Source organism: Erithacus rubecula (assembly GCF_903797595.1).
Source record: "Erithacus rubecula genome assembly, chromosome: 11".
NCBI classification, from domain to species: Eukaryota; Metazoa; Chordata; class Aves; order Passeriformes; family Muscicapidae; genus Erithacus; species Erithacus rubecula.
In genome coordinates, this window is record NC_136663.1 from 19212227 (window position 1) to 19353228 (window position 141002).

Sequence of the window (141002 nt, forward strand, 5' to 3'; positions counted from 1 at the left end):
TCTTTGCTCCCAGCCTTTGCCCAGAACTCCACAAGTAAAACTAAAAACAGCTGAAAAAAATACAGGAAATAAGAACTGGGTAGATGATGAAGGAAGGCAGTAAAACCAATACAGAGATTCTGGGCCACTTCATCAAATAGCTGGAGTTCGCATAGGGGTATTGATTTCAGCAGAGCTGTGCCAGTGTACGCAAGTTAGGGCTTTGACCTAACTCACCGTAATAAAGATATCCAAACGCTGGAAAACTTCCAGGGAAAGTGTCTCCTTGGAACACATTGGTTATTGATGTGTATGCATATCGATACACACACATTAACACTGCCTGGGGCTGTCAAATCCCACACTTAAGGCAAGTTGCAGCTCAATTGCACCGTGCCAGGTGATTACCTGCACAACCTGCCTGAGCGAGGTGTTGTCCTTGGCAGGACCAAACGTTATTCCTGTTCTCTGGTGCGCAGGGAAACTCGATCTTTGCTCTTCCCGTCACTCGGAGCGTGACTGGGAGGTGGCCGGGGGGGTTGAGATGTGGGATTTCTGCGAAGCTGCTGGGGATCAGGTGTGAGGGGACAGCCAGGGTGGGAGCGTGGCCGCGGGGGGAATGTGCAGACTCAGTCCTTCCTTGGAAAAGCTGGGGCAGTGCTGCTGGCAGGAGGGGGCTCCTTTTGGGGTCCCTGGGCTGTAACACTGCCCACCTGCTGCTCAGCAGCGCTGGATCTCATTGCAGGGAGCAGTGCTGGGCAGGGCCTGCCTGTGGCTCACTGGGGGTTCCCGGTGCAGAAATGCTGGTTGTGTTGGTCCTGCCTGTAGTGCCTATGGGTGCCCTTCATCCGTGCCCCAACTGCCTCCTCAGGGCATCCCAGGAAGTGCTCTCCTGCACTTAGGACCTGGGAGCAACCTGCACGTTCCAGGACTGTCCTCTGAAGCCTGCTCAGGTTTGGCTGCCAAAAAACCAAAGTCAGGTCTAAGGCTCTAGGTTTCCCATGCTTCTGACAGGTCCTTGTGGGTGCTGAGCAGGATGCTTGGAAGCCACTCGAGTGGGAATGGCTTGCTTCCATACTCTGTTACACCTGTTTTGAACAGGCTTCTTGTGACTTTTTACACAAAGCCCCCTCACCTTGGAGCAAAGTGTCTGCTTAGTTCTAATTTCTTTCAATGGGACTTCAGCATGTGCTCAAGTACTTTGCTGATTTGGTACCCCAGTCATTAGCTTTACAGTTGATTACTCAAGTGGATTTTAGGTGAGGAAATGGGAATACTAACATCCAGTGGGAAGAGTTGAGCCAGCACTCAAGCTTAAATTGAAACCAGCCTCAAGGTGTTAGTGCAGGCCCATCAGCAGTGTTGGTTTATGTGTTGTTCTCATGTTTCCCTGCATCGCCCACGTGTCCTCTGGCCCAAGGGAGTACCTGGACAATGCCTGGTCCTGGCAGCATCCTCCTCCTGCTCAATTGAGCAGTTTAATGGTGTTTGGCAGCTCTAAAATCACAGTCTGAGTGGCTTCCCCCACACCAGAGAGAAGAACGCTGTGGAGTTGATTGCGTGCACTGGAGGAGCTGATTAACTTCTGGTGTCGTAGATCATCAGAAATGCAAACAACCTGCACTGTAAATATACATTTAGGGCAGATCAGCAGTGCGTGCATGCTCTCAGGCCCTCACCAATTACCCAAATTGGTACGTTCTGCTCATTGCACCAGCGGATTCGGGTCTAATGTATCATAGAAAAATCAGCGGCTCACAGCTAAGGTTGTCTGTTGTGCCATGCCTCTCAACTTCTGGTTATTTTTTTTTAGAAAAAAGGTAAATAGATTATTTGATATGTACATTTATAAAGTTTGTAAAATTGCAGGTAGAGGTAGGGTGGAATGTATCAGCCTCGAGGTAGTGGCATTATCCCCATTTCCAGTCTCTAGCATGTGTTATCCTGGCTCATTGGTGCTGAGGGGCAGCAAAAGATCTTTTTCTTTCTTTGATGGATGATTTGCAGCCAATTGTGGGGCTTGGATTCTGGCAAAACTACAACATTCAGTGCAAATGGGGGAAAAGTGTATTTTTCTACTAGGACCTCCAGTTCAGTCTGGCCTGCGTGCTGCAGCCTCTGGCCACCAGCCACATAACCTGGAGCAGCAAAACTGAAGCAAATCCTGTGTTTTATCCCTCTGAAGGGGCTTGGCCACACTCTGCAGGATATTTCCAAATTACTTTGAGACAAATGAAGAGAATGAGCTAAATGTAACACCGAATAACCTCAAAAGGGGTCAGTATTCTGCTTCAAACATACACACACAAACCTGCATGGTTGTACAGACCTTCAAAAAAACAAAATGCACATGAAAATCAGCTAATCTGAACGGAAGGCATGATTTTGTTGTTGCCAAAGAGGCTGAAAAGTGTTGCTTTGCTCAGGTTTATCTCTTCTTCCTCTCCCAGGTCTTGCTCTTGTTGTGTGCTGTCTCCACACCCCGCCGGGGGAGCATCACACCTGCAATCTGGAGATAACCTCTGTGCCTCCAGCTGTGTCTGCCCATCCAGCCCAAGGCATCCTCCTCCCTGTTTCTGGCTGTAGCATTCAGGCTCCCTGCTGTCTGTGCTGGCATGACCCGAGCACGCCTGGGGGCGTGGAGACTCCCACAGATTAAACAGCGTGTTTTGGGCCCGTGTTAAACACACTTCATTATATGTCTCCGTTTTCTGGGGATGTGCTTGTCTGATAGTCCAAGTTGTGCACCTCATCCCACAGAGCTCTGTTGTAACTCTGTGGGGTTTGTAAGGAGCTTGTGAGGCTGGGGAGGGCTTTGAGCCATTCTGACGTGGTGTTTGCTCCCCCTGGGAGGGCTCCCACCTCCACACTGGGTGCAGAGCCCTTCGCAGCACAGCAGCTCAGCTCTGTGGGCAGAGAGAGGTGAACAAAACACCCCAGAGCAAGGAGGTGGGAGATGAAAAGAAACTTGGATGAAAGAAATGGAAGGGCAGGGAAGGGAGTGGGGGGTAGCATGATGTCATGTGGATATGCTTGAAGCTCCTGGAGGGAAAGTGGGAGAGTGGAAGCTGCTGAAGGATATGCTGATGGATGGGGACAGTCAAAGTGCTGGTGGCAGTTCTGTGGCCTGGTCACAGCCACAGTGTAGAATAGTTTGGGTTGGGAGCATGTCATGATCCATCAACCAACCCAGTCAGAGACTCACAGGATGGTTTGGATGGGAAGGACCTTGAAAATCATCTCAGACCTCCTTGCCACGGGCAGGGACACCTTCCACTAGATCAGGTTGCTCCAAGCCCTGCCCAACCTGGCCTTGAACACTTCCAGGGATGGGGCAGCCACAGTCTCCCCTCCACCCGATTTTGAAGGATCTTCCACAGAAAGCCCAGGAGCTGTCACCTGGTGTCTGAGAGCTGTCACCTGGTAAGTAAGACCTGGAGGTGGGACAATAGGAAGCGGTGGTGCTCACTGCCTGTGGGTATTCTCCAGCAGGCCTCTCCAGCTGCAAAGGAGCCCTGACATGAAGAAATAAGTCTCAGCTGCCATGTGGCTGTGGGATAAGTAGGGGCCCAGGTGTGCTGAGTAGCTGAAGTGGTGCTTTTTGTTCTCTCTGGTGAAGTAGGGGCCTTTTGTTCCTTCCACCAGAGTAGTGGCTGGGGTTGGCCTTCTGCTCTACTGCTCTGAGCCTGAGTGATGTGGATGAGATGTCAGCGAACTCTTGATATGTCACAGCCTGTCCTTGATGGGAGATGTTCTCTGCCAGGTATCCTCCATTTGTCCTCTTTGACCACCACAATTCCAAACTCATTACCTGCCCTCTGCTTCCATCCATTTTGGGAGTGATCTTGTATTGGTGCACAATGGACCCATCCACTTGTCTGTGCTTGAGCTGTGAGCCTGGAGCTCTGAGAACACACCTAGAAATGTAATCTAAAAATATTGAGATTAATGATCCTCAACAAAAGTCAGACTTCTGCTTTCCTAGACATTAGGATGGAAACAGTAATGGGCACTCTTTTCCAGTGGGCAGGAATGTTTGTTTCTAGCTAACCAAGAGTGAGCTGTAACCCAGCCAGGAGACATCTTGCCACAGCTTCATTTGTGGGGAAAATCTACCTTTTGGTCAATATTTAGCTTCTGGTGCAGAGCAGGGCAGTGGTTCTGAGGGATGCTGACCCATGATATCCTGGCAATGCTCAAGGAAGCATGTCCCTGGAAGGAGGTGTCTATCTTGTCCTGACAGACCTGCTGCTTTTCCCTGCCTTGCTGGGAAAAGTAGGAGGATTTCTCCTGCTTTCCTATTTTGGTTTTTACCATTTTGGACCAGGTGAAGGTCCAAATAAGGATTCCTTTTCCTGCTCTGCACAAGGGGTTCTGGATATCCTTCCTTCCATACCTCCAGTTCGCTTGCCTAAGTTCTTGTTGGTGTCTCACATTGTCTAGAAGTCTCTTGTTATTTACCAGGAGCATGGAGATTTATGCAGGACAATGTCAGGTTCTGTGTAATAAATTTACCAAGAGGTTTTTTTTTTACATTACCAGCAACTTGTAACCTCTGTAAAATCAGTAATGATTTAGCTGTAAAGGGTTTGCTGTAGCGTCCTTCAGACATGAAATGAGCAAATGACATTGGAGGCTGGCAAAGTGAAATGGGGATTCATTCCTTTTCCCAGAATGGGGCTCACTCGTGGACAAATTGGCACGAGACCTGAAGATATTAAATAGGCAAAGCAGGCTTTGGGAATTAATCATTTCCTATTAATGAGGAAGGTTCTGCACTCCTGCATGCCTGTAGGGAAGGAGAGCAGTGCAGGGTGGATGTGTGCCAGCCCCTGCAAATGTTTGGGGTCACCTATGATGTGTAGAGAGCATCTTGTGTCCAGGCCACTGGCTCTTTCCCCAAGTTCCCGTGTTTTCCAGCGGCAGCTGCCAGTGCAGAGCCCCAGTGCTGCTGGCTGCTGACCTCCAGAGGTTGGTGGGGGAAAACCTCGGCCACCTGCATGGCCTGAGGGGACTCGGGGTGCTGGTCCCCAGCCCAGGCAGCAGACAAAGGGGGTGTCTGGCCCCAGCCCTGGTTGATGTGGGGAGAGGAGATGGCTGGTGTGGGTGAAGCCCTGAGCTGTTCATCCTCGGTCCATGCCCTGGAGCATGTGCAGGGATGTGCAGCCTGGAAAGGGGGCTGGGATGAACAGTGGCACACACGGGAGAAATGCCTGCAGAGAGGCAGCATATGTGTTCAGGCTTCATTAGGACAATTTCCTCTGTAATTGAAGAGCTGCCTTGCTGCTGTATTGCCCATTCCTGGTGAGGACTGTCACTGTCCCCAGCTGGCTGCAGCCACCCCAAGTGCAAAGCTGGCAGAGAGCTGGAGAGTACAGGATGCTGCCCCGGTGGGGATTGTCCTTATGCTCACAATGAAACAATCACAAATGATGGTCTTACACAAACTGTGATAACACATGACAGTTAATTTTCAGAATTACCTCTGAATAAGTTTCAAGTTTTGCTTGATCTCTTTTAGTTTCCCTTTTCTTTTTTAAATACAAATCTAAATTTTCCTATTGGTTTTCTGCAGCCTGGTATTTCTAAATGGAAATAATTTGATGTCCTCATTGGCTTTTTAAAAATAGAAATCCAGGTAACAATTAAAAGCTTATTTTTTGCAGACCCTGATCAAAAGTCTTTGCAGGTTTTGATCAAAAATGTCTGATTTTGGTGAAAAAAACCAAAAAAAAGCTGCTGCTGTGTTTCTTCTTCCCCCACCTGTATCAACCCCTCTGTTCTCCTGCTTCCACTTAGACAAAAAGGAATAACATTTCCACAGGCTCAGTCAGCATCAAAGAGCCACTTATTTAAAGGGAGGAAGAATATTGTGATGTTTCACTGCCTGTTTTGGATTCTGTGAAGGAATTTCATCCCCTCCCAGTTGCCACGTCTCTGGCATCCCTCCCAGATCAGAACTCTCTAGAGGATGGAGGCAGAATTATCTCTGAGCCTTGCAGCTGCCAGATGTTAACCGATGAAACAGCAGCCTTGCTGCTTCCCTCTTCACTGTGGGTAAACCTCTGCCTGCCCTGTTTGAAATGCAAAACTCCCTCAAATCCCCTCTCGAAGGGTTCTTGATGTCTCCTGCCAATCAAGCCTGGTGAGGACTCCCTTTATCCCTCTTCCAGCAGCCTGCTTTAAGGATTGTACTTGTGTATGGTTCTGTAGAGCGCCAGGATATCCTGAGCTCTGGTGTGGAGGGCTGGGAGATGAGTCTGGGACACTTAACCCATCCCTGGAAGTTATCTGTCCTCCTTCCTGTCAGAAAACACAGTTTTCCTCCCCTCCCTGGATGAAGATTCATGGAACAGAGCTAGGGATGTGCAGGTCACTGGCAGGCTTATCACAGAATCCTTGAGGCTGGAAAACACCTCCAAGATTATTGAGTCCAAGCTGTGATGGATCCCAGAGCTCTGAGTGCCATGTCCAGAAGTTCCTCGGACATCTGCAGGGATGGGGACTCCACCACCTCACTGCACAGCCCTATGCAATGCCTGACCTCCCTTACACTGAGGAAATTCCTCCTGATTCCAGTCTGAGTCTTCCCTAGGCAGCTTGAGGCCATTTCCTCTTGTCCTGTGCCATGTTCCCTAGGAGCACAGCCTGGCTCCACCCTGCTGAGTTGTAGAGAGTGAGAAGGTCCCCCCTGAACCTCCTTTTCTCCAGGCTGAGCCTCCCCAGCTCCCTCAGCTGCTGCTCATATGACTGTGAGGCCCTGCCTGAGCAGGAGGATGTGCATGACGGGAGCCAGGACAGGGCATCTCGTGCTCTTGGCAGCTGATCCCTTGAGAGTGGCAGTGGGAAGGGCTGCCTGGATACTGCCAACTGCCCTGTGGTACCTGTGATCCCTGTTCAGAGGAGCCCAGGGGCTCTGCTGGGGCACTTCAAATGTGTCCCTGGGCTATCAAAGCAGTGGCTTGGTAAAGACATGGTAGGGAGGCAGGTTTCTCTTGCATGCAGTGAAATGTTCAGGCAGAACTCACTGTGAGAGGTTTGGTGTGTGCAGGGAGGCCAGGGGGTGCAGCAGGTCCTTCTGGCCTTCACCTCCTGTGTCTGTGAGACTGATGATCAACACAGCAGGGGGGCTGCAATGCCGGCAGAGACATTCACTGGCCTGCATATGTGACTAGTGGGCTTTGGGCTGAGAATATTCCTGGTTTTGTCCCTTTTACCTGGGAAAAACTGCAGTTAGTGTCCTGGTGATCCCAGCAGTACCAGGCACTTGTGTGCTCTGTGCAAGGGTGCAGGATACATGTTCTTGCCCTTGAGTGCAATCATCCATGTAATTATCCTGTGAGCGATAGGATCGGGGGAAAAATCATATTATCCTTATGATAGTGTTCATGGGAACATTGATCAAGGTGACAATTGCAAATTCATCACAATAAGGCAGGAAAAAATGGCAAGTTTCCTGTGCATGAGGTGAGCACCTGATCCAAGCCAGCTTTTCTCACTCTGATGTGTGATTTCAGTAGGAAAATATCTGAACGAGCCTCTGAAGAAGAAGATATGGAGTGGGCTGAACCACTCTCCCTCCTCCCTTCTTCTTTAGATGGACTTGCACCTTAAAAACTTCCCATCCTTTGTGTGCTTCCAGACAAGGGAACACAGCTCAGACTGCAACAAACCAAACGCTGTGATAAAGTGAAACTCTTGTGGCAGGTTCCCCTCCCTGCTATTTTTTTTTTTTTAAAGCTTCCAAAGATAAATTGCATTTCGCTTCAAGATAATGAAATTTCCTTGGAGGAGCGACATATTTTTCTGTAGCTTTTGCATTTGGAACATGAGGAGAGTTTTTATTTTAAATCTCCATTGAAAGTGTTTGTCTGTCTATATTTTGCTTTCTTCCTTGTGAATGTTCTGACTTCACAGAGCTAGCAGGGACCCGGAGATGGAGTGTTTCTGTCACTTATTATAGCTTGCCTTGGCATAAAATTTAATCTTTGGATTTTTTTTCCCCTCATAAAGAAATGAAAGTTGAAGCCAGATTAGAAACAGATAAAAAGATGTCATCCATCCTCAGACAAAGGAGTTTTTGTTTTTCTCTTTTGCATTTGCCTTTGTTAATCCTCTGCCTTCAAGGGGAACAAAGAGATCCTTCCACCTGGAGATCCTAGGAAGAAAGGGAAAACGAGGAGAAAGTGGCATGGCTGATCTGTGCTTGTGCTGTCCCGTGGCTGGTGGGTCTGCTGGGACTTGCAGTGCCCTGAAAAACCCAGTTAAGAGGAAAAGCCAGGTAGCAGAAATTGCAGCATCTATGAACTAAAGTGAATTGTTTCACTCCTGAAGGAACTTGCTGATCTTTATCTGTGTTTGCTGTCCATTGCTAGAGGAGCAGGTGCCTTCCTTAGGTCCTTCCTCTGAGTGGAGGATGTGGTGTGTCCATCCTGTTACATGGTGCCTGGTATCACACCAGAGCTGCCTGAACACTGCTCCCACCAGTGATTAATATGTTCTCAGGCACCAAGAGGCTCCAGGCACTTGGCACTTGACTGTCTCCTATTTTGGAACTTAATAAACAGAATATTCCACCAGCAGAACCTGCAATTTATCTTTCTGTACTGAGCCAGGAGTTACTCCACGGCCCGGCTCAGGCTGCATCTCTTGCCCAGGGAATTAATAGACTCTTCCATACCCCAGCTCCCTCTGTTCTCACTCTGGTTGCCAAATTAACCTTCATCTCACCTACTTTTTCTTCACGTCTCGCTTCAATTTAGTCCTCAAATTGTTCACATGACAAAGGAGTTGTCCTTCCTACAGCTTCTTCTGTTCTGATAAGACACCTGAATTTTCTGTGAATGCCTGGAGAGACAATAACTTCTCTCCCTCCCTCTCTCCCTTCAGCTTCCTGATGGTATTTAAGCCCAGAAGTCTCCCTGAGGTTATTTCCCCTGGGAGAACAGTAAGCAGTTTGGGCTGCACTGTGCCAAGTGCTGAGTTGTGCCTTGAATACACTGAACATTTAATGCTGCTAATTAATGTTATTACATCATATTACATTTATTTGGACTCGCAGGAAGGGGAGTTCAACTGTGCAGGCAATGCTGCAGGGGCTGGATGCTGCTTGCCAGCATTGCCCTTGTTGCCTGTCTCACCTGGCTCTTGTTATGCTCTTGCACGACAGACCAGTCTGGAATGCAGGAATATTGAAGGGATCTGCCTCTCTTATCAGGGAGAGGATTTACCACTCCTCAGGCTTTGACTCTTGGGAGGATGCTGTAGGTGCAGGCTTTTCCTGTACAATTAATGCACAGGCAAGCTGCTGGGAGCAGCCTGTGCTGCCTTGGCAGGATTAGGGATGCAGGAGCAGTGCTCCTGCGCTGTGTGAAAAGCTTCCTGCCCTCCCTGCAGGCCTGGCCTCGGCTTGCAAAATAAACTGGGAGTGTCACAACTGCTTTAGCTCTGTGCTTGTCCTGGCTGGGGAGGCTCCTGTGTCCTCTGCCAGCTCTGCTGATCTGTGAGGCTGATGCAGGAGAGCTTTGTTTGACCTTTATCCTGATCTGAGCTGTTCCAACATTAGCAACGGGCTCACAGGATTCTCCTGCCACCAAGAGCATCATCCCAGTGAGCTCCCAGTCTGAGCTGCATGGTAGCTCTAGTACAGCCAGGTGCCTTGGTCACCCCCCCCACCCACTGTCAGAGATGTCAGACTCCCAGAGCGTGGGCTTTCTGCTTCCCAGGTTGAAGAATTTGGGATGACCCCTCCAGAGCCTTCCTTGTAGCATGGCTGCTGCCACCAGATGCACAAGGATGGCCTGGTGGGATCCATGCTTGTGTTTCAGCTGGTCCTGTCACAGCCAGCATGGTGGGGATGAACAGGGACTGGCACAGGCTGTGACCCCTCTGCTCTCAAAGCTGGTTACGAGAGTTTCTGAGAAGGAGATCTGTGCTGCACCATATGATGAGTCTTGATGCTTCCTTTCACTGGGATCCCAGATCTTCATCCTCCACAAAGGATTTGGCATCGCCTGAAGCAGCATCTGAGAACAAAGGCAAAGCTGTTAATTAAGACAGAGCTAATTCTGGCAGCCGGCTGCCGCCATCTCAACGCGCTGTGGGCTGTGAGCGCAGAGGGACGGGCCGTGCACCCCGGGCACAGCAGCACCCAAAGCCTTCCCTCTGGGGGCTGCTCAGGCTCTCAGCAGCTCTGTGCCCCACCTCCTTCCCACACAGGGGCCTGCTGGGCACAGCTGGAGGTGGCTGGTAGCCCAGAAGGTGGTTTTGCCCTCTATGGGGCGTGTGCCTCTCACATGTGGCTGGCTCAGAAGGAAAATAGAGCAAAAAGTGCCAAAAACCCCATCAAGCTTTAATGCCCTTGATGTGCCCTCTAAGGGGACACTGGTGGGCATTGTCTCTGGGGCAGATGGTGACAATCCCGTTGGGTGGGCAAGGAAGAGTGGCCCTATGACAGGATGCTGCCACCTTGCCACTTCCACTCCCAGATGGTACATGGCTTTTTTGGAGACGTGTCTTCCAGGAGAAGCAAAGCCTTGCTGTTGGGAGACTTGGAGCAGGGCTGACAGAACAGAAAACATTTTGAACAAACACAGCTGGCTTTCACCCAGCGCAGCCAACTCTTTGGCCAGCTGAAAAGAAATCAGAAGAATATTGATGTATTATTCTTTTTTTTTTTTACCCTACAGAAATTGTCAGGCTTTTTTTGGTCAAATGTTAGTTTCTGAATGCAAGGTTTTCAGCTGATAACTATTATTTGGGAGGAAACCCCCCCCCCCCCAAAATGAGGCACTTCTCTGGATAACTCACAGGCTCAGCTCTTCGCCTCTTCTATTCTCAAACGATTAACATTTTTTTGCTTTGCACATCATGAATATTCTATACTTGAGCTGTTACTGAGTTGTGCTAGATCAGATAAATAACATGGTGTTGCTTTTATGGCAGACTGGATAAAGATGCAAATAATACTGACATTTACTTCACAGTTTTCTTTCTGTGATCCTCTGAGTGAGTAAACTGGATTGCTGAGATATTCATGGGAAGGAAATGAAGAAGGGTTGTCAAGATGAAAGCAAATTTCCTTAAAACTTAGCCAGAAGGTTCTTGGCAATTTTTTCAGTTATTTGCTCAGCTGAATAGGAGCTGCTTGAAAATATATTTTGTATAACCGCAAAAGGAAAACTCTTGTTCCCGTGGCACCGCTGACGGTTTTTTTTTTTTTTTTAATTTTATTTTTTTGCATGCTGTTTCCCTGAAAAGCGGATGATTTTCCAGCGTTCGGTGTCTCTGCAGGGTTCCGGGTCCCACCGTGGCGGCAGGCGGGAAGGAGCCCTTGCTGCCGGCCTGCCCGCGCTGTTTTCCCTGACCCCGTGGCTGGGATGCGCGGATCCTGAGGAGGGCAGGGTCGGCTTTGCTGTCGGGTGGGAGCGGAGCAGCGCTGCAGGGATGCTGAGCCCTGCCAAGGCTGACCAGGGCGGTGCGCGGGGAGAGCGGGACCGTGGTTCTTTTGGGAGGCCGGGGGTGCAGCTCGCCGCTGGCTGCGTTTGTGGGTACCTGGCACGGCCCTGGGCTGGCAGTGACGGGGCTGCAGCTGAGGGGTGCTGAGCACCCCGCTGCCCCCGAGCCAGGCCGCTGGTCCCCTGCTCCCGGTGCCCGTGTGGCCGCGGCGCCCGGAGCGATGCCCAGCGAAGGGTGAGCGCGGTGGAAGGGAAGGCAGGAGGCTGAGGGCGCCCTGCGCTGTGTGCGACCCCTGCGGCCGCAGTGTCTGAGCTTGAGGGGAGCGGCTATGCTGGGGGCGGCTGGGCAGAGGGGTCTCTGTGGAGCTGACGGTTCGCTGCAGATTCCTTTCGGGGCTGAGAGAGCGGAGCGGGATTGCGGCGCTGCGGTCCCGCCGCCGGGTCCCCGCCGCTGTCGCGGCTCTGCGGGGCCGGTCCGCCCCGTCGCGGGTCCCGCGGAGGGGACACACGGCGTGAGGGCGCGTCCTCGCGCCGCCAGGGGTCGCCGTTCCCCTTCGCACGGGCGCGTGCGGCGGGAGGGGGCGTGGCCGAGGCGGGGCGCGGCGCGGGGATTGGCGGGGCGGCGGCGGGGCGTGGCCGGGCGGGCGCGGGGATTGGCGGGGCGGCGGCGGGGGCGGGGCCGGGCGGCGGCGGGGGCCGGCGGCGGCGTGGCCGCGCGCGCCACTCGCGGCGGCGATGTGACCCGGGCGGGCGGGCAGAGGCAGCGGCACTGCCACCGGCCCGTCCCGTCCGCGGCCCCGGCCCGCCCTGCCCCGGAGCCACCCGGCCCGCGGACGCACCCCCCATGCCCGCTCACGGCCGCCCGCCGGTAGCGGCTGACGCCTGCGGGGCCCGAGGAGGCGATGGCTGCGGATCTGGTGGTGCTGCTGTGCCTGGCCGCCGCCGCGGCCGCTGTGGAAGGTGAGAGGCGACCGGGACTACCGGCAGCGGGTGGGATGCTGAGCCGAGGGTCCCTGCGCCGCCCGCGGCGTCCACAGCTTGGGAGCAGGCGGGGAGCGACTCCTCCGCCGTAAGGCACGGGCACGGGGCTGCATCCCGGTCTCTCGTGCCAGCCCGGGTTACCCGGCCCGCGGGCGGTGCTGGCAGCCCGTGCCCTCGGGAGGGGGCCCGGGATGGAAGAGGGAACCCGCCCGCATCCGCGTGGGGCGAGCTCCGGCTTGGCTCCCCTCCCCTGCGCACCCTGCCCGGGGCCGCGGTGGGGTCACCTCCGAGGTTCCTTCTGCTCCGCGGGGCCGCGGTGGAGCCGTCTGCGGTGTCCGGTCTGGGTCCCCTCTGGTCCCGGGGCCGTGGTGGGGCCGCCTCCCGGGGCCGTGGCGGTGCGCGGAGCCGCCTCTGCCAGCCCTCCTCCCCCGAGCCCCGGCGGAGGGTGGGTGCGATGCGCCGGGAGCCGTGGGCAGGTGTCTCCGTTCCTGGGGAGGAACTGAGCCGGGGGACGCTTGGCCGGCCACGGAGCCGCGGAGCAGGTGCGTGCCCGTTCTCTCACCACGGTCCGTGCGGTGGGGCTGGGGTCTTTTCCCCATTTCCCGTTCGGTCGTAGGATTTGCTGGGCAGCAGGAAGGTGCCTGCAGCCGAGAGCCAGGCTCCGGGCGGTGGGCCTGGTGGGACAGCCAGCCCGCCCCAGCCTTGCTGCTGTGCCGCTGCTCCGTGCCCGGCATGGCTCGAAGTATTGCTTCGATTATTTTTTTATCTTTATTTTGTCACTGCCACCTTTCTTGCTGGTACAGCAGCAGCTGGTGGCAGGGGTTGCCCAGCGCTGGAGCGGTGGCTGCGGGCAGGGGACGTGGTGCAGCCCCTCGGTTGTGAGCAGCGAGAGGCGGGCGGCTGGAGAGGTGATGCTCAGGGGATCAAGGCGCTGCCGGCTGGTGTGGGGCTGGTGTGGGGCTGAGCCCTTCTCGGAGGGTTTTAATGTAGGTATGGTTGTGGTTGTCAGAGATGACAGGAGACTCCAGCTCAGCTCTGGGCAGCGAGGAGCTGGTTCAGGAGCTGGAATGCTCCCGTGGGCTTTGGTCACAGCTCCGTTCTGCACGGCTGCTGGATCGTGGCGGGCAGGCCCGCTGGATGCAGCATCCCCTTCCCGCTGGCTTTGGGCTGACACACGTGTTTGCTTTTCGTATTTCTCGGGCTGCCTCATGACACCGGTGTAGGAATAGCTGGAGGTGGGAGCGCTGGTGCCGTGCCGAAGCGTGATGCAACCAGCGCGCCTTTGCTCGGTGGCGGAGCCGCACGTGAAGAGGCGAGACCTGTTAGCAGCGCCCTGCTCGCCGGGTTTGCAGCGTCAGCGGCTTGAGGCACTGCTGGAATTGCGGCTGCACCGGAGATTTCGGCTCCCCCCGGTCTGCAGGCTCTCCTGGGTGCCACCCAGGGTGTTCCCCAGCTCTCCGGGAGCACTGGCAGACTCAGTGTCCCTGCCCAGGACCGAACCTGTTGAGGAGTGGTGATATTTCTACTCCGCTGTTGAAGTTGCTTTAATGATAAAGTAGTATCGTAGGAGAGATCTCAGATTTCAGGGAGAATTTTGGATGGGGAATTTCTGAGGTAGAGCAGTCGAATCTGATTTGGAGTTAAGACGAGAGTCTAGTGATCATGTAAAGAAAATGCCTTTTTGCGGGGTTTATTTAAATCTTGCTGAATCTCTTGATACAGAGGTTGAATTTGCTATATCGAAACATGGCTTTCTCTAATGGTTCTGGAGCATCTCGTAGGACCTGCCCTGCCCTGCCCTGGGGTCGGCTTTCCCCCGGAGCATCGGGAGGCTGGATTAGCCAGCAGCCTCTGACAGCACGGCAGAGCCACGGCTAGCGCCCTGCTCTGCCCTGGCTGCAGGGGCGCTGAGCCAGGGATGGCTCCCTGCATCCCGAATCAGCCAACGAGACAAAAAGTCTTTTTTCCGTGATGGCGGGGGAGGCGTCTGGGGGTCTGGACCTGGCTGGAGGGGGAGGAGGATGCAGCTGGGGTCAGGGCACGAGCTGCCTCCAAACCACCCTCGTTATTCTCCATAAAACCTTGCTAACTCACTGCCTGCGGCACGCGGACCTGGAAGTAATAGAGTCACTTACCTGACTTTTTAAATGGTTCCTTGGTTTTTTACTAAATCCTGTGGCTTAGCTGACCCTTTTCTGCTGGACATTTGGACGTCTGTAGTAATTTAAAATTATTTTTTGTGGCCTGTGAAGAGGAAGAAGGATGTGAGAAGATGACAGCACCAAATACTCTGTCTCTCCCACACCCTGCAATCACTCAGGAGCCGCTCGCATGCTCTCTCTCGTGTTAGCTGAACCAAATATAATCCATTTAGCATATAGAGAGGGTGGTAATGGACTGACGTTACATGTTTTAACTCGGGTTGGAGCTCTTGGTTGGTCGGATGGGGCTGATGACCATTTCAGTGCAGCTCCTCCACGTACTCTCTTTCACCTGCCTGGCCTGCTTGCTTCTCCAGCATCTCCCTGCCTTTCACCTGCTCTTTTGAAATCCAGGTTTTTTCTCTCTCTGCTTGCAACATCACGAGCAGCAGAGCACAGGAGGGAGGTGGAAAGCCCTGCTTGGAGCTGGTGAATCCGGCGTAGTTTTATTCCCCTGCTTATCCAGCGGCTTCAGAGCTGAGAGCTCCGTGCGTGCTGCCTGCCCCGGTCCTGCTCTCCTCCCTCTTGGCTCGGGATGCACACACACATCTGTTGCAGGCATCCTTTGGGCTTCCTGCGCTTCCTCCAGGCACCAGAGCACTGCCTGTGCTGTGCTTCAGCCTCCCTTCTCTGCTCCAGCACCCCTGGGCTCCCAGCTGCTCCACCCTGAGCTCAGCCCTTCTCCAGGAGAAGCTGGGAATAAATCTTCAGGAGGGAATTTGCAGATGGTAACTTCATGGGAATTTGCAAGTGGTACTATTCAGCTGTCCGTTTACTCTTGCTTTATTTGCTCAAATTCACTGAGGGAAAAAAGAAAGCCCTAAGGGGAAAACCCTTATTCTTGGCATGAGCCAGTGAGCCCAGATCTTGTCAGCCTGAAGGGAAAGTGGAAAGTGTTTTGTCAAGTCACGGCAAAGGGACCTGACACTGCAGGTGCTTATGTTGATTTTATTTTATTTTATTTTATTTTATTTTATTTTATTTTATTTTATTTTATTTTATTTTATTTTATTTTATTTTATTTTATTTTATTTTATTTTATTTTATTTTATTTACTAATTCTTGGTATCTCTGCTCACGGAGAAGGTGGAGACTGTTTTCCTGTTCTTTTGGGTATTGGAGTGCTGCATGTTCTCCCTTGTGTTAAGTGGCTGTGACTGCTGTGACATGAGCTGTCAGAGGGTTTGCAAGGTGTCTTCTCACCCATCCTGGGTGCAGCTCCTGACACAACAAAACAGAATAAACCACTTTCATTTGCCTTATAAATCAGAAGAAAATATGGATTTTTGATGATGAAGGAGGTCAAATATGTTTGTCTGGATGTGGATCCAGGCTGTGGTGCTGAATAATAGATGTTTCTAGCAGAGGTGGGTTCTGTAAGCTAAAGAAATGCTCTGATTTGATGAGAAGGGGGAAATGGTACCTTGGACAATGTATAACTTGATGCTGGTCAGGTTGACAAAGTCTCAGAGACCCCAGCCCTGGTGCAGCAGGAGTGCTGTGGGATGGGGCTGATGGAGGGGATGCTCAGAGCAAGGCTGAGGCTCTTGTGGTGTGTGTGCACTGTGCTGGCTGAGTCCAGCCAGCTCCTGGGGGCTTTTTTACCTCTGCCAGCTGTACCCTGAGTACCCTGAGCTCAGTACGTGTGGAAAAGGCTTCCTGCAGGAGCCCCAAAACTGTGTGATGCTGCCCAGAGGGCACCGTGGTGCTTTGTTCCCTCTAAACAGGCAGCATTGGTGTGAGGAGTCATTTAACAGCACAGCAAGGCTGGGTAAATACTTGGGGTTGAGGGAGGAAATGCTTTCCCCAAATATTCGTGAAGGATTTGAAAGTGCATTTCAATTTGACCTTGTTCTGCTGCAAACAGAGCTCTCAAGGGTTGCACGCATCAATACTTAGGCAAGGCAAATGTTAAGGTTGGATGTTGGCTGGGTGGCAATCTGGGAAGGATCTCCTCAACTGGAATAGTAGAAGGCTGGAGTGAGTGTCATTTACAGAGGTGCCATGCTGGTGTAGGAGCAGAAGGGTGTGGAGAAGGATGGAATGATGGCAGAGTGGTGTCAGGAGAGAGCTGGGACCTTGGGTGGCCCCTGGACCCTGAGCTGGTTATTGCATTGTCCAGCTTTTAGGGGTAAACCCACAGTCATTCCGAAAATGAGCAGCTTGAGAGGCTGCCTGGGAGTGTGCAGGGAAGGGAATGGGCACAGGGCAGATGCAGACAGAAGGCAGAGGCAACACAGCCCTTTCCTTAGGGATAATGGGAACAAACTCTTGCCCAAATCAGCTCCATGGCTTTCCAGATAAGTGGCAAGCATGGATGGACTCCCTGTAAATGTTGCTCACAGCCACAGCTGAGTTTTTGGAGCTCTTTTATTTTGATCACCATCCATTTTCCCACCAAGTCACACCATGAGAAATAGTGAGAAAAAAAGAACACGTGTTTTATAGGCACGAAAGGATCTGTGCTGTATTTATTTATTTCTCACAACTTTTGAATTATTAAAGTGCGTTCAGGGGAGATTAACTTTCCCTGCTCAATATTTATTATTGTTTCATTTCCCTGAAAGTTGGAGCTACAAGAACTTTGATGAATGGGCTGGGAGGTTCTGTAGTTTCTCTATGGCTAATCTAAATACGTCTGTATCCTTTGCTGAAAAGCTAATTTGTAATTTCCTATGGTAATGCTGCTTAGTGAATTATAATGATACACCAGGGCCTGCTTTTCGTCCCGGCCCTCTGTCAGGGGAATAATGCTACCACTGGAAAATGGTGTGAAACCTGGAAACTGGCCATTAGTCCCCTAAATTTTTGGTCTAATAACAGGAATCCAGAAAGCCTGTGCACCATCTGGTCTGTTTTCTCAGGTGGGGGCTGGAGAGTGTCCGTCTGCCCCCAGGTTGGCTCCAGCCCTGTGCTGATGCCACGACCTGTGGGTTTGCATCAGCAACCAGAGCTGGCTGGTGCATGCAATCCCTGCTTCTGGAAACCTCTCCCACCACCCCAATTATAACCAAGTGTTATCAGTCTTTTGAATAATTGAAGAGGCTTTCTGTTGAATATTTAATTACAATAATATTTGGTTAGCAGGGGTTGTTGGGCTCAGTTTGTGCAATTGAGAATTGCTGCAAGAAAGGCTGTTAAAAGAAAATGTTGTTGTCTATGATCATTGATTTATCTTTTTTTTTTTCTTTTTAAGCTAATCAGTTACTTAGTTGAAATTGGTTAATTAGCTCAGCTCCATTAAGATTCTTTGGCATTTAAACTTGATGTTTCTAAATAATTATAGTTTTGCCTGCTAAGCCCACAACCCAGGGTGACCTAATTACTATTAAAGCAAGACGTGCTTTGGTCTGGCTGTAATAAGTTCCTGCTGGGAGCCCCGTGGTGAAAAATCACAGAGGCAGCAGTTCAAAGGGGAAGGGGCTTGTGCTGAGCCCTGGACAAGGGAGATGAGTGTCCTTCAGCCTCACTTCTTCCAACTTAAACCAGGGATGCTCTTGGTTTGGGAGGAGGGGAATCCCAGAACATCCCGTGGTTGGCATCTCCATAGGTTGCAATTATGTCACAATGGATGGTCATGGCAAGCAGTCGTTTGGAGGATGTGAGAGTTAAAACTGGTTTTAGTTAATTGATGAGTGTTAGTTTGTTTTTTTTTCTCTTCTCAGTCAGTCCTCTTAATAAGCAGGATTAGTCCTTTCAAGGTCTTTCTGGTTGGGGGAAGGAAAAAAAAATATGGTATTAAGTTAATCTTGGTGGTTTTTAGCAATATTAAGGTTATTTAGGTTATTACTAAGACCTAGTGGAAGTTGTCCCTCCCCATGGCAAGGCGTTAGAACAGGATGATCTTTAAGGTCTCTCCCAACCCAAACCATTCTGGGACTCTAGGATTTTATTTATTTATTTAAAATTTGGAAGTACCCAGACCAAGTAATTAGGCATTAGTAAAGCCTCAGCTATTTGCTCATTAGTTAGTGAAGGAAATGTTTATTATCTGGGGAGGCATCCAGTCAGGGTTGCTGGTGGTTGGAGCTGATGAAGCTTTAATTTGTTGTGCAATGAGTAAAAGTGGAGGGTGGGAATAGGTAAGAGGCTGTGGAAATCCTCACTCCCAGGCTGTTTCCTGCCATCCTCGATGGGGGTTTCATCATGACTTCAAAGGGTAGTTTTATGATGCTCTCCCTCAAAAGTCCTTCTCTCATATCCAGTGCACTGGTACCCGATGTGTCATATCCCAACAGCAACTGGGAGCCAAGCTTTGGATTATTCAAACCCAACCAGCATTTTCCTTGGATTGCTCCGGGCACAGCTGGGTTTTGGTGTCTTTGCATGACTATATATAATTTTTGTGAGAGAATGGGCAGCTTAGCCCACTGTCTACGGCTCTATTGTCTCCCAGGAAGCCTCTGAAGTCCTGCAAAACCCAAGACCTGTTGCATGTCCACTTCTTTCCCTCCCTTCTCTATTTTCTTCCTATTTGCAGGGTGGAACAGGGGGACACCTTTATTTGTGTGTTGTGGGCAGGGCAGGTCACCTTCAGCTCAGGGGGGGGACTGCTTCTGCTTGAGCCCAGAAGCTGGTCAGGCAGGGCTGCTTTGAGCAGCAGGGTGATGTTCCTGTGCTCTCTGTCTGCTGGGGGTGACCTGGGGCAGGTGACACCCAAACACAGCTGGGTGTGATGGAGCTGGGGCTACCCCGAGCTGGTGTTGGTCACTCATCTCCTGGTGCTAAAACTCACACCATGGGTGGAGGCAGGGAGCAGGGAATGGCAGTGTTTGAAGTTTTATGGAGGTTTTTCATTTCTTTTTCAGCAATCAAAGGCCAGGGACGGGCTTTTGATTACTGGAGGCCTCTGCTTGCTTCAGCCACTTCCGTAGCTGCAGGGTTGGAGCTGGCTCATTATCATCCTCACCAGGGCCCTGTTGATATGGGGATAATTGCATTTTGCTCAAAAGACATTAAATCACCACAGAACAGGCAGAGGGGTGTGAATTACATCTTTCCCGGGAAAACTGGGAACTCAGCAGAAGAGTTAAAAGGGAAACACTGGCGTCAGAGGGCAGGAGGAGAATGGGGCTAGCTGTGGGGAGCTGCTCTGGGCTCACAGGGCATTCCCTGCCCTCTGAGCAGGGGGAGCTGAGAGAGGCACAGCCTGATGTACTGGAGCCAGTCTTGGGCTGTCACCAAAAATCTGTAGCTTCTTATTTCCAAGTGCCCAAGGAGCAGGATGGACATGTAGGGAGAGAGCAGGAGTGGGATGCTCTTGGAGTGCTCTGTTTGTGCTGGCTTTGCTTTTCATTTGAAACAAATGTGTTAGGAAGTAACAGAATTGTCACAATTGTACTGTCAGAAGTGCTTCTTGTAATGGTTTTGACTGGTCCAGGACCTTTCTGTCCCATGATGTACCCGGAGAGCTGGAGAGGCTGCTCCATAGGTGTGTTTGCCCTCACCATGTGGCCACTCCATCCCTGCTCTTCTACTGTGGTTATTGTTAAAGCAGCTTTTATTTAGTCCTGGAAATTATGGGCATGACCTGGCTGCAAGTGGCCCTGGAGCACAGAGCTCTTCCTCAGCCTGTGGAGTTTGGCTGAAGCTCTCCAGAAGCTCCACACAAGTGGGTGAATCTCCTGGAGATCTGTGGCCCTTGCTCCTTGAGCTGAAATTGTGGGTGGGGGTCTAAGACGTTTGACCTCTCACCAGAGGCACTGTGAAGCCACACACAATGATGCTATTGTGAACAGAGATGGACTGCAAAGTGGTAATTTCTGGTTTAATGAAATAAAGGAGGATCAGTTCTGTACGGTGTTTCCCGGGGAGGGATGTGTGGCTCCTTGAGCCATGTGCATTGTGCCAGGTAACCTCCCTCTTGCTCAGTCAAGTGGAGAAAAGCAGCAGCTGTGCAGGAATTAAAGGCATCAGTGCCTTTTTCTTTGGACCCAGCTCAGGTCGAGCCCTCCTGAGCTCTGTCCGTGGGCTGGCAGTGCCCCCTTGACCCCTGGATGCTGCAGCCAAGGTGGCAGAGGAGAGGGGGTGGCTGCTGGGAGCTGTCAGGGCACCAGCTGCTTGTGTTCAGTCTCCTTCTAAAACTCAGCTTTATTCTCATGCCGTGGGTGGGTTATCACCCCACTGGTGGCACTGCTGGGTGCTGTGGCAGGGAGGCTGCTCAGAGCCTGGCTCCAGAGCCTGCTCAAAGCATGAGAAGCTGCTCCTTAGCTTCAGTGGGCTGTGGCTGAGGCAGGAGAAAAGGGGCTGCTTTGAGAAGCACGCTGCTTCCAGCCCCCTCCAGCTCTGCCTTGTGTTCAGCGCTGGGCTGTGCTTCCCAGTGCTGATCAGGGATGAGGAGATCCCTGTGTTTGCATAGTCAGGTCCTTAACTTGTGGGAAGAGGGTCTGGCTGCCTCCCTCCAATGGGAACCACTCAGCAGCATCCCCAAAAATGGTGTAGTTGTCTCCTACCAGTGGGATGCACTCACATCATCCCCAAGAGAATCTTTTGTTAATCAATCCCTCCAGCTCCCTGGTGAGAGGGTTTGGGGAGTGATGGGTGGGTGCCCACCTTACCCTGTGCCCCAATAACTCCTGTGTTTTCCCACTCTGGACCCTTCCTGGCTGGCCTGTGTGGTCACTCCCATCTCCTGAGTCACCAGCCCAGCAGATTTTTGGAGGTGGTTTGCAGCAAGGCACGTTTTTATTTTGTTCTTTAAAGCTTTGCGGCGTTCAGGGGAAACTGGGATGTCTTTGAACCATTTAAAGTATTCCTAATAGGTTACCTTGAAAGCTTTCTGCAGTCTTGAATGAATCAAAGTGCAAATGTTTATAATGCAACACCCACACAGGCTGGGAGAGGAATTTTATTAAGGCAGGAGAGTCAGAAAACAATAATAATAAAACATGTTTTATGAAGTTGGTGAGAAACTTATAAACTAGGTGGAGTTTTACAGCAGATGAATTTGATACAAGTTGTAAATTTGAATTCCCAGGCTGGTCCTCAGGTCCTGCTCTTTATTACCTGAAATAACATTCTCCACTTTTAATAGCTGGCTGCGGCAGAGCGAGGGTGGTTTTATCTTCCTAAATGATCCACCGTGCGTGTCTTATAATCAAACTTGTGCCCATCCTCAGGGTTCCAGCCCTTTCCTTGAGCAGCATAGCGGCTGTTGTCAATTAGCAGATTGCTGCTCTTTGCTTTGCTGTCACAGGGGGGTCTTTGGGAATCCTTCAGTACATCCCATGTCTGGATTACTAACATTTTTATCCAGCAGAAACCATTTTATTTTCTGATAAGAGAATATAATGAGATAGGAGAATGTTTTGCTAATACATCGGTAAAAGGGGACTGCAAGATTTTTTGATAAATCCGTGTTTTGCAGTATCAACCTGCTGTGTTTCCCTGTTTCTGGCACTGCTGGGAGGGATGGGGGCATTTGCCAGAGCATTGTTGTGAGGGGACTGATGGTCTTTTGAGGTGTTTGGTGTCTGTTCCAATTTTTCTTTCTCAGGTTGCCTTGATAACCCCCATTTTCCCAAGAAAATTTCATTGTGGTGCGATCCAAGGACTGGCAAGGTGTCAGAGCATGAGGTGGCTCTGTCCACGTTCCAGGGGTGGCATGTGTTGCCTTCCTGACTCCCCTTGGTTCCTTCAACCCCTCTGTGCCACTTGGCTGTCAGCAGCTGTACCTGAGGAAAGGGTATAAAAATGGTTTCTCAGTCCACTGTCCTGTCTGTTCACACATCAGCAGATTATTCCTCTTGAAAAATAAGTGATTACTTAAGTAAAGCGTTTGAGCTAATGGCTGGATTATTCCCTTTAAAATGGGAAAGTAATTAGGGATGTTTTTTAAATAGGCTTCCCACCCTTGGATCTGCTGGGATTAGCCTATGTGGGTGTGTAAATATTTAGTTTCCAAGGACTGTTTTTTTTTTCCTTTTTCTTCCCCCCCTCCCCTTCCTCATAAGTAACAGCGGCGATGAGCGGCAGAAATGAGGCGGCAGCTGTTCTTGGACGCTTTCCCCCGTATCCAAAATATAATTGGAATTAAAGATGACCCTCAAAGGAAAACGAAATGGAGGTTCTGCTGGTCAGGAAACCTCTGTGTGTTTGTGTGTGTGGAATTGAGGGGAAGTCATTGGGTGTTTGGGGTGATGGAGAACAAGTCCAACCCCCAGTAAGAGCTGTGGTTGAGCATGGTGGGCTTGGTTGGATCTTCTGCCCATGGCTGCCTGCTAGCTGGAGGGAATTTTTGAACTTGTTTCCCTGTGAGGAGGTCTCTCTTTAACATCCAAACAATTTAGACTTTGTGCACCAAGGCACTTTGATGTTTGGTTTCAAAACTGCATCTTGTTTTGAAAGTTGTTGCAGTGCTTGCAATGTGTTGGTGAAGCTGGGAAGGCGAGTGGAAAGAAGCTGAAAGCAGAAGCAAAATATGCAATTAGATGCAAAAGTGGTTTGAAGTGAGTGATGTGATGGGGTTGCAGATTAAAGGAATGGTTGGAACCAGTCATTCACACAGCTCTATTCAATCCCTGGATTCTCCTGCAGCTGAGGAGCATCTTGCCAAGCCAGAGGAGGCCAGACCTTGCGTTCCCCCCATCCATCCAATGGATAAATCCCAAGCCCTAGGAGCCACCAGAAGAAAACCTGGCTCAGAAGAAGGCCTGCACAGCCCCAAGGCTGGAGCTGTCATTGATCTGCCACGTGGCTTTGGTCCCGTCCTGCTGCTGAGAGGTTCTTAGGAGGTACTTCTGGGCCATCGGTGCTTCAAATCTTCATGCACCCATCATTTTTCTTTCTGGCAGGGATTATTTATTGCAAGCATTAACCTGGAGCTGCTTTCAGGTGCCTCAGTCATTTTTTAAAGGCTGCATTTGTGCTGTTCAGCTGTTTTTGGCAATTTGGGACTTTTTGTTTGCTTGCCTGCCTGCTGGAAGGCCTTCAGAGGTTGTTTAGGAGGCGAGGGGAGCCTGTAGATCCAGATTTTTTTTTTTTTTTTTGTTATTATTATTATTATATATTATTATAATTAAAACATATTTTTAGCAGCTGAAATTCAAACCCGTCTGGGTATTTATACAGCAAGATGTTTTGGATGAGGAATAGGCCAAGAGAGTCACGTGGTTGGGGCCAATGTGAAACAAAAGAATCCATTTATTATCCAGGCAGGAAATTTGTTCCTCGGGATGTTGTAGCTGCAGACATAATGATTTCATTTCCTCTGGTTCACCCAGATTAATGGCTTGTGCTCTTTTGTTTGTGTCCCTGTGTTATTCCTGCAGCCTGGCTTCCCCTCCCGCTCCGTGCCGGCGTGTGCGAACATGTGTGCGAGTGCCCTGGGCCAGGAGGGGCACGGGGCTCTCCAGGCTCCTGCAGGATGCTGGGATGGTGGGCTGGGATGCTGGGAGAGCTGAGCAGAGCCCCAGGGACCACCTGGGGAATGCTTCCTTGCAGTGATGGATGACCTGTCTGGGGTCTTCTCCTGCGTCTCTGGGGATCTGCATCTGCAGGGCTTTTCTCCTACTTACATTTCTGGGGGTCTTCTTCTGTATCTGTGGGGTTTTTCTCCTACTAATATTTCCTGTTGTGGTCACCAGAGCAGCAGGAGGTGTTTTCCTGTGAAGGTGTGACGGGATGAGTGAAAGGGAGAGTTTTGAAGTGCAAATGTTGACCTTGTGGAAGGTGTGAGAGTGATGTGTCTTCTCCACAGCCGTGCTCCAGGATTTTGTAGATGTTGAGTACTTGGTGGGAAGCTCAAACCATTGCACCCTCCCAAACATCAAGCCAGGAAGCAGCCTCTTTCCCCAGGGAGCTGTGCTGCTGCACAGGGATGCAGGTGTTGGCTGCATGGCTCTGGGTAAGCAGCTCCTCCCTGGCTGTGAGAGTTGGCCTTTCATTCCAGGCTGGTCCCAGCCCTCACAGACCACTGGCCACTGGGGACTTAGACTCTGTCCTTGGTAAAAACTCAGCAGACACATCTTTGTGAACACTCCCAAGATTAGCAGCAATCTTAATCACTCCCTTTCTTTCTGAGTGTTTGCCTTTCAAAAGTGATGAGAAGGCAGACAGTGCTTTTGTGTTGCCTGCCTGTTTGGTCCTTGTGGAGTTTTGGCAAAGAACTTTTAATTTATTGTGTGCAGCATGACCCAGTCTTCTGTTCTGGATTAATCTGGAGCAACCTCGTGGAGTTGGAAGCACCCATCTGTAATGAGGACCTCAGTGTGGTGCTGCCTAGAATCCACCTGGAGGAAGATTGGTGACCATCTTGCTGCCCCCATGCCTGGCTCTTATTCCTTCCCTTCTTTAGATGTTTCTACTCCAAACTGGGGGAGGAGAGTTTCTTCCACTTCTTCTGGAGGAGGTTTTCAAGCAGGGACATGACTCACTGGAGGAAGACCCTGTTGCCCATCAAAGTGCACGTGCCACTCCTGCACCAAGGTCTGGGCCTTGGTGCACCAATCCCATCTGGGACATGTGTTGCTCCTTCTTGCTTTTGTTCTCCTGAGCTTTTGTGCCCTGAGGGGTGTGAGCCCACTTCTCAAATGCTGCAGATAAGAGGAATGGGAAGCTGGTACCCTGTCAGGCCCTGGGCGCTTTCTTCCCACCTGCCTGCCCTCCCAAATGGCTCCTGTGTTGCCCAGGTGACAGAGTTTGCGAGGATGTGACAGCTCTGTTGCGCAGAAGATGATGAACAGTAATGAGACCCAGAGCACAATGTGCACTTAAAGTGATTTATTTCAGCAAGGAAACCACAATCAGGGAGGATGGGTCACCGTCATCAGGAGAAGAGGTGGGTATGGAGATGAGCTTCAGGGGAACTTTATCATCAACCAGCAATGCTTTAAAAATGAGCAGAGCTGGTGTTGCATGAAATGGAGCTGTTCTGGTTGTGCTGGGACCATCCCTCACCTGCAGCAGATCGCAGGCACTTCCTGGGCTTTGGTCACTGACTGGGGGACTTCTCCTTGGTTATCTCCTGCAACTGTGCTGAAGTTTTTTGGTGAGGTGTCACCTGTGTGTAGTCAGCATTTGGGAAGGAGACTGTCCTGAGGAGGAGGGGAAGATGCCTGAACCCGCCTTGGCGCGGCTCCCGGCACACAGATGGCCGTCCTCGTGCTGGAGCCTTTTCCCGGCTTGCGCAGGCGCTGGGGCTGGAGGCAGGGGTGTGCCAGGCAGGCCGGCTGCCAAGTGGCATCTCCTGCCAGCATCATCCTCTTCCTCCTCCCCTTCCTCACCCCCAGGGCCTGTGGGAGCTGTGGCTGTGCAGCAGCTCAGCTGGGCACTGCAGCTTGCAGGAAAAAGCTCGGCCTGAGAATGGCGCTAAGCAAAATCTGGTGATTTAAGGTTGGCTTAGAGTAGTGCTCGTGTTTCCTCCCTTCTCACAGAAGAGGCTCCTGGCATGGAGGGATCCCTGCTGCTGCCTCTGTGCTGGCACGATCTGGGGGGGCAGGCAGCTGTTTGCCCACTGCTTCTGGCACCATTTGGATGATGCACCACGAGCTGACAGCAAAGGGTCCTGAACCCCTGTTGACGAAGAGCATCTTCCAGGGTGATTACAGTTGCTGGTCCTTGGTGATCAATTTGGGCAAGCTGGCCTGTCGGAGCTGGCACCTTGTGTGAATGGGTGTTAGGAAATCTCAGCACTCACCAGACCAGCTGTGTGTCTATGTACCTAAAGGCGGCTCAGACTGATGGGAAAGCTTTTTGGATAGGTTGCAGGACAGTTACAGGTGCTGGCTGCTGCTTGTTTTGTCTAAATCTAAAAGTGGAGAAGAAAACTAAAAAAGACAAAGCTGGGAAAGCCCAGGATGAATTTCCAGGGCATTTTGGGAATTCCAGGGCGTTTGTATGTGGAGCCAAAGCAAAGAACCCAGTAGGGTCTGCTGATGGGGTGCTCTGCTGTTTCCAATGGACCTGTTGGCTTTGCCTTGTCCCTTTCTGAGGGGGGGGGGACTGGGTGGGTGATGCATTCTGAGGGGCGCAGGCACAGCCTTCCCCCACCCCAGCCGTGTCCTGATGGAGGCTTCCCCATGTGCTGCTGTGGCAGCACAGATTCATTGCTCTTTGCCTCGTTTGCACTCATGGGCTGGCTCCATATGGTGCAGAAGCACAGAGATGGTGCTGGGTGCTGGGCACGGCCGGCGCTGGGCTGGGGGATGCGGGAGCTGACGCTTCTGCAGCTTTGCTCCCTTTGAGGTTCAATATCTCCACCTCCTCCCCGTGGCAGCTCTGCTCCCGCAGCTGCGGATCGCTCCTCATCTCCAGCGCAGCCAGAGCATCCCTGAGTGATTCCCCTCTCGCCCTGCTGCTTTCCCTCTTCTCCCCCTGAGATCCCCTGTGCATGGGTGGACCAGAAGTGCTGGTTTTTAGTTCTTGCTTACTCGTGAAATTTTTGGCTGGACCCCAGAATGCTTTAGTATGTGTGAGAAGGTGCATTAAAAAGTAGAGGATCGATGTGGCTGCAGCTGGTCTGGGCTGGGGTGAAAAGTATTGGTGACTGGGGGAACACCAAGCCCTTGGTTGTGCCTGGGCTGGGCTTGAGTCCGCTGGCAGTGCTTGCTCAGAGCAGTGTGTCGTGTTTGTGGCTCACGCAGAATCCCTCTGACATTTTAAAATAAGATCTAGTAAATAGGAGCTGGACGGTGCCAGGTGCAGCTCTGGGCACGAGGGCTCTCTGTCAGCAGGGCTGGCATTTCAGATTCAGGGCTCCGTGAGACGCCTGTTTCTGTAGTGAATGTGAAGCTTTTCTGGAGAACATGGTCCAAGACGGTGACTCATCCTGAGTCTAAAGATGTGATGGCGTGTAGGGAAACGCAGGATAAATGTTTTGATTTTAGTTTTCCTCACAGGCGGTGCCACCCTGGAATAAGGCAAAATAAATCCAGCGAGGAAGAAGAGCTGTGGGGAAAGGGAGGGACAGGTCTGACACGTGAATTCTTCAAAGCTCAGTGCACCCACTGTACTCCAGCATTGGAAGCTGGCTTTGGAGCCAAGCACGTGCTGACTGTAAGGCATATGTGAGCCCGCTGCTTGGGAGATTCCCTGCACTCCCATGGGTCCCATGGATCCAGGCATGAAGGCTGTGCATCCTTGTAATTCATCCCAGCACGTGTAATTGCAGATGCTATTGATGTTTATGGCACCTCTATCTTCTCAGACGACTAATTCTGTGTTTAGAGGCTCTCATTTCCAAGGGAATCCCAGCTGATAAGGAGCCCACTTCCATGGAACTCATTATGCTTCAATGGCCCTTGTCTGCAAAATCTCACAAGCTGCTTGTATTTATTATTTTTTTATCTCTTGTTGGAGTTCCTTGCTCTCTGATAGTGTGATGAAATTCCCTTTTCCCCTGAGAGGAGCTCCTGGCAGAATGTCCTTGTGAGTGAGCTCACTTGCTTCCATTGAACCTGGCTGGAGCATACCACATACAGCCCATGTGGGTACTTGGAAGCTCACCAAGATGTGAGCTGTGGAAAAGTAGTGGAAAATAGGAAGTTGTTGGCATCATTACCCTACACTTCTCAAGATTTGGTGCTCCTCCAGGATGTATGATGGGTTGGGGTTCTGGATCCTCCTTGCTCTCTTGGCTCTTGAAATGGGTGTCCAAGCCACCTGGTTTCCACCCAAAGAGTCCAGTGATGTGAGGCTGCTGTGCTCAGTCTGTTCTGGAACCACCTGTCTGCATGGACCAAGGATACAGTATTCTCAGGCACCTGACCTTCAGCCTTCATCTGCCTTGCCCTGTGCTCCTGAGGGCTGGTCTCAGGGATGCTGATGAGTGAAGAAGAGCAGATGAGTGCTGTGCCCAACCTAAGTGATCTTTCCTTCAAACCAGACCTTCTCCAGCCCTTAGCTGGGCCTTCTCCAAGGCACTCTCGCAAGGATTTTTGGAGGTTAAGGTTTCTGGGAGAGCCTCTACCCATCCCTGGTTGGCTGAGTTCCTCTTCCACATCTTGTGGAGGATGAAGTGAGTTACATGCCAAGCCTGACATATGGTGATTTCTGGGGCAGGCTGTGGCGTTCTGAGAGGTTTGCTGGCAACCCTCGAGAAGGCAGGGTTGGGGATTTAAATGCACAGTGACATTGTGCTGGAAAACGTTCTCCTGAAAGACAACTGCATCATCTGCCTGCCCCAAATGGGCCCTTGGCATGGCTGGGTCTGTCTTAGGGGGCCGGGGTGTTCATGAAAGTGCTCTCTCAGCCTTTGTTGCTGCTTGACTTTGAGTTGCCAAACTGTAAATGATGATGTATGGAAGGTGACCTGTGCATATGGTGTGTGTGGATTTTGGGTACCCAGGGCCTGTGTGCAATTATAAAAACTGTGATATCAGCAACTGATTCTGTCATGACACGAGCAAATGAGTTCCTGATAGTTGAAAACTTGTTTCCAGATTTTCTAAAATAGATTTGCAATTTAGAAAACAAAAGGTATTGAAAGCCCTATCTTTTTTCTCTTATCTTTCCATTTGATTTGGTCCCCTTTGTTTGTTTTTTTTTCCTGTGATGTGTGCATTTTTGGGTAATTCTCTGTCATTTCCTTCCCTTTCCCTTATCTCTCCCTCTGCAGTTCTCTCTCTCTTCCTCTCTATCCCTCTCCCCCTCTCCCTCCCCTCGGTAATTTATTTGCAGGCGGGTTGTCTCTTTGATTTACTGTCTCTCTCCTCGGTAGGATTATGATAAATGGATTGTATGGCTTCATCTGAGCTTGTCCAACATCACGTACCCACGCTGGGTCAAGTCCCCTTGGAGCCTGGAAACCGAGGGGAGATGCTGGGGCTGGAGGTGGAGTGAGAGTTGTAAACAGGACTTGGTCCATATGATCCTGACTTTGCTTCACCTCCTGAACTTTTTTTGGCTGGGATTTTGGTTTGGGCTTTTCTCTTGCTGCACATGTGTATGAAGGCATGCAAAAATGGAAGCAGGTATTTGATTGGGGTGCTTTCAGGCACATCAAGCAGCATATTTCAATTTAGTGTATCCTGATGTGGGGAGTGTTGGCCACTTGCAATTAGAGCGTTTCATCCCGCGGCGCAGCAGGCAGCACTTCATTGATAAAGTTGTCCTGTAGCTGCTGAGCAAACACCCCCAAATCTGAGCTTCATTAAGTTATCCCTGCCCTGCTGCGATGCATCTTCATTGTGCCTGAATCCATGGCATTGACGGGGATCCCGGAGGAGGCCGGGACTGCGCTGTGCAGCCACAGCTTAATGCATCCCACCACAAATTGACACAGCACACTCCTCCTCGCGTGATACGCCCAAATTCCTTCCCTTTCCAGCTGGAACTGAGGGGGTTTTTGGCCACCGCGGGTCTCTTCATGCTGGCAGTGTCTGGGATGTCTTTGCAGTGCTCTTCTCTCCTGAGATGTTCACGCAGACCCTTCAAGCACAGGAAGGCAATATTTTGTGTTGACTTGTTGTTGTTTAGCACATCCTCCCCCTCCGTGGCCGGGTTTGTTACTCGGTGGGTAATCCTTCATAACGAACCCGCGGGAGATTGATGGGCAGAGCTCGTTATGCACTTCCAGAGCCGTTCCACCGTCGCCGTGTAGCAGCAAAATGCACCATTAAAGGCAGAGAGCCCTGGGAATGATGGCACGTAATTAGTTGTTGCTGTAATATTTTTGATTGAAAGCGCAGAGATGCTGGAAGCGGCGTGGGGAAGTCAGTGCTCTCAGGAAGCTGTGAGGAGCAGCAGCTCTCGTCAGAGGGGAGAGCTGATGCTGCCCGTATTTGCTGCTGCTCCAGTGCTGTAATTAAACCGTGTGGGAGATGCCACAGCGTTCCTGCTGCCGAGGCAGCTCTCACCTCACTGCTCCAAGCAGGAACCAATGGGTAGTCCTCCAGCAAAAGAGACATTTTGGGTGTGATGTGCCTCCAGCAGCTCACTGCCTTAATCCCTGTGGCAGTGGTATGGATCTTAATACTTGTGGCAAAGCTGTATGGATTTTGTGTTCTTGCTTTTTCCCAGCTTAGTCTAAATTTCAGGATATATTAAAAACTTGTACTGGCAACCCTGGACTTTGTGGCTAGAAGTTTGGTCATAGAGAGAGAGGAACCTGGAATTACTCAGGAAATTTGCTGATATGTGCTTTCATGGAATCATAGAATCCCAGAATGGTTTGAGTTGGAAGATCTTAAAGCTCCTATTGTTCCTCCCCCTGTCATGGGCAGGTATGCCTTCCTCTTGCCCAGGTTGCTCCAAGCCCCATCCAACCTGGCCTTGGACACTTCCAGGGATGGGGCAGCCATAGCTTCTCTGAGCAACCTGTGCCAGGGCCTCACCACCCTCTCAGGGAAGAATTTCTTCCCAATATTCAACATAAATATACTCTCTGTCTGTGGGAAGCCATTCCTCCTTGTCTTGTAAGTCCATGTCCTTTACCAGAGTTCCTCTTCAGCTCTCTTGGAACTCCTTTGTGTACTGAAATACCAATATATGAGAGCCTTCTCCAGGCTGAGCAGTCCCATACTCATAGAGCTGCTTCATCCCTCTAAGAATCTTCTTGGCCTCCTCTGGACTCCAACAGCCCCATGTCCTTCCAGTGCTGGACACACTGCTGCAGGTGAGATCTCTCCAGAGTGGAGCAGAGGATAAATTCACCTATGGGAACAGTGAAATTTAAATTCTGATTTTTCTGCCAGCATAATGAAGGGACTTGCTTCGGCTGGTATCCAGAGGTGTGATGCACAGCACGAGTGTGTGGAGTGGTGATGATGGAAGCCATGGTGCCTCCTGCACATGGACATGGCTCAAAGTCACGGCAGCCCTGGGAAGGCAGAGCTGGAGATACTTTAGCAGTTAATGTTATTTAGCACTAGGTTTGAGAATAAAGCATCTTGGCTCTGTTTCCCTGTCATTCCCTTTCCCTGGTAATGTCACCAAACTTGGACAGAAGCTTCCCAAGCTGTGCGCTTGCCTTGGGCTGATTTTGCTGAAGCTCTCAGAAGGGAAGGAAGAGGTAGGAAGCAGGCTTGGCATTTATGAGTGTGAAATAGAGGGGAAAATATAGTGCTTTCCTTATTGCTATTGTTCTCCTTCAGAAAACCGTGCTGGTGGCTGGGTGGGTCCCCAGAGATGTGCTCTGGGGCTGGATTTTGTGCTGACCCCATTGACACTGAGGCACAGCAGGATGAGTGTATGAGGATCCCACTTGTGGAGCATCCTCTGCCCCCCGGACCCGAGCCCTGTGTGCCCTGCCCCAGCCCTCACTCACTGCCTCCTCTCCCTCCAAAGGCTCAGCTATCAGCACCCACCTCCCTGCTCCCCACGTATCTTGGGGGGCTTATTTCCAGCAGCTGGCATCTTTTCCAAATCTCCCTCTCCCCATCTGTTGTTATCAAGCCTCCTCTCTCCTTATTTTGCTTAATTTCTATCTTTTTCCTCTTGGTTGTCTTAGACAAGCCTGTGTCTCTCTACATATGCCCAAGCATTTGCTTTTGAGTGCCTTAGGCTGGTTCCTGGCGTTATCTTCTTGCAGGAGGAAGAGAGCTGCTGTTCCTTGCTTCGGGAGAGGGACCCGAGGCAGTTACTGAGGAGTGATGCACTTGCAGAAGTGTCTTTGTGGCCTCCCTGAGCAGGAAATTTGTTGTATCTTTCTTTCAGGTAACAGCTTCAAAACGAGATCAGTGTGGGTTAGTTTGCGTTGGCCCTCTCCCTCTGTGTGTCTCTGCCTGCAGCCGGACCCCGCCCCCTTCTAGGTAAAAGTGACACCTTGTCATGGCATGGTCGGCAAGAACCTGCCCTTGGGAGGTCTGAAATCCGGGTTTCAGGCTGGGAATTTCTGGAAATAAGTTCTGCTTCACTTTGGACAGTTCAGAAAGGTTTTTCTGGAAGAGGCTTCAATCCTGGGGGAAGAGTGGTTGGCAAGACGGCATCAGCTGGTGTGAGATGAAGGCTATTCTCGCCCAAATAACTTATTTTTTCCTTGCTGTTGGAAGGATGCCAGCCCATCCTTCACTCCTCTGAGGCGCAGCTTATCCTGCCCCAGGCATCATCTGTGCCCAGGTTTGCCCAGGAGGGTGTGGGGAGCCCGGGACAGCAGCGAGCCCTCCCTGCCTGGATCACAGAGTGCCATCCCAGATGGATGCGCTGCTCGGCACAGGGAAGCTGCTGCATTCTAATTGCTGGCATCTTTACTTGTTACGAGTGTAATTGTGAGTAGACGTTTGTTTTTGTATTGATAATTAGGGACTGGAACAGATGGCGAAGGCTTAGTTTAAAGTAATGTGTCCATTAAAGAAAATCTACTGTATACAGCTGAAGATTCTTCACTCCAAGAGAGAGCTCAGCTCTCGGTGGCAGAGTTCCTCTTTCCCTAATGACAGGTTGGGCTGTCACAGCCTGGCCAGCAGAGCCTTTGATCCTGGAGACTTCTCCCAGTGAATGTGCTGAGCTCCCTGCTGATGACAGAGCATCCCCAGGTACCTGCTGTGCCCACGTGCAGGGGTGCAGGGACATGCTGGAGGAGCGTGCCTGGGGCAGGGAGGGGAGGGCAGTGTCCAGGGGACAGAGCCTGACATGGTGGGACTGCTTGGGGCAGGTGACAGGTGACATGGTTCTCTCGATGCTGTGCTGGATGTCAGAGGCACAGGGAGAGGATGTTCCCCTGGGGCTTTAATTACTACCCTGTGCCAATTAACGAGGACTGGTCCTTGTAGAATGGCGAGGCAGGTGGGAGGGGAGGTGCAAGGTGTCCGTGTGGCTTCTCTACTCATTAGGGCTGCTCAGGCACTGATCTGCACTAATCCCCTCGTTAGCAGCATTCCCTGCCTGTCCTCCTTGCCCAGTCCCAAGTAATGGATAAGTGTGGGGGGGTTGATCATCTGTCCCCTGGCCTGTAGGGATATTTTTCAGGGTGCTAGGATCTCTGTCTTGTTCTCCATTTCTCTGTGAGGATTTGGGTCTGTGAAACCTCTCCTATTGAAGGAAGGTGCTCAGCAGTCATAGCCCTGAGCAGCCTGGCCATAAATGCCCCACCAAGGTCACAGTGTCACTTTTTCCTCCCAGAAAATGAAGTAAAAGCCAAGGTTTCCTCCAAGAGGAAATAGGAGAGGTCAGTAGGAAGTTGCTGAGCCATGTCCTTCTGATGCCAGTGCCTCTGCAGTCACAGGGTTGGGTGGATTCAGCAGGAATTTGAACTCAAAGAAGGGATTTAACCATCTTATTGTGCTTAAAAAAACCCTCCCAGATTAACCATTTTGCCAGTTTATGGATCTTCTTGTCTATGCAGTGTCTTTGTGAGACAGGACAGGATCTGTGCAGGAGATGGTATATAAGGGGTCAGGTTCTCAGCCCTCTTTTTCCTTTGCATTGCAAATTGCTTTGGGAACGTGGAACCATGCTAGTGCAAGCGTTGTTCACAAAAATGGGATCCAGTATGCAACAAGCCAATAATTGCACACTTGAGAGAGACATTGATTATTTGTTTCAGAGTTGCCCAAGCCTGGGTGCTTGTTGGTGTTCAAGCACCCGACTATCAAAGCTTTTTAGTATTTATACATCTTATCAATCAAAAAAATTAGCATTTATTGGCTGAAATATTATCTTATTAATTAATATCCTATCTTCTGTTGGTTAATGACTATCTTGTTACTCATGCTAATTAGTCCACATGCTCAGTGTTTTTCTTCTTTTGTGTCAGTGGTTTCTTTGGTCAGTGGTCCATGAGTCACTGGTCATGATCTGCCCCTGCTGGAATTACCTTTTGCCCATCAGAGCTGATTTCAGCACAATTGCTGAAATTATTTATTAGTTTCTTCCTTATTTTGGGGGTTCTGCCAAATGTCCTTGTGGCCTCTAAATTCTGCATTCAGTGTGCTCAGTGGCACATCACACGCATCCTTCCTCCCAAGCGCTGTCAACCTTCCCCCTGGGACTGAGATCACTGAAACCTGTGCAGCCCTAGACATTAGCAAGGCAATTCTACCAACAGTAAATTTCTCTTTCCAACACCTGGACATTACTTAGAGTTTGTGATCTGCTGTTTCACAGATTAAATCTCCTCTCTTGTGGATTACGCTTGAAAGTTGCAAAGATCAAACATCAATGAGCATCCTTTCTTAAGAAAATTTTACATATCCCACATTTTGCATCACAAGCTCTGCATCTGAGGTGGAAACTTCTTAAATGTGACCTCCCTGGCCACAGGCCACAGAATCACCTAGGGACTCCAGAAACATCCAAAGTGAAAGCTTCTCTGCAGTTCCTTTCCATTTATTGTTAATTAATTTCTCTTTTTACTGAGTTATCTTGAGGTTGTATTCAGCATTGCTGCTGTGCCTTCCTGCTTTCTTTCCAGAGTGTGGAGCTTTGGGGAGGAACTCAAGAGGAGGGAAGGGCTGAGGCTTTGGGAGGGGTCCTGGTGAGTGTCATCTGGGAGCAGAGCTGGTCCTTGCATGCTGCTGTCCCACAGGGCAGCTGTGCTTTATCAAAAGTACATTGCTCTGTCACAGCTGGGGAAGGAAGCTGTAAGTGTGTGGAACAGGAAAGGAGATGATGGAATGAAAAGCTTTTCTGAATAAATCTTTGGAAGAAGTGCCCTTCCTGTAATGGAGCCTGTCCTTATTTATCACAGAGGGTGGATGGTCCAGCTTGGCTCCCAGCCTGGCCATGGTTCTTGTGTCTCCCTGTTCTCCTCTGCCTCAGTTTCCCCTGTGTGGCACAAGGACACCCTGTTTGCTTTGGGGGAGGACACCAAGTGTTTCAGGGGCTCTCAGAGCATCCCTCACCATGCAGCCCACTGGCAGGGGCACTGGGAGAGTTGGCATGGCCTTCCACCTCCGCATCCATTCATGCCTCTACATATCTTCCTCATGTGAAGGGTTGTTGCAAGGATTAATGACTGTTTAATTAGGGGTGTTTGGAAGGGAATGAAGGCAGGGAGGTGGTGGGAAGGTGAAGAGTGGTGAGAATAGAAACTTGCTGGAGGTCTGGAGCACAAGCCCCTGGCCCCATTTTGACAAGGAGTGACAGGACAAGGGGGAATGGCTTCCCACTGCCAGAGGGCAAGGTTAGGTGGGATGTTGGGAAGAAATCCTTCCATCCTTCCCTGTGAGGGTGATGGAGCCCTGGCACAGGGTTCCCAGAGAAGCTGTGGCTGCTCCTGGATCCCTGGAAGTGTCCAAGGCCAGGTTGGACAGAGCTTGGAGCAACCTGGGCTAGTGGGAGGTGTCCCTGCCCATGGCAGGGGGTGGAACTGAATGAGCTTTAAAGTTCTTTTCAACCCACATCATTCCTGGATTCCACGATTCAAGGCTGGAGAGGAATTGCAGCTGGGATATTTCATTTTTAGCTGCCTCCTGCCAAATGGAAAATGACCAAAACTGCAAAGTGAAGTGTGACAGCATGAAGGTCACCACACTTTTCTGTTTCCCACATGGAGCAGGAATGAAACATATCCTCTCCGAGGGCACTGTGAGCAGGAACAGGCTGGCACTGTGCAAAGCAGGGGGCTGTGGGCTTTGGACAGTCTGGCAGTGCCACAGCAGCATCCTGGGGCCTATCTGGGGTGCAGAAGCTGCTTTTCACTCCATGCCTGGGGACTGCCTTGCTCTCCCTGCCCTGGGGCCACACTCGCCCCTGGGAGGGGTTTGGGGAGCATTATCACTCTGTCAGGGTGGGGAGTTCCTGGTCAGGCTTCCCCAGCTCCGCATCCTGGAGCGCGGCAAAGGGAGGGGCTGGAAGATTAATCGCAGTCTTGTTTCCCGCCTGTGATTGCTGGAGCAGCCCTGGAGAGATTAAAAGCAGCAGCCCTGGCAGCAGCACAGATTCCTGGGCTGATTTTTATTTCCTGACCTTTATTTCTCTGGTTGCACCCCTTTTCCTGGCACTGCTGTGAGTAGCTGGGACCACGCAGGAAAGGGGAGGGGTTGGGGATGCTCAGTTCTGCCAGTTGCCCATGGCACATCTCCTCCTCCTGTTTGGTTGGGATGCAGGAATTGAGGCAATTAATCTGCATGTCTGCTTGCTGCAAACAAATAAATAAAACCTGGAGGGTTTTCCCCATCTGTTTCTTTATGGTGTTGCTCTTGCTATTATTCTGGTTGTGTTTGTTGTTTTGGTTTATTTTTTTATGTCTAAAAGTAGGGAATGATGTGACTGTGAAATACAGCATCTTTTGATTTTTAATTTTTTTTTTTGTTGCTGATAATATTGTCCTTTCCTGGCAGTGTGAGCTAGGTTGAGGCTGTGACTCCTTGCAAAGAGTCTTGTCCGCACCTTTTGCTCCAGAGCAAAATTGCCTTGAGTCCATTAGGGCAGCTGCTGTTGATTCCTGAGCTCTCCAAGGGTCAGGTGCATGCTCTGGGAAAGCAACTGAATGTTTTCCCACGTCTCTGTGCTCATAAAGTAATGGAAAAATTAGGGAATAACTAGTTAACTTACCTTTTCTTCTGTTTCCTCAGAAACTTTGATGGATACGCGGACGGCGACGGCCGAGCTGGGCTGGACTGCCAACCCACCTTCAGGGGTAAGTTCCACTTGTCCAGCTGTGATCTAGGAGGGCATCCATGCTTTAAACCCCACTGTTTATAGGGGTAAAATGCTGGTGGGAAGCCAGAGGAGTCACAGTGGCAACAGTGGTGCCCCATAGGGCTGGTGAGAAGTGCCGGGGCATTGCTGTCCATCTGAGCCAGGCTGAGCATCCTTCCCCGAGCCAGTCCTGGCACCTTGGTGAAGATGGAGCTTGTCTCCATCTCCATGCTCTCTCTTCCCCTTCCTGTCCTCCTTCCTCGTGAAGGGTTCAGCCCCATCACTGCTCTCCATCACCCTGCTCGTGCCTTCCCTCTCCCTGTGCCAAAAGGCTTGTAATTAGGAAACATTAGCAGGCTCCAAACAGCTTTCATACCTGGAACATCATCCATAATTGCACTCGGCAGTGCTCTTCCTTGGCTATTAATGTCACTTTTATGAAGTAATGAGGAACCAAACACCCTGAGGCACTTAAAACATCTTTTTTATATAATATGAGCCTTTGAGGAATGGAAGCATAAAATAACCTGACTCACATTCTCCTGGCAGAAAAAGTGAGAGATGGAGCTGCGGGTGGGAGGGGATGTGAGCTGATGGATGGGCACCACGGTGGGACAGGCAGGTTGGGAGCAGCAGCAGAGCCTGTCCCTGGGGACTCCAGGATGTGGCACCAGATGGGAAAGGATGCCAGGCTGCATCTTTGGTTGGGTGTCACTGGCTTGGCCAAGTCTTCAAAAGAAATTATTTTGCAAACCATCACCAAAGCTGGGCCACACCTGCAGCAGGCATGAGATCCACTCCAGACATGTCAGAGCCCCTTGGATTGGGGTATTTTGCTACTGAATTTCTTTGGAAAAATTCTGAGCCCAGATAAATTGCTGGAAAAATGCAGGAGGGGCATGTGCAGGTGATGGAGACAGGATATAAATAGCTGCCTGCAGCTGCTGTCACTGAAAGCCTGTGTGAGGCAGGCAGGGGGCTTGTGTTGTTAGTTGTGGTGGTCTCACCCTTTGCAGAGCAGCACTGTAACACCCCTGCCCAGCCCCATCCCTGCATCCCTCTGTGCCTCCCTGCAGCCATCCAATTCTCACTCCTTTGAGAGTTCCTGGGGAGGCTTCTGCTTTACAGGAGTGTGTATTAAATCTTCCACCAAGTATTTAAAATGCCAAGTCTTTTATCTCAAATCATAGAATCACAGAATCCTTTAGGTTGGAAAAACCCTCTCACACCATCAAGTCCATCCAATCATTGACCCACCACTGATCCATGCTCCCAAGTGCCACAGAAGCTGTATGGACAGCTTTTAAATCTCTCCAGGAATAGGGACTCCACCACTGCCCTGGGCAGCTGTGGCAGAGCTGGACACCCCTTTCTGGGAAGGAATTTTCCCTGATATCCAATCTAAACTTCTCCTGGCACAGCTTGAGGCCATTTCTCCTTCTCCTGTCCCTGGAGCAGATCCTGATCCTCCCCCAGCTGTCCCCTCCTGTCAGGGAGTTGTGCAGAGCCAGAAGATTCCCTCTGAGCCTCCTTTTCTCCAGGCTGAGCCCCTTTCCCAGCTCCCTCAGCCTCTCCTGGTGCCCCAGACCCTTCCCCAGCTCTGTTCCCTTCCCTGGGCTCACTCCAGCCCCTCAGTGTCCTTCTTGTCTTGAGGGGCCCAGAACTGGGCATAGGATTGAGGTGCCCCAGCAGCACCCAGCACAGGAGGCATGGTCACAGTCCTAGTCCTGCTGGTCACACTGTTCCTGACAGGATGAGGGGCTCCTGGTGCCTGCTGGATGCCAGCTCCTTCTCTGAGGCTGCTCTCATCTCTCTTGGGGCTGGAGGCACAGGGATTTGATGAGCCATCTCTCCTGACCCTGGGTTGCCATTGGCATGGGCTCTTATGCAGGTTTTGGGTCCCTTTTGGGTTCCTTTGGGTGGTGGCAGCTCCCCATAGTATGCTGAGCTCCCAGAGGGACATTTTACCCCAGCTCACAGACCTGGCCCAGGCTTGGAGTGGGGATGTTGATGTTCATGCTGGGGCCTGATGCCAGCCAGGTTGCAGGGGCTGTGGTCTCCCAGGACGGGCAGTGGCAGGATATGGGCTCTCCTTCTGCTCTTCCTGATGGATGTGCTTTAAATCTTTGTGGAGACATAGAACAACATTGACTTAATCCCCAGCTCCCTGTGAATTATTTAGTAGTATCTCATCAAAATGATGCATTTGTTGCTGTTAGAGCATTGGTGGCAGCAGCTGCTGGCACTGTGGGTCCTTCCAGCCACAGAGACCTGCTGCTTCCAGTGCCCACTACCAGGAGTGCTTAACCCAAGGGATGCACAGGGCAGTGCCAGGATCTGACCCTGGACTCTACTGAGGGTTTTCCAAGGGCATTTCATGTTATTCCTGAATGAAACCTTGAAGTGTAGTAGAGTTCGTTGGCAGGTTTAGGCTCTGAGATTTGAGGCTCTGAGGTTTTTGAGGAGAAGAGGAGGATTCCTGCAGTGAAGACAGCAGAGCCATGGGGCTGGTGTTAAAGCTGGAGGAGAGCTCCTTGTCTGGCCTTAATTGGAGGCAGGGCTGTAATGCAAAGGCCAGGTGGGAACAGCAAACTATGGCAAGGGTGGTCAGGGAGGATTGTACAGCTCCTGTTCTGCAGAGGTGTCTGGTAATGAGGGGGCACTGAATCCCCATGCCTGTGACAGGAAAAGGGGGCTTTTGCAGCACTTTCCTGGCATGAGATGTGAAGGAAGAACACTGGGCTGGATGAGGGAGGCTTTATTGCAGGTTTGGTAACCATGGCTTAACAACAGTGTGCAACCTTGAGTTCTGATCTTGGCTTAAGTGTAGCAGAGCTGAGTAGGTGGGCCTGGGAGGGAATGTGCTGCTACACTTGTTGGCATCGTGAGGAGGACCCTGCTTTGAAAACAAAACAGAATCCTGTGTTTTGTTACATCAGGGCTGTGGCTCACAGGAGAGAAGCTTGGGGGTGAATTGAGAAATGTGATTGTTTCAATGGAAAAGAGAAGAGGAGAAAAATCAGTGAGATTTCAGGGCTGGTTGTGGTGCATCAGCTTGTCAGCACTCAGTGTGACGGGGCAGGGTGGCATCACCCGAGGTGCCCTGTGTAAACACTGTGTGAACACTGCTGCAGCATCACTTCTGGAAATTATCCCTGGTACTGAGGGAGCTGCTTAAAGATTGCCATATGAATAATGCTGTTATGAGGAGACTGTAAACATGGATTAGTTAAAATGAATGGATTATGAGGTTGTAAATCTGTCTGTAGGACTCTAATGCCATCATAGACTATTCACAGTTTGCCGCTATCCCTTAATTGAAATTGTAGCCTGGATTATATTAATGCCCTTCTATAAATCGAATTGTGAATCTATATTCCCTCTCTCCACAGCAGTAATGTTTTATTTAGTTGGTTTTCTTTGCCGGGGGAAATGATCCCATTGTGCCAGAAGCTTGGGGTCAGGCTTGCTGTCCAGCCCACGTGCTGGCTCAGGCTTTAATATAGCTGTAGGCTCATGTGCTGCCTTTCCTCCTGCCTCCACATGCCTGGGACATCTTTCTTCCCATTTTTATATCCTCTCAGGGCACGTAAGGCTGTTGCCCACGTGGAAAAGACGTTTTAGCATCAATTGGGAGCAGTGGGAGAGGCATGGAGGGGTAAGAGGGTGGGGTTTCTTCTGGTCCTGGCCTGGTTGGTGTTCCTGCATGTGCTTCACACTGTGTGTCCATACCCACATTCCTTATCCCCTTTGGAGCTTTGGGACTGTCCTCCCAGCCCTGCCCTGTGCAGGGTGAGCAGTCATTGCCAGACCCTCTTCTTCCTTCTCAGCACTTCTCCCTGCTCCTTTCTGCAGTGGGAAGAAGTCAGCGGCTACGACGAGAACCTCAACACCATCCGTACGTACCAGGTGTGCAACGTCTTCGAGCCCAACCAGAACAACTGGCTCCTCACCACCTTCATCAACCGGCGCGGGGCTCACCGCATCTACACCGAGATGCGCTTCACCGTGCGCGACTGCAGCAGCCTCCCCAACGTGCCCGGCTCCTGCAAGGAGACCTTCAACCTCTACTACTACGAGACAGACTCTGTCATTGCCACCAAGAAGTCGGCCTTCTGGACGGAGGCACCCTACCTCAAAGTGGACACCATCGCTGCTGACGAGAGCTTCTCCCAGGTGGACTTTGGGGGCCGGCTGATGAAGGTGAACACGGAAGTGAGAAGTTTCGGGCCCCTGACCCGCAATGGCTTTTACCTGGCTTTCCAGGACTACGGGGCTTGCATGTCTCTGCTGTCTGTCAGGGTCTTCTTCAAGAAGTGCCCCAGTGTGGTGCAGAACTTCGCCATCTTCCCGGAGACCATGACGGGTGCGGAGAGCACCTCCCTGGTGACGGCGCGCGGCACCTGCATCCCCAACGCCGAGGAGGTGGACGTGCCCATCAAGCTGTACTGCAACGGCGACGGCGAGTGGATGGTGCCCATCGGCCGCTGCACCTGCAGGGCTGGCTACGAGCCCGAGAACAACGTGGCGTGCAAAGGTAGGGCTGCCTTTGTGTTTGTTTCAGGGCAAAATGTTGGTCCCCAAACGAGCTGTTTTGTGTGGTTTTGCTCCGGGAGCGGTGGTCAGCTGTGCTCTGGTCAGTGGCGGGACCTGGTGGGCAGGGTGGTGGTGCTGGTGCTGTTGCTGAAGTCACCTCTGTGGTGCTGTGCTCTCCAGACAGGCTCTTTCATCTGCCTCGTTCTTGCCCTGGCAGAGCTGGGCAGCAGCCGTGGGGCTGCTCTGATTCTCGGTGTTAATTGGAATTGTTGTGCTGGTTTTTGGGCTCCCCGGCCACGCTGCCAGTGTGCTGCTGCCTGCTGGAGTCCTGCAGTGTGAGGTTATAAATATGGAAACAGTGCTCACTGCTTTTCATCTGCTTTTGCCCTTGTGGTGAATATTTCCCAAATACCATTGGAGTGTTGCTTTTGTATTTTCTGTTGGCTGCCCTTTCCTTCTCCTCTCCCAGATTAAGGTATTGGTTTTACACACTGCTTGGAAGGAGGGTGGAGGAGATGATTTCTTGCTCACCTTGTTTTATCACTTCCAAATAGCTTCTGGAAGATGCCACCAGGACAGGGAAGGGTTGGGAAGAAGGAGAAGGTCAAACTGCTTAAGTGCTGGTTTGGCAGGTTGTGATGGGAAAAGGGCCAACCTGGATCTCTTTTGCATTTCTTTAGGGGGAGTGTGTGTACCACCAGGCTTGGCTGTGATGCTCCTTGGGGAGTCCCTCAAGGTGTTAATTCTCCACCTCTAACTCTGAATATGTGGGAATAGCAAAGCTGGCATTCAGGCTGTGGGGAAGCTTGTTTAATTGTTTGCTCCAAACCTGGGAACTTGTGTAGGTTTTCACCATGCAAAACCTCATTCTTATCTGGCCAAGGTGGGGGTGGTGACACCTTTCTGTGCCAGGGTTCTGACAGCCAGGAAACCCCCAGAATCCTTTCTCAAACAGCATGGCTGGGGGATTCCTATGAGTTTTGTGGTTGTAGGGTGGTTTTGTTCCCACCAGAAGATTCCTGTGAGGAGCTGAAGTGCTCAGTCAGAGGGAGGGATCTCTGTGAGCTGAGTGTTTCTGGCGAGACATTTCTCTGTTATTGAACCAACACACAGAAAGTACACATGGTTATATGGCAAATTGACATTTCTCATCATGAGAAAACAAATACTAATTTTAGCTAAACACTGGAATTGGGAAGTAATGTCACTTTGCCAGAAATGGAGGAAAACACTGACAATGTAAAACCGTGGGTTTTGGTGGTGTTGACCTTTCTGCCAGCTGTAGGAAGGTGGGGTCTTGAGTGCTCCTGACCCCTGGGAGGGCTGTGATGCTCCTTCTCAGTGCCTGGGGAAGGGCAGAGGATTGGCAGCAGCAGGATGAGAAGCATGGGAGCAAATCTGCTGAGGGTGGGGGTTAGACCCATCTCCATGGCTTTTCTTATTTCCTTTTCTTGTGCAAACTCCACAAGGGTTGTGAAGTGTTTGTGCTGTCAAAGCTCCACCAAGCAGACCCCAGGGAATTGGGGATTTGTTGGGTTTTCTGTGCCCTAGTGCCTGTCTCCAGCTGTGCTCCCACTCCTTAGCACTGATCCCCAAGGAGAAACTGCTGAGCTCCTGGTGAGCTCATGGGGAGCCTGCTTTGTATTCAGACTCCTTGAGGCGAAGATTAGGGATCCTGGCAGCTCCAAGGAGGAGAAATACCCTTTACAGATTGACTGGCAGCTTGTATGATCCTGAAAGGCACCAGAGTATGCTAAAAGTGCAGGGCAAACAGGTTAAATGGCACCAGGCTCATGTGAGATGACAGGAATGTGCTGTTTGATTATTCCATGGGTGCTGGTAAGATGCTGTCTGTGGAGGAGTGCTGCCCTTTCCCAGTCCTGTTGAGTGTTTTCCAGTTCCCATGTCAAGAGGACAGAGAAAAGGCTGGGGTTGCATGAGACCTGTGTGTCTGAAGGTGCTGCTCAGTGCTGCTGAGGAACCTAAATGCAGTATATCCCCCATCTCCTCAAAGTTCACTGAAGCACCTCCTAAAAGCTTGATGCAGAGTTAACATCAGGAAGTTTGGAAAACGACCTGTGTATGAATAAAAATCTGACCATGGTGGTTCATTGGCCATTAAGCTTCTCCTTGTATCTCCATGGACCTTGGAGCTGTCAAGGGAAGACCCAAGCCCCCTGCTGCCCTTCATGGATGTTGGTGGGCAGGAGATGGCACATTGCAAAGTTTAGAAATAGAAGTTCCTTGTTTTTCTCTGTGGCTTTGTTTTCTCGGAAGGGGTTGTATTCCTCTGCCTGGTTTGCCTGGCAGGGAAGCTGCTGGGATTGCACCCTGGCTCCTGGGTGCAATCATACTCCTGACATCTGCTCCAAGCCTTCACCAGCCTGAGATGAGACACTTAACAAGCCTGTGGGAATTGTCACCAAGGAAAAAAAAAACAAAAAAAGAAAATCCCTCAGTATTTGAAGGCTGAAAAAAATAGGCTTAATTCCTGCGTGGTAGGGAAAAAAGATAGGGTTGGATTGTTTAGCTCCCCCAGCTCTGTCTCATCCCTCATTCCCCTGGGAAGGAGGCTGTGCCTATCCTGGGAGCAGGATAGACTGGAGCAGGCTCGTGCTGACAGTGGAGCCTGGGCCACTCAGGGATTCATTAATCCCAGCTTTTAGTGGCACTTATGGCTTGAGGGATGCAGGGGTACAACATTATCTTCATTGGGGGTACTCAGAGCCCTGAGGAGATTATCCTGGTGTTTTGGGGTCAGAGGGATGGGGGGCAGCTGCCCCGCTGTGCCAGGATGGGCGTGGGGGAGAGGGGAACTGTCTTTGTGCATCAGCCCCGTTGTTTGTTCCCATCCCAGGCTGGCTTGGCACAGGCTCCTGGCACAGCTCTAGCTGTGTGCCAAAGCCCAGTGGGCTGCCCAGCCCATCCCCTTGGACACCCTGTGCCCCTGGGGGCGGTGGGGCAGGGTGGGATGGAGGCTCTGCCTGAATCCCAAATGAATAATTCATTTGGTGTGCCAGAGAGCCCAGGCTCTCCTCGGGTTGATATTAAAGCCATTTGTCTTGCTCTGCCCGTCCCTCAGCCCTGTTTTATGGCTTCCTTGTGTGGTCAAGGAGCAATGCATCATTGTTCTGGGGAGGAGCTGGGAGGGAAGGTGGCAGCAGGGATCACTAGGAGGTGGGGGAAACCTTGGATGAACATGCTGGGTGGATTTTGCTTTTTCTCCTCAAGGAAGATTGTTAAACCCTTTCTCTCCTGGTGCTTGAAAGCTGATGATGGCAAAGGAACCCCTCACTAGAATGCTGGCAGTTGTGTCTCTTGGCTTTCATCCCTTGTGACTGTGAGGGCTGAGCACTGTCTGTCTGTCTGCTGGAATCACGCTGGCTCTCTCTGACCTTCCCAGGGCTGGGCACTAACTCGGGTGCACGGAGAAGGAAAAAGTCTGGGACTGAACTGGCTTTGTGCTGAATTTCTATGTTGTATTTATAAACCCAGGAAGAAGGGGTGAGAGAGCAGTCCTGCTGTTTCCTGGCCTTGTCTCACTTTCAGTTTTCCCCTCCTGGCAAATTCCTGTGCCGGCGCGTTCGGGAGCCTCCAATCTGCCGCTGCTGCCTGTCTGCTACAGCAGCTGGAAATCTGACCTGGCAGGGGGAAAAATCAAAATAAACCCCACAAAACAAGAGCAAAGCTGGGCTGTGTTGCCTGCAATGATTCCAGGCATGCCTGGCTTTCCATGCTGCAGCCACTCCCCTATCCCATCTCCAGGCAGGTCCCCCCATCCTTCCTCACCTGCTGACCGATGTGCTGGGCTCTGCCAAAGCTCTGTGTGGGTTTATCCTCATCTCCTTCATCCCTTTGATTTCTCTGCCTCCTTCATGTGTTTGTCCTTCCCTGCTGCCCTTTGTGTGGAGGAATGGATTGGGGAAGGGAGCAGCGGGAGGGGCACATCCGACCTTGAATGTTGAAGCAGCTCCATGCTGGTTCCCTTGTTATCATCCCCCCCACCGAGCAGCCCTGGTGATAATTATTGATTTCCTCTACTTATCCATCTTAGAAGATTGAAAACAATGTGATTTATAAAGTGATTTTTAAAATAATTGCGAACATTTTGCAATTAGTGGTAGAGCAATTTGCTATCATTTAAAACAAGGGAATTATCATGTTTTCCCAATGAAATTGTTGCTTGTGTTGAGAAGTGGGAATTTTTGGTCTCTGGCTGTGCCTTTGCCTGCCTTTTCCCTGCTCCATGGCCCACCCTGGTGCCCCTGCACCATTTTGGGGCACCCAGGAGAGGTTTTTTGTGTGATGATGATGATGTTTTTGTGCCATGGGTAAATGGCAGCAAGGGAGATCATGGGGACACAGGACCCTGCTCCCTGTGCCTTTAGCTGTATCCATCCCATCCCAGTGTGCTGCAGCTCCTTGCCCAGCTGCCTGAATACCTGGGATATAATACCTGGTGAGCATACCAGGCATTGGCAGGGACTGCAGAAAAGCCCTTTTTTTTTGCTTTTAAGGATGGCTTAATTTTTAATTTTTTCTCCAATCTGCTGGTCCATGCACTTCCCCGTGGTTTGAAATCATCATTTTTCCAACCTCTGTGCTGACCTCTCTGCTTCCCACCACTCCATTTTACCTGGTCTACAAGTGATCTTTTGTTATTTTATCCTCTGAAACGGGAGGGGAAAAACAAAGAGGTAAAAAGAAAGTGCTTGCCCTGCCCTTCTCTCCTTCCACCTGCCCTTGGATTTGGTTTACCAGGGCATGGGATGGGAACAGCAGCATCCCCGAGTGGGCCAGGTAGAACAAGGGCTGGGGACAAAAAATAAATATTTGGCCTTAAAAAACATCAGCACTTCCTCAAGCTCTTTCCTGGGGACCAGGTTTAAGTCAACCAAGTTTGTTTGGGAACAAACCTTTCTAAACCTGTGGACAAACAGCTGATGCACACTGGGGTCTCTGCTGGCAGCTGGGTAGAAAGGAGTGACTGGGACTGATGCTCGTGATGATTTAAGCGTTTTTTCAAGGATAATGTTCCCCTGTAGATTGGAATTGGGATTTCAAGCTTTCCTCCTGCCCAGCATCCCACAGCTGGGCAGTGTCAGCACTCTGGGGCTGTGGATCTCCTCCTCCCCATGCATTGCTGAACCTCTGCTCCCTGCAGCTTGAGTACCTGTGACACACTACCCAATAACCATCCCAAAAGCTGCTTTTAGACCCTAACCAGAGCAGCTGGAGCACTTTCCACCCTGAACAGCAGCAAAGGTGTCCAGGGGCTGTTTTATTTCGGGCTTAGCTGAGCCACAAACCTCTGACTGCTCAAAATGTGTTGTTTTTTTTTTTTATTTTATTTTATTTTTTCTTTGGTTTTTTTTTTTTTTTTTTTGTGGGTTTTTTTTTTTTTTTTTTTTTTTTTTTTTTCCCTTTTGTTTTCATTTTTTGGCAGAATATCAAGTTTCCTGCCCCTCTCCCATCCTGCAGCAGCCCAAGCCATTCTCCCTGCTCGGGCTGTGCTGGGAAGTGGCAGCTCTGCCAGCTCCTGCTGGATCCTGGTGGTGATGCTGGCAGGAGGGAGGGAGGGAGGGATGCTCCCCTTTGTTGGAGGGGCTTTGCCTGGAAGCGATCTCCCACCTTCCACCACTGGGTGGAACAGGCAGCCCAGTTTTACCACGGCCACACTGTGGAGGAGAAACAGTGGAATCACCAAAAAAAAAAAAAAAAAGTGTGATTTTTCCTAAATTATGCCTTAGTGAAGGCATCCATTAACCTCAGTAATAATTTTGCAAGGAAAATGTCCAGGAAAACCTTGTTAACTTTTTTTCCTAATGAGTGTGAGGGGTTTTAATGAAACTTGTAATTAGACATTATTAGTCCAAATGAGCCTCTGGTGGATTCAGGCCTTTTTCCTTCCCCAGCACAGGGATGGGGAGGGTCCATGAGTCCTGGCTGCTGTCTGGGAGGAGGCTGGGCACCACAGCCACCACTCCTGTCCCCAAATCATCCCTGTGATCCAGACCCGTCTGAAAGAGAAAAAAGGGAGAAACACAGAAAATACCCCAGGTGTGAGTGGGGACCAAGTGAGCATTGCAGGGCTGGGATTCCCTGACTGGACCATCCCAGCAGTGACCTCAGAGGGATTAGGGAATGGCCCACAAGTTTCCATGTATGGTTTTATTTTCCCACTCAGCAATTTTTTTCCTCCTTAAATTGTTCCATGGGTTGTTTATGTATTTCCCTTCCTCACCATGAGAATTTCTGAGTGTTAATAGCATTGATTCCAGCCTTAAAACAGGAAGAAACTCCTTCGATTTTCCCCATTGACCCAAGGGTCTTTCCTTGCAACTCTTAGCAAAACTACTTCCAAACCCTTGTTGTGTTAATGATCCACTTAGGAAACTTTCTGTGGTAGCTGAATAGCCTAAGGAAATTAAATTTCTAGAGAATTTTGTGCTGCAGAACTCCATGTGTGCGTATTCATGAGCATCCCTGTGGCAGTGGGCTGTGAAACCCACCCATCCTTCCCAGCCTTGTGCAGCCAGCCAGCCCAGGAGCCCTGGGTGTCACCCTGCTCTCAGCACGTGGGAGCCTTTGCTGTGTGGCCGGGCAGGGATTGTTCTCCTGGACAATGGGAGAGCCGCAAGGAAGCGCCGGATCCGCCGTGTCCGGCGCCTGCATTGTTTCACCCTTGTTTGCAAACAGCCAGCACCTGGCCAACCCAGTGACTCAGCCAGGGGCTTTTAAAGCCTTTCTATAACTTTTTCCTTTTTGCTTTTTGTTGGGTTGTTTTGTTGTTTTACAGTCACGAGAGAGCTCCTTTGGGAATGGCTGTTCTCTCTGCCAAGGGGTGGGAATCTCAGCCGTGTTCAGGGGCTGTGCTGCACCCTGCAGCCCATGGCTCACTCCAGGCACCAGTGTCTCTCCCAGTAGGATAACTGGAATAATTCAAAACATAAAAAAGGGAGTATTTTAGCTTGGATGGGGAAGGGCTGAGCACCAGAAGCAGCTGAGGGAGCTGGGAGGGCTCAGCTTGGAGGAAAGGAGGCTCAGGGGGAACCTTGTGGCTCTGCACAACTCCCTGACAGGAGGGGACAGCTGGGGGGATCCAGCTCTGCTCCCAGGGAGCAGAGGACAGAAGGAGAGGACATGGCCTCAAGAGGTTTAGATTGGGAATTAGGGAGAATTTCTTCACCAAAAGTGCTGCCAAGCCTTGAAACAGGCTGCCCAGGCAAGTGATGGAATAACTATCCCTGGAAATGTTTGAAAGCTGTGTAGATGTGACACTTGGGGACATGGTTTAGTGGTGGCCTTGGCTGTGCTGGGTTAATGTTTGGAGTCAATGACCTTGGAGGGCTTTTCCAACTGAATGATTGTGATTCCATAATAATAATAATAATAATAATAATAATAATAATAATAATAAAATGGATTTTCCTCCTCAAGCCATGAGATAACTCATCACCACTCCCCTGGAAGCTGAGTTGGGCTGCAGTTGGGCTTTATTGGTCTCCTGCAACCCGTGCTTGGTGAAACAGCCCTTCATGGAAGATGTTGGAGTAAGTGAGAGACCCAGAGTGGTGACAGTTCTGGGTGGAACGAGTTGCCCTGCTTTCCCCTGGCTGCCTGAGGAGGTTTGTGAGGGCTGCCTGTGCCAGCTGGGACACTGCTGAGGAAGGATGAGGGAGAAGCAATCAGTGCAGATAGCAAGGTTTTAATTTGCTCCCCTCTGGGAGCCCTGGCACGCTCTGGGATGGTGACAAATGGAGCAGTGCCGTGGGTGTCAGCTCCCAGAGTGCTGCAAGTGGCCATTTGTCACTCCTGGTGCCTCGGGGCACAGGGCTGTGTGCAGAGAGGATCAGGCTGTTCAGTCAGAGCTCTCCAGCCAGCCCTTGGAGGAGCCATGGGAAAACACATCCATCTTCAGCTGCAGCACTCAGACCAAGGAGCCTCCATGCCTCTGTGAGCATCAAACCACAGCTGTGGGCATCCCAGATTCAGTTCTGCAGGGGAAGATATCTGTTGTCCCACCCTAGGCTCTAGCAGCAGCCACAAAGCTGTGGGCTGGGGTAGGAGCTGGTCACCTTGGGGCTCTCAGTGTGGCTGCATCCTGCCTGAGCATGGCTGGGCTCCCAGCAGCAGCACCCCTGTGAGCAGGGAGCAGTTCCTGGGATAACTCTGTCCTTGTCTCACCCCTTCCCTCCCTGGGACTCTCTGGCATGGTGCTCTGGCGGGTGCAGGCACAGCTCTGCATCTCCTTGCTGCTCTGGGGGAGAGTTGTGGAGTGTGGGGCACAGAGCTGTGTGCCAGGCTGGAGGTGGAGAGCTCCAGCCTCAGTCTGCACTCTGGACTTTGCTGCCTAAAACTTGTCTGTAAAAGCAGGGTGTCCTGGAAAATGATATCCAGGGGGAATTATGAATTGAATTTCCATCTTGGCTCAAGCAGCTTTGCTGGGTCTGCAGCCCAGAGAAGAAATTGCCCTTGAGGAGAGACATGATATGACTTACACTTTATATTTTCTGCTTTATTGTAGTACATATTGCATCCAGGCTGAACAGATCTGCCCTGGCCTTGGACATAGCTTTGGTAGGGGTTGGTGCACACTGGCATGTGTCCCCTCCATGGTGCAGAGGGACCTGGTCACCTTCCTCACAAGCAGGGATTACTTTGATGTTTGCACTGATGCAAAACAGGGAATTCTGGGCATGGCAGAAAGGTTCTCTGGCTGTCTGGGTGTTTCCAGGGACTGTCATTCTCTGGTTAAACCCACATCTCCTGGATCTGCCGTGGACATCTCTTTTATCACACCAGGCAAGCAAGGGTGGCAGTGGTGGAGGAGGGTGGCAGGGGAGACCTGGGATTATCACAGATCTCCTGCTCCACATCAGATTTGTTCCTGAGCTCTTAATCATGTGTTATTATTGAAGACAACTTATTCTTAGAGAGCCCAAGGTGCAAATTATGTTTTACAGCTAAGAAAAGCTTCCAGAGCTGCCTACGTACAGTAAATCCCTGCAATCTCGGATGGCTTTGACTTATGTGTAGCAGATGTTAGGATGGAGGAGACCACTCCTTTGTGCCTGCTTGTTGCTATCACAGGCATAGACACAGGTGGAAATTTAGGCAGGGAGAAGCTGTCTGGGCTCAGAGGTGGGCTCATGAGTGTTTTTCCACCCTGCAGCTCTGAGCATCTGTCCTGTCCCCAGTGGTGGCACCAAAATGGACAGTGCCAAAGTGTTCATGCTGCTTGTAGGAGCTCCTTTCCTGTCCAGGAGCTCTAGAGTAGTTTGCCTGCCCTCCCCACTGTGTGGGACTCATGGAAGCATGGAATGGTTTGGCTGGAAGGGCTTTTTAAAGGTGTCACTATTGTCAGTGCTGTGTGTTCTCTCCTCTCTGCAGCTGGGTAGAAGGCACCTTTCCTCCCAGGAATAGTAATTGTGGCTTGTTCTGCTATAAATATTCATTGGGAAGCACTCTTAATTGTTTTTCTGATTAATTCAGTGCATGGCACTCTTGGGGTAGATGAGGAATGTGCCTTGGTTGGGACATCCTCCCATGGCAGATCTGTTCCTGGGTGTAGTCCTTAAGCAGCCAGCCAAACCACAGCCCCCCAGGGGTCACCTCCACCAGCATGGCAGTGTCCTGCTCTGTGTTGGGACAGGCAGGGACACAGGGAAGCTGTGTGTCCCTGTGTGTCCCCAGTGCCAGCAGTGCCAGCCTGGCCCTGTGGCTGAAACTGTCCCCAGCCCCATCCTGGGGTGACTCTTCTTCACAGTGTCAGCACTAATGAGGAACCACTTCAGACGTAATTAATGAGCACTTGATGTTCTCTAGGTCGAGGGGACACTGCATGGCATGAGCTGGAGGAGGTGCTTAATTAGTTCCTGTTAGGGATGGGAGATGATTCCTTCCTAGCCAGGAGGGAACTGTGCTTTGGGGAGCCCAGTGGTGATGCCACCCCAATTTCCCAGTCAGCTGGAATTATGGAGTGACATTGATAGTTCCCAAAATCCCAAGTTGCAGAGGAAAGATGCATCTGTTGCAGGGGGCTCCTAACCACAGCCCCTGCCAGCAGCTCTGTACCTGGGGGAAGAGCTGAGCTTGGAGATCCTCTGGGAATTTTTGTGCCTGCTCACTTCCCTGTTGATGAGGTGGCTCGATAGCTCATGCAGGCATTGAGGGGTTAACAGGGTGTGCTGGGGTAGGTGGCACATGGAAGTATCAGTTCTTCCAATACTTATCAATATTTATCTGTGTCTGTTGGCTCTAGAGTTTCACATTGCTGCAGCTCATAAGGGAAAAAAATATTTCTCTGTGGAGCCTGATGCCTGGAGTGGGGGTAGAGCTTCTCTGGGGGTTGTGTTTTTGGGACATAAGTCCTATCCTGAATCTCAGTCCCCAGTTTTTTTACTCCAGACTCATTGTGAGGTTCATTGTGGATGGCAGATGGTGGTGAGGCACTGGCCTTGGACACTTCTGGGCAATCTGTGCCAGGGCCTCACCACCCAAGAATTTCTTTCCAATATGCAATCTAACCTTGCCCTCTGTCCATGTAAATTCTTCCCCCTTGCCCTGTGACTCCAGGCTCTTGGAGCCCCTTTAGGCACTGGAAGCTCCTGTTTGTAGGGGTGGTGACCCTGGCAGAGGGAAGAGCCTGTGCCAGGCTGCAGTGCTAAATCTATTTATATATGGAGGTTAAATAACATTGAATCCTTGATGACAACTTCATCCCCCTTTCATTTGTTGACTCAGAATAATGATGTGGGGCAGTGAGGATGGTGAGGAGCAGCCTGTGCCTGATAGTGCCATGATATGTCTCTGCTGCTCGCTCTGCTGTGAACCTCCCTGTGTATGTGTATGAATTGTCTGAATTTTGGATTAATTTATTCAGTTTGATCACCCCAATTGGTTGGTTTATGGCAAGGAAGTGGAGCTGTGGCATGGTACTGGGCAATGAGCCTGGAGCCAAGTGGAAACTAAAGCAAAACAAAACCTGAGTGGGGGAGAACAGTGATTTGGAAAAGGGAGCATGGCAAGTATTGGGTTTTTCCCCCCCTCTGGCTGTTCTGGAGAGAGAAGTGAGTTCCCTGCTCCGTGGTAAGCTGGCAGCCCCGCGGCACCGTCTGCCCAGGGCCTGCCTGCTCTTCTCTCTGCTTCCATCTGGGACAGATTTTCTCTTCAGACCTTCAGAATCCCCCCAGCCATGAAAAACAGAGCGAGTGAAGCCCAGAGTGGTGATTAAATGGGTGAGCATGGACCTGTTGGGAAGCTGCAGGCAGTGAGCAGCCAGGCACGTGGGAGCCTGAACCAGCTGCTTCCATGCCCTGCTCGAGGCTTCAGCTCCTTGTTTAGGGCCATGGTGTCATCTAAACAGTTGGTGTTGAAGCTCCTTTGCATCCAGAGACCCTTAATTTTTCCAGGCAAGCCTTTCTGGAGGAAAACTGCTGCTGGGTGAGCATTGACTGCATTTTGCTTCCAGTGCAGCACTCTGGTGAGCATTTCAGTCTGTGAGCACCTTGTTCCATCAACCAGGTATTTGCTCCCCTGGGGTGAGGGATGGCATTTTGGAAGAGGTGAACAGAGATGCATCCAATCCTTTTGCCTCTAATATGCCTTGCACAGCTCCTTACCCTGCAAGCACTTTTGAAATCCTGCCCTGCTCCAATTCATTTCTCATCCAGGAGAAGAAAAGCAGAAAAAAAACCCCCAACCAACCCTGAGAAAGGTAAAACCACATAGAATTTTACTTCCCCCCATGAATAAACCATGGCAGGCCAGCTCTGACTTTAATTTCCATGTGTCCCAAGGCAGATCTAAGCCTGTTCCTCCCGGGGTGGAGGGCTGGTTTAATTAAGCTGCTGTCACACAGAGCAGGGGCCACGTTCCTCCATGCATCCCATGCCCGCAGGATGCCAGCCCGGATGCTGGCAAGCTCATGTTTATCTCATGAGTTTATCTCATGGGTTTATCTCATGAGTTTATCTCATGAGTTTCTGCCTGTACAGTGCTGAAGGAAGGGAACACAGTGGGGAGGGTGCTGTTTGTAATTCGAGTAGCCCTGAGGCAGGAGCATCTCTGGGTGATCCAAAGTTTGTGTGTTCGGTACAAAATGGTGAAGTTTGCACCAAAATGAGGTTTTGGGATGAGGATCTGGGGACAAGGCTCTGCTGGGATGTCACATCCCTGTGTGCTGCAGTTTCTGGTGTGATTTGGGGTCCTGTGCTGAGCTCTCTGCTTGGGAGCAGGATACTTCAGGGCTGGAATGCTTGGATTTCCCTGTTCTCCACCCGGGTCATGCTCTTCTCCCTACCCTGAGGCCTGGATGCTGGCATTTGGTGGCTGATGGGGTGTTCAAGGGCTGAGTCTCCTTCCTTGGCATGGTCAGGAAGGTGGGATGCAGGTACCCTCCCAGCTCTCCTGGCCTGGCTTGCTCTCAGTATGGCAAGTTCTCCAGATTAATTTGTGGGTGCCTGGTGGAGGGTGGTGTGGCAGAGCACCCCCAGCACTGCTGTGGCTGTGCCAGGCTGAGATGTTCCTGGAGAAACACTTGGCTTAATATAAAAGGCAATCAGATCATTAAAAAGTAGATATGGGGGCAAAATCCTCACTAAAAAACCTGTCAGCCCTGTTCCCAGCAGAGAGGCAGGAGGGATGACAGGAGAGCACCATGTAGAGATGCAATTAAACCTCTGTGCTCGGATGTGTGCAGGGAGGATAACAGGGGGATGAGAGCAGGGTGGGAAAGCAGCGCCCTTGTCACCCTTTGAAGGTGGGAGATGACAGCCCCACCTGAGGGTGACAGCCTGCCCAATTCTGCTGCTTCTCCCCCCAGCCTGCTGCCTGTGCCATCATCATGTCAAAGGCATTGGAGCCCCAGTGCACGGGCTGGGGGCAGCCCAGGGTTCCTGTGTGTGTGTCCCCAGGGAACAGGGTGTCAGCAGTGCCCCTGGAGGGCAAGCACGAGCCTGGGAAGCTGTGCCAAGTGCCTGCCCCTGGAGTCACAGCATCCTCTCAGTGACACTTTCCTGTAGCACACAATTTCGTGTGGGTGTTTATTTATATTTTTTATTTGCCTGGATGGTGTCTCTCAGCTGAAAGTGTCTCTGGGAGGGTGTCCTAGCTGGCATCTCAACTGCTCAGGGTGACAGCAGGATGGCAATGAGAGCATTTTAAAACACCCATCTCTGGGCTAACCAGTTTGAAGGCTGTAAAATGGATGTTTTCTTTCTTATTTTATTTTTTAATGTATTTAAAGGTAGATTCAGTGTTGATGGTGTCTACAAAATACACAAGGGGCTCCTAGTAAGCATCTCCTCCCTTTTTTGGGGGGTTTCATCAAAAAAATTATAAGCACAAGATGTTGGGTTGAGGAGGCAGTATTTTTTCTTAAATTATTGTTTGCAGAAAGGGAGGCCTTGAATCTCTTTCTGGCAGGCTGCAGATGCAGTGAGCCACAGTTTCTCCTTTTTCCCTGACCTGTTCTGTCCTCAAACCCTGCTGCCCATCTCCCAGGGGTGCTGGTAGGTGTTTCCACATGTCTGTTTGGAGCAAGGCTGGATCATCCTGGCTCTTTAGTGCCTTTGCACCTGACAGTGCTCTCCACACCTCCAGCTTGCTTGAGGGCATCATCTCGTGCATCTTTTCATCACCTGCTGTGCCAGAGTGCCACAGGTGTGCTTAAAGACATGGGGATTGCCCTGGAAATTGCTGGACCTGAAAGGGAACCCGAAACAAACGTGAATTTGGGGATGCCTGGAAAATGGGGTTAGCTGCCACAGCAGGAACAGAGGGGCATGGGATGGATGAGGCAATGCTGACATGGTTTGCTGGGTGCTGGAGAAGGTTGGGGCAGGTCAGGGCTCTCTGAATCGCTGCTGAATCTGTAATTCCTTGGAGAAGCTCCTACTTTGAAATGCAAGAAAGAAAAATGCCACTCTGCATCCCCAGGGAGCTTTAGAGCAAGTTAATGCAGAGGCAAAGTCTCCTTTCTTTCTTTCTTCCTTTCTTCTTTTTTTTTCTCTTTTGACTTAAGCTTCCCTGAGAGAGTAATTAAAAAGTGCAAGTTCCAGGTGCTAACTGTGAGGATTTAGTTTGAGAGTGAAATGCTTGGATGCCCCCATGCTTGAATATCCCCACACTTGCAGCCTTTCCACAGAGGCTGTGATGGTGGCTTGCCTCGGGCAGCAGCAGGGATGGATGAGCTGAGAGATCCTGCTTATTTCTGGTTCTTTCTTTGACTCCTGGCACCTGGAATGCAATGATGCAGGATACAGGAGAGTGTTAAGCAGTAAAAAGCCCTCTCAGTGCTGCTGTGTGCCACGAGTGTTTTCATAATCCATCCTGCTGCTGGGCACTGCCCAGGCTCCCCAGGGAATGGGCACAGCCCCAAGGCTGCCAGAGCTCCAGCAGCATTTGGACAATGCTGTCAGGGATGCACAGGCTGGGATTGTTGGGGTGTCTGTGCAGGGCCAGGAGCTGGATTGATGATCCTTGGGATCCCTCCCAACTCAGTGTGTTTGTGATTCTGTGGTTTGGGCATTCTCAGATTCTGTGATTCTCAGATTCTGAGGTTCAGTGATTCCCAGTTTCTGTGATTCTGGGAGGTGGCAGTGGGGACACAGCTTTGTGGTGCCTTTGCTGGGTGCTTGTCTTGTGTGAGACATGTGACACATCCCTGCTCTGAGCCATTTTGGGGGGTAGGAGAGGTTCAGCTCTGGCTGGGAGTCCCCAGTTGTATCCATTCCTGTGGCCACATCCTTACAATCATCCTTGGATATGATGGCAACTTGCAGCAATTTTTCCCCCTATGACATCCTGCTGCAAGAAGCCCAAATTTCACCAGCCCTTCAATGATGTTCTCCCCCAGTCCCAGACATGTCAGCCCTGGAAAAGGGGTCCTGCTGTCAAAGTGGCACCTGGGATGTGCAGCATTCCTGAGGTGCAGGATGATGGATCTGGGGGCAGCTTTGGATTGTGGGGGGGTTAAGTGCTGAGCATCCTCCCTGCTGAGCAGCACAGAGGAGTTCTGTGCCTCAGCATTTACAAACACACCCCTGGTGCCTAAGTGTGAGGAAATGGATAGTTAAGCACATCATTAATCTTATCCAGCCCCCATAATCAACAATCAATTAATTCTGCTCCGGGCTGAAGAGATGCGGGTTGTGCCGTAGGCTGGGCACTGGCAGAAAGAGCCTCTTCCCACAGGGAAAGCTGAGGCAGAGCCTCATCCTGCATTTGTCCAACACACTGTCAGGGATGCAGGCTTTGCCAGCTCTGAGAAACTCTTGGAGCAGCTCTTAAATTAGGGCAAATGTTGCACTGGCTATTAGTGGGGTGATTTATTGCTCCCTCCTGGGCTCGAGTCCTCCATCTGAGCCTTGCACTTGGACTGTAGGTTTGCCATGTGAAGGATTATGGATCCCACCATGGCATTGCAAGGCCCTGGGGGTTTCTGCTGTGTTTGCAGTATGAGGTTCATGGTTAAGCTCCCCCAGAAAGAGGGGACACACAGGCAGCAGCCAGAGCAGAGTGCTGCAGCCATGGCATATTTGGGAAGGAGGAGAAGGCATCCACCTCCCTGAAACTGTGGGAGGCTTTAGGCAAGCACAGTGTAATTACAGGAGAGAAAAGCTAATTGGTAATAATAGCAATTAAGAGCCACGTGCCTGCAGATTACAGGAATTTGTGGATAAGTAAAGTGATAACGGAAACCTGTGGACACTGGGGTGCAGGCTGCCATGTTCAGGTGTTTTGACAAAGCATCACTTGGATTAATTGTAATTAAACATTAACAAACCTCTTCAACCAGCCCACCAACATGCCCTCAAGCTTAAAACTGAGGCTTGCTCATAGCACTGCAATCTCCTCATTGTTCTCCTTCCCTCATCCATCCTCTTCCATTAAAACACAGGTGGATGTTCCCTGGTGCCACTGCCCTCCCCTTCCTGCTCCTCCAAAGTGTCTGCCATGTTTCTGGTGTGTTCTGACACATCCTCCAGCTCCAGAGCTCACAGGTTCTCCTTTGCACACCTCATGGATGCTCTCCCTTCCAGTGGGAGCACAAGGCTGCTGGGATGTGGTGGGGAGGCGATGGTGGGAAGGGAGAGATGAGGAGCTGGAGATGCACTCCAAGCCTTGGTGTGTATTTGTGGTTTTGTCTCCTGCCTTGTGTGTCTTTGTAACTCTGCCTCCTTGTGCTGTTATGGGAATAGGGCTGTGTGTGTGGATCAGGGAAGGGTCTGCATCCTTCTGCCTTCTGCTGTGGAGCATCCTGAAGGGACTCCTCAAACCCTCTGGACTGCATGGTGACCCCGTGTGTCTCACTGCCCACTGCATGAGGTGGTGGGTTATGGCCCTGAGTGCTTCCTAAAGGTGCCACAGGCATGGGATGGCTATGGTGGGATGTGGAGGACTTGGCAGTCCTCCCTTGATGGGGAAGAGGAAGGGCAGTGGGAGATGGTGTCTAGTTCCTCTGAAATGCCATGTCCTCACCCAGCTGTCAGGAACACTGGAATGAGACAGTTCATTGCAGCCAGTTGTGTGCCTCAGGCTGGGGGAGGGAGGGATCTTCTGAATAATAAAATTGTAAAATATTGTTTTGATTTATTCTTTTCTATCATCTATTAATATCTGGAAAGGCTGTGTGAGCAGGAGGCCTTCATGAGTTTTGAATGACAGGTTAAAGGGCTCCAATAAAGATTAGATGGTCCACTATCTCCCAAGGAAATTGCATCAAAGTGGTTACTCCTGCTTGCTCCTATTAATTTCCTCTTCATAGCTGCTAGGAGATGCCTCATATCCTGATGCAGCAGACAGAGGCTAAGAGGCACTTTCCATTATCTCAATCATCAGTGTGTTTATGAGACACGTCGGGTGTTTCTCTGCAGAGCTGTGCCTTGGGGGTTGGCATGGCAGGGGCAGAGCCAGGAGCTGAATGGGGTTGGCATCCCCCTGCTGTGAGGCCAGGAACAGTCTCTCCTGGGCTGGATGGAAGCCTGATCCCTTGGTGCCAAAACACAGATATTCCCTTCTGCAGCCTTTGGTTGTGTCAGATTTTGTGAGATGTCAGGGATGGATGGGCATCCATTCATCAGTGTCCATTGCTGAGGATGGGTGGGGTGAGGCGGAGATGAGGGACCCCATCTCTGTCACTGCATCCTCGCCCTGTCTCTGCAGAGCAGCGAGATGGTTGATTAATGAAACCTCCCCTGTGGCTGATTAAACCCTCACTGTAACTGGAACATCTTCTCCGTTATGAATTAGTTGCCATTTCCTGCTTGAATGAACTCAGAGGTTGGGAAGCTCCAGCCCCAGGCTGAGGGATTAAAGGGATGGACCCATAACACACTGTCATGGGTGTCACATAGACTTTTTAATAAAATATTTAAATTTTGCATGTAAAAAGAGCTGTGGGACCTAAGCCAGGCTGTTGGGGGTGGTGGAAAGGGACTGATCAGCAGAAGAGAAGCACTGTCCTGCCCTTGTCCATGTCCCCATGGGTGCTGCTGGGATGGGGGTCCCACAGCCCCCTGCCATCCCCCTGCCTGGGAGCAAGCAGCAGGGAGCAAAGCAACTGCTACAGCCCCCTTGCTCTGTCTGGCTAAAGATTGTTGCCATGTGGTTGCAGTGTTTGTCTAGTGGCTTCAGGAATAATCCATAACCAACATGGAAAATTCTGGCCATCCTAGATTCGTGGGACAGTGCTTCCCCATTCAGCGCTGATACGAGTGTGAAGCTTTTCTGTGTCTCCTCTTCTCCCTTTTCTTTTCCTTCTTGTATCTCTCTTTGTTTCCCTCTCTCTCTTTTCTTCTTCCCTTTCCTCTTTCCTTTCTTCTTCCCTTTTCTCTTCTTTAATCCTCTCCCTCTCCCTTTTCCTTCTCGTATCTCTCTGTTTCCCTCTCCTCTTTCCTTTCCTCTTCTTTTACCCCCTCCCTCTCCTCTCCCTGCTCTCCCTGCACCCTGGCTCAGCTGAGGACCCTGTGCTGTGCTCTGTCTTGCAGCCTGCCCTGCAGGGACGTTCAAGGCCAGCCAGGGCTCGGGGCAGTGTGTGCCGTGCCCCCCGAACAGCCGCTCCAGCTCCGAGGCGTCTGCGGTGTGCGCTTGCCGCAACGGCTACTACCGGGCAGACTCCGACCCGCCGGCCGCCGCCTGCACCAGTGAGTATGGGCTGGAGTGGGGGCTGTGGGGAAAGGCTCATCCGTGTGCACTTGGTTTCATTTTCTCCCACTGTGGATGGGAGCACGGGCACAGCTGGCTGGGCAAGGCGGAGGGATGGCGTGGATCCACATCCCACCTCACTGGCAGCCTCTGGGATTTATACATCACCCGGGCAGTGGCGGTGATGGCAGGGAGATAGTCCCCAGGATAAATTAGGATTTAAAGTTATCTGCTCTGGCTGTCTTGTTCATAGTCTTGCAGATGGAGTATTTTTTAATAGAGGGGAAAGCTGCGTTAAGCATTGGTATTCAGCGATGCGGCGCTGCTCGGCTGCCTGCCCGAGCTGCCTGGCAGGGCAGCAGTGTCCTCAAGCCTGTCTTTTGGTGGGAAAAAGCCCAGGAGAGAGGAAAGAGCTGCTGTGCTCTTCAGCCTGCTGGAAACAGAGGCCTCAACGTCCCCCCAGATACACTCCAGGCCCTTGAACCAGCCTATCATGGAGCTTTAGCACATGAATCCTCTGGACTCCCCATGCTGGGAAGTGCCCAAAGCACTCATCAAGGAAACAAGAGAAGGATTTGTGTGTTTTGCTGGATCACCTGAGCTCTCATACAGGTATTTCAGCAGGTTGCACAACTTCAGATTATCTACAGGTCTTTATTATGCCTCGTTACATAACTGATTTACAGCAGTGCTGCGCTGTTGGAATACAGGAAAAAAGTCTCTGCTGATTTTTATTTCTTCTCGTCAGTGCTTGATTTTGCAGTGATCCAATCTGAGGTGCCATCTGTTCACCCACAAAGTTTCTCTGTGTCAGAGGAGTACATAACATTGTGGAGCTGCAGGCAGTGCCCTGGACTGGAACCTTTCCAAGGGTGATCCCTGCAGAGGAGGGAAGGGGCTGCAATTAAAGTGGGAGGAATTTGGGGAGGCAGAGTTTACTGCCAGGAAAGGGAAGATATATGGGTTTTTTTCCTTTTTCTTGAAAAGATATTAACTGCTTAAGGTATGGAAGGAGGCTTGGGATTTAGGCACCTGAGACAGGTTACAGATTTTTGGGGGTAGCTCACTAATATTGATCTCATTGACCCTTTGTGAGTCCTGCAGTCTTGTTCCCCTGGGGAATCAAGGTCTTTCTCCCTGCTTCTGCCCTGTTGTGGCCCCTACAACCATCCCATAACTCTCTTTGACACCTGCACCATGGGGGAGGCTGGCAATGCTGTGGTGCTTCAGGTACAGGAAAGCCCAGGATTCCAGCAAGGATGCTGCACTGATGCTGCTCCACAACACTTTTATTCCTAAAGAGGAAGATGGCTAAAGGGAGTGGAATTTTATTATCTTAATTTTTTTTAAGGCTGCCATTTCTCCAGGCATTTGAACAAAATCTTTCATCTGCATTATCCACGGCAGCAGCTTAGAGAGGCTCTCAGAGTGTCTGCACACAGAATGACCTCTCCATCCCACCAGCCACGTCACCATGGTGCTGATGAATCTGTCCCTGTCCAGCCCATCCCTGGCCACTAACAGGGCTGATTTATCCACAGCCCTAATGATGTTCCCTGGTGCACACACACAGGAGGAGGGCTCCTGTGGGATGGGTTTCCTCATGACAGAGTGTGCTTCTCTCTCTTAACCTTCCTTGCAGGTCAAGTCTTCCATCATTTTTATTGCTCCCTGTATCATGGTAAAGTCCTTTTTCTTTCTTGGAAGTGCAGCCCCCAGCCCAGCCAGCATGAGGAAGTCCTTGCTTCCCTTATTTACTGTAACCAAGCAGCTGAATTTTGTGGTTTTGGCTGTGGAGCCATCCGGGCTGACCCCAGATCCTTCCTTGGATCTGTGCAGATGTGTGTTTGCACCTCAGTGATGCTGTCCTGGGTTCCTCCTGAAGGGACTGCAGCCCCAGTCTGGCAGCGCTTGCAGTCGGAGCCGTGTTCAGTTCTCATCCTCTGAAGCATTTGCAATGGCTCCTGGTGGCTTTGATCAATGCCATTTTCATCTCGTCCAACATGGGAGCTGCTTACAAACCATGGAGTGCTGCTGGCTCTCCTCCATGCTGGGAAATTCCTGGGTTTCCAACTTGAGACATTGAACCCTTAATAACCACTTTCCATTTTTGACTTTCTCTTCTTCTGCTGCTCCTCTCGTTCTCCACGGTGCTGGCTAAGTGACTTTTCTCTTGCTGGGATAATCTGCTCGAGGTGCTTCTCCATGTGAGCACTGCAGTTATCTCAGCATCTCCTGATGGGGTGAAAATGAGTCCATCTTCACGGATGGATCTGCATGCATTCCACAGGGAGAAGAGAGACTTAAGTGGCTTTGTGGCATGGGAGTTGTCATCTCCATCTGGGAAACTTGTTTGCAGTGCAGGTGGTTGGAAAGTCTGACCCTGAGCTAAGCAAAGCTGTGGACACCAAACCCCTCCTGAGGGAGGAGATGATGGGTAGTGCAGATCCCCGGGGTGTCCTTCTCCATGCTGGAGCCTCCATGAAAAGGCAAGAACACGTCTCAACTCCTCTCCTTTCCCGCAGGTGTCCCATCCGGGCCCCGCAACGTCATCTCCATTGTCAACGAGACGTCCATCATCCTGGAGTGGCACCCGCCGCGGGAGACGGGCGGCCGGGACGACGTCACCTACAACATCGTGTGCAAGAAGTGCCGCTCGGACCGGCGCGCCTGCTCGCGCTGCGACGACAACGTCGACTTCGTGCCGCGCCAGCTGGGGCTCACCGACACCCGCGTCTTCATCAGCAACCTCTGGGCCCACACCCCCTACACCTTCGAGATCCAGGCGGTCAACGGCGTGTCCAGCAAGAGCCCCTTCCCCCAGCAGCACGTCTCCGTCAACATCACCACCAACCAGGCTGGTGAGTGCCGGTGGTGCCAGGAGTGTGGCTGTCCCAGTGATACCAGGGAGTGTGGCTGTCCTGGTGATACCAGGGAGTGTGGCTGTCCTGGTGATACCAGGGTGTGTGGCTGTCCCAGTGATACCAGGGAGTGTGGCTGTCCCGGTGATACCAGGGAGTGTGGCTGTCCCGGTGATACCAGGGAGTGTGGCTGTCCCAGTGATACCAGGGAGTGTGGCTGTCCCAGTGATACCAGGGAGTGTGGCTGTCTCAGTGATACCAGGGAGTGTGGCTGTCCCGGTGATACCAGGGAGTGTGGCTGTCCTGGTGGTGCCAGGGAATGTGGCTGTCCTGGTGATACCAGGGAGTGTGGCTGTCTCAGTGATACCAGGGAGTGTGGCTGTCCCGGTGATACCAGCCAGTGTGGCTGTCTCAGTGATACCAGCCAGTTTGGCTGTCTCAGTGATACCAGGGAGTGTGGCTGTCTCAGTGATACCAGGGAGTGTGGCTGTCCCGGTGATACCAGCCAGTGTGGCTGTCTCAGTGATACCAGCCAGTTTGGCTGTCTCAGTGATACCAGGGAGTGTGGCTGTCCCGGTGATACCAGCCAGTTTGGCTGTCCTGCTGCTGGTTGTAATCTCCATGTGTTGTCAGGCTCTGTGTCCAAAAGGAAGAGCTCCTGGCTATGAGGGTCTGTGTGATGGCTGTGGTGTCCCCAGCCCTGAGCAGGGAGAAAGAGGGGATATAGGAATGGGGATAGGGAAGGGTAGCCTGAGCCCTGGGCAGGGTGAGAGTTGGCTTGGGGATGAAATGGCATCACCACTTTCCAGTTGGGAGAAGGGAGATGGGGTGAATCCAGCCTTGAAACACAGCCTTGAAACACAGTCTGACTGTGTTGCAGCACAGAGGGAGCAGCATCCCCAGGCTGAGTCCAGGCTCTGTCTCCTCTGGTACATCCCTCTCCCATCATTTTCCTCTTGTCTCCTTTTCCAGGCTCCTCTGCCCTCTTTCCCCAGTCAGGCATCAGGAGCTGAATGAGCAGCTCTGGGTCAAACAGGGATGTTGGTGGGGTAGGTGTGCAGATGGCAAAGGAGCAGCTGGTCCTGGGCTGTACTGAGGATCAGAGGGTATGGGAGCCCATGTGCTCTGATTTTAAAATGGGAATGAGAATTCCTGCTTTGTGCCAGGGCAGGCAGCCTTCATCCTGCTCCCTCTGGACAGCACAATGGAGAAACCTGGTGTAAATGTTTCAGTGGAAATATTTCAGTGTAAACCACTGTAAATATTTCAGTCTCCTGGCTCCAGGGAATACAAATCTACACTTGTGCATGGCTGGCATTGCTATCTGCTGAACCACGTGCAGCCAAACCTGCCTCTTGTTTCCAGGCTTTTTTTTCCTGGGATGGATTTTTGGGGTGTTTCTTAGCTCTTCTCCCACCATGGGGAGCTGGGAACAGCCAGGTCAACCTCATCTGTCTGTCTGTACCCCAGTGGTCCCTGTTTATCTTAAAAAGGCTGATTACAAACATGGAAATTCTGGGCTGTGGGGTAACATGATGGAAGTTCATCAGGGATATCCAGGGCATTGGTGCTCTCCCTCTAAAATCTCTTTGGCTTTCCACCAGGTTTTTCCAGCCATTTTTCCCAGCCCCTTCCAAGATAATTGGAATTAATAAAACAGCAATCAGTCTGAGTTCTGAATTTCAGCCCACGAGCATCTTTCTGGAGCAGATATGGAGAGATTAAAAAAAAAAAAGGATTAAGTATTCTGGGTAAACAAAGGCAGTGCTGAACCATCCACATCTTCCATTGGAGCCATGAGAACCAGGGCTCCTGCCAGCCCCAGATTCCCTCCATGGCAGGATCCCATGCACCAGGCTGGTTGTGCAGGTTGTTCAGGTATTCCCTGGATTCACACAGGGGAGGGAGGCATTTTCCCTTCCCAGCACAGTCCATACTCTAGGCATGGTGAGATGGCTGGACTGGGAGCTGTCTCTGTGGACAGGACATGCCAGTGCCCCTTTGGGTGTGGACAGACTTGGATACCTTTCTTTTTATATGATTAAGTGCAGGATTAGGGCTGTATTGGCTGGCTCTGCCCCCTGTGAGTGTAACTTGGAGGGCACAAAGCATTTGAAAAAAGTCTCCTGACTGATTTAGTAGCTCAGTGTTCCTAAGGGTGGTAGGACAGTGTTTCTGTTTTCCTGGGAGAAGCACATTTGGATGCTGAGGATGAGCATCCCCTAAGAGCAGCCCCAGCAGCTTCTCTGGAGCCAGAGCTGGGCTGGGATGTCCCTGCCCTGGTTCCCTGTCTCTATCCTCAAGGTGGGCAGATTTTTGCTCCCACACCCTGTTTCTGAGAGCATGTGGGGTGGCAGTTGTTGCACAGCTCCCTGGTGCTGAGTGCTGGCTCCCCAGAGAGGCTGTTACAGCAAAAGATGTCACACAGAGCCCTTGTTACTAAACCTTGGTTTGCCCCTCTTGGGAGAACTTTCCTGTGTCTCTCCTGCCATGGGAGACATCCTTGGAGCAAGCATTCCCAGGGAGAAGGAACACCAAGGATTTCCAAGCCCCTAATTAAAAGGAGTAGTTGGTTCAAATTGTAGAATTCCCTCAGTGGCTTGCTGCTCAGCTTCCATGTAAAGCTGCTGAGATGCTTCTCTTCCCACTGCTAATGAGCGAGCAGGTCCCATGGGGGAGCCAACCACAGGCGTGGGAGATTTGGGATGCCGTGGGGATTCTCCCCCTGCTCAGGGCCATTTTTCCTCCCCCTCTCCATTAATTTTCCCTCTCTCCCCCCTTCCTTGGCAGCCCCCTCCACTGTGCCCATCATGCACCAGGTGAGTGCCACCATGAGGAGCATCACGCTGTCCTGGCCGCAGCCCGAGCAGCCCAACGGGATCATCCTGGACTACGAGATCCGCTACTACGAGAAGCTGAGCCGCATCTGCACGCCCGACGGCAGCAGCGCCGTGGGCTCCAGGCCGGCCCCGGTGAGCCTGGGAGCTGCCCTGGGGCTGGGCTGGGGGCTCTGGGACAGCCTCTGCTGGGAATGGTCACGTAGCACAGGCAGCAGGTTGCCCGAGCTGCCTCCAGAAGGTGGGAGTGAGTTGTGACTGCAGATGCTAAATCACAGAATCAGAATCATAGAGCAGCTTGGGTTGGAAAGGACCTTAAAGCTCTTCTAGTTCCAACCCCCTGCCATGGGACACCTCGCACTAGAGTATTGTCCAGCCTCAGCCATTCCATCCCTGCTGTTTGCTAGGTTGAGCAGGGACCTGAATCAGGAGGAGGGGAAGGGGTTGGAGAGGACCAGGGAAGGTTATGGAGGCTGTCCCTGCCTGGGTCACTGCCTACCCTTGGTCCTGTCCTGCAGGGGACACGCTCCCGACACCTGCGGTGAACCCTGCCCAACCCAAGCTGTTCTATTCCTCCTGTGTCTTACCAGCTCTAATGAATTCCTCTAAGTATGAAAAATAAATGATGTCACCAGTGGCCTCTCACCAGCAAAGCACTGGGGAATGTGGTAAAACATGAAGAGTGGAGACACATGAGGTTTCCACCAAGGTGTAGGCAAGGACCAGTACCAGCAGAGCAGGACTGCAGGATTTGGGGATCTCAGCAAAGAGTTGCCCTTGAGCCTGAATGAGCAGGGTCTCATAGGGCACATTTTGGTGTTCAGTGGAATCACAGAATGGTTTGGGGTGAAAGAGGCCTTTAAGATCATCCAGTTCCAGCCCCCATGCTGTGGGCAGGAACATCAGGTGGGTGTCCCTGTGGGGTGTTTCTGAAATGCATGAGGACGCCAATCATTTGAAGAGGAGGAATCTGTTGTTCATAAATGATTTTTGCTCTGGATAATCTTATTGTTTCCCTCTGCTACTCCATGCTCTGTGCTCTGGTGGGACAAGGGGGTGCCTGGGAGGCATGTGCTTCAAGGCCCCCCAGTTCCTTGTGGGTCCTGTTTCATAAAATCATAGATTGTCCTGGGTTGAAGGGACCTTGAAGCTCATGTTGTTCCACCCTCTTCCATGGTCAGGGACACCTTTCACTATCCCAGGTTGCTCCAAGCCCTGTCCAACTTGGCTTGGGACACTTCCAGAGATGGGGCAGCCACAGCTTCTCTGTGCACTATCCTCACAGGGGAGAATCTCTTCCAAATATCCAACCTAAATACTCTCTGTCAGTGGGAAGTCATTCCCCCAACACGAAATCATGTTCTGTCACTCGAGGCCCTTACAAATAGTCCTTCCCCATCTTTATTGTAACTCTCTTCAGGTACTGGAACGCCACAGTTAGGTCACCCCAAAACCTTCTCCAGACTGAACAATCCCAATTCTCCCAGCCTTTCCCTTGGGCTCCTCTGTGTCAGGGACACTCCCGAAGCAGAACCATCCCCTGCAGCCAGACCCCATCCCTGCCCTCAGCAGGCCCAGGTGGCTGCAGCCCCCCGTGCTGTCCCCTGAGTGTGGCTGTCTCTGCAGGACCACAACGAGTACAACTCGTCCATGGCGCGCAGCCAGACCAACACGGCGCGGCTGGAGGGGCTGCGGCCCGGCATGGTGTACGTGGTGCAGGTGCGCGCCCGCACCGTGGCTGGCTACGGCAAGTACAGCGGCAAGATGTGCTTCCAGACCCTCACCGACGGTGAGTGCAGCCCGGGGCCTGGGCTCTGGTGGGATTCCAGGGTCTGTCCCAGCACGGGATCCACAGCATTTGTGGCCGTGTCTCTTTAGCCGCCAGCGAGTGTGTGGTTTGAAGGGCAGGTGTCTGCCAGTAAAGGCAGGAGCTCCTCTTGGAAATGAAGAATGTAAACCCCCTCCCTCCAAATCAGTATAATTTTGAAATTAAGGGGCTCTCAGGCAATGATATGGGAATTAGGAATAACAATTCTTTACTAGGAAAATTAAAATAGAAATGCAGTATTACAAAGAACAATGCCAAAACACTGCCAGAGTCAGAATCCAAGCTGACACCCGTCAGTCAGTCAGGGTGTTGGCAGCAGCCCCATTCAATGGTGGCTGCATCCTCCTGCAGTGGCAGATGTGGTTCAGCTGGAGCAGTGCTCCTGTAGAAGGTGTAGTTTTCCTCTGAAGGTCCAGGGATGATGTGGAAAGGTCTGGCTTTCCTCTGGAATCCAGTGGAAAGAAAGTAACTTGCTGTCCAAAATCTCAGTTTTCATCTGGGTAGGAAATGTTTGGCTCCTCCCCCTGTCTGGAGCATCTCCCAGTGGGATGATGTAATTTTATCAGTCATGCAGTGGAACTCAATGGCCCGTTAGCAGATGATATCTCCTGGAGGGAGGATGGGTTGTGGGAAAGATAAAGATGATTGTCCCAGCTGGTTTAAAGCTGGCCCATTAGCAGATGGTATGTGCCATGGAGATAAGGAATCACTGCCCCACCCAGCTTCAGCAGATGGGGATAGAATACACATTGCTGGCCACATCAACCCAACACAGGGAGGAGTGATCCGCTCTCAATCTCCAGCTCCACATTTTCCCTGCTATTTGTTTCTGTCTCTGCTGCCTTGAGCTGTGGGGACAGAAGTCCCTGGCACCAGCACGGTGTGATGGGGTGGGAGGAGGGTTTTAGACCCTTGGAGGAAGGACTCTGGGATAACTGGAGTCCATCTGAGCCATCAGGGCAAAGCTGGGATGGTCAGACCCATCTGAAAGCTGATTCCCCATGCCAAAGGGATGTGTTGGGCCATCTCATGACCTTCATGGCTTCTTCTGCCCCCAGCCCTTCCCTGCACCCACAAACACTAGCTTTCTTTAGAAACTACTAACTCATGGGAGTGTTTTCCATTAATCCCAGTTTGAGGATTTATCCAGAAGTTGGTGAGTGAGGCAGGTCCTCCTACCCCTGGGGCAGCTGAGAGCACGTTCCCTGTTGCTGCTGGGCACAGTATCTTCACTGTTTGGGTGACATCCATGGCTCCCAGCCTCACTGCCTGTCTTTCCTAAAGCTTTTCTTCTTTCCTAAAGCATTTCTTCTTCCCTAAAACGGGTCACCCTATGCTTGTGTTCACATCGAGTGCCAGCTGGGGTGGGAGGAGGAAAACCATGCTGGGTGACCAAAGGGAAGGAAATGGTAATAAACCCCCCTCCAATGCCTCAAATATTCAGGATTAGAGAAGCGAGAAGAAAAATCCTGCCTCAAATAAGCAATTAATTGAAATTTAATAAGAATGGATTGTGTAGCTTATTAAATAATAATTGATTGTTAGATGAGAATTTCTCAGGATTTAAGCAGCATGCAAGAGATAAATCTAGTTGCTAGTAATTAACTGCAGAGTAGGAAATACAGATAAAATGGTGCTAAATGCTTTATTTTGGATGAGTTTTATTTTAACCCTTGCATGTGGCTGGCCTGTGGCACAGCCTTGCAGACCTTGATGGAGTGATCAGAGAGAGGGGTTTTTTTGGAATGCTGCAGAAGCCCCAGGAATGTGAGATCTGCTGGATATACTGCCTGTTGAGAGTACCCACACCACTGATGGAGCAGGGAAAAATGGGAGAGTAGCTTTCTGGGGGTTGCCCCAGGCATGTCCAGTCTTCCCAGTGCCACCTTGGCTTTCACCCCAGCCTGCTGCTGGAGGATGCAGGGGGTGGCTGAGCAGACAAAAGAGGTTCTGAGGGATGCTTGGTGGGGAAGGGGTGCTGTGGGTGCCATGGCTCTGCAAAAGGCCCTGTCTCATGTTGAGATATTAAAACCTACAAGCAGATTTCTGGCGATGGTTCCCAGGTTCTCCTGAGCCTCGCTCCCCAAGTTCACCATTGTATGGTGGACTCTGATGTCTCATAAGTCTTGGCATAGCATTCTCTGGTTGGCTTGGTTATTAATGGTGTTTTCTTCCTCACCTTTCCTACAGTTTGTAAGAATTTTGTGTCTCTGAGGCCCCATGTTAAAATTGGTCAAAGTGGCCAACAGGTTTAAGTCATAGAGCCTCAAAAAGGTTTGGGTTGGAAGAGACTCTGAAGCTCACCTCATTCCACCCCCCTGCCGTGTGCAGAAACAGCTTCTGGTAGATCAGGCTGCTCAATAAATGAATTTATTGAAGAAAGGGAAATCCCAAAGCCATGGACAAAGCCACCTTGTGAAGCTCATCACTTTGGGAAACTGGGCCCATGCACATTGATCTGATGTTATTTCCAGGAAATTCTCTCCCTTGTCTTTATGCCAAGCATGACAATCCTGCCTGGTGCAGCATGGCAGCGGCTCATCCCCTGCCTGGATCCCCTTGTGCAGCCCCGTGGAGCCAGAGGGATCCCTTCCCAAAGGCTGCTCCCAGCCCATGCGTGTGCCAGGGAGGGCTGACCCCATGCCTGTTCTCTCACAGACGATTACAAGTCGGAGCTGAGGGAGCAGCTGCCGTTGATCGCGGGCTCCGCGGCGGCCGGCGTGGTCTTCATCGTCTCCCTGGTGGCCATTTCCATCGTCTGCAGCAGGTGGGATCAGTGTCCCTGGAAGGTGGAGGTGGTGAGGTGCAGATTAGGGCTAGGAGGGGTGGGATGGGGGACCCACGTGGCCAGAGGGAGCAGCAGGATGCCACTGCTGATGGGGTGTTGCTGGGAGCGGTTTGGTGCTGATCCCTGAATCGTGGCTGTTGTCTCCCTGTTCTCCCAGGAAGCGTGCCTACAGCAAGGAGGCTGTGTACAGTGACAAACTGCAGCACTACAGCACTGGCAGAGGTGAGCAGGGACAGTGGGCAAAGCAGACAGGAGACTCCCCCAAACCAGCATGTGCTCCTCTGCTCCCCTTCCAGGGGGTCTGTGGGCTGGTGGGAGCCCCCGTGGCAGATGGACAGGACCATAGGGTGGGAGTGGAGATGTCCACGTGTCTGTCATGTGTGGGGCTGGGGGAGGGCAGGCTGCAGTGGTGCAGCACTGTGGGTGGGAAGAGTACCAGGACGGATTTGGGGAATGATGATGGATTTGGGGGTATGTCAGGGGCAGGAGGGATTAAGGGGACAAGGGATGGGGAGAGGTTGCTGTTCAGACTCCCAAAGGAGGGAAGAAGGAAGAGAGGTGGTGTTCAGAGGGAGGGTGAGCCTTTGATGTCCTGCCACAGGCTCTGCCTGGGTTTGGATGGATGCTGAGCTGATTGTGGATTTTGGGTGCATGGATGTGGGTGCTGGTGGTGGCATTGCTGCTGTCCTGCCTGTGTGGCTGATGCTTGCCCTGTACCTTGGTCTGGGAAGGATGTGCAGCCAGTGACTGGGAATGTTGAGCTGGCTCTGGGCTGCTGACCCCCCTGGCAAAACAATTAGGAGAGCCTGAGCTTTTCCTAGGAGATCTCTGCAGCTGGTGGAGCTGTGCACCAGAATTAATTCCAGGTGTATTTGTGTGTAATGTCTGCTGTGGTGCCCCACCAGCAGCCAGCACTGCAAATGAAAATACAGCAGCAAAGCAGCAGCTTTGGGGAGCAGGATTTTCCTGGTGTTCACAGGTTCCACGCCCTATCCCTGCAGGATGTAAATCCCATTTACACTCTCCTGGACATGCTTCCCAGGTGCAATTTGCTTGTGGGAAGAATCATCTTGGTCCTGGGTGTCTCCTGGGGGAAAGAGGTGTGGGATGGAGGGATGGAGGAAGGATGGGCAGAGAGGCAGGGGGCAGTATGGATGAGCAGAGGGGAGGAATGGGGATGGAGCAGTCAGCCTTACTAAGAGCAGGAGAGCTGGAGAGGCTGAGGAGGGACTGGAGATAAGCAAGAGAGCCCAGCCAAGAGAAGAAAGCACACTGGATCTCTTTAGACCCTCTTGGCATCACACTGATCCCTCCCATTGTGGTGGCAGCACTGTGGGGTCCCTGAACCTCCTGGCAAACAATAAACTGTTTTCCAAACATCACTGGGTGATGACAGCTCTGTGCTTTTCCTCCCTCTTTTCTCCACGTTTCTGCACTGTGGGGGGCAGGGCAAGATGAATTTGATGCCTGATGGATAAACTCACATTGGGCTGCAGGCAGGATGATTTTTCACATTTTTCTCCCTGTTTTGAAGTATTCCCTACTACACATGCATCCCTAGCTGGCCCCAAGCCCCCCAAAGTCCAGGATGCTCAACCTGGATAGGGAAGCAATGAATCATGTGCCTGTCTTGGGTTTCTAAACCTGGGGGCTGTATGACTGGTGTCAGAAATCTGGGGTGCCAGCAATACCCTGTCAAGGTTAGTGAGCCTCTGGGCACTCTGTCAGTACAGAGGCTGGAGCAAAACAGGTGGGAAATTTGTGGTGAGCAACTAATGGAGTAATGAGAGCATCCTCTGGAACAAATCACCATGTGTTCAGTGGTACAGCTATTACAGCCTCCCAGCACAGCCCTACCATCCCTCCAGCAGCCCCCTGGGATCACCTACTGCTGGCAGAGTGCTCCAGGTGGGTTTTGGGGTGAGATGGGGTCTCTTGGGGTGTAGTTTTTTGTGGTTTATCCCTTCCATTGCTTCACTGGGAGCTTTGAGACTGGGGAAACAGGAGAAACACCCCTGCTGAAATGTTGAACACCCAGCAATTCAGCAGGAAGGGTTTTTCTCTGTCCCCATGGTATTTAATGCCAAGGAAACATGATGCCAGAAGGCACTGGCTGCTGGAGTCAGGGTCGTGGTACAAGGTGCTTCAACTTTTGAAGAGTGATAAAAAATTTGCCCTTGTCTGCAGTAGTGAAAAATGGCCTAATGCAGTTTTCAGGATTCTTGGGATGATTTTATGAGCACAAAACTCTTTGCAGGTGAGCTCACCATGGGTGCCTTTGGTGGTGTGTACCAGTACCTTGAATTTCACCCAGCTTTGCTGGTGTGGGAATGATGAGCTGGGTGCTCATGTTGGCAGAGATGAGAAGTGGGTTTAGGTGCCCAATCTCCCATTTGGATGGGATGAAGATGAGGGGGGAGCTCATCCTGGTGATTCCTGAGCCTGTGGACAGACCCTGGGGCACATCAGAGGGTGTTTGAAGATCAGCCTGTGTTGACAGGGGACAGGAAACTTGGGCATTGTTTTCTCCTCTATTTTTTCAATAGGTTGATCAGTGAGCTAGTCTCCATTACGATCCTGTAAATCCCTTTGTAATCCTGGCTGGAGCATCAGCTGCTCTTGTAAAAGAATTTATGGGGCAGTTAAAGTGTATGAGACAGAGCCATAAAGGGATTTATGAACTGGGAGATGCACAGATGGCTTCATTGCAGCCTCCCCTGCCTCTGAGGTGCAGCACTTCTGCCCCAAAGTCCCTTTTGGGGGTGAGGATGCTCCTGCCTGGTCCTTCCTGAGTCCTCAGTGCCCCACAAGCAGCTCTCCCCTGGTGGCTGTTTGGCACCAGCAGTCCCCACTGTGAGGCTTTCATGCTCCTCCTGAATTATTTTGCAGCTGGGAGCTGATTTAGATTCCTGGTGCAGAGGTGATGCTGTGGTCCATGGATCCATCTGTATGCCAGCTCTGGGGACTCTGGGAAGCAGGGGTGTCATAGGATCAAGGTCTTGGAAAGGTCCTGAACAGTAACTGAGGGCTGTTAATCCCTGTAAGGGTGAGGTACCTTGGGGAGGGGACCAGGCAGCATTGTCCCTCCTGAGATGACCTTGAGGGGCTGCTTTGCCATCCACAGTCCCCTTTTGGATGAGAAATGGCACAGGAAGCTGACTGCCCCTCTCCCCTCTCAGGGGACACCACAGCCCGTATTGTCCCTTTTTAGGGGCAGTACAGCAGTGGTGTCCAGCTGAGCCCTGTGACCTCTGTGCCTCACCACCATCCCGCTTGGCAGCTCTGTCAGCCCCTGACGTCCAAACGTGGCATCTGCAAACCCATTTGGGAAATCTGGGTGCCTGTTCTTGTTTTTCCCCCTTGGAAAAGGGCAAGAGCCCACTTCCTACACGTCCCTGCAGCATGGCCAGGTCCTGCTACCACGTGTTTCCCTGGGTGAGGGACTGCACGTGTGTCCCAGTGTCCAGCCAAGCCCTATTTCACAGATCCATGCAGGCTGTTGGTTATAATTGCTGCACTCTGTCAATTTAGTAGCTGCCACAAAGCCATCAGAGGCCTTTTTGGGTAAATAAATATTTCTTCAGTAACGCGTGGAGCCTCATAAAGCCTTCACTGCAAAGCCAGAGTGCTGTAGTTCAGGTCTGTAACTGCTCCCATTGCTGTGGAGGAGGAAGAGGAAGGGTAATGGTAGAGGAGAGGAGGGCAGAGAGGGAGAGGAGGAAGTGCAGGGGTGACTTGGGTGAGTTGTTGCCCCAAAGGGCATGATAAGAGTCTGTGGAGGGGGTGTAGGTGAGGTCAGTGACAGCAGCTACTTGAAGAGTGTGAGGACAGAAGGGTCTCCAGTGCTTGGCCATGGTACAAATGCTCTTGGTTTTCCAGGCTGCCCAGAGACTGGGGGATTCACTGCACTTGGCATTGTTCAAGGTCAGGTTGGATGGGGCATGGAGCAAACTGGTTTAGTGGAAGGTGTCCCTGCTCGTGGGGGATGGTATGGAATAAACTTTGAGCTCCTTCCAACCCAAACAATTCTATTAACTCTGTTTCTGTAATTCTCTCCCTCTTGCTGTTTTCCTGTCTTCCCTGTGCCAGGGTCTCCAGGGATGAAGATCTACATCGACCCCTTCACCTACGAGGACCCCAACGAAGCCGTCCGGGAGTTCGCCAAGGAGATCGATGTGTCCTTTGTGAAGATTGAGGAAGTCATTGGGGCAGGTGGGTCTCTCTGTGTCCTGCTGCCCATCCTTCCCTGCCCTCTCTGCTGCTCCTCTGTGGCTGTGCATCCATCTGGAGCAACTTTATGAAGGAGCACACATGGTCCTTCCTCTGGAAGGCCTCAGTGAAACTTTGAAACATCAGGTTTTCCTGGGTTTGTGATGGGTTGTGGTGGACATGAGGTTGTTTAATGCCCTCAGAGTTCCTCTGAGGTGAGAGAGGCTTCAGGAGTATATTAGCTGGCTGACCATGGGGCTTCTTGGGATTTTCCATGTGACTTTTCCATGAGATAACAAGAAAAGCCCCATCTCACTGTAGTCTGTGCCATATTCCCCTACATATGTATATATACACACACAGGCATGTGTGTGTGATCTGTGCTGTTCTCTTGCCTTTTTTAAATAACTGTGTCATACTCTTGGAGGAGAAAGTGAGAAGCCGGGGAGGAGAAGCTGTGAGGAAGCAATGAGTCAGTTTGTTTGGGATCAAGTTCAGCAATGTTTCACCTGCCCTTTGCTGCTCATCAAAGTAGAGTGGCTGCAAACATGGCTTAAATGTAATCCCTCCTTAGGCAAATTTTGCTTTGGTGAAGTGAAAGCTCTCCTGTGTTTTCTGTATTTTAAATCAGAGAGCAGCCATGTAAACAGCCCAATTATTTCCCACCCCAAGATAAGCAGTGTACAGAAAGGCAGCTGAGATTAACACCACCAGCACCTGATATTTGAGATAGTCCTTAAATGTGGATGCTCTTTGCCTGCAAATCTCCTTTTTGGGGGTTTGCACAGGCAGCTACAGCCTCTGCCTGTGTCAATAGTGGGCTCTGTCACCTTGGAGAAGGTTGCAGACCTAAACATGTCCCCAGTAGCAGACAGTGACCCTTTTAAAGAGGACAGGTGGGCAGATTTGTAGAGGAGAGCATTGTTGAAGTGTGAATTGGCTGCCATTTGTCAGCTGGGCAAGGACTTCTTGCTCTTTGCAGTGTTTAGTGTGGAGGAGGAGGAGGAGAAGGTGGTGGCTCTGGTGTTGATTGACCAAAGTTTGACCAACCTAAATGATCGGCCCTTGTGCTCTCAGGGGAGTTTGGCGAGGTGTACAAAGGGCGCCTGAAGCTGCCGGGCAAGCGGGAGATCTACGTGGCCATCAAGACACTCAAGGCCGGCTACTCGGAGAAGCAGCGCCGGGATTTCCTGAGCGAGGCCAGCATCATGGGGCAGTTCGACCACCCCAACATCATTCGCCTCGAGGGGGTGGTCACCAAGAGCCGGCCCGTCATGATCATCACCGAGTTCATGGAGAACGGCGCCCTGGACTCCTTCCTGCGGGTACGGCCAGGGGGCTGGGGATTGGGAAGGGATGGTGGTGTCCTGTTTGTAAATCCTGTTCGCTTAATTTGGGAGCTGGCACAGTGTGCGTTGTCCTGGTTTGAAGAACAGGTGTCTGCCAATAAAGGCAGGAGCTTCTCTTTTAAATAAAGAATATAAAGCCTCTCCCTCCAAATTATTATTGTAATTTTGAAATTAAGGGGCTCTCAGGCAAAGGTATGGGAATTAGGAATAACAATTCTTTACTAGGAAAATTAAAATAGAAATGCAGTATTACAAAGAACAATCCCAAAACACTGACAGAGTCAGAATCCAAGCTGACACCCCATCAGTCAGTCAGGGTGTTGGTACCAGTCCCATTCAATGGTGGCTGCATCCTCCTGCAGTGGCAGATGTGGTTCAGCTGGAGCAGTGCTCCTGTAGAAGGTGCAGTTTTCCTCTGAAGGTCCAGGGATGTTGTGGTAAGGTCCGGTTTTCCTCTGGAATCCAGTAGAAAGATGGATAACTTGCTGTCCAAAATCTCAGTTTTTATCTGGGTAGGAAATGCTTGTCTCCTCCCCCTGTCTGGAGCATCTCCCAGTGGGATGGTGTAATTTTATTAGTCATGCACTGGGACTCAGTGGCCCAGCAGCAGATGATATCTTCCTGGAGGGAGGATGGGTTGTGGAAAGATAAAGATGATTGTCCCAGCTGGTTTAAAGATGGCCCATTAGCAGATAATATGTGCCATGGAGATAAGGAATCACTGCCCCACCCAGCTTCAATCTGTCACAGATGGTGACAGAATACACATTGCTGGCCACATCAACCCAACACAGCCGTACATCTTCAAAATGTTTGTTTTGGGGTGCTTGCCTCTGCTGTAATCTGGCAGGGCAGCTGGAGTCCTCGGGGGAGGTGCAGCATCCTCCTGAGGCCAGGCTGAGTGGCCCTGGTCCCACTGTGGGATCCCCATGCTCACCCCAGTGCCTTCTCTTTCTGCTTGCAGCAAAACGATGGGCAGTTCACAGTGATCCAGCTGGTGGGAATGCTCAGAGGGATTGCTGCTGGGATGAAGTACCTGGCAGAGATGAATTATGTGCATCGAGATCTGGCTGCCAGGAACATCCTGGTCAACAGCAACCTGGTGTGCAAAGTGTCCGACTTCGGCCTCTCGCGCTACCTGCAGGACGACACGTCTGACCCCACCTACACCAGCTCCTTGGTGGGTACCTGCTGCAGGGTGTTCTCCTGCCCATTCCCTGTGCCTCTGAACCTGGGAGAAGGGTGCTGGATGTACAGTCTGGCTGGGTGGGTACCTCATGAGTGTTCCCACCACAAAGGTTCATGGTCCAGAGGTCCTAGCTGTGGTTTCCACAAATTAGCCCCTTTTCTCTCCTTTCTATTCCTCCTTTGTAGAAGTTTTCCACCTCCCTCCTCCCTAAGCACCTTTCTGCCTTCTGCAATTTCCAGATAAGCTTCTTTCTTCTCCTCTGTGGAGGAAGGGTGCAAAGAGGAGTGCCTGGAGAGACAGGAAGGGGAGGCAGGGGGATCACAGCAACTCCTGGCAGCACAGCAATGGTGTTTTAACTCCCCTTCCCCCAGCACTCCAGGTCTGTCTGCTTTTCCCTGCTGGAAACTTGTTCCAAGCATAAATTAAAGAGACAAGCCTAACGGGAGCTCTGCCATTCCCCAGCCATCCTTCTCCTCCTTAATTAACTCATTTGTAGGTAATGGCAGCTCTCTTCTCCCCCTGCTCCTGGCTACCCCAGGGGACCCCCAGCTCCCCAGCACGGCCATTGTCCTGCTTGGGAGCCCCTGAGTGGTGTTAAGCATGATCAGAGGGGAAAGGGATGAGCAACTCGCTGGCCTCATCTAATGGATTAATCAGAAGAGTTTCGGTGGGTGCCGGCACGAGGCTGCACCAGCTCCTGCCAAAGCAATTCCTTGGGCTGCTGAGCTGTGCCCAGGTGCCAGGGCTGGCTCCAGCTGCCAAAATGGGAAAGCCAGGGACATGCCTTTAAGGCTGAGTCGATGTTTTGGCCCAGTTGCAGCCCCTCACTGTCTCTCCCCTGCTCAATGGGATGTTCTGTTCCCTCCAGAGCTGCCCCACTCCCTGTCCAGACCCTTCCTGCAGGCAGCAGCCTTTGAGCAGACACCCAGCTTTTATTTTTCCTTCAAAGACCCCAGCAGTAGCTGCTGAGATGAGGCATGAATTAGTCTTTTCCCCACCTTCAGAGATAAAAAGAGATTATCTCATCTGTGTTTTTATTTAATTTAGGCCATAATAGATCTCCCTGGCAGCTGGGAAGTGATGCTGTGCCTGCGATTGCATCACTCTGCCTCCCACAGCAGGCTTTTCGCTCTGGGGAAAAGGCAGGAAAAACAACCTAGCAGTTAATTTCTCCATTTGTAGTTATTCAAATCAAATTTTTTGCCATTCATCCTTCAAGAGCGGCTGACGCGTCCTCGGAAAGGCTGTGGAAGATGATTGTGCTAAATGATTTACAATGCAGTCCTGCCCCCAGAAAATTCCTGTGCCTGTCTGTGGTTTTCCTTATCCCTTGGCTTTTTTGGTGGTTGTTTTATGGAGCTTTGCCAGGGAGTGTGTGTGTGCTGTCCCTCACATCCCTGGGTCCTTGACATGGCCTTTGGCCCTGGGACCTGCCATGGCTTGACAGGGTCACTTGAGATGCTGAGCCTGATTTTGAGCCTTTGGGAGAAGTGAGGAGCTCTCTGCCAAAGGCACCTTCCCAGTGCTTTCCACTGGGTTTTAAAGGTGTTTTGGTTTTTGTCTTCTACTCCAAAAGTAGGGCTGGAGGTGCCTTCTGGCAGCTGTGGGAGGCCATATGAATCTGTAGAGGATGCTTTTAGTTAAGCCTTGTTTCCATTGAAGGCCAAGGGATGAGATGCCTGTGTCTCCTCACCTGTCACAAGCAGTAGCCCAGTTGTGCTCAGCCATGTCACCTGGTGACTTCCTGGGAAGGGACCTGGGGACAGCCACTGATGTGCGGGGTCCTGCAGGGAAGCTGGAGTGGGGTGGTATCAGTGGGGTAAATCCTTGCATAAATCCATTTGTTTTGTTGAGCTAAGCCATTTTGGGCAGGTACAAGATACATTCATACAGTTGTTTTTGGCTCCTGCCTCCTGGTCCCATCAGGTGCCACCTGCCCACTCCTTGGAGGGGTCCCCAGGGACCCATGGGTTGGAGTGTATGGGATGGCCCCAACCCTGGCCTGTGGGCATCCAGCCTCCTCTGCCCAGGGAGAGGTTTCTCAGCTGAATTCCCTTTTTCTGTAGGGGGGGAAGATCCCTGTCAGGTGGACAGCACCTGAGGCCATTGCCTACCGCAAGTTCACCTCGGCCAGCGACGTCTGGAGCTACGGCATCGTCATGTGGGAGGTGATGTCGTTCGGGGAGAGGCCCTACTGGGACATGTCCAACCAAGATGTAAGCACTGGGGGTCATCCACACTGCTCTGGGGGCCAGGGGGTGCTCATTCCCAAAAGAAATCGCTGCCTGAAGGGCTCTCTGCTCCTTCCTGGAGCCTCAGGAGCGCTCGGTTTGGAGATGAAACAGTCTGGTAAGCGAGAGGATGCAAGGAGAGAAATTGGGAAAAAAAGCCAGTGGGCTGGTAATTGGACTTCAGCAAGCTGCAGGGCCTTTGAAAATGTTCAGAGGGTTTACGAGCGGGGAAGGAGCTTTGGAAGTGTGACTGCTGTACTCCGGCGAGATTGCTGAGATAATGAGTGGCAGCTCTCCGCTGGGAGGAACTGCAGCCGCGGAGCATCAGAGCGGGGATTAACCTCAGAGAGCCCCCGCTCCTCCCGCTCCCTCGGCTGCTGATCAGCCGGGCTGGCCCTGCCTTCCTGCCTGCCTCAGCCCCTCTGCCTGCACCAGCAGCTCAGGGAGCCCCCAGCCCTCACCCATCCTCACCCGTGCTCAGGTCATCAACGCCATCGAGCAGGACTATCGGCTGCCGCCGCCCATGGACTGCCCGGCCGCCCTGCACCAGCTGATGCTGGACTGCTGGCAGAAGGACCGCAACACCCGCCCGCGCTTCAGCGAGATCGTCAACACCCTCGACAAGATGATCCGCAACCCGGCAAGCCTCAAAACTGTGGCCACCATCACCGCTGTGTGAGTGCTCCCTTCACCCTCCCATGCCCTGGGGAAAGGCTTCCTGAGCGCTGGGGAATGCAGAAATCCTTGGGTGGGAGCAGAGGGCTCTGTCTTCCTCTGCCCTCAGCCAAGCAGCAGCAGTTATTCTTTGCTATTGATTCTTTATGGCGTGTGACCATTTGGGTGTGGTGGCTGCTCTGCTGATGCCTCATCCCTGTGTTTCCTGCAGCTGGAATACAGTGTGCGAGCTTGCAAAGCACTGCTTGGTGCAGCAGTATTCCCATGGCCTCCCATGGGTGTGTGCTGGGAGGAGCACAGGGGATGGACTGGGGAGTGTCCCTGTGCTGTCTGGGCTCAGGCAGGGCAGCCCCTCGGTGCCAGCCAGGCTTGTCCCCAATGGTGTATCCTGTTTCAGGCCTTCTCAGCCCCTCCTCGACCGCTCCATCCCTGACTTCACTGCCTTTACCTCAGTAGACGACTGGCTGAGTGCTGTGAAGATGAGCCAGTACCGGGACAGCTTCCTGACTGCTGGCTTCACCTCCCTGCAGCTGGTGGCCCAGATGACATCCGAGTGAGTTGGCCATGGCAGGGCTGCCTGAAAATGGGGTGCTGCCCAGCTGGGGAGGTGGGGAGGTCAGTTCAGGATGAAGGACAAGTGTGAGCATCCCTCACATTGGTCATCCAGAGTCTGGAGGTGGCCACATTCACTGTTTGGGGGTCATGTGGAGTCACTGCTCTCAGACCCAGTGATGCTCATGGTACTATGCTTGGGCTCTGTGATTCACCATCCTCAGCTGCCCATTGACCTTCCTCTGTCTGTCTGTCTTCCAGAGACCTCCTGAGAATAGGGGTGACTTTGGCTGGGCACCAGAAGAAGATCCTGAACAGCGTGCAGTCCATGCGAGTACAGATGAGCCAGTCTCCCACCTCGATGGCATGATGTCCCTTGTTGCACGGGGAGGGGCCGGGGAGGGCGCGCAGCGGAGGGCAGAGGTGGGAGGGGAGGAACTGACAGGAGCAGCGCTGGGAGAGGAGCCACCGCTGCCTGGGGACTGCCACTGCAGCCTAAGGATGTTCCTGGGACTCACCTCTGGCTGGTGACTTCCGTTCCTCACCAACAGAAGCACACTTAGCAATGTCATGGGGGACAGCGTTCGAATACGTATAAATATGTACAAATCATATATTTAAAAAGCAAAGCAAAACAAAAAAAAAACATAAAAAACAATGAAGACAAACCAATGTGCGTTGGGGAAGCAAACCCAAACCCTAGAGACCAGACTCCAATCCTGCCACCAGTGAGCAGTGGTCAAAACTGAGAAGGAGGAAGGGGCTGTTGGGGAAGGGAGAGGCACGAGATGGAGCATCCTGTCTGGAGAAACCACCTTCCTTTTTCTTCTTTTGCCCTTCCTCCCTGCCCCAGCCCTCTGGGCTCACCCCACTCCCCTCTCTGCTCACGGACTGGTGGAAGTGTCCTCAGATGTCTCCACAGCTCCCTGCCATCCCACCCGGGTGCCGCTCCGGCAACTACCAAAGGACTTCACTGACCACTGCATGGGGGATCCGACTCAATCCAGTTAATGTCTTCATATTGAAGAAGAGATGTACCTTCAATAGAAAACCTTGGGTTTTGGTTTTGGTTTTTGATTTTTTTTTCTCTTTTGCTTGCATTTTTTTTGCAAAAAGGAAAAAAAAAAAAAGGATTAAAAAAAACAAACACAAACTCTCCATCCTGGAAAATGGAAAGAGGTGTTTTCCCGTGTGTGTGTGCGCGCTCGTGCGCCTGTGTGTGTCGTCAACCCTCCGTGGACTCACTGCTTGTCCATGACCGAGGAGCAGCGCTGACCCCGCAGCCCAGGGGCCAGGGGTGGTGCCCACAGCCCTCAGGGGCAGCTGAGGGTGATGAAGGAAGCACTCAGCATCCTGCATGTGGGAAGGAGGATGCCCAGGGCCGGCCGGCGCGGCGGGGATGGGACGGGACTGGAGGAGCCACCGCGTGGCTGTGACTGGGTTGGTGGCTGCTGGAGGAGGAGAGATGCTCTGGGAAATGGACTGCTCAGGCCTCCAGGGCCTCGGTGATGTCTGGAAGATGGCTTTGGAGGACTTTTTCCCCCATCTTGTGGACCTAAGGATTTTGATATTGATTTATGGACTTAGGTTTCGTGGCTTCAGAGGTAGGTCAGAGTGTCTCGTGTGTCCATCTGTCCATCCTGCTTTGTATTTTTCTACTCTTCTTTATAGCCTCTCCCAGTGGATGTTTCCCCATATTTAATTTGATCTTTATTGTTCTTTGTTTTTTGGTTCCTCCATTGGTCTCCTAGGCAAATTGATCCGGTTAAAATTGCCCAACACATGTCAGTGTTTACCCAGAATATTGTAAGGCTGGGCCATCTGACCTCCCCCTGTGGATTGCAGCAGGAGTGTATAAAATGAATGAACTCTTAATAAGACTTTTACTTGGAGGGCTGTGTGAGTTGCAGTGATCCATCACAGTGTTCTCAGTGGTGCTGTGCTGGTCCCTGTGTGGGGAGGGAGCAGTGGCACAGGCTGGCTGTGCCTCAGGGGCTGCAGGTCACAGCTTGGATTTGGTGCTGTGGTGGTTCATAGGTACATGGAAGCTCTCTGTCCTCCTCACTCATCCTCCTTCCCCCTCACTCCTCATCCCCACCGTGGCAATTCTCCATATCTGCCAGCACCATGGGGATGTTTTATGTCTATCCAAGTCCTGAGGGTGTTCCTGAGCCACAGGGATATCCCATGTCCAGCCCCATATGTTACAGGAGCTGCTTTGCTTCTCAGCTCATGTCTGTCTGTGCTGCAATGATGTCCTGTGTCCACCAGTGCTCATGCCCACCTGGGCTGTGGTTTTTCCCCATGTTTGTCCTTGCCATGGGGCTGCCCACACCCAACTACAGCATGGGATTGCTCTGTGTCCATCTGCCCCACTATTCCCATGGAGGTGCCTCACCAAATTTGCTTGCTCCCACTGAGCCTGTGCTCTGCCTGCTGCCATCAGCTGTCCACATCTCCTGGGTGGGAGCACTGTCCCTCCTGTGTTGGGGCTGTCAGGGTCCTCTGTGGCTGGGTGGACCCCCGGGTATTCCATGAGAAGCACATACTCAGTTCGTGCTGGTTCTTGAGGAACACGTTCATGCTCATGGTTCATCCCCACCAGCAGGTGAAGGACCCTTTGGGGTGCTCTTTACACCTCCTGTTCTTCTCTTCCATTGCCCAAGGCAGATGACCCATGCTCTGCCGAAGAACAGGAGCTAACAAGATGCAGGAATGAGCTTGTTTCAATTCACTAAACTCCCCCCAGAGAAAGAGGCAGAGAAAAACACCCCTTGTTTACAACAGCAGGGACTGCTCCTCTTCCTGTCTGATAGAGGATTGCTAATTCCTCTCGGGATGCTGGCGGCCCAAATCTGTATTCTGGGATGTTGTCACACGGAACACAACATGCAGATGGAGCAGGCACTGTGCATGCTAATGCACTGCCCTGCCACATTGGTATTCGCTGCCTCTGAAGGCTCCTTTGTGGGTTTTTTTATGGTTTCTCTTTTATTAGAAGGAAGCTAAAGGCATTTAAAGGAACGAGTGACAGCCACACAGGCTAAATATCAATAGTGCACCTTTATGGCTCCCCTGCCGCGGTCGCCGGCTCTGCGAGCACCTGCGAGGCAGCTGCTGCTGCCTGCTCACTGCTCCCTGCCCCAGCACAGCACAGCAGCCCTGGAGTCATGGAAATCCTTTCACACAGGGCCCCAGTGTCACAGGGTGAGAATGGACCTCTGAAACCACCGAGTCCAACCTGTGGCTGATCCCCCCGTGTCAACCAGCCCAGGGAACCGAGTGCCACGTCCACTGTTCCTTGAGCACCTTGAAGGATGGGTGCTCCACATTCCAGTGTTTCATCACTCCTTCAGTGAAGAAATTCTTCCTGGTGTTCTACTTGAACCTCCCCTGGCACAGCTTGAGGCCATTTCATTGTGAATATGAAATGTGAATTGTTCAGTCCTGCCCGTCCCACCCAGCAGACCAGGTGCCCCCGAGGGGTCAGACAGGCTGTCTGGGTGCTCAGGTGCTAGCAGAGCTTCCAAGACCTTCTTGGTTCAATTTCAAGGGTGGATGATACTGCCAGCAGTGCCCCTGGGCATTGCCAGGGCTGGTGGCCTTTCCCTTCTGTTGCCCTTTCCCAGGTGTCCAACATCTGATGTCTCCTGAGCTGTGCCAGAGCAGATGATTCCCATATCCCACCACTCCTAACCAGCTGTCTCCACATCTTGGCCTTGTGCTGGCACCTGGACATGTCCCCTCCAGGGTCCTGCAAGAGCCCAGCAGCAGATTGCTCAGGGCTGAGCAAAGGGAGTGCAGCTGGGCTCAAACCAGCCCCTGCAGTGAAGAGTCATCATGGGCCAAGGGAGTTGCTGTCAGGGTGATACTTGAGGGAGGGCCACCTGTTCTCTTGCCTTTCAATAAAAGTTGTCATCCAAACCAGATTTCATGAAAGGCCATCAGTGTGTTAGTGGGAAACAAAGGGAAAGTCCAAAACATCCATGTTTGGTTTTTGCTTTTTATTGAAAAAAAAGCATAAAAATTTCAGATGACTTCAGACGGACCATTTTGTTTCTCCAGAGGCCTTTCTTCCATGTAAAATCAGTTCTTCAAACTGTGAAGCCTTTCTGTCTGCAAGTGACAGTGCTGTCTCTGCCTGGCCATGGCAGCAGTGTTGTGTTTGACCTGCTTCTCCTTTTCCTTTGTCAGATGCCAAGGAAGAGGCTCTCACCTTGACTTGGGTGGCACCTCTTTGATTCTGCTTTGTTGCTCCTACTCTGGTGAGAGCCTCTTCCTTGGTCTAAAGATGAACATTCCAATTTCACATCTTCTGATCCACACTGGTTGGTGTTGGACTTCCTTTCTTTGATCACAGAGGAGCAGGGATGGCTCAGAAGCTGTTTTCTCCCTGCAGAGTTTAGATTTAAAGGGAATAAAAAGGAGTTTTGGATCAAAGAGGACCAGCTGCACAGGCCTTTCCTCTGAGCTGTGCTCCTTCCATCACACAGGGTGCTGGTGGGTTCCTGTGCCACGTGGAACTGCTGGGAGGGGCTGACTGGGTTGGATCCTGACCCCTGCCACGCTCATGAGTGCAGCTCAGTCACAGTGCCTTGCTCCTTTGGCTGTATCCCACAGAACTATCCATGCATGGATGTGCCTGTGTGCCCTGAGCCCACCTCACCCTCGCCCCTGGTCCTGGCCTTTCACTTGGTGCTCTGCACTCGTCAGCTCCTTCTCTCCATTTCTATGGCAACTGTAAAAACCTCAATCCTTTTGTGTCTTTTTTAGGGTTTTTTTTTTTTTTTTTTTTTTTTTTTTTTTTTTTTTTTTTTTTTTTTTTTTGTGTGTGTGTGTCTGGGTTGGCTTTGTCCTTTTTGCATAGAGCTTTAAATCAAAAAAGGGGCTTTTGGTCCAAGGTCTCATGTGAGAATCAGTGGGCAAGATCCTCACAGCTGGACTGGGTGTTGCCAAGTAGCTCCACATTTCCAGGCCCCCAAAAATCTCCATTTGCAATTCAGCTACATCGTTCTCCCCTGGGGCTTTTCCATGCTTTTTCCACAGCCCCATCCCTGGCTGTGATGGAGAAGCAGCAGGCTTCTCAACAGCAGTAATTAAAAGGAGTTGTGGTGCCTCTGCCAGGGAAGGTGAACCCAAGCCCCTTGCATATCTGAGGCTTGAACATGGAAGAAGAGCATGTATTAATGGCATAATTATATGCCTCTTTCCAGAAAAAAAAAGGAATGTATTTTATGCCATTTAATGACCTTCAAATTAACAGTTCTTTGAAAGCACTTATGTGTATTTAATTTTAAATATTTCTGCAAGTCAGAGCAGGGCTTGCAATGAAAACAGCAGGCAGTGGGTTTTTAAATGAGGGTGATCTCAAACCATTATTTCTGAGCCTGTCAGCTTTTGGTGCCTCTAATGCTCCTTTGCCAAGGAGAAAACAGGATTATCCTTCCCCTGTGCCCCTTGTTTCAGCCTGAGTCCCATGGGATCTCTCCTTCTGCTTTTCCAGGTGTTTGACTCAGATAGAGGGAAGGGTTGGGGTGCAGAGTCTCATCACTAAGTTTGCCTGCATCCCAAGGACATCTCTGTGGGAACATCCCAGTTGGCCCATGGTCTGGGAAGTCATTGGGCATCACCCATGGAAGGTTTTTTGCACTGCCTTCAGCCCTTGCTGTTGTTCTGAGGTGGGGACAGACACGTTTCTCTTTGTTAAGGTCTGAATTAAGGCTTTTGCCTCTGATCCATAAAAACTGCCAATATATCTGAGCCACTCTGTGTTCACTTGGAAATCATTACTCTTAAACATTGAATTTGAGTTAAAGAAAAAAAAAGATCAATCAGCTTCTGAGACAGAATGAATTTACAGACCCAGAAATGTTCTTTGGCTTCAAGGCCACCCATCCTCCTTGAGCTGCTGGTGGGAAGGGTGGGGACCAGGGAGTCACATCCAGCTCCAGCACTCATCCAGGAGCTGTTCATCCCTGCTGCCCCAATGTCCCCTCTCTGTGAGGGGCATTTTATTCAGGTTGTCATCTGCTGTGGTGCCTCTTCTGTGAAGGATCCTGCCAGGGTGGGTAGTGATCCAATACTTGGATCATTCCCAGTGAGTCTCCTCAGAATTTTGGAAGTGCCAGAAACTTCTTGAGTGGTGATGGGGGAGAAGCCAACTCCACACTGATGGGACTCCTGTGGCAAGTTATTTCACCCCATCAGTGATTTCTTTGCTGCTCCTGTTTTGGTGTATATTTTTCATATTTTTGGGGGTTGGAGGGGTCCTTTGGGATCATTTTGGATCATCAACCCTCCTGCCATGGGGGAATGGCTCTGCCTGTCCCTGGTGAGCTCAGTCTCCTCCAAAGCCTGTCTGGGAGGTGTGAGAGCTGCTGTTGGGTTGTTGCTCTCCCATTTTGGATGTCCTCAGGGTTTGGCCCTGTGGCTCAGGGGAGATCTGCTGGCTCATGTCCATCACTGGATCCTGATGGGCTGTATTGTCTTCCCAGAGTTTGACATGGAAAGGGAAGCTGCTCCATCAGGAGAGGGCCTGCTCTGCTTTTCCTGGCAGGAAGAGAGGTGTGAGGTGGGAACTGTGAGCATCCCTGGCAGTCAGTGTGGTGTCTTGGTTCCTGTCAGAGCAGCAGATCACTGTGGGGAGGGGAGTGCACCTGTCTTGGTGACCATGGTGCCCTTCACCTGTGCCTTTTGGGGCTGCTGGCACTTGGGGTAGTGTCCCAGGATTGTCACTTTTGGCTGGGTATCCTCCAAGGACCAGCACTGTGAGCACCCCTCCAACCCAGGCATAGCTGCCCCCCTTGTCCCTGTCTGTGTCCCTGTGCTGCTGCTTCTGCTCTGCTTCCTCTGGCCACTGGAACTTGAGCAGCCCCCCCAGCCCCTGGCTGTGCCACCCTGCTGCCTTGCTGTGCTGTAGTGGCTGTTCTGGGGACACCTCAGGCCCCTGCAGACCCCAGCACTGCAGGTGACACAGCCATGGAGGGGATGGCCCCATCAGTGGCAGAGGCAGGATGGTGTTGAGGTCTCCTGGCCTGTCTCTGGAGGGAAATGCTGGAGGAGGTTAATCTGAACAAGCCAGCCCTGTGAATCTTAAGTGGATTAGCTGAACTCTGCTCCTTCCCAAAACAGACAGTGCCCTTTTGGGGCGGATGTGGAAGTGGATTAGGCAAAAATCTACTTAAGGCTGCATTAATTCTAGATAAGTGTAGGGGGATTAACGCCCATCCTCTTAAAAAAATTAATTGGAGTGAACTTTTCTCTGTGTCCCCAAGTAAACAAGACTGGGCAGCTTTCCCCATCCAGCAGCTGGGCTGTGCCTTTCCCTTCTCTGCTCTGCCATTCCCTCATGCTGTGCAGGAGCTGCCATCGTGGTGGGGGAACCTGCTCCTCCCTGATTATCCTCAGGGGCCTCATTAGGCAATTGAACCCTTGTGTGAAGGTAGGGAGAGAGAGCAGGGAAATTATGGTCACCATCAGTGCAATTATCAATGCTAATTAGTGCCAAGCAGGACTGACAACAAGTGTTGTCTGAGGAGCCAGGTGAGCCTCCCATCACACCCTTGTGGGGCTGCCATGGGCAGGCAGATGTGGGACCTGCATGTACTGGGTGCTTTACTGTGCTTTGGCTGAACTCTTCAGATTGCCCAGCTGAAATATTTGGGAGCCAGCCAGAGGCTGCCGTGGCCAGGGGCTGAGGCTGGGGTTAGTGCCTGGGTGGCAGTGCCTTGTCATGTCCCTGATGGTGCCTGGATGGGGCTCTGGGAGGCCCCAGGGAAAGGGGGGTGAGATGTGGCTCCTTTTGCAGAGGGTGTGGAACTGGGGGCAGCTTGCAGGATACAGGGATGGCTTTGGGTCACTCCCAGAGCTGCCTCCATCCCACCAGCTGCTCCCTTTTTCCATGGCATCACACGGGCACAGCTGCGTTTGCAGAGCCGCCCATCCTCGATTATTTTGGGTATTTGCAATTCTGTGCACTCCATGAGTGCAGGCAGGGAGAGCTGGGCTGACACAGTGCCCCCATCCCAGGCTGCTGGATAACCCCTGCCTGCATGGAACACCTTCCCATGGCACAAACGTGGTGTTTTATTGCTGCTGGTGTCAGGGCAGAATCCCTGACACCAGCAGCCCCACCTGGCCTGCAGCCATCCTCGCCTCTAGCAGCCTCTTCAGCATTGGTACATCACTTGTGTTCCTGTTACAGCTTTTCTTCCAGGTGTTTTGCTGTTCTGATCCCATTAATGTTAAGGAAAGCTGTGAGACCAAACCTCCAAGCATGGCACCAAAAATGGCCCCCTGTGCCCAAGAAATATCCAGCAATATATTTTCTCCCAGCTCAAGTTCCACTTTTTAAAAAGATAATCTCAATTTCTCTTCCCTTTTCTCTGCCCCTTTTCCCACCAAACACTACATTACTAAATAAAACTTTCATTACTACCTGGGTTTGCTAAAGAAAAAAATTATTTCCATTCAGGAGAATGATGAATTTTAATAGGAGTGAAATGTCAGGCACAGCTGGGGTGGGTTTCTGAAAGCACTGGTATGTTTGGAGAGGCACAGGGATGCCCAGCAATAATTAGCCAGTGAGCCCCGGTTTTTTGTGGCCCAGCAAAGGGACCCAGCAGTCAATTGCTTTGTTATTTAATGTGCTGCCTTTATGTTTCCAAGGTGCAATTGTATATTAAAAGCATCTTTGCCTCTCCAAAGTGGCTAAATAATGGGATTTTGCTGCTGTGTGGTACTTGTTGGTTATAGGGTATGGAGAAAGTGCTCCTGGGGCTGCTCCTCTGGTTCCCAGACCTTCAGGTTTCCCCCTGGCAGCAGAGAAAATGGGGATTTTTTAATTTTTTTGTTACATTGGAAAAAGGGATTTGATGATGCCTGGTGGTTTGCTCCTGCCTTACACCCGGGGGGGGGAAGTGCTGCTGGGGGGCACTGATACCCTCCCACCCCCAAAATCACATCCCAACCTCTGCTCCCTAAAGCAGCTCAGCCTCACAAAGAATCCCATCTCTTCCATTCCTTCCTTTTCCCCCCTGAGGAGAAATGGAGAGCTTTCATTGAAATCATCACTTTTCTGACAGCATATTAATTAATCCCTGCTTGCCTTTTTTTTTTTTTTTAATGTTTGAGAGGCTGTATGTGCTGTAGGAAGCTTTTGGGTTTCTTTGGGTGCGGGGCTGCGGGGGAGCTCAGCGGGGCTCTCTGAGCTCTGGATGTGCCTATTCTCACCCTCTCCTCATTTTCCTCCTGCAGGGGCGTGGAGTGCAGCACTGCAGCGGGGCAGCAGCGCTGGAGAGGGGCCCCAGGGGCTGTTCCCACCCCAGGATGCTCCAGGCATCCCTCGGTCCCCGTCCCCCCGAGCCGCGGCGTGTCCCGGGCCAGCCCTACCCTGTCCTGTACATAACCAGTGAGATGTCTGTAAAAGATTTCAACCCTTGGAATTTCTTTTTTTTTTTTGTTTTTTTTATTTGCTCCCCTCTCCTTTCCCCTTGTCCCCCAATTTGTTGATTGTGTTGAAATTGTCGGAGTTTGTAACAGTATCTTTCAGAGAATATTGTACTAAAGAGAAAATTGCACTCAATAAAAAGGATGAAATAAGCCTGGTCCCTCTCCTTCCCCTTCCCCGGGGCAGCTTTCCTGCTGCCGGCTGCTCTCCAGCTCGGAGCTGGGGGAGTGTTTGCCATGAATATTCATTGGGGGAGCTGGCAGCGCTCCAGCGCTCCTTGACTTACCTCGAATGTTGATGTCTATCAGATTTGGCTCCCCGGTTTGTAAATGAAGTGACTTTCTTCTGGAGATGCTATCGGAGCTGGCTGCAGCAGCAAAGGCGGGAGGAGGAGTTTCCTGCCACGGGAGCGTTTCAAAGCCTGGTGTGCCATCGCTCAGGGAAGCACTGCCTGCCTTCAAAGTCCCTGCCCTGCCCTGCTGGAGCCTGTCCATGCAAAGCCTTGAGCCTGCTTTCCTTGAGGATTATCTAAATGAGGGCTGGAAAATGGATTCTTCCTTGTGCCTTGGCTGCATTTTGTCCTGCTGGGATCAATCAGAACCCATCCAACTCTGTCACGCACACTCTTGGGGTGTTCCTGGAGCTCCATGATCCCTGTGGGCCCCTTCCACCTCAGGAAATTCTGTGATTCTCTGATCCAGGTGATGCTGAGAGCAGCTGGTCCTGCCAGCTGGGAACATCAGCCAGCAGCAGGGGCTGAAACGGGGGCTAAAGGTTTTGTAAATTAAAAATATGAACCCACCAAGGAGTTGTTTGGGGTTTAGAAAAGAGAGCTGCTCCTCTGGAGGTTGGGGTAGGGGTTCCCATGGCTGGAGTTTTGGGGTGAGCCCTGGGGAGGAAGGCAATGGTGGGCATGGCACAGCCCTGCATTCCTGGCATCCTGTAATTGTCCCACCAGTGGTGGTAGCTCCTGTCAGGAGATTTCCAAGTCTTTTCTGCTTCTCCAGGCCCATTATAGCTGGGATGTTTTTCTTACAGGGAATTTGGAGTGATTTGAGTTCCATGTGCTGATGGAGATGGCTCCAGGTCCCTGTGAGCAGGACTCCCCTGCCCCAGACTCACATACCACAGTGAGATTTGCCTCACACTTTTCACAGGGATAGAACTGTTGTTTTGGGTGTTTTGCATGTTTTTTTGCCAGGCTCATCCTGACAAATGAAAGCAGAGAGTCTCTGCTATCTTTGGATATGCGAGATGCAAATAGGCAGCAGCTGATGGAGAGCAGAGTGAAGTTGTTTATGTGTCCTTAATTGAGTAGACACTTGATTTAATGTGCTTCTGGTGTGGTTTAAATGAGTGTTCTTGTTGAATCCTCTGGGATTTGGGGTGCTGGGAGGATGTATCCTTTACACAGGTCATTCTGAGGTTTTCTCTGAAGTAACCAACAGACATTTACAGCCAGTGCTTGATGTTCCCAAAGCAGTTTGCCTTGGAAGAGCCTTTTACCAGGCTCTGGGGGAGCCCTGCTGTCAGTGTGGGGCTAATGGGGCTCTGAAGGACCCTGGGGAGCTCAGCAGGGCCTGGATATGGCCAGTCAGTCCCTGGCAGACCCTCAGCCCCTGGTGCAGGTTTGCACAGCTGCAGGCTCTGGAAGCTGTGTTTTATTTTCCCCATGGGATAAGCAGTCTCCATCTCCACCTGTGTCCCAGCTGGAGCAAGATGTCATTTACCAGGCTACACAGCATCCAAAGAAACTTTCCCTGAGCTTTCAATATAGACACAGGTGACTGTCACAGCCAGAACAGAGCATAACCCTCAGGATGAAAAACCTTTCCTTCATGGCTCTCAGGTTTGAAAAATGGAAGCAGCATGTTGGTCTGATTACCTGCAGCAGCTCCAGAACTCCCAATGCACCCGGTGCTCTGGCACAGCAGTGTGATGCCAGCCTACCTCTGGCACTGGAATAAATCCTTATTTACCCCACTGCAAGGAGAAAAGGGAGCCAGGACTGTGCTCAGCTCCGTGGGGTGCAGTGAGGGGCTTCCCTGGCTGGTTCACATGTGCAGCCTGCTGAGAGACACCTGCTGTTATTGCAGATGCACAGCTCTGGCCCCAGGACAGCCCTTCCCGTGGGGAGAGTGGCTGGGAGTGTGTGCAGGGATGTGGCAGTGAAGGAGGGAGAGGTCAGACACATTCCCAGCCTCTCCCACCTCCCCTCCCTCCCTCCCACACTCAGCAGTGAAAGACAAATAAAAGATGAGCCCAAGAGGACCATAGGCTAAATTGTAATTGGAGCAATATGGGCTGATGATAAAGTTCTGTGCCAGCCCACATTAACTGGCAGCATCTGCTGGAATTACTGGAGATGCCTCATGGCCTATGAAAAGTGCTGGGATTTTCCTGGAGGACAAGACAGGCAGGCTCAGCAGTGCTGGAGAGCCAGGAGGGCTCGGATGGAGCTGGTCTGAGGCTGCTGCAGGCTTGAAATCTCCTCCAGGCTCTCTGGAAAGGGTTTGGGGATGCTCTCAAGAAAGTCACCTCCCATTGCCAGCCAAGGAGCTCATTCCTGTTTGTGTGGTCACCCCACATACCCCTCCTGAGTGACACCACATCCTCCTCTGCTCCAGGGGGATGGGGACAGGGCAGGGTTTGCTCCAGGCAGTTGCTTTTAGCTGGATTTCAGGTACCACCCTGATTAATCCTGCGCAGCCACCCCCTTCACTGCCCCAAATCCACCAGCAGCACCCAGAGAGGGGATTCTGCCCCTCTGCTCTGGAGCCAGGCTGGGAGAGCTGGGGGTGCTCACCTGGAGAAGGGAAGGCTCCAAAGAGACATAATTGATCCTTCCAGTGCCTAAAGGGGCTCCAGGAGAGCTGGAGAGTGACTGGGAACAAGGGATGGAAGGACAGGACACAGGGAATGGCTCCCACTGCCAGAGGGTGGGGTTAGATGGGATTTTGGGAAGAAATTTTTCCCTGTGAGGGTGGTAAGACCCTAGCACAGGGTGCCAGAGAAGCTGTGGCTGCCCCTGGATCCCTGGAAGTGTCCAAGGCCAGGCTGGACAGGGCTTGGAGCAACCTGGGATAGTGAGAGGTTGGACTGGATCAGCTTTAAGGTCCCTTCCAAACCAAACCAAACCAAACCAAACCAAACCAAACCAAACCAAACCAAACCAAACCAAACTGAACCAAACCATCCTAGGACTCCATGAAGCCCCCAGACCCATGCTCCCACCCAGCTGACTGGGCAAACCTCACCTCCTGGGATCTGGGCAGCATGGAAGACACGTTTGAGCTGCTCCTGTGCCATGAGCTGGGCTCTGTGCCTGCCCTCAGCAATGGGGAGGATTCAGGATGGTTTCCTGCAGGACCAGCCCCTCAGAAACACTCTCACACCTGGCCCTGGAGGCGTGGGGATGCTTTGCTGTAAGGTGCCCTGGGGTGCTGGATGCACCTGGGTGGGAAATGCCTCTGCAGTCTGTGGATGCTGCCCCTCTGAAGGAGCATGGCAAGTGGGAAGCTCCCCAAACCCCAGGATATCCGTGCTGCCTGGCTGCCCCTGCCACATTCCCCGGCTGAATCCCCAGGCAGGGCTGGGAGGTGCCTCCCCCAGCCGAGGGGATGTGTCCCTGCCTGGCCCTGTGCCACACCCGCAGCTTTCCTGTCCCGCTGCCACGGCAGCCCATGCATTATTTACCACCCTCTTCCTGCACGCCAAATTACTCATTTCCCTCGTGGGCCCTTTCCCTGGCTCTCTAATCAGAGTTTCTTAGCTCCTTATAAACACTAATGAATTTATTTCCCCGTGCCCTTATGAGGGAGATGGGGTGTTTTATCTTCTTTAAACACAGAGAGCTCCAGTGTGGATTTGGGGACTTCAAAGCACATTGGCACCCTGGGAGGTCTGGAGAGCTGATGTTCCACATCCAGGAGTTTTCAGCACCCAGCAGTGGCCGTGGGCATCAGAGGGGGGATGCTGGTGGCCCCTGCTCAGCCTTCATCCCAGCAGCTTCATCCTCCCAGGGAACCTATCTCCCCTTCTCTGTTCAGCATCTGTTTGGTCCCTGGGCTCTGGAAATACATGGATCCAATGTGGGTGGGAGTGGGTGACCCTCCACAGGACTGGGAAGCTGACAGGCTCCCAGACTGGTGTCCAGCTGGAGATTGTGCTGGGGGTGGCTCTGGATGTGGCTCACCAGGCTGCACACACAGGCAGTGTCTTAAAACAAATAGAGCCAGGGCCAGCACAAAATCACCTCAGCAGCTTCATCCACCACTGGGGTTTTCCCCCAGCACAACTCAGGGGATGTTCAGGTTGGATATCAGGGAAAGGTTCTTCCCTTTGAGCACTGCCCAGACTCCCCAGGGAATGGGCACAGCCCCAAGGCTGCCAGAGCTCCAGGAGGGTTTGGACAATGTTCCCAGAGATGCACAGGATGGGATTATTGAGGTGTCTGTGCAGGGCCAGGACCTGGACTCTGATCCTTGTGGGTCCTTTTCAACTCAGCCTGTTCCATGATTCTGTGATTACAAATCAGAGTGAAACTGGTGGATGTCAGGAATCTGCTGTCCCCAGTGTGAAGCTCAAGTCTGTCTGTGGCTGTAACAGCATCCTGGGAGCCCACTGGGAGCTGCCCAGGGTGCAGGGACATCCTGTCCTTCCTGACCTCTTTCCCATTTGCTGCTGCAGGCACCAGGGGCCCCAGGCATTCCCTGCCTTCCCCCTGACAGAAAGCACATTTAGGTTGGATATTCAGAAGAGATTCTCCCTTGTCAGGGTGGGCACGCCCTGGCACAGGGTGCCCAGAGCAGCTGTGGCTGCCCCATCCCTGGAAGTGCTCCAGGCCAGGTTGGATGGGGCTTGGAGCAAATTGGGATAGTGGAAGGCGTCCCTGCCATGGCAGGGGATGGGAATGGATGAGCTTTAACTCAATTCCAACCCAAACCATCCTGGGATTTTGATTGTGTGCTGAGCCTTCAGTGTACCCAACCAATCCAGATGCATCCAGCAGCATGTGGAGATTTGTGCCCGTGGGTCTCCACAGCCATGATGGACAGGGAACAAACCCTGCTCTGCTCAGGCCAGGAGCCAGAGCCTCCTCCCTCCAGGCTCCCCACAGGACTCAAACACACATCCTCCTCCACTCCAGGGCTGTTCCTGGGGGAGCTCAGTGCACGGTGTGCACAGCTGCTCTGCCAGCAGGTTTCCTGGGGTGCTTTGCAGCTCCACCCTCCTCCCTCTCCCAGCAAGGCTGCCTGGAGATGCTGCTCCTGTTTGAGCAGATGCTGGCACCGATAGCCCTGACAAGCAGCAATTATTGCACTGACAAAATAAAAGTTTTGAGTTGTTTTGCAAATATTTTTGAAGCCCTGATACAGCAGCAGAAGTAGGCGTAATTACACATAGAAGTGTATCTCCTTTATAGACTTTTAATTATCTACTCAGGTGAACCATAATTTGAGAGGAAATGCTTTAAATCTGTTCATTTCTAATAATAAAAAATGAGGTGGGAGTTATTTTAATGTAATTAAGAGAAGGCATGGCTGGATGGATGGCTGAGAGAGCAGGATCTGTGCTGTGCTTGGGGACCTTGGGCTCTGTCTCCTCCCCTGCCACCACACACATCCTGTCTCTGTGCTGGACAGTCCATTAATTAATGGTGGAATTAAGTGGTGAATTAAGTGTTCACATGTGGTGACAACACTGTTTTGTGTCAATACTGAGTAGTCTTGTCATCAGCCTTCCTGAGCTCAGCTTTGCCCTGTAAAACCTGGGACTATTGGGGGACACCCTGAGCTGATCTGCTCTTGCAGGCCACTCTCCAGCCATGCCAGGAGAACCTCTGGAGGCAATGTGGGACAGAGAATTGCCCTAGAATGGTTTGGGCTCATCCAGTCCCACCCCTGCCATGGCAGGGAGACTTTCCACTATCCCAGGTTGCTCCAAGCCCTGCCCAGACAATTTGGGCACCTCCTAGGACTTGGCACGTCCAGACTGAGCCCTACATTAAAACTGGTTCCAAGCCTGCAGCTCCTGCCAAGCATCAGCTGTAACTCTGATTTCCCCTTTTCCATCCCTGAACTGCTGTCAGGAGAGGCACCTTAAAGTAACTTATTTCCATCCAATCTGCAGCTTTTCAAATGCAGACTGAGCGTTGAACTTTATTTCTCCTATAATGGCTCCTCAGAGCCCCAGAGAAGATCAAAGGCTCCTTGGGGAGCTCCACACATGTGGCACATCTCCTGCACAGGAGGGATGGATGATCCATCTTTGGGGAGGAAGCTCAGGCACCAGGGGATGAGGTGACTTTTCCAGGAGTCTGCAGGCAGCCCATCCCTGGGGTGCTGCAGGAGTTAGTGTGGCACACGCAGCTCCCTGCCTCTGCATCTCCCAGGGATGCTCCCAGCTAGAGGAGAAGGAAAGCCAGGCTGGTTTTCAGTGCTTTCCCGGGAATGCAGAGCCCTCCCCGCCTCCTGCACTGCTCCTGTTATCGTGAATGTCAAGCACTTTGCAAACAGAGGCGTTAAATGTCAGATCCTGTCCCTTACAAGCCCTGCTTGTAATTTGAATGCTCAGACATGCTCCGTGCTCACCTCAATCCCATTCCCTTCCCCTGATAAGTGGTGCCATTGCCTTGGGAGCTGAGGCCACAAAGCAGTGCTCTTTACACCACCCTGGACCCTGCTCCCAGCTCTTCATCCTCCCTACCTGATATTTAAAAACCTTTAGGATCAGATTTCCACCTGGCCCTCTCCTTGGGGATGGTAATGTTCATTTTGGGGGAGGTGTTTGGATCCCAGGGCTCTCTGCCTTCCTGTGCTGAGCTTTTTACCAAGCAGAGCCAATCTTCCATTGCAGCTGTGTCCAGGTGTTCCTCTCCCAAAAGCTCCTGGTTCCAGCTGAGCCAGACCTGCTCCAGGGTTTCCCACCTGGATTTGCCTTTGCTCTCCTCTTGGATTAGTGAGAAGAGGCATCCTGCATTCCCCTGATGAAGTTCAACAAGGCCAAGAGCAAGGTCCTGCAGCTGGATCTGAGCAATCCCAGGCACAAACGCAGGCTGGGTGGGGAAAGGATGGAGAGCAGCCCTGGGGAAAGGGCTTGGGGGGGTGTTGGTGGGCAAGAGGGAAAGGCTTTAAACCACCAGAGGAAGATTTAGATTGGACATTAGGATGAGATTCTTCCCTGTGAGGGTGCTGAGGCCCTGGCACAGGAGAAGCTGTGGCTGCCCCTGGATCACTGGCAGTGTCCAAGGCCAGACTGGACAGGCTTGGAGCAACCTGGGATAGTGGAAGGTGTCCCTGCCCTGCAGGGGTGGGACTGGCTGAGCTTTAAGGTCCCTTCCAACCCAAACCATTTTGTAATCTCTCACATCTCAAGCTGCAAACTATCTAAGACTTGTCTCCCTGTTTTTCTGTCACTCCTCTACATTTGGTGTTATTTTGGGTAACAGGGTGGCCCAGCAGTCACTCGTGGGAGTCCTTAGGGTGATCCCAATCCTCTCCCTTCCCTACACTGCTGCTTTCCCTCTGCTATGCACCCACCCCTGGCAGTGGGAGCAGCCAGGGTGGCTGCCAGCTCTCTGGCTGTTTGTCCTTAATGGAAAAGCTTTCCCCAGGAACAAAGGACGTGCCAGGGCCACCAGCACCAGGCAGTGCTCAGCTCTCTTCCCTTTGGAGCCTTGGAAATGGGGTTTCTCATTTGCACTGCGGCATTGACACAGTGAAATAATGCAGAAATTGCACAGAATAAATTAAAGCAAACACTGCATGTGCCGCTGCCCAGAAATTTGGGGCTTGCTGCATGGTTAACAAGGTGCATTTTAATAATTACAAATGAACCTGTGGCCAAGAGAGCCTTCACTGAGCACACCTGGAATGAATGCTGATGCTGCTGCTCCCCGCAGAATGCTGATAATCACATTTGCCAGTGCATTAGAGCTGATTTAGGGGTAAACAATAGCTTCCATCTGAATTTGTTTTACAACCTATTGACTGTAGCAGGTACCTTTTTTCCACTGAAATAATTGTAAATATTTTACTGTGCCTTCACGCTGCATTTGTTCTTGGTGTTTGTTTGTCTTGTGTTTTGGTGGCCTTAAAAAAAATAAAATAATTTATTTATTGTGAATTGACAGGAATTGTGTTCACCCTCCACCTAATGCAAGGAGCTCATGGTTGTTTCCTCCCCTCTCCATCCTTTGTTGGAATAATTGTTCTTCCCACAGTGCTACTGCATGGTTTGTAAGCTTATTTCAGGCTCAACTGTGGGGATTAGTGATAATGCTGCCTATTGTAGGAAGGTTCATATTATTTAAAATTGGAACTAGAACAAAGGCAATTCAATCCCAATTCCTTGCTGCCTGGGTGAAGCTGCATTTACTGACACTGTCCAGGAAGTGCCAGGTAGGAGCTGAGGCTCTGCCAGCCTGCAGGGTGGGGAAGGGAGGGGAATGTGGCTGGGCAGAGCTCAGCCCCAGAGCCTGGGCAGCAGCAGGGAATGGCTTCTCCTCGGGTGCCCCTTCCCTGAGGGCTGTTGTTAGTGCCCCCTTAAGCACTGTGTTGGGGTGCAAATGCTCAGGATTTCAGTTTTTCCCAGTACAGCAGAATTTTGGGGGCATTCCAAGACACCAGCAGTGGGGACTGGGGCTGCTCCCAGCTCTGGTGGTCAGGTGGCTTCACACACACAGCCCTGCCATGGCTGGGCTTTGCCTAAGTGACAGCAAAGAGCTTGAGCTGGCAGCTCCTTCCCTCTGCATGGCCAGCAGTGTGAGACCAGATCTCACAGACAGCCCAGATCACCTGTCTGTCTATCTATCTATCTATCTATCTATCTATCTATCTATCTATCTATCTATCTATCTATCTATCTATCTATCTATCTATCTTTCCATCCATCCACCCATCCACCCATCTCTCTCTGTGTATCTGCTTTAGCCAGGTCAATGTCTGCAATGTTGTCTCAGCTGGAGTTTGTTGCCCCATTTTGGCACACACAGAGTTGTGTCCTCCAGCACCACTCACCTCTTGAGAAATTCTCCTGGACTGGTGAGAGCAGAGGGGCTTGGGCAGGGTGGAGCAAGCTGAGAGTGCAAGGAGGTCCCAGTGCTGGCACCTTTAGACCTTCCCCTTGGGATCTGCAGCCCTCTGTCACTGGCAATCCCTGCCTTGGCTCTGTAGAGGCCACCTGGGGATTCCAGGGATGAAGGAAAGGCATTGCTGCCTCTCCTTCCATGGAGCTTTTTCAGCCATTGAGGTTCATTGGGTCGATAGAACATTCTGAGCTGGAAGGGACCCCAAGGATCATCCAATCCAACCCCTGGCCCTACACAGGCACCCCAACAACCCCACCCTGTGCATCCTTTGTCCAAACCCTCCTGGAGCTCTGGCAGCCATCCCCATTCCCTGGGGAGCCTGGGCAGTGCCCCAGCACCCTGTGGAAGAACTTTCCCTGATATCCAACCTCAGCCTCCCTCCTCCTCCAGTGACAGGACCCAAGGGAATGGCTGGAGGATATTTTTGTCAGCAACACTTAACTCCCAGCTCAACTGTCCCTCTACCCCATCCCTGACCCCAAAGCCCTGCACTGGGTGCACTCTGAAGGCAATGCTGACTTTCCTTCAGGCCACTGCTGGTCCTGGAGCTTCCCATCCATCCCATTGCCCTGCTTCCCCAGAGCCTGGGGCGTTCGGGTGCTCAGGGGGCGGTGAGAAACCCCAGACACACAAAAGCTGGAGGAACCACCAGCAGCTGTAACCCTGGCAACTGTGTCTCAGCATTTGAATGTAATTATACCTCCAACGTGATAAACACTCCCAAGGACTCCTTATGTGGAGATCATACTAAACAAGTCTTTGAAATTACCCTCATCAAATATTGATAGAGGGAGAGTTTTTTTAAAAAAATTAAAAAAGGGAAAAGGGAAAGAGAGAGAAAAGGCAAATTCTTGCTCTTGCCCACAGGTTAATGAGGATCTGTTGGTTTATCACCACGGTGCAAACCCCACTGAGAGCTCCAGAGCTCTGCAAAGTTAAAAGTGGGGGTGGGAGGAGAGCAGAAATAAAACCATCAGGTGAGGCAGCTCTATCGATTGGCATTTTGTTTTATGTTTGGCACACAGGAAAGCCATCCCAATAAACACCATTTGTCTTGCCCAGCCCAGGCAGAAGGGTTTAATTGCTCAGGAGCAGCTGTGGGCAGTGGAGAAGGGGCATTCCTGAGGTCCATAGCATAAAATGTTCTGGTCAGCAGAGCACTGAGCACGGGCATCTCCTCCCAGCTGCAGGGCTGCAGACAGCAGGCAGAGTGGTTTCCATCAGGAGAGCAGCTGGAAGTCCCAGGTGGTTTCCAGCACCTGTGGATCAGGTGTGTAGGAGCATTCCTGGAAGTGGTGGTGTTGGTTTGGTGTGGGATGCTCCTTGCTGGTGCTCATCTCCTACCAGCACCCTCTGTCCTTGGCAAAAATCCACCAGGGGCCTTCCCTGGCTCTGGTGCTGTGCAAAGTGGGGAGCTGGGCTGCAATTGTCTCCTCTCCTCAAGCCAGGTAGGGGCAGGAGATGCACTGAAAAAGGGGATCAGTGGATTTGGGATGGGCTGTGTGCTCAGCAGATGCCCTGTGCAGTGCCTGGAGGAGGTTTGGTGAGCAGAGCAGCTTCTTGTTCCTTGAGTGATCTCCCAGCAATGTGTGAGGCTGGAGAGAACATGGGTGAAGAAGCACCAGTGCTGCCCAGAAAAAGGGAGCAGCTCAAGCTTTGTTGGAGCAGAGGCTCCGGAGGTGTGCAGGAGGAGAAGGAGGAGAGGGGAACAGCTCTTCATCCAGGCCCTGCAATGCCAAGGGGAAGAAAAGTGTAGGGGGCCAATTTTGTGAATTGCTGGTTGTGAGGTACTTGGTGACTTTTGGAGTTGGTTTTTAACAGGGAGAAGAGGCAAACAGGGGGCCCTGTTGTTGTGAGTGCTGGTTGTTTTGCCATAACCAAATCTCACCTGGAGTCACAGAGACCTGGAAGCAAAGGTGTGTTTTCCCTGTGTGCTGGGCGTGGGGATGGTGGTGGCACTGATGTGCTTTCACCTGACTGAAGGTTTTATCACTTGGGAAAGGTTTGAGGAGCAAACCTGAGCTCCAGAAATAGAGGCAGCTGTTGACATCCCCATGGGATCCCTGTGGGAATGATGGGCAGTCCTGTGGCCAGGGAGGACTGGGAGTGCAGCCAGAGGACAAACAGCATTTTAATAGGAATGAGGGAGGCACAATGGGATCACCAGTTTGATGGAGAGCTGTACATCCCTGCTGGAAAACCTCCCTTCCCCACTGTGCATCTCTGTTCCTGCCCTAAAACAGTCTCTCAGCACTCTCTGGAAGGACCTGGAAACATCTCCTGAGCAAAAAACCTCCAACTTTCATCTCCAGCCCCCCAGATCTGCAAAGTCAGCCTGATGCCAAGAGATGTGCCAGGATAGATGCCAGCCTTTGACCAAGCAGAACTGGCACATTGTTGAGATCCCCCTGATGTGTCCCCAGCCTGTGCCAGGGCCAACTTGGTCCTCGTGCTGGGAACACAGACACCAGAGCCCTCTCAAGCACTGCCAGATGTTTTATGGGCTGCTTGGAAGCAGCTGGGAAGCCCTGTAATGCCAGGGCTCAGTATTAGTTACTGCTGGTGCAGCTGGGAGAGGAAATGAGGAGGAATTGCAGCTCTGAAAGATGTTTTGGGCATCTCTGGTCCAACATCAAGGGTGGGTTTGTGGAGCACAAGGCAGCTGTGGCTCAGGAGTGGGCAGCAGAAGCTCTGCTGGACTCCTCCATGTGGGAGATGATTGTGAACAGCATAGAGTGTGTTGGAGGGAGAGAGCTGCAGGTTGTGGTCTGAAATGTATTTCAGAAAAGATTCAAAGAAAGCTGCACTAACCCCATGGCTGCTGTGCCTCCTGCTGAGCTGCTGGCTGAAGCTGTTTCCCACCCAAGGGTTGGGATGGATCCTATCCAGTATGTGCTGTTAGCTGGAACAGGCAAGAGGGGTCTGGACAACATGTTGGATCTGGAGCCTTTGAGAGGGGATCCAGATGGTGCCTGCATCCCTTGTTCATCAGGATAAAAAGAAAGAACTTCAAAAAAATCTCAGTCTTCCCACTGAAAATTCCCTGTTCTGGAGTCTTTGGAAGGATGAAGGTGCTTATGCTCCTGCCACCAGCAGAAGGTGCCAAGGGCGGTGCAGGTGCTCGGAGGGGGAGTTGCTGTGTGAAGGAGCTGTGAGAGGGGCGACAGGAGGGCAGATGTGGTCACACATCACCCGCGCTGTGCGCGGGGAGCAAACATCAGCTGAGGGCAGAAAAGACGCTGTGACCTTTTGGAAGAGCTGCCTATGGTGCAGTGAGCCATGGAACAGAGCAGCTGAATCCTTGGGCTGAGCCACGCAAGGGCTGCCCCGGCAGAGGAGCTGCTTCTCCCAATAAACCCAGGGTTCGTGCTTAGAGGTTCCTTTAAAGGTTAATTCTCACCGGCAGCATCTGCAAGAAAACTCGGAGTACTCAGAGAGAACTCTTCACGTGTGTGGTTCTTTTTGCCTTTGTTTTTTAAATGTTAGAATTCGTTCTTATTCATTTCTGCGGTTAAAAATAGGGAGCGAGGCAGCCCTCCCAGCCCGGCTGGCAGCGCAGACACAAAGACAAAGCCAGAGCCGTGCCGGAGCGCGGTGGGCTGCGCTCCCCTGCTCCAAGGAGGCACAATAAAGAGCTCCCGCAGTCACCTTTTTTTCCCGAGAGTTGCATTGTTAAACCCTTCCGTGGGGAAATCCAGGCAGCGTAATTGCTCTGGTCTCGCTGCGCCCGCTGAGCCGCCTGAATTAAGTGGGTGTTTCGGCATCCTGAGCCGAGCCTTGCGGGAAGTGACCTTCGCCTTCCGCCGCTGCTCCCTGCACCCTGCCGCTAATTAGGCAGGAGAGAGCCCTGCTTTGTTTCCAAATAGCGCTGTACTCCGTCCCAGCCCTCAGCCGGGCGCTGCCCGCTGCGGCGCGGTGCACAATGAGCGCAGCGCTCGGCTCCGAGCGGACACGGGCACAGCCCTCATTAGCCAGCGCCTCAATTAGCATCTCAAGCAAACAAAAAAATTATAAAAAAAGAAAAGTAAACCCCAGCATTTCCATGCCGCCTTTCATCCAGTATTTGCAAACTGGGGAGCGGCGTCAATGCCCGCGGTGTCACGCAAGGGGCAGTGCGGGGTTAGGGGAGGTGACACGGGGGCACAGTGATGGACACAGCGAGTCAGGGGTCTCTCTGAATTCTCCAGAGAGAAATCAGAGTGCAGGAATTGAATTAAAGCCTTTGGACGGATTGAAGTATATTAAGCCACTCACATATAAGGTAGACATTTAAGTAGAAGTAAGTCAGTAAGTTTTAGGATGAGTTCTAATGCTTTTAGTAAGTGAAAGGTTTCAAATGGCAGAGTAGCAGAGCGAGTTATAGTGAAGGTTGAAACATACTGGTATCTTCAGCAAGGGGCTCCAGGACCACAGTTGTAGACAGGACTTAAAAATAATAGTGCTATAGTAAAAGTATTGCTTACATTTTTCAGATAAAACAAGGTAATTTGTATGTGTAGTTATGTACATAACCTGGCACGCTAAGAAACTAGAATTCTAATAGGTTAAGGAGTGGTGGTCTGAGTTTGTGTCTTAGCTTGTTGGAAAAATTCTATATAAGAGTTTGTATTGGGGAGAGTTGGTGCTTTTAGCCATTGGCTTATTGCCACTGCATTTGCCATTGCTTTTTGCCTTTTCAGACTGATGTGCTTTGTAATAAGATGTGCTTCGTAATAAATAACCTTTTAAACTATTAGCTGCTTTGCCTATTTAAGATAACCCGATGAAGTAGGAGCCCAAGAGCTCCAGAGTTGGTGCCTTAGAGCACTGGAGGTCAAGAACCTCACAGCATAGCTCCTCCAAGGAATCACAGCATGGGCTGGGAGGACCTGAGGGATCATCCAGTTCCAGCCCCTGAGCCATGGGCAGGGTCACCTCCCCCTAAGGATGGGCTCTGCCTGCTCTGGGGATGATTTTCCCAGGTCTGTGATGGTCTGAGATCTGTCCCTGCTCCAGGCACTGGGAAAACGGGAATGAGGAATTTCTGCCTTTTGGAAAGAATTATTTCCAACCGAATAAAAGAAGGACAAAGATGATCAAGTTTTCAATGGTTAAAACTCAGCAACTCCCCTGCAGGAGAATTTGTAATATGGGACACTTAGAGGGTTTAAGGCAAGTTTACTCAGAAAGAGGATTAGCTAAACTGTGTTGAGGTTCTGTGTGAACACCCCCACTGAAATGTAATCTGGTTTATCAGCATTTGTGTTGGAAATGAGCTTGGTAAACCTAATTAATGTCACTTCAGTTCTGAGCAAGAACACTCTGCAGGGATTTCCTAACTTGAAAGCAATGCACCTTAAATTCACACTAGCTTTACCCAGTGCCCCCCTTTGAGCACTTTGCCACATCTGCTGACAAGGGAACAAGGAATCAAACAGATTTATGGGGATGTGTGAAAAACCTCTGCCCAGACTCTAGAAATACTCAGACCCCAAATATCCCATGACATTTTGGAGTAAGGAGGTCCAACCCAAAAAACATCGGGTGAGCTGGGTAGAGGAACTGAGAGGGCAGAGCAGGGCAGGTGCTGAGACCATCCTTTGGTGGCAGGACCTGATCCCTCTGGGACAGTGGCGTGGCAGGAGCAGGAGGGATGTCCCTACACCAGCAGCAATGGGAAGAGCTGGGGTGTGCCTGGCAGTGAGCAGGTGCTCAGAGGAGAGCTCTGTGCAGAGAGTGACCCACCCTGCAGGGCCTTGGGCTGAGAAATCCAGGTCAGCTCAGCCTCAGCACCATCCTGCCTGGAAATAGGGATGGGGTCCTGCTCTGCCTGGGAGCAGTGCAGCTGCCAAGTGCATGGAACAGGATCCAGATCCACTGCTCTGGCTGGGAGCTGGCTGTGCAGAACCAGATCTCAGCCACCCCTCGGGCAGCCCCAGCTGTCCCCTCCTGCCTGTTCACTTCACTCAGTCTTGCTCCCTGAGGATTACCTGGTGTGATCTTTCCAGGAATGCCACCCTGCCAGGGAAGTGCTTGGCAGGGCAGGGCTCAGGCTGCCCACCTGTCCTGCCCTTCTGTCCTCACCAGCTCTCCCTGTGTCCTTAGATGCTGCTGAGAGATATCGGAGCTTGGATGGTACTGCTGAGTTGGCAACTTTTAATATTGCTGAAACATAATCAGCTTTTGCTTCTACAGCAATTAGCATGTTATTACCCATAATGTTTTGCATGGCAATTTTGTTGTAAACATTTGTACTAATTCACCATAACCTAATTATTTTTATGACACATAATTATGAAATATTTTTGGAGGAGGAATGGCTTAATTTTCTATTTATACCATTATTTCCTGGAAGTGTCAGTTATTTTTACATCAGGAAACAGCATCTCCCCCCTTCCCCAATTAGCCCTTTCTATTTACTGCCTCAGCTTGCCTGTAGAGCACAGTTGCTGGGACCACATTCTCCTGGAGCTGTGTGATGGATTCCAGGAGAGCCTAATTGAGCTGTAATTTGTGGGAATGTGATACATAAATGGAGGAAGGTAACAAGTGGTTTTCTTTGCTGCTCAGTGGGTGGACGTGATGATTCCCAGTTAGAGCATCTGCCAGAATGACCCTTTCCAAAGATTTTAAGGAAAGAGTGAGGTGGTGAGGCTGTTGTCTTAGGACCATGTTTTTCAGGAATGCCAGCACCCTGAACTTGGAAGCAGAACCTCTTGAGGGAGATGCTCTTGAGTTTCAGAGAACCATGGAACAGGCTGAGCTGGAAGAGATCAAAGGATGAAAGCCCAGCTCCTGTCCCTGCACAGACACCCAGCAATCCCACCCTGTGCATCCCTGAGAGTGTTGTCCAAACCCTCCTGGAGCTCTGGCAGCCTTGGGGCTCCCTGGGGAGCCTGTTCAAACCCTGACCACCCTCTGGGGAAGGAACCTTTCCTGATATTCAACCTAACCCTTCCCTGGCACAGGTTTGGACATCACTAACCTGATCTGATTGCTCAGATCCTGGCATCCATGGACCAGAGCAGCTGAGAGTCTCCTCAGGTTCTGTCTTCACACCTGGTGTGATTGTGCAGAGTGGTGGCCAAGGGCATGGGGAGGTACCAGGTGTGGCTGGGAATGCCTGGAGGGCCAGCAGAAACATCTGGGCCATGCTTCAGGCTCCAGAGAAACACCCCTGAGCTGCAGAGGGAAATGCAACACGAACATCTGGAGCCAGCCAGGACGAGCCCTGCCTTTAGAGAACGCTGCAGGAGGATGGGAAGGGGGAGCTGGATCCCTGCAGCCAACATTTAGTGGCAAGAGGCCTTCCTTAATCACATTCATGGAGGCACTGTGCAGAAAATTCTGAATACAGGCTTCCTCCTAACAAGTATGAGACTTGGCAGGCTGAAAGGCTTGTATATCTTGTCTGATCTCCAGTCTGGAGAGGTCTCAAAACGGAGCCATGTGTAGCGTATTGACATCTTAAAAGAATTTCTTTAAAAAAAAAAAAAAAAGGCATTTCTGGATGGCTGTATGTCATATAAATGAGATTTATTTCAATGCCTGTCATGATAGTTGAGGCAGTAACAAATCCAGTAATTGCTGGTGCTCTGGTCGTGTATGCTCTGAATGTTTAACTCGCAGCTACATTTTTGCAGCAAGTCTCAGGTTATTGAGTCAAACCCTTTCCCATTTTTCCTGTCTCCTGGCTGGTGAAGGTGGAGCTGCACGGTGTGTTAGGCACGTTGGGCAAGGGGAGTGCTGCACACAGGCTGCTGTCTGGAACCTGCCTGTAATTACCTGTTAATTGTGTGTAACTGATGGGGACCGTGGAAACTGGGTTAAGATAAACTCACTGGCATTTAAAAAAATCACTCTGGTGCTGGGGATTAGTGCACAGTCACACTCCAGGAAAACCTACGAGTAATCAGAGGTGCAGAGCTGAAATGATAGAGTGGATTTTGGGACTGCAAAAGCTGGGAACTGAAGGGGGTGGTTTTGTGAGGAATTTTAGCAGCTCTTTGCCCTCCCTAAGTACAGACTCTCTCAAAAGTGACTCGTCCAACAGCCCTTCTTAAAGGAGGTGCCTTTGTTCTTTGGTTATTCACTGCCTGTGAGAAAGAGAAGGTACTTGCCAGATTCTCTCCTCTCCAAACCCCAGTGTTATCCTTGATCTTTCCACAGAAGTAATGAACTGAGATAGTGTAAAGACTATCTCATGAAATATCTTGAAAATGAAGTCAACTCTGCACTGGGTTATGATCCAGCTGATACTATAGCAGAACTTGAATATTTTGTGCCCAGCTGTCACCCTGACTTTTTTTTTTTTTTTTTTTTTTCAGGGATTATGCATCAACAAGGTTATTTTGGGCATCAACAAGGTCACTGTAGGCACCAACAACAGTTAAAAATGTGTCATAACTTGATATGGTGCTTGATGTTTATCAGCTGAACTCCTTTAAAGGCACCACCTTTAGTCCTGGGCAGGGATTTTGGGGTTGAGTCAAGGATGTCTAGAAGGTCCCAAGTGACTGGCAGTCACACTGATAATACAGGGAGGTCACTTTTGCATGGGGTGACATTTTTGCTGGGGACCTGTAAAAGGTGAGCAGAACAAATGCAGCTGCAGTGGATGGAAATGGGTAATTTGAATTTTATTTTAATACTCTGGGGAATTGTGTCCTGAGTGGGAGCAAGCAGAGGATATTTCTGTATTTTCAAGGTATCTGGTGAAGATCAGACTGGTGTAATCTAATGCTGTGGAGGTCAGGAAATTGGAAGTAGGGTTCACTGCAGTGGAGAAGTTTCCCAGCTCATGACTGCAAATAACATGGTCAAGAGTCTCTGATATACTCCAGGAAATATCTGTTGGGTCATGGCACTGCTTTGTTTTTTGCAGGAACGGGTGAAATAAAAACAATAAAGAGAGGCAAAGACAAGGGACATCTCTTATGTCAGGAATCTTATGAAAAATCCATCCCTTATCACTGCCTGAGGTGTTATGAAGACGGAGTTAAATGTGTGTATGACCACATGAGCCAGATTATATTTGTGAGAGTAGACAGATTGATATTATCTAATCATAAAAACACCCCAAAATATTCCACCTGCCTGCTGGAGAACATGTTCACCTCTGCCTGCGTGACCACGTGCTTTACATACCTGTGAAATGAATCTTTATTAACATTCACTGGTGAGTGCCTTGGCAGGGGGTGAGATGGGCAGCCTGCACCAGGAGATCCTCTCGAAGCATCTGCTTGGGAGTGCTCATCAGAACAGATTTTAAAGAGGCTTTTAGAGGTGGTGCAAGTGTCAGAGGGTTTGTCCAGCTGTGCCAGCCCAGCAGTGAGGGGAACCACCTCACTGGTGACCCCAAAGCCAAATCTGTGTGATCTCACAGCAGCCCTGAGCTGTTTTGATTTTCCCTGGAATGGGATTTGTGGTGCTGGGATCCAGAGGGAGAGTTGCAGGAGCCCAGAGATGGGCTGGGAGAGACATGGGGAGGTGGCTGAGGCCTGAGTGCTCCAAATTTACGGTGGCCATAAAAAGCTGTGGAGATGATGGATTGTGCTCATTGCTCACGCTCGTGGTGACAGGTTTTCGAATAAAGCAGTAACTGATAGCCCCATGGCTGGGAATTGAATTCCTCCTTTCATGATGTCATCATGATGTCATACTTTATTGCCTGCAATCCCAAACCCCATGTGCTGACATCACATGGGGCTCCAGCTCTGCTCTCTGATGATGCTGCTCTTCTAACTGTGATTTAAAGAGCTTTCCTGTCCTGATGGAAAAGTTATGGCTTTCTTGGGGCATATCCTGTTCCAGGCCAAATGCTGTCGTGGCTGAGGAGGGAATGTCATCTGGAAAGGTCTTTGGAGGGCAGCAAGTGCAATTCTCAGTGCTGTGTGTTCAGGAAATATGGGTTTTTTGGCCTGGAGGACACTGTCACAGCAAGAATGATTGTTTGGGAATGAAAGGGTGACTGACACATGTAATCCTTGTGTCCTTTGCCTCCTCTCTCCCAAAGGAATATTGAACTGCTTTTCTCTAAGGACAAATAGAAAGGAGGGGAAATACAGACTCATGCATGGCCAGGCTGGTTAATGGATCCTCATGTTCTCCTCCAAACACACCTTGTGCTCAAAAAAAGAATTTATAAATAACCCTTCCCAGGGGATGAGTGGTGGACCTCTTACTTCTGATGAGATGCGTTTTCCTTCTATCCCCCTATTACCTTTTCCAGCCCCTGGCTGTGGGACTCAGGAAAAGCTGCTGCCAAGGGCAGGAGGAGCACAGGCAGCAAAGCCTGGCCTGGGTGTTGGCTGCTTGGGTTTAGTGGATGGTTCAGGTATGGTTACTGTGGTGATACAGGTGGGTTTTAGCCTCGGTGGAGGCAGAGGATGTGGCAGGGGCGTGGCAGGAGCTGTAATCTCATATTCCCAAAGCCTCACAGGAGAGCTCACCAGACTCTGCTGTGGACTGCCCACAGTGGAGAGCCCAGAGAATGTGTTTTACCAACATTCCTTCTATGCAACACCTATTTTCTCTTTTTGTTTTGGAGAGGGCAGGCTCCTGGATCAGGTCCCTTGTTTGAGCTCACCCTCATCCTCTCCAGCCCTTTGGATTTGTATCTGTAACCCTCCTGTGCTTGTTATTTTGAAGGGAAAGGTTTATTTTGACACTTGTGCTATGTTCCATCCTCCCTTCAGCCTCCTCCCCAGCTGGCTGAGCTGAGCCTGGATTCCCTGGAACAGAAGGGTAGGCACAGGAGCAAAGTCTGTCGTTCTTTTGCAAAGCCTGTGGCAGCAGATTGCAGCGTTCGCTGTCAGTTCATTAATTACGAGGGCATTAACTTCCCAGGCTAGAAAACACTGGAAACACCAAGGTTGCTTCTGAGGTTTTATAAATAACATATTGGATAGTCTGGAGTTGGTAGAGAGCTCAAAAGCTGCCAAGTTTTCCTGGGAATACCTGGAGCTCCTCTGTGATGGGGCTCAGAGTTACTGGAAGAGCCTGGCTGACACAACTAGTCCAGTATGGAAATATAAAGAGTCAGTGTGGGATCTGTGGTGTGGGGGTGACAGGTTAATCTTGGTGTAATTCCTGCTGCCAGCTTATAGGAACCACCCTCCCTGAGTAAAGTGATATTATTGTTGGATCATGTCAGATATGCTGTCCCAAAACTGCACCAGGAAACCTTAGGAAGTTGACATCAAAGCTCTCACAGGTATTTGAAATCTGTGACTGCCAGTTGTTTCAGAAGGAGAAAACCAAAGCAAAGGCATAGCAGCAAGAGCAGTGACACTGATTCTTATGTTTTTTAGTATTTTAATTTTTTTTTATTAAAAGTGCACCCCTGTGGCGCAGCTGGCTACTTGCTCAGCTCAAGAGCACCAGAGAGGAAATTCCTTCCCAGCGCTCACAGGTGATCAACTTACACATTGAAGCATGAAGTTTGATTACCCTTGTAACATTTTATTAGCTTGCATAGCTGCAAATGTTATTAATGCTCATAAAATTATCCAGTCCTTTAAAATGTCTGTTCCACTGGTGTGTGTCTCCATGACTTCCTGGGGTAGTGGATTCCAGGAGTGACTGTGCTGGGTCAAGTCGTATTTTTCTTTTATTTCTCTTCAATCTACAGCCCTTTTGTTTCATCAGGTGCCCCCAGTTTGCTTTTAAATTATGGGGCAGGCTAATGTGAGGCAGCAAACTGGTTTTGATGGCAAACTGGCTCTTTTATGAACTGAATTTTTTTTAGTGTACTGATATTTTCATGTATAAAATGTATTAATAAGTAATATATGTTTGTGTATATCTGTAGGTGCATGCATATACCTGAAAGTGTGTGCAACTATTTATGTATAAACACATAAACTCATGTTTTTATTGTGTCACATACATTTTTTGGGTGTCTTGGGTGCCAGTGGTTTGGTTCAGGGATCTCCCCTCTCTCTGTGTCTCTGAGGGATGTTCTGGGAGGCAGAGTAATAACAGGGAAGAAAAATGTGCTTCTGAGCTGTGTGTCAGCAGACTTCAGACACAATGGGGCCCGTGTTTCCAGACAAGCCTTTTTAGCTAATTAGCTGAGTAAAAAATCTATTTCTCTTCTTAAATTCCCTGCTATCCATCTACCTAATAGAGTCAAGCAGCTCCATATTGAGGGGGTTATGCAATAAATCATCTATCTCCAGAATTTATCTCATCACTCCCAGCCTGGGCTCTCCATCTCTCTGTCCACAGGAGCTGCCTGGTTTCCCATTCTGGCTGCTCCCAGTGACTGTAATGGAAAAGTGCTGGAGTTCTGTTCTGGGTGTCCCTTGGCTGTCCCCCAGCAGCTCAGCCATATCCATGTCCTTGTCCATGGGCTATCCTACAACAAACTCCCAGAAAGCAGAGGCTGCTGTGGCTGTGTGGTCTGGGCCACCTCCTGTCCTAGGTAACAATGTAAAGGTGTGTATTCTAACACCATCTGCTGAAGCCAGGTGGGGCAGTGATTCTTATCTCTGTGGAGATATCCTCTGCTAATGGGCCACATGTTATACCAGATGGGACAGTGTTCTTTATCTTTTCCACAACCCATCCTTCCTCCAGGAGATATCTCCTGTTAATGGGCCATTGAGTCCCATTGCATGACTGATAAAATTACATCATCCCACTGGGAGATGCTCCACCCAGGGGGAGGAGCCAAGCCTTTCCTACCTAGATAAAAACTGAGATTTGGAACACCAGAGTAGCCCTTACCCACTGTTTTCCAGAGGACAAGAGCTACCAGACCTTTTTACAGGATTACTGCTTCAACAAAACCACTTCATCTGGGCTGCTACCACCACCCTAACCAGCAAGGTATCAGGTTGTATTCTGACTCTGTCAGTGGTTTTGTTTTTTATCTTTTGTACTATTGCATGCGTTTTATTTTTTTTTTTTCTCTTTTTTCCTATTAAATTGTGTTTCTGACTTGGAGTCTGTCACTGGTTTTGCTTTCAAAACCATTACACTTCCTCACTCTGGGCTTTGCAGCCCATGTAGGGTCTGAGCTGGTCTCCAGCATCACTTCTGGAGCCAGGATGGATGAGAGATGGGACCTTGGGGAAATCAAAAAAGGGCTGTCTTAGCTTCAGCATCTTGCAGGCAGGAGGATACACGGCCAAGTTTTGGTTGTGTGGTCAATTGAGTAGGAACATCTCCTCTAGAAAGGCATCTGGGTCTCATGGACCCATATGGCAACAATTTTCACCTCAGGTCTGGATTTGGACATTGTAGCTCCAGCCTGCGGCTGTTGGAGTGCAGTGAGCAAGAGTAGAGCCACTAACATTGTTTTGGGTAGCAATGCCTGGACTGGAGTCAAGTTGCTTTTGAACCTTCTCCTTAGCAAATTAAATTGACTGAACTCTTTCAGGTTCTCACCTCAGGGCTGGTTTTTCACACCTAAAATTTTTTATTGCAGCTATTGTCTGAACTTGCTGTTTCTGACAATACTCGTTTTCCGTAGGTGTGAACACAAGAGCTGGACACAATGTTCTGCCAGCACCAGGCAGTGCTGTGAAACACGACTCCCTTTGTCCTCCGTGGGGCAGGGTGGATCAGCTTGGGGCTGGAAGCTCCAGGTGTCCACCCTGACCTTCCCTGCTGAGCCCCCTTGTGTCCCACCAGGGTGAGCTGCACTGGCAGGGACCTTGCACGTGGGTGGGCTGTCAGGGATGACAGGCTTTGGGATGGGTAAAGGCTGAGCTGGGCTTTGCTGGGCTCTGCTTTTGTTTGCAGCTCTTGAGATGTTGGAGTCGGCTCCTTCGGCCGAGGAGCAGCGCTGCCGAGTTTTGTTTAATCTGTTTAAAGCCTCATTGTATGAAATGGTTGAACCCTCACTAGTTTACCAAGAAAACACATTTCCTACAGCCTGGTGACCTGTCCTTGGCTGGAGTTACTGTGCTGTCAAACTTTGCATTTTCTACAGATGCTCTCGGCCGTTTTTCAACATGCCTCTGAAAACCCTTGAATGTGAGCCGAGAGTTGCCGTGATCTTCCCCTGGTTTGTGGATCTTTTTAGTGCCTCACTTGTTTCAATAAGATAAATTAAAGTGTTGGGCAATGATTTCTACAACTGTTTAGAAACAGAACAAAACCCCACGAAAATTCTGGAACAGAATGCTTTTGTTGGCGAATGCTTTTGTAAATATTTATTCTTCGCGAGCTAAAAAATATCAGGCTGTTGTGATAGAAAAAAACCCAAACCAGGCAATTCAAATTTAAAGTGACAGCCCCTACGCAGGAATCAGGACCCTGCAGAAATGTCAACAGGTCAGGATCAGTTGTGTTGGCATCAAGCTCCTCCACCATCCAAATCCAGGAGAGTGCTTTCCACCCTTTGTTGTTGTTTGGAGAACAGACACAATTTGTTTATATCTCTGTGCTCCTCTCGGGGGATTAAACTGCCAGCACCCAACCTGTGCTGCAGACAGCTGCCATCCCCAAGCCTGCCTTAGGATCATATTTATCCTGGATATTCTGGAAAATTTCTTCACACGAAGGGTTGTCAGGGACTAGAACAGGCTGTGCAGGGCAGTGGTGGAATTCTCATTTCTGGAAGGATTTAGCAGACACGTGGATGTGGCACTTGAGGTCAGGGAGGCCTTGGCAGTGCTGGGGGAACAGTTGTTGGACTCCATGGTCTTAAAGGGCTTTTCCAACCTAAACCATCCTGTGTTGTTTGGATGCAAGGAGGGGATCTTGTAAACCTTCTCTCTTCTAGGAAAACTCCTATAGCAACTACATTCAGAATGTTCTGTGAGTAGAATATGGCATGGAGGAGGGTGTCCTGTAAGTAAGTGTGGATATGGGTTGTGGGGACATGGGTTGTTGGTGGGCCTGGTGTTGTTGGGGTAATTGCTGGACACAATGATCTTAATGACTCAGCCTTAATGACTCAGTGATTCTGAACATCTCCTTCTGCTAAGGTGTGATGTGAAGCCCCACACTCAGCTGTGCTCTGCTTTGCTGTGCCTTGAAGCCAGGTGGAAGAGTGATCCCAAAATACCTTCCCTGGCTCCTGCAAAGGGTTCAATAATTTAATGGGCTTTGCTGAATGACCAGGTGCTCTCTGGACCTCCCTGGTGCAGATGACTGGCATCAAGGGGTGGATTTCCTGAGTGGCTCTGCCTGGACAAGACCCTCTGGAAGCAGCATGAGGCTTCCAGAATGTGTTGGCTGCCTGAAAAGTCTGCTGGGCACTTGGCTTCCTGCAAAGGAAGGAGGGTCCCATTGCATGCTTGAGTTTTGCAAAGCCAAAAACTTAGTAAGCTGGAAGTTGTACATAGGAAGTTTTTCCCAAAGTAAATGAAATAAATAAAATAAAACCGTGGGGAAGAAACTGAAGGCACGACAAGGCCTTTGTTCTGCTTTGTATTCTTGCCTAGGAACGCTCTGCTCAGCTGTGCATTAATCTGTGGTTTACTGTGCAGCCTTGGTGCTCACACACCAAATCCTCAAAGGGAGGGTGTGTGCAGGTGCTCACGGAGGTCAGCTCAACCTGGAGCTGCAGGCGCCAGGCCCTTTGTGTGAGCAATAATTCATGGCTGCTGCGACGCCTTGATTTCCCCCTCAGAGCGGGACGTGCCGCGCCTGGCACGGGGAGGGAAAGCTGGGAGCTGAACCCAGCAACAGCTCCTGCAGCCAGAGCAGCCAGGATGAAACAGCTCCAGCCAGGAGCAGTGACAGCCACGGGGAGCCCGGCGCCTCCTTCCCTGTGACCCTCGTGATCCCCAGCCAAAGGTCGGGCAGTGGCACATCCTTTCAAACATCTCATCCTCTCCAGCAGCTGAGAATTGGTGTGGGGCTGGGGATGTGATCAGCATCACCAAACTGCCTTCTTCCCCCTCTGCCTTTCTTCAGAGCTGCAGTGTTTGGCAGGAATTAATGGATCTGGGAAGGGATGCTGTGGTTGCAGGCTCAGGTCAGGTAGCAGCAGGCCTGGGGTGACAGGGTGGCTGTGCCAGCTGTTTGACACTCCTGCCCAACATCCTGCAATTAGAGTTTCGCAGAGCACATCCCTGGCTCGAGCTGTGATGTTTCCAAATTTCAGGCCCTGCTATTTGCTCCTGTGGGCGTGCTCCATCTCATGGAGATGGACACCTAATGAGCCCTCGGTGATTAACTGGAATTGCCAAGCTGGTGGCTGCGTGTTCCACCTCTGCCACTCCAGTATCTTTCCTCACATCCCTGACTTCTGCAGGATTGGGAAGAGCAGGGAATTTTTATCCTCTCCCATGCAGTTAATTAGGAAGCATTCCAGCTCGTGCCGTTTGGTGGGGAGCATTTCCAGGCTGTTCAGCAATGCTAGCAGAGAACAGACTCTGAGGGAAAGCAGGAATTCCTGACACCACTCCCTGATTTGGGATGAGCTCAAATCCACTGTACTCTAACACTTGATTCTCAAGGTTGCAGGCCCTCCTATGATCTTTGGCACCAGTGAAGAGCAAAGAAAGAATCATCTGAGAGTGGAGGTGCTGGTCTGTCCTTTGGCCTGGAATTGCTGACTGTGATGGGGACTCCACCACTGCCCTGGCTGCCTGTGCCTGTACTTGACAACCCTTTCTGTGAAGAAATTTTCCAGAATATCCAACCTAAACCTCTGCTGGCAAAACTTGAAGCCATTTCTTCTTATCCTACTGGTTGTTATTTGGGAGAGAAGACCAACCCTCTGTTGGCTACAGTCTCCTTTCAGGTAGTTCTGGAGAGTAATTATTCTGTGTTTTCTCACCAGCAGCTGCTGGGGCTTCACAAATGGGAAGGGGAGGTGGTCCCTGCACTTCAGGCTGTGCAGGATAGTCTGTTTATGCTTGATTGACACTGGGAAAGCATCACTGAGCCCTTGTGGAGGGCTGGCAGCTCATTAGGATTCAGGCTCAGTCGCTCTTCATCCTCTGGAAAATCCACCACCTGGCAGGATCACTCACCTCGACCTTGGTGACAGAAAGAGACTGCCACCAGCTCTTGGTCACCACTGGGGCATGTCACTGGGAATGACAAACTGGGGGGGAAGCAGCATGGGGTGGGCAGAGGGGGGGATGGCACAGGGAGAGGAAACATCTGACTTGCCTGAGCTCAGGGGAAGCTGAAAGAGCAGCTGCTGGTGCATGGATAATTACTGTTGTCCATCCTCTTCTGGGCAGGCAGACAAGGGACTCCTGCCCACCACAGCAGTGGGGATGGGCTGCCTGGGGGCCAGGAGCTGTGGGCATGGAGTAGTGTGGGGAGGAGCAGCCTGCAAGCTGGGCCATTTGGGGCAGAAATACCTGCTTGGGACAGAGCAGTGAGTCACCCAGCCAGTGCCTGCCTCCAGCAGCAGCAGTGGGTGCTCTGTAAAGAGAACACACAGGAATGGTGTCTCTCACCATCCATTCCAGAATCCCCAGTCACTGGAAGGGGTAGTAGAAGATATCTCTCTGTCTTGTCCCTGTAATCTCTGTTTTTAATCTCCAGTCCATGGATCTGTGTAATCCCATTTTGCTGCCTGCTGGCCCCATGCTTTGGTGCTGATTTCCACACATCCCAGGTGAGTTTGGTGTTGTGCCATCACCTCTGTAGGAGGGTTCAGGAGCTCCCAGCCTTCCCTGGTGAGGGAGATTGGCAAGGCTGAAAGTGTCACAGGGTGGACCCTACAATTTCATCATCACCTGCATCTTCATGATGAGTCACAAACTTCAGAGTCCTCCATCTCAAACTGGGATGGCCATAACCTGGCATGTGGAGGGAGCAGCTCAGTGTGGTCTCTGCTATGTCCCTGTGTGTGTGAAGTGCCTGCACCAACATCTCCTTTCTGTCCTGCTCTGTTCCCATCTCTTGGCAAGCTCACACTGCTGGGCTGAGGCAAGAGCTGAACTCCTGGGAAGGAGAATCTGCTCTTGCTGACATGACCTGTGATCTTTGCTCCTTTCTGAATTAAGGGTGACCCCCTGACTCTTGGTGTCCTGCTCCCACCCAGCACTCAGTGGCTCTTCCAAGCTGGAGCTCCAGGCAGAGGGATGAGAGATGTGTCTGCTGTTAATCTGTGTTGATAGGTAAGCTCTGAGTGGGTCACTCTCCTCTGGGGAGCCACTTGTTCACAGTCATTGACCTTTATTTGGTTTGCCTTATTTACTCAGGTGGTGAATTAGGTCACATTGAAGAGGCTCCTGTTAAACTGAGCAATGGCCACTTAAATCTGGAGTGATCATGTCCACACAGAGGTTAATGCAGTTTAATCCAATCTCTTTAAATCTGCCCTTGCTGTTGTGAGGAGGGATTTCCATCACCACCATCCCTGCTCAGGTCTGTCCCTTGGTGAGGCAGAGGAGGAGCAGGCTGCTCCCAGTGGGCAGTGCTTGGAGAGGGGAGCTCAGCCCTGCAGTTACTCTTGTCCAGAGCAGGAATCCTGGCTCCTGGAAGGGGGATCTCTGTTTGTATGTTGGTTTAGAATTCCAGCTGTGAGAAAATGAGCAATCTTATTGCTGTCCTTAGACTCCCTTTGGTCTCTGTTTGTTTTTACAGCTCTTGACAGGCACAGGACAGAAGAACAAGGCTCCCAGGAGGAGCAGAGTTAACTAATGAAGTTAGAAACTTCCTGATCACTGGCAGGTGCTGGAGGGTTGTGCTAACACTGTAACTTCATCAGTCTTGGGCTGAGAAATAAGAAATTATCAAAACAGGAATGGCAGAACATGCTCCTCTGGGACCTGGAGATGGTCCAGCTGCAGCAGCTCTGACCCTGACAATTTGGTACAGCTGGAGCAGAGCTTTGTTGGATTTTTCTCCAGCTTGGGATGGATGGAGCTTCTGTCTAGTGCCACTCCTCTTCTGCAAAGACTTTGCAATTAATGGGGAATCTATTAACTACCAGGAAAAAAATTAACTCCATCCCAGTGAAAGCAGGACACCAGGGCTCTTTCTGTGCTTCAGTCCAGGGGATGCCCCTCCCTCCCTGCCATCTCCCAGGGCTTTGGATGTCTAAAGGCTGCAAAGTGTTAACACACTCCAGCATGGCTGGATGGAGAGCTGCTCTCCATGTAGATCCCACCTGAGACCCTTCCTAAGCCTGCAGCAAAGGCTCAGTATCAAACTCTGGACAAACCACATGCTCCTGGTCTCTGAATACCCCCCAGAAAGCAGGACTGCACCCATCATCTTGAAATGGCACCCACCAGCCATTCCCACTGCACTTCCCCTGCACTGTTCAAAACCTCACTGCTCCTTTGTAATGCAGGTAGGATCAGTAGTGGGTTTGCCACGAGATCAATCAGCCAGGATCAGCTGGATGCACTGGCCTCTGTCAGCTGCCATCCCAGTGCTTAGCATCCCTGGTAGGATCTAATATTAGTTAGCAGTGCTGGGTGAGGGAGGATTGGCTGCTGCAGAGCTCATCCTGGGGGGAGGCATTTACACTTTTATTTCACAGAATGTCCTGAGCTGGAAGGGACCCCAAGGATCATCCTGGCCCTGCAGAGACACCCAGCAATCCCACCCTGAGCATCCCTGGGAGTGTTATCCAAGCCCTCCAGGAGCTCTGGCAGCCTCAGGGCTGTGCCCATTCCCTGGGGAGCCTGGGCAGTGCCCAGCACCTCTGGGGAAGAGCCTTTCCCTGATATCCAACCTAAACTCCTGTGACACAGCTCCATCTGTCCCTGGGAAGGGAAGCTGCCAGGCTGATGCTGTGCCTTCCATCCAGTTTGGCCACCTGAGCCCAGCTGGGACAGATGTTCTGATCCTGCCCTGGGGAAGGCTCTGGCTGTCAGGAGCTGCTCTGGGTGACTCTGACAACTTTTGTACTTGAAGTTCATCACTTTGAGCGACTCCCCTCTGAGGAGAGGTGATTTTAGTCCCTGTAGTCTATGAGTAGAAGGGAGGGGAGGAAAATTTGAGTTGTTATGTGGTGGTTGAGATCAGCAGGAAGCCACAGCTGCCCCCCAGACCTGCAATACACAAACTTCCCTCAAACTGAGCACTTAATGTGCAAGGAAAGAGGTGACTGATAACAGAGATTACCCTAATGAATAAACAAATGTTTTAGAAGACTACTCCTCGTACAATTCGTTATTTTAAACTTACTGACAATTTGCATGTGAGTCAATTTGCATACATTAAACACATCTCCCCTTCTGCACCGAGCTCCCCCTCCCCTTCAGTACAACATCTCATTATGGGGCTGCTGGGACTGGGGAGCTGCTGCCTCTGGAGGGGATATTAATTTGCCCAACACATGCTGTGTAGGTTTTTATCACTTGCTGCACATTGGACCCGGTGTCTTTGAAGTCACCAGTGCCTCGGAGGGCCTTCTGCTTGAGGTGGTTGAAATGGAAAAAGAAAGGAAGGGGAGGGGGAACCATCAGGAGAAGAAATGCACGGAGAAGAAAGGAAATTGTTCAGCTGGTGATAACCTGGCAGAAAATGAGCAATGCAGAAAACTCTCCCCTCTGCCAGAGAGCCTGGGTGTTCTGGGTGGGGGTTGTTTGGTTTGCCTCTTGTTTGAGGTGGAATTTGGCATCTTCCTGGGAGCCATGGAGGAGGAGGAATGGGTCAGTGAGGGCCCCAGGAGGAGGCCATGGGGTGGAGGCACAGGTGGCCTCTCCAGCTCTGTGTTGTGGTTTTGGGGGGGAGCTGGAGCCCCTGCCATGGTTTAGTATGTGGAGATCCCCACGGGGGCCTGGGAGCTGGCAGAGTTCTGCCTCCAGCAAAGGATAGTCAGACTGGATATCAGGAAAAAGATTCTTCACTGAAAGAGCAGTCAGGCACGGGAGCAAGATCCCCAGGGAGGTGGTGGAGCCACCATTCCTGGAAGCATTCAAAAAATGAGGAGATGTGGCACTTTGTGATGTGGCTTAGTGGGCAAAGTGGAATTCAGTCAAAGGTTGGACTTGATGGCCTTGTAAGTCTTCCAGCCTGATGATTCAATTATTCCATGCTGGGGAGCTGCTGCCACCCCATGCCTCAGTTTCCCCATGAAACAGAGAGGATTAATGGTGCCAACTGCTCTTAGAAAACTTCAGGACACGCTCAGAGCCTGTGGTGATGGAGAACTGGTGGGGGGAACTGTTCATCATGACCTGGATGTCTGTTTGAGGGGTGTTTGATGAAAACACACAGGTGTTGTGACATCCCTGTGTCTCTGATAGACAGAGCAGCCACTTTGCTGCCCTAAGATCAGCTCACAGGATTTTGAAATGCTGCTGATGCAGTGGAAAAAGCTTTTGCTGTTGTACAGCGGAGCCCAGGGGGATTTTTCACAGTTCCATGTACTGACCAGAAACCCTGGAAATGTTTTGAGGAAAGAATGAAAAAGAAAATTTCTTTCAATTAGTTCAGCATTTTTCAGCCAGTTCTGGTTGCAATCAAGAACATTGTACTGAGCTCGAGTGTTTCTTTGAAAGAGTCTTAAAAAAAACATCCAGGGAAATGAATAAAGGAAGTGACCCAAATCTAATCTAGACTGATAGGCTGTAGAAGACTTATCTTCACCAAGTAACAAGGTCCCTTCTCTCTTCCCATGTAACACGAGTCCTAGCCAAAGCTCCTGCAATGTGGCAATTCAGGAATAAATGTCAGCAGCTCCTCCATGCAAGGAATATCTGGATGTCAGCAGCAAGAGGCAATGTTTCTGATAAACTGATGCAAATGGGATGCTGGGATCAGGGCTGGGATCAGCACTGGGGAGCTCTACCTCATGCAATTTCCATGCTTTGAGGGTACCCAGCCCCTGCAGAGCAGAGGGTCTTGGGCAGGTGATGGGCAGCCCACCGCATCCTCCTTGGGAAATCCTTCAGGGAATCACTTGTTTTGGTCCACAAAAGCACCAGCCAAGGGAATGAAGAGCATGGCATGTGGGTTTTGTTAATTAGGGAGGGTGGGGAAATCCATATGCTGCTGCAGCAGCCTTTGTGCTGTGTGTGCAGCAAAGGAGAGCTCCTGCCCTTCCCAATGTAGGGTTGGGGGGTGACAAAGGTGAGGGAAACATCTCACCTTGCACAGCGAGCATGGCTGGCCAGGAATAAAAAATACTTGCTGGAGGAAGATCTTTTCTATTCAAGCTGGACACTGTGAGTGCAGTGCAGGTTGTTTCCAGTCCCTTGACAAAAGGGAAGAGTCAGGCTGAAGGAGAGGTGCCTGTGGGAAGGCTGATCTCTGCCTGGAGCTGTGCAAGGCAGCTGCTCCCAACCTGGGCTGCACTCCAGTGGGGCATGAGGGACAGGGATGGAAGGGAGTGGTCAGAGGTGTTCTTTTGGGTGTGCTGTGATGGACTCTGGGCCACCTCCCTGTCTCCAGAGCATCCCATTGCCTGTCAGGCAGTGCCTGGACATCTCTACAGATGGAATCCACCTCCAGCTCTACCTGAGCTTATCCCCTTGGTCAGAACCAGCTCACCCTGCCCTCCTGGGCACTGTTTGGCAGAGGGGATATGACACCCCGTGTCCCTGAGGCCACCCTGCCATTCAGGATGTCCCCAGAGCTGCAGAGCGGAGCATCCGGCCGCGCTCCCTCCCGCTGGCCCCAGCGCCGGGATTGTTTCCACGGCCAGAGAACAATGCCTCTCCTTCCATCCAAGAAACATTTATTACATGATCCGTTTCAGATGTCTCTTTGGGGAGGAGGGGAGAGCAGAGGAGAAATAGATCTCTTTTTTACTCAGCTCGGCAGGATCCATCCCGTCATGGATTAATTATCCCGGCGCAGGCGGGCAGGGCGATGCTCGGAGCAAGCGCCAGGGTTGCTTCCAAGAGGAGCAGACGTGGATATTTCTAGCCTCCCTTTCTCACAAACTAAAAGGGGTAATTAATTAATCTAGCAGCTTTCACGTTCGTTATAATTCCCTCCCTCTCCTCGTTTTTTCTTTTTTTTTTTTTCCTTCTCCCCTTCGATTGTACGAAACGTGGAGAAAGGTAAAGAGTTTAGGGGCCTATTATGCTGCTCCTTCCCGAGCTCCTGTCAATCTCCCTGCTTGCTTTCATACCTCTGCCTCCTTTTCTTTCCCTTTAAAGCCCTCAGAGGTCAGAAACATTTCCTGGTTTTCCTTAGCATGCCCTGAAGGAAACGGTCTGGGCTGGATTATCTGCCGGTATAAACCAGCACTGATGCACAGGCTCTGTCAGCAGAGTATTCCACACTTCTGGAAGCTCCTTCCATCCATCACACAGGCTAAGGGAGGAGAACCGTCCCCTGTGCTGCTCCTCCTCAGCTGGGGAGGAAGGCACAGGATTAATGCTGACACCACCAGCACTGGCTAGGTAAAGACAGAGGCTCCAAAGCCCAGCAGGTGAATGCTGTTACGATGCCATTTCCCCGTCCTTGCCCGTTTTTTTATTTCCACTCAGCCAAGCTGCAACTCGAGCAAGAAGCATAAATCCTGCTGTCCCTCGACTCCATCTGCTCACAGAGCTAAAGAGATATAAAGGATGTAGCCAGAGTGAGCCAGTCCATTATGGGCTGTTCTGGAGAGGCAGGGATGGGGCCAGGGATTAGAGGACAGCCAGGAGCAATTGCAGCCCCTTTGAACTAAGCATGACTTCTCCAAGGCACCGAACAAAAACCAACTTCCCAGGGATGGAGAACTGGAAAAATCTCATTTCAGGCTGTAGATCCCAATTATTTTAACTCTGTGAGGCCAGAGATGGGCTGGTGGGAGGCGTTTTCACATCTCCCAGGAGATGAGGAGCCCTCAGCCAAAGGTCTGGGTGCTTGCTGAAGGGATGGTTCTGTTCCATGCCTGGCTGACAACCCAGGAAAGCTTCTGGACAGCCCAGCCTAGAGAAACTCTGTGCTTCTTGAATCAAGCTTGCTGTGCTTTGCCTCCCCTCAAGGCAAAAAAGGAACATGGATTTGCATCCAAAATCAAGCCCTGGCCATGGAGCTCTGAATGAAAACCCCAAAGCATCATCTCACCTTTCCCCTTACTCAGTGCTGTGAACATTTGATATGGCTGATCTGAAGGTTAAAAAAACCAGCACAACCCCAAAAAATACCCTTCCAGGAGCACTTGGTGCCCTTTCTTTGTTTTGTTTTGTTTTTTATTTTTTTTTTTTTTTACCTGTATGGGAAAAGTGTCCCAGTGTTAAGGGAAGGAATTCCTGGTGTCTCTGAAAGCCTGTTTGATTCTCTTTGTCTGCCTGCCTGCTGTACTCATGTGTCATTTGCTGCTCTTGGCAGTGAGTGGGAGTTTGTGGAATGAGAATATGAAATTCCTCCCTCTTCCACAGTGGCACACAGCTTAGAAGGATGGGCTGTCCTGGCTGCATCCCTCCGAGTGGCAGGATAAATAATTGGGATCTGAAGAGCTGCTATCCAACTCGATGCCCTGTGCAAAGGCTCCTGGTTGACTGGAGAGCAGGAGAGGCTGTTCCAGTAATGGGTTGTCTGTTGTTTCTCTGCCCAAAACCAGGTTTAATGAAGCATTTGTTCTTTTACTGCCCTCTTCTTAACTGAGTTTTTAAAGCTTCCCCTCAGAGCTGGGTGACAAAAGCAAAATTGTGTCCTGATGTGTTTGTTTGAATTCTTAAGTGAATTTGCTTGGGCCATATTCCCAGCCTTTCCCTGCTGACTTTCCCAGAACATTCAAGCAACAAGATTTTCACTGGCAGAAAACAAAACAAAACAAAAAAACCCCCCGAATTTCAAAGTCACATTTGCAGGGTTTTTTTTAGCACTATTTATACCTGCAGTGCTAAAATATCCTGACATGGTCTTAAAGCAGATTGGTGAAGATTTTGATGAATAATGAATTGTGATTTCTTTATATTTGCCTTCTGGTTCTGGTTGAACTCTTCAAGCTCTCAAGTTATTCTTTGTAATCATGAGACCTGGAAACTGATTTTCCCTAGGTCTGAGATGATGAGTCTTTGTAGCTGAGTTTGCTGAAATGCAGATGTTTGCTCCTCAGCATTTCTTCAAGTGTTGGTTCTGGTCCAGTTTGGACCAAAACTGGATGCTATTATTATTTCCCCCCAAATCTCACTATAAACAGGCAATCCTAGAACTAAGCCTTAGCCAAGGTATGATGTTACATCTCTCCGATCTGTGTAACCTTCATTTCTGTTAACTCGACCTGTGCTTGTGCAGGGTTTCCCAGGATGACAGACTGGAATGATTTGGGTGAAAAGGGACTCAGGAAGGCTTTTTGTCCAACATCTTGCACCAGGGTTGGTTTTGGAATCAGAAAGGGTTTGAAAGCCTCCCAGGATGGAGACTGCACAGGCTCTCTGGGCATCCTGTACCACGTTTGCCCACCTGCTGTTACATCCAGTGTTTATATCCAGTTTATATCCAGATTATATCCAATTTATATCCAGTTTATATCTGCTTGGTTCAATTTTGTTGTCTCCCACCTCCCTTTTCCTGGAGAACCCCTGGCTCCAGCTTCTTGCTGACTCCAGGTCTGAGTTAAACTGTGAAGTGTCTCTAAGCCCATCTCCCTTGGCCTCCTTTTGGGACAAAAAAAACCCGCCTGGGACACCCTTTTCTCTGGATCACTTACATTGCCATGCTTGTCACAGAGCACCCCAGCTCCAAGGTCAACCAAGCCACAATTCCCAGTTTTCAGCAGGAGATGTGGAGCTGACAGGTGACTGACACCAGTGCAGGGCTGGAGCCTGGAGGAAAACCCACAGGGATTTCTGAGAGCTGGGTTTGCCAGGCAACCTCTCCTCAGCTGCTGCAAGTCATTTGGTTGTGGGGTGTTTCTGATGAAATGTGTCTGCCTCAATGGGTTATTACTTCCCAGGAAAACTCAATTTCATTGGGAGACAACTGACCAGCTCCTTTCCTAATAAGCTCCACCAAATCATCTGGTGTTATCAGCAACAGAATGAGAGGTGGCAAAAAATTTAATTTGAAATGCAGAAATAACCAATATTGGGGGAAAACCTAACTTTTCTGCTCCACTGGGATCTAGTGCAGTGCCAGGGGATTCACTAAACAGCACAGTTCATATTTTAAATATTTGCTAAGTGAATGTAGAGGCAATTGTTTGGGGAAGTATTTGTCAAATAAACTCAAACAACAAATGCATTTGAGGAAATTGGATTTGTCCACCTGATATTGCAGGAACAGGAGAAGAGGCTAAATTCATCAGATAAACTGTTCAGCTGAACTGTTTGTTCTCCTCTATCCAGCCCCCAATCATTATTTTAGAGAGACTACAACTGTTGTAGGCACTGTGCAGAAAATTTATAGGCAACAGATCTCTGGCTGCAGGAGCCCAGAGCTGCATGATGGACGTGGCAGATAGGGGAAGATTTAGCATCCAGCACTCTGGGGAAGGGGTGAGCCCATCTCTGTGCCCACAGTGGTGAATTCTCTCCCTGCACCCTTATCAGACACTCACTGGGTTTGTTTTGTTTTATCCAGCTGCAGGATGGTGGGGGGAGCTGTGATCATCACAGCATGGATCAAACCTTGAGCTGGACCCACCCTCAGCCACAAAGCAGCAGCTGGGAGGGCAGCTCAGGACTTCGGGGGTGTGAGCACACACTGGGAAATGTGGGGCACCTGTAGCTGGTGCAAACTCCATCTCCTGGCTTCCTCCCAGCCCCTGGAATGAGGAGGCAATTGCTGCATTTATGATTTATGATTTATGGCTGAGGGGGAAATGGGTTCTGGGCAGGTGCTGCCCATCTCCATCAGTTATATATGGCAAACCCTTGGCCAGGTGCTTAAAGCAGGATGGGGAGATGTGGCTCACTTTATTTTGCAGGCAGGGACTATAGAAATCAATTTTATAGCTGCCCTGGCTTCTGTGAGTGCTGAGCTCAGAGAGCAGGAAAGGGCTCCTCAGGGTTAACTGCTGGAATTTGGGGATGTGAGCAGAGCACAAGGGATGGATAGTCCCTGCAGAGGTCTGGAGTAGTTGTTGAGGGAAGGAAGAAGGGATTTGGTTTCCAGGAGAGCAAATTCAGGGAAATAACTCCAAGATAAATTCAGGAAAGCAAATGGTGTGAAGCTGCTGTTGTCAGAGCCCAGACTAGTTCCCAAATGCCTTGGGAAGCTGAGATCAAGACAGGAGATGACTCTAGTTTGGAGATGCAAGATGTAAGGTCAGGAGCCAAATCTCTGAGCTGCAGAAAAATGAAGGTGTATTTTAGCTTAAAGAAAGGTGGGGAAGTGATGGAAGAACACATGGCAGTGAGAGAGGAAGGAGCTCAGCTGCAGGGCAGGCAGCACAGCAGGTAGGGCAAGATTTGTTCCCTTCGGAGGGGTCTCAGCTGAGTTCCCATGCCTTACCTGGGTAATCTTTGTTCTCTGAGACCTGAATCACTACAGTGGGGCTAAAATAATGTGGCTTTTCTTTGTTCTTCCTGTGCACACAAAATTTCTCTCTGGGGCTGTCAACTGAGTGTCTTCCATGCCTGGAAAAATTCATTCACTCTCAGACTTTCATAGTGGAAATAAGCCTGGCACAGAAGTAGCTGGAGAAAATCCAAAGTGCAAACTGTGGGTTAGAAAGTGCAGGTCTCCCCTCTCATTTTGCTCCTTGGGTCTTATGGCTCTTGGCTTTCCCCTGGATTTACCTGGATGAACTGGGGAATGTTCACCTTAGAGAGTGAACACCATGGGATACCACAGGGTGTTTTCTCTGGGTGTTTCCCTCCATGCCCTATGCTGGCCTTGATCTGTGCCCCACAATTTTAGTTTGGTTTTCAGACTGGTTGCAGCTTTCCCATGGTGAATCCAGGTGCTGTTCCAAACTCCCAGCTCCTGCTGTACGTGGGGTGCTGAGGGCCAGCTCATCTATCTGCAGGCTCCCCTGGGATACTTCCTCAGACTGAACCTGACCTGCAATGTCCTGGGTTGTGCCTGGCTGACCTCACTCACTGTTCTTCTTTGGGTTTGTGCTAAAATCCCAGGCAATGCTAGCTGCAGGGAGCAGTGGTGGCTGCAAGGGATAGAATATTCCAATTGGAAGGGACCTGTGATGTTCACCCAGTCCAACCTCCTGCCCACTTCAGGGCTGAGAAAAAGTTACAGCCAGGCTGGATGGAGCAAACCTGGGCTAATGGAAGGTGTCCCTGCCCATGGCAGGGGATATAACAAAATGTCTTTTAAAGTCCCTTCCAACACAAACTGTCCTGGGATTCTGCTAAGGGCATTAGCCAAATGTCTCTTAAGCACTAACAGGTTTGAGAGATTAACTACCCTGTTCCAGGGTTTGAACATATTTTTGTTAAAGAAATGCTTCCTGATGTCCAGTCTAAACCTTTCCTGGTGAACCATTCCTACTCACCCCACTGTTGGATACCAGGGAGGAAAGCCTGAGGAGGGGATAGCTTTGTTTGTGGGTGATGCCTGCATTTAGTTTTATCCCCTGAGCTCCCTGAGGGGCAGAGCAATCTGGCTGTGCCATCACAGAGCTGTCAGGGGCATCTCCAGAAAGCCATGACTTTTGGAAGTTCCATGATGGGGGGTTTGTGCCAGGTTTGCTTTGGCAGCTGGCAGTGGGATTCACTGGATCCTACTGAGTGGGAAGTGCTTGAATTCAGGACTTGATCTTGGCCATGGCAGAGCATTGGGGTGGTGGGGGAGATGGGGAATGGCTTTGTGTGGCCACTGGTGGCCAAAGCCAGGGTGGGCTGTGCTCAGAAGCTCTGTGGGATCAGGATTTGGCTCTGCTGGGAGAGGAGGAAGGATTTTCTTCCCTCACTCTGCACATTCAGGTTAGTGGGCTTGGCTTTCTCTCTGTGCTCAGCTTCAGTGGAGGGATTAAATTTCCAAGGAACTGAACTCTTGGAATTAGAAGCTGAGCCTTGGATTTGGTTAAAAACCTCTTGACCAGAAACCTCAAGCATGAATTTCTCATTCCCTGAGTTCCCATGAGGGGCACCCCAAGGGGTGCAAGCACCCCAGCTGTGCCCCTTGTCTTTCTGTAGGGGCAGCAGGGACTCCCAGAGGGGAAATCCTCCCCGGGATCCACAGCCAGCCCACCTGTTGAGGCTGTGCTGCAGTGATGCAGAGCAGATGTGTGTTTGGGCAGGTGTGGGGTGGGCTGGCTGCCAGCCCTGGCTGCACGTGCTCCCAGGGAGGAGAGACCCTCCAAAGATTAGTCTGCAGTTCCGATGAGGGGATATTGAGTTTGTGCTGCAGGGCAGGCGCGTCCGCCTGGGAATGCAGCTGCTGCTGAAGTCATGTCCTTGCTCCAGGGAGCTCTGCAAAAGGCAGATCCGGATTTTTCTCTCCGGTAACATGCTGGCTTACCTGCTTTCATTCTGGGGCTGGCAGCCTGGATTAGGAACTTTGTCTGGGTGACATCAGCTGATGGCAGCATCCTTTGTGCTGGGAAGTTTTCCATTTCCAATTCCCATTCTCCATTTCTGCATTCAATTTCTCTTGGCCACTGTTGGTGGAGGTGTGCTCTGCAGCAGTCTCTGAGAAGGTTTGGTTGTCCTCCTTGCCCTGTGTGTTTTGTTCCCTTTCCAGGCATATCTGGAGGGAAAACCCCCAGCATGCCTAACTCTGCACCCAGATCTGGAAAGATGCCTGGTTCCCCAGCAGGGACATGCAGGGTGTCACTTCCCCCAGGTGGCAGGGCTGGCAGAGGGTCTCATCTGCATGGCCTCAGGGCAGCTGCTCAAATGTTTGGCTGTTTAACTTGCTCTTGTGCAAGCCAGTCCTAGAAGGACTCTGTTGAGCACAGGAGGAGGTCAGGAGCTGATTCACATCTCCGGTGTGTGAATTCCCCCCCGGTCTCCTCATGGCTTGGGGCTGAAGCCAAGAGATGGGGGAGGAGGATGGAGCCTGGTCTCTGTGCTGGCAGCATCTCCTTTGACACCTGCACTGGAATCCTGGGCCAGCTGTCTCGTGCCACTCTAGTCCCTGGCCCAGCTCTCAGAAGCAGCACTAATCAGCCTTTAAATGCTGGGCACATCAGGAGAATTATCTCCATATTTCACAGCTCTCCTGTGAGGTGCTGCTGCACAGCAGCTGCTGGGCTGTGGGAATCACTCCTGGAGCTGGGAACTCACATCCTCAGCTCTGTCCCAGGTTCCTGCCCGTGCCAGGGCAGGGATACTGAGTGCTCTCCAAGCCCAGATTGGAGTGCACAGCCCTTGTTGTGTGAGCCACAAATGAGAGTGGGGGCAGCCTGCTGGAATAAAAGGGCAGGGAAATTGCCTTGCAGGAGCAGGCTGGTGAAGCAGCTTGTTCCCCACATCCCTGAGGACACAGAGACATCCAGCACCTTTGTGGAGGGGCTTTGCTGCTCCACACACTGCACATTGCTGATTTATTTAGAACTCATTTTGTGCTAAAATATCGAGAACAAAAAAAGAGCCACTCAAATACAGTGAAGCAAATTCTCCCTGGACTTGCCAGTGACACACTGAAGCTTCTGGAAATGTGTGTTTGATGGTAATCATAGGAGAGCTGGGGTTGGAAGGGACCTTGAAGATCATCTGGTTTCAACTCTCCTGGGTGGGGATGGGCAGAGACAGCTTTCATTATATGAGGTTGCTCAAAGTCCCATCCATCCTGGCCTTGAATCCTTCCCCTTGTACTGTCAGGTTCTTCCACAAGTGTTTTCTCCCTATTTCACCATGTGAACAAAGTCAGGGTTGATTTTTCTGCAGCTGCCACTCTCAGCAGTGGCTGGGACCTGATCTCAGAACCTCTGCTGCCTTGTAGACTCTCCAGCAGAGCAGGAAAAAAATCAGGGCTCTCACTTCCCCCGTGTCCCTGGGGACCGTACTGGGCCTTTTGTGGGGGCAAGGATGATTTTTGGTTGATGTGCTAAGGGTGGAAACCAGACCAAGATGTGACCCAAAGCTGTCTGTCCTGGCAAGGACACAGAGAGCTCTGGCTCTTCCCAAAGTGCCATGAGCCTGTTCAGCCTGACTGCATCTCCTCCTGCCATCCCAAGGGGTGGGGCTCAGTGGGATGCTTTGGCATGGGAGAGATTTCCATAAGCCACTTGCCATGGACTGCAGTGGGATTTGCCGTGTGAGAGTATTTAAACAACTTCTCCCCCTGTCCCAGCCTCCCTGCCTGCAGGACTGAGTGATTTTCCCTTCCTGAGCTTGGCTGTGAGGGTGGGTGTGATGAGATTGCTCAGGGCTGTGTTCATGCTAGGCAGTCAGCCTGGGAGATGCAGGACATGGGGAGCACAGAGCTAGGTAGAAACCTGCCTCCCTACCTGGCCAGCAGCTTCAGCTTGGGTTGTTGCCCATGACATCCTTCTGAAAAATGTTTTCCTTCAGAAGAAAGAGCTTGGCTTTCTCCCCTTTTTTCAAAAGGGAAAGAATTTCTTTGAAAACCAAAAGCAAGAAGCAGAAAATGGGAAGATTTTTCATAAAGTTTAGCTTTTGTCAAGATCTCATTTTCCTTTGAGAAATGAGGAGAGGAGACTAGGGAGAAGCCTCTAACTCATGTCAGGTACCTGTGTGCACGAGCATGATTTGTGTGCTCTTTCCTTTTGCTTCCTTCTTCTCTGGCCACGTTTCCTCTGACAGAATGTCCCTTCCAGGGCCTTCTGCTTCAAATGTTCTTAACATTGATTTCTCTGCAGAGCTGGCTATTGGCTCATTGTACTCCAAGCTCTGTCTCACTCACTGAAGATCTCTGAACTTGTGTGTGGACTCTGTGCAATCCCAGGGCTGCTTGCATGGCTGGTGATGCTGACAGGGATGAGCTGATCCTGCTCCTTCTGGCCCTGCCTCCCTCAGCACAAATCTTCATTTACAGAGGGATTTTCTTGGCTTCTCTCTCACGATTCCTGGCTCCCCCGTTCATATCCGAGGCGGTACTTTAGCAGAACTTGTTTTGACAAAAGCAAAAGGATATTCACAGCCAATTAAAAATATGGTAATGGAAAGATGGGGAGGAAACATGGCACTTGCTGTGCTTGAAGGGGTTGTTGGGAGCTGTCACTGTGCTTAGGGGGATTAGCAGTGCATGCTGCAGGTCCATGTCAGATTGAATGTTAAGCTCCCAGGCTACAACCATGCTCCTGGGAGCAGGGAAAAAAATCATTCATTACTGTGAGGATGGAAGGATTACTTCAGTAATTTGCTCATTGTCTTGTGCTCTCTCTCATGCAGGCACACACACAAAGATATGTATTTGCAACACTCACTTTATGAATGTCTCATGCTGCAGATGATGGAAATTTAGGGTTGTTGGGGTAACTTTCCCTGCCTGAGATGCCTTGTGAAGAAGGCCAGAGGTTTTGGAAGATCTGGACTTGCATCCCCCCTCTCCTCTCAGGACCTGTACTTTTATGTGGTTTGTCTCTGGGCTGTGCCATGGTTGATGGGTGTCTTGATTTGCTCATCATCCTCTTCCTCTCTGGGTGCCTAAGGTTGTGTGGGCACCCCAGGCAGCAGTGTGAGTGCAGACCAGAGTTTCTGCACTGTTCACTGCCTGTGAAGAGCTCTCCCTGCAATTCCTCCTGTGGTGTGGGGATAGAAGGTGGCTGAACTCATGTAATTCCATGAAGGAGTGAAAATGGGCATGTTGGAAGTCTCTTGCACAGCTTGCTTTCAGCTGTGTGCAGGGTGTGCCAGGGCTGCCAGGAGTCTGTGTCCTGGCTTTCTGCAGTGGATCAGCAGGCACAGCTGACAAGTGATGGATCACCTGTGAGGTGACACCTCAGGCTGTTTTCAGAGATGTCATTCAGCAGAAACTGAGCATATGGAATAGAAGATGTGGCAAGAAACTGGAGTCACATCCATCCTCTTGCTCCAGGAGTGATGGAGAGACAGACAGGCTCTCTGATCTCTGCCTTTTCCTCTTTACTTCCTTTGTGCTCCTCCTCTGCTGCTATTTTGTCACCCCTTTTGGTTTCTCTCTTACCTCTCCTCCAGGGGTACAAATCCCTGGATTAAGTTGGAGTTGCCAGTACCATGGGAGGGATCCTGCTCTATGGACATGAAAACAGTCCAGAGGTGTCTGGCAGTCATTGTGATCCCACTTGCAGCTTTGGTGTGCCTTCTGAGAAGCCCCCACACTCCTGATTCCACTCCCAGGTTGTGACTGGGAGAGTGCAAGGGGAGGATTTGCCTTGATCCCTGTTTGTGAGGCATCTCCCCTAAGACAAGCTGCTTCCCCAGGAGCAGAGTGTGTGCAGGTTGATGTGCAGAAGAGTCAGGGCTGAGCTGTTTTCTGGCAGGCAGCTGCAGCAGCCTGTAAAGGGTTACCTCAGACAGCAAGAAAAGCCAGACTCTTACAGCACTGCTGTGTTTTTTTAACAGGCAGCCCAGACTTGTAATATCAGCACTTACTGAATTAATTTACTGTGTAGCACCAGTAAAGCTCTAAGTTCTTTCAGTGAATTCTGGTTTTGAGGAAAATCAAGAAAGCAATTACTTGGTTTGGTCATTAATTACTCACTACTGGACGTTTTCGAAGGCGTCGTATGAAGAACCTGAGGCAGCCATTAAGAGCAGCTCTAATGCTATTGATCTATTTGTGCTTATCGTGGAATTCTCTGCTTTTATGATGTTTTATTGAGCTGGGGGATGCAGGTGTGAGCAGCCAGGGGGTGTGAGCTGCTCCTTCCCGTGCTGGGGTTGCCCTATGGGGAGTGGTGGGTTCTCAGAACCTTCCTTAGGGGAAAGCCCCTGAAGATGTAGGCACTGGGAATTCTGACCCCTGCACACCCTGCACTGTGCTTGGCAGGAGGGGGATCCCTGAGTAGGGCCATGCTGCTAATAGGGTGAACCCACCATGAGAGGGAAGGGATAACTGGAGCCAAACAAAGGGACTTGTCTGTGGATTTGCAGAAGGGCAGTGACAAGAGATGTCCAGACAGAACCACAGAATCACTGGGGTTGGAAAAGATCTCCAGGATCTGGAGGTCTGGAAAGTCTGGAAAAGACTCCATGTTGAGATCATCCTTTGATTCCCACCCTGTCACCAGCCCAGAGCACTGAGTGCCACGTCCAGGCATTCCTTGGACACCTGCAGGGATGGGGACTCCAAACCTCCCTGAGCAGCTCCTACAAGGCCTGGCCACCCTTACAGTGAAGAAATTCCTCCAGTGTCCAACCTGAGCTTTCCCTGGCACAGCTTGAGGCCATTCCCTCTTATCCTGTCCCTGTTCCCTGGGAGCAGAGCCTGACCCCCTCCTGCCAGGGACTTGTGGAGACCTCCTGGCATTCAGATCTGCTCTGTTCTTGAAAGGTCACCTCTGTCTTAAATCTCTTTCACTGGCACTTCCCCTTCCTGCAAACAATTCCTTCCCTCCATTTATGCCTCTCTTCTTGTGGTTCAATATCACCATGGCCATTTGCTGACAGGAAGCCTTTGGAATTGGACATAATCTGCAGAAAAATGTTACCTACCAAGAAATTAGGGGCCAGGAGTGGCAGGCAGAGCTCTCCTGGGCAGGGGTACATGCTGCTTTGCTTCCTTTCTCTGCAGCCTCTGGGATAATCCTTTCCTATTCCCTCAAGCAGAGCAGCCCAGCTGCCATCCTGGAATGCAGTGGCAGGGAGCTGAGATTAATCCTCTGGCAGGTGAGAAAGGTGCAAGCCCACAGCAGCAGGAGCATTTTCTGGTGTGCAGGAAATGCAGCAGGGAACGGTGACAGCTCCTGGAAAAGGGCAGGGTTGTCATTTGGCTTCCAGGGGGTTTCTCAAGGTGGACCAGGTTCTCCCAAGGTTGGTGTTGGTTGAATCAGGATTTGTTCTGGCTTCATTCCCAGCAGTGAAAGGTGCAGTTTTTCCATGTACAAACTGAGATAGAAAATGCCACTGTGCCATTATTCTATTTTCTATTATTCTATTTTCCCCCCTGTACCTTGAGGAACTGGGAAAAGCAACACACATTTAACAGTGCCAAGGGGATGTGGCTGTTCTGCTTGTGCCTCCTGGCCTTTCTCCTTCTCCCATCACATTTGGCATGCAAAATTGAATCATACCCTTCTCACCCGCTTCCCACTGGGGGAAAGGTGGCCTTTAAATCATAATATGATTGCAGACAATGTTGCAGAAGGGGAAAATGAGATGAACTTTAAACTCCCCTTTGCTTTACAAATTTGTTCACGTCTTCCCTCACAGCTGCTTAGTCATGCCCATTAGATTTACCATTTTCTGGGAAGGAAAAAGGGAAGTGAATTTTATTATCTATTCAGCATCTGACTTGGTGCCTTTCTCCCCTCTTTTGTCTGGTTTAATCAGAAATTTGTAGAGGTTTTGATTGGTCTCCTTTGATGGGAGCACAGAATCCCCCAGGTAAGAGATCGTTAGTTCTCATTAGCAGAAGAAACATTTTTCTGTGATGCTGCACATCCTTGTCCAGCTAATTGAAGAGTCATCACAGTGACTTTCCTGCCCCATTAGTTTTCATGGATACCTCAGATACCTCCAACAACTGACCAAGCTGAAAAGGAGGGGGCTGGAAAACAACCCACAGAAAGGACCAGGCGTTGAATTAATTAGGAACTGCTAAAATAAACACTTTGCATCTTTCAGTGCTACTGGACGGAATTAAGAAAATGAAATCAAGAACTTGGCAGGTTTTATAAGGAGGCTGGGTTGGTATTTGCATATCAAAAGTAGCCAGAATTTTTGGAACAGTAACACACATTTTTGAAAGGGATTTTGGTCTTTGTGTTTGAAGAGTTAAATCAGTTTTGGGCTATTAAAAACTGCAGAAGGAGGCCTGATTTGCATATGTGCTGTCGGTAGGAATCTTATCCTTCAGCCTGGCACCTCCCCAAATTGGACACTGGACAAGATGTCCATGTGCCTGCTCCTGCCTGTCAGCTCCCCTGGCCCTGCATTTGTGGTGGCAGGAAATAGGAAGAAAATTTAATGGGAAGGAGGAATGTCTCTGCAGTGGGCTGGGAGCCAGTGGGGCTGCACCAGCCTTGCTCAGAGCAGGTCACAGAGCTGGATCCAGCCCTGGCACTCCTGCAGCCACTTCAATCCATGGCACTGCTCAGGGCAGAGCCTGGGGCTGGAAGATCTGCAGTGCTGCGAGATGGGATGGTGCTGTGCCCCACAGTGGGTCCATGGGAAGTGCTGGAATAGGCACTGCTGCTTCCTGAAGTGTGGAAGGTGAGAGAAAAGCCTGACACCTGAGAACTCCTGCCTGGTGCTGCCAGAATGGAGCCCACCCATCCACAGTGAAGATAAGAGACATGTGGGGCAGGAGGCTTTTCCTTCTTTATGTATTTCCTCTCTTCGTTTGCCTTTGCAGAAGAAGTCTCTGGATAAGAACAGATTAGCAGGAGATGCAGTCTTGTCCAGCTGGAAACCATTCCTGAGGTGCTGGGTGCCTATGTACAGGATATCAGATATCATTGCTTTCCCATGGAGGGCATTTTGCCAGGAACTGGATGGACAGACCAGAGAGAATCATCAGGCTGTCATGGCCTCAAAATCAAGAGGTGACCTCAGCAGTGAGCCCCTTACCACGTGTCTTGTCCCAGACCCTGTTCCAGTCAACACTGGGGACTGGATTTTCAAGCTGTGCCCATGTCAGCCTGAGCCTGGTGTGATCCTGCCATATTCACAGAATTCCAGAGTGGTTTGGGATGGAATGAACTTACAGATCATCCAGTCCCAGGCCATGCCATGGACAGGGACACCACCAACTAGAGCAGGTTGCTCAGGGCCCCATCCAGCCAGGCCTTGAACACTTCAGGGGTGAATTATCAGTGGACTGACATTCCTCAGTCTCTGTCCTGGGGATGTGTGATCTCCCTGCAGTGTCAAACACAGGTGGCTTTTGGCAGTGGAACAGTGCTGAATAAGCACTACCTCCTATTTATCATCCCATTTTCCATGTCTGGTGGGAGAACAAGGTGAGGAGGAGGGAAAGGCACTCCTGGGCCATAGCTCAGTACAGAGAGACTCTGGCACAGCAGCCAGGCACGCACATCCCCCAGCTCCCAACCACGTTATTGTATTACAGCTGACATTCCTTCTTTCCACTAATATGTTATTTTTGCTCTGACAGCTTTATGAAGGAGAAAAGAGAAATAGAGAGAGAGAGAAACACGTACCCGGACAGACACAGACAGTATTCATTCCTTATCAGCAAGGAATGGGTTTGCCTCAGACACCAGAGATCTGCTGATTGAAACATCTTGCTGTCTCCAGCAGCTCACTCTCTGTCATGGAAGGCAGATTCCCAGAGCCTGCAGATTCCAGGGAAAGGGGCAGGATTAGGTAGGGAGGGTTGGTCTTCTGGGGGTTGTGCCTTCCTGGCTTGGGGTACTCCCTGAATTCCATGGGATGTCTAATTAGTGGGGGAAATCAGTCTGCTGCCTGTGTTGGGATGTTGCCATGGGGTTTATTCCCTTTAGTGCCTGGTTCTTGTGTTGGGAAGGCTCCCCAGGCAGGTGTGGCTCAGACTCAAAATGTCCTGTTTGTGCAGAAGAGTGATGACATCCCCATGGAATCCTGATGCTCTTTCACTTTGGAAAGAGAGAGGGGGGAACTGAAAAAAAGTGTGTGGGAAATGCCACTGGTCATTGTGCTTCAGCCAAAGGCCAGTGGGCAGAAGGAAGTGTGTGTGGGAAGTGGGAGGTGCAGGAACAAAGCCTAAAAAGTTGAGGGCTGTGATTATGAAAGTGGAAAAAAAAAGGAATGTGAAACAAGCTGGATTTTACTCGAGCTGGATGTTTGCTGGCAAAACCTGAAAGGGGAAAAAAATCCAAAATAACCTATGAATGAAAGGGAGGAGGAAAATATTCCAATATTAAAATAATGCTGAGGTTTGCTCTGCATCCCATGATTCATCAGGTGACCTGGAAAATACACAGTGTTCACTCTCATTGCAGGAGAGGTGGTTAGAGGTTGCAGTCATGGAAGGGCCCTCCTTGGGCACATGGATCCTGGGTGGTGAGCCAGGGCCAGGGATCAGCTGGAAAAAGAAGTGAAAGGTCAACCAAACATGTGTCATGGTTTGAAGGACAGGTGTCTGCCAATAAAGGCAGAAGCTTCTCTTTAAAATGGAGAATGTAAATGCCCTCCCTCCAAATTATTATTATAATTTTGAAATTAAGGGCCTCTCAGGCAAAGATATGGGAATTAGGAATAACAGTTCTTTACTAGGAAAATTAAAACAGAAATGCAGTATTACAAAGAACAAACCCAAAACCCTGCCAGAGTCAGAATCCAACCTGACACCCCATCAGTCAGTCAGGGTGTTGGCAGCAGTCCCATTCAATGGTGGCTGCATCCTCCTGCAGTGGCAGATGTGGTTCAGCTGGAGCAGTGCTCCTGGAGAAGGTGCAGTTTTCCTCTGAAGGTCCAGGGATGATGTGGAAAGGTCTGGCTTTCCTATGGTATCCAGTGGAAAGAAGGTACCTTGGTGTCCAAAATCTCAGTTTTTATCTGGGTAGGAAATGTTTGGCTCCTCCCCCTGTCTGGAGCATCTCCCAGTGGGATGATGTAATTTTATCAGTCATGCAGTGGAACTCAATGGCCCATTAGCAGATGATATCTCCTGGAGGGAGGATGGGTTGTGGGAAAGATAAAGATGATTGTCCCAGCTGGTTTAAAGATGTCCCATTAGCAGATGGTGTGTGCCATGGAGATAAGGAATCACTGCCCCACCCAGCTTCAGCAGATGGTGATAGAATACACATTGCTGGCCACATCCTATATTGCAGCCCAAGACAGCACTCCATACATCCACAGACAACTCTGCCTTTGGCCCATACCCTATTCCCAGGATGCTTGGCCTCCCTCTGCAGCAAGATCTACCCTCGTGCTGTCCCCAGAACAGCTCCTCTTGCTCACTGTGTGCTGGCTGCCAGCAGAAACAGCTCTAGCCCTCCCCATTCCCACACTGCAGCAAAGCCATTCCGTTCCCAAGCACGATGGGAGAAAGGCCGATCAAACAGAGCAATTAATTCAACAAACAGTACAATTAAGCTGCGATCCCAGTGTAGTTTCCACCCTGAAACAGAATAAACAGCCTTCCCAGCACGGATAAATAAACTCACAGATGGAGGCTTTTGTGAGCGGCGGAGTTTTCCCTCCGCAGCCCTTCTTGAGAGCACATAAAAATCGCCGAGTCCATAAATCTCTGGCTCTCCATTCTGCTGGATGGGGAGGAAGGAATGGTGCTCCTGCTGTGGGGCAGATGTGTGCTGGCTCGGGAGCCAGGCAAGGGAGCTGCTGGAGCACAGAGGCTGCGCCAGCCGTCTCCTCCATGTCCCCAAGGCCAGCCCTTGTCACCAAACACGTGCTGTGACAAGCTGGGAAGGAGGACAGTCACCTGCTCCTCACTGGCTGGACTCACTTGTTCCTTCAGGAACTGATGGAAAATCCCTGGTTTTGAGTGGGGTTTCACAACAGTCTGAGCTGCTGTGGAAAAAAACCTTCTGCAGAGCCCTTGGGTACAGAGAACAGAACAGAGGCCTTAACCCAAGGAAAAGGGAGGTGAATATTTCCAGGGGTGATGCTGACTGCATGGAGGTGGTGGGGTCTAGGCTGGCTGCTCTGACCCTTTCCAAAATCAGCTGGAGACTGTTCTGGGAAAGGCTTTTCCATTACCAGCTGATCTCCATCCTGAGTTATTCGAGTTGGTGAAATGTTACCTCCCTTGAGGGCTGGCAGACTGCAGGAACATCAGAGCAGCGTGGGGAAGAAGGATGTGGGAGTTTGAGCTGGACTTGTGTGGGAAGAGCAGCTGGAATGGAGGTGTTCTGCTGGCATCAGGGATGGAAAGATGGAAAGGGCAGGCTCAGGTTATATTGCAGCTTGCACGGGATTTGGGGTCATTCCTTTGAGGAGTAGCCAAGTCGGAAGCAGGAGGGAATTGTGCAGTTTAAGAGGTGTGAAAAGCCTGTGTGATGTGACCCTGTGGATGCTGTGGGCAGAGAAAGGAAAGAGGTTTTTTCTAATAAAAGCTTTTATGGTGCTGTGTGACTACAGTAGTGCTGGGAGAGGTTGTCTGGAGGCCAGGGAGGAGATGGGTGCTCTGGTGAGTGTCACTCTGAGGCCACCCCTCTGCTCAGCCCTGTGAGCAGGCATTGAGGGGAGCTGGGGAAAGTGTGTGGAGGTCACTTACCCACCTAAACTCCCCCAAAGAGAGATGAAGCTGAATTCTTTCCTATTTCCTGCTAGATGTTTGTGTTCCTCTTCTTTCCTGCCTCCTGGATGATTGCTCAGGATCTCTTGAGCACGAAAAAGGTTTGATTTAGCATCCAGGATCCCCAGGTGGTGAACTTGGCTGCTATGCTAATGGTCAAAGGAGCTGGGGAAACCATCTCCAGCCTCAAATTGGGTGAATCTAAGCAGTGGGAAGGGTTGTGCTGAAGTGGTTCAAGCTTAGGATGTTCTGTGCATGGCACAGAGAGTTCAACACCTGGAGTTTAGGGACCCAGAAGATATCTGGGTCAGCAGGCAGGTTTCTAGTGCTGTGAGAGTTGTACAGAAATGTTGCATTTGGCTCTGATGTTTGCATCAAGGAGGTCCTTTTGTACCAAAAAGCCACATTCCTCCATCTTTATGGATTTGCCTCAAACACGACTGGTGGACTCTCAAACACAAATCCTTCAGATCCACTCTCTAAACCCAAGCCCTGTGAATTGGATGGGGCTCTGAGTACCCTGCTCTAGTGAGAGGTGTCCCTGCCCAGGGCAAGGGGGTAGGATGAGATTATTTTTTAAGGTCCCTTCTAAGCCATTGTGATTCTGTGATAAGGCTGTGTGTGCTGTCACCTGGCCAGGAGTTTCTCAGAGATGTTTTCTTGGACCATTGTTGTCTTCTGGGACTTCCCCTGCTGTGAATTCACTTTCATTGTTGCCCTGGTTGCTGTTACCTGCTAAGCAGCAGATCTCATGACTGCAGAGCAGACTTTCTAAGGCTCCACACACCCTGGGTTTGGTTTGGACTTGGGAGAAGAAGGAAAACATTCCTTTTGTCCTGGTGACATGACATCATGAGATCAGAGCTCTTCCACTTCCAAATAGGAAACAGCTGCCATTGTGCTCATTCTCCAAGGGCTCCCAGGACTGGCCACCCTCCAGCTTCCTGCAGAAACACCCTTCTGCTAGCAGGGAGCCAGAGGGGAGCCAGCTGCTGTGACCCTGCCCTGTCCCCAGCCTGGCTGCAGGATTTTGGCTGACACAGCCAAAGCCCAGGATGCAGGACAGGAGACTCAGTGTCACCAGGGCAGGGTGTAAACCACAGCTGGCTTGAGCAGCTCAGCAAGGGAATGAACACGTCAGGTTTTGAAAGCAGATGTTTGCCTGTGCTCTGAACTGGCCACAGAAAGGTCATTGTGGCTGTGGTTCTCTGGGAGCTCCACTGAGGAGCAGAGTGCTTGGCTTGGAGCTCCTCTAGTTTTCCTGCATGATCATCTCAAATGAGCTCAGCTCTGCTGGTGAAAAGTCATATATGGCTGTGCTGTGTCCCATGGGCCTCTTCACCAGCATCTGAATGTTAACTTCATCCCATTTCTCATCAGAAATCTCCCTAAACTGCAACTCTTGATTTTTTTAGGACAAGGGTCTAAGTGGGAATGCTCTCCATGCAGAGAGGCTCTCACAGAGTGCAGGCAAACAGGCACCAAGCCTGGCCTGGGTTCATTCTTGCAGTGTGGCAGGGAGGGGATGCCACTGCTGCTGCCCTGGGGACCCTCAAACTGAGGGGGAACCAGCCAAGGGCTGGCTGAGGAAGAAGCTGTTCTGCCCACTCTGGTTTGGCTGGTACTTTGGCAGCCTCTGATGAGTCTTAAAAGCTGTAATTGTTCTTGGAGTGTCCTGGGCAGGGACAGGAGCTGGACTCTGCTCCTTGTGGGTCCTGCCCAACTCAGGTTGTTCTGTGGTCCTTGGCAAGGCTTTAGCATTAAGGGAAGGGTTCTGGTGTCCTGGATGATATCTGGACAGAAATCCTGCTGGATCATGGTCCACTCTGCACCTGAATCACCTTGGTATCCCAAGGAGGTTTCACCTGTGTGCAGGTGCTATGTTTGTCAGCAGCAAACCCCTGAGCTGAGCCAGGCTGGAGGCAGGGATGGGATCTGGCCCAGCCTGGAGCAGGATCCCACAGCACAAACCCAGAGGGGGCTGCTCTGCCCCTCTTTGACAGGTCAGCCATGGCTCCTGTTGTCATTTACAAATTTGGGCCCCTCTCAGTGACTGCTGTCACTGCTCCATGACAAAATGTGTTTCCCTTGCTGGCATCCCTTTGCAGAGATCTCTGAGACAGAATGTTTGTACTCACTGACATGGAACAAGCTCAATGGGAATGAAATAATTTGTAAAAGTCACGAGAGCCTTTGGATGTTGGTGCTTCATTTCCTGCC

At 51.0% G+C, this 141002-nt stretch overlaps 1 protein-coding gene across 2 annotated transcripts; it reads left to right on the top strand.

Annotated features, from left to right (window-relative positions):
- The first annotated feature begins 12123 nt into the window (after positions 1 to 12123).
- On the top strand, positions 12124 to 89880 carry EPHB1 (EPH receptor B1). Of its 2 annotated transcripts, XM_079315353.1 has the most exons (17): positions 12125 to 12395; positions 37009 to 37073; positions 40931 to 41612; positions 59605 to 59760; positions 62287 to 62622; positions 65413 to 65594; positions 67086 to 67248; positions 69946 to 70054; positions 70233 to 70297; positions 74165 to 74287; positions 75362 to 75609; positions 76598 to 76813; positions 78889 to 79038; positions 79535 to 79728; positions 80126 to 80281; positions 80542 to 81884; positions 89536 to 89880. In XM_079315353.1, exons 1-16 carry the CDS (start codon positions 12338 to 12340, stop codon positions 80648 to 80650), a joined length of 3012 nt encoding a protein of 1003 aa, XP_079171479.1. In that variant the 5' UTR covers positions 12125 to 12337; the 3' UTR covers positions 80651 to 81884; positions 89536 to 89880. The 2 variants fall into 2 exon arrangements, with proteins under 2 accessions (XP_079171480.1, XP_079171479.1); XM_079315354.1 differs by lacking the exon at positions 59605 to 59760 and having other exon boundaries at positions 12124 to 12395.
- Positions 89881 to 141002: the final 51122 nt, after the last annotated feature.

Bases quoted from the DNA above. Each gene is read 5' to 3' on its own strand.
- EPHB1 (XM_079315353.1), top strand. From the start codon at position 12,338: ATGGCTGCGGATCTGGTGGTGCTGCTGTGCCTGGCCGCCGCCGCGGCC. The intron at 74,288-75,361 runs GTGGGTCTCTCT...TTGTGCTCTCAG, and splicing joins TGAGGAAGTCATTGGGGCAG to GGGAGTTTGGCGAGGTGTAC. The intron at 79,729-80,125 runs GTGAGTGCTCCC...ATCCTGTTTCAG, and splicing joins GTGGCCACCATCACCGCTGT to GCCTTCTCAGCCCCTCCTCG.